At 31.7% G+C, this 137,692-nt stretch overlaps 12 protein-coding genes, 1 long non-coding RNA gene and 1 pseudogene across 43 annotated transcripts; 9 read left to right on the top strand and 5 right to left on the bottom strand.

The window, feature by feature from the left end:
• Nucleotides 1-5,666: 5,666 nt before the first annotated feature.
• LOC105176749 (transcription factor bHLH123) lies at nt 5,667-8,986 on the bottom strand. The gene is made up of 7 exons (XM_020698830.2): nt 8,438-8,986; nt 7,742-8,345; nt 7,502-7,618; nt 7,289-7,354; nt 7,066-7,131; nt 6,546-6,596; nt 5,667-6,342 (listed from the first exon to the last, which is right to left on the bottom strand). Exons 1-7 carry the CDS (start codon nt 8,719-8,721, stop codon nt 6,193-6,195), a joined length of 1,338 nt encoding a protein of 445 aa, XP_020554489.2. The 5' UTR covers nt 8,722-8,986; the 3' UTR covers nt 5,667-6,192.
• A 35,126-nt stretch (nt 8,987-44,112) lies between these two features.
• LOC105176748 (indole-3-acetic acid-amido synthetase GH3.6) lies at nt 44,113-46,509 on the top strand. Its single transcript, XM_011099648.3, has 3 exons — nt 44,113-44,552; nt 44,682-45,610; nt 45,694-46,509. Exons 1-3 carry the CDS (start codon nt 44,230-44,232, stop codon nt 46,281-46,283), a joined length of 1,842 nt encoding a protein of 613 aa, XP_011097950.1. The 5' UTR covers nt 44,113-44,229; the 3' UTR covers nt 46,284-46,509.
• A 15,862-nt stretch (nt 46,510-62,371) lies between these two features.
• On the top strand, nt 62,372-63,842 carry LOC105176747 (uncharacterized). The gene is made up of 2 exons (XM_011099647.3): nt 62,372-62,873; nt 63,522-63,842. The coding sequence occupies exons 1-2, from the start codon at nt 62,441-62,443 to the stop codon at nt 63,575-63,577; spliced, it is 489 nt and encodes a 162-aa protein (XP_011097949.1). The 5' UTR covers nt 62,372-62,440; the 3' UTR covers nt 63,578-63,842.
• A 2,958-nt stretch (nt 63,843-66,800) lies between these two features.
• Nucleotides 66,801-69,610, top strand: LOC105176746 (uncharacterized). 2 transcript variants are annotated; one of them, XM_011099646.3, is made up of 4 exons: nt 66,801-67,192; nt 67,959-68,154; nt 68,890-68,983; nt 69,114-69,610. In XM_011099646.3, the coding sequence occupies exons 1-4, from the start codon at nt 66,843-66,845 to the stop codon at nt 69,386-69,388; spliced, it is 915 nt and encodes a 304-aa protein (XP_011097948.1). In that variant the 5' UTR covers nt 66,801-66,842; the 3' UTR covers nt 69,389-69,610. The 2 variants fall into 2 exon arrangements, with proteins under 2 accessions (XP_011097948.1, XP_011097947.1); XM_011099645.3 differs by having other exon boundaries at nt 66,802-67,192; nt 69,075-69,610.
• A 56-nt stretch (nt 69,611-69,666) lies between these two features.
• On the bottom strand, nt 69,667-75,120 carry LOC105176745 (mRNA cap guanine-N(7) methyltransferase 1). Its single transcript, XM_011099644.3, has 13 exons — nt 74,721-75,120; nt 74,262-74,401; nt 74,015-74,083; nt 73,852-73,923; nt 73,291-73,392; nt 73,013-73,069; nt 72,464-72,602; nt 71,445-71,509; nt 71,284-71,334; nt 71,065-71,127; nt 70,616-70,739; nt 70,408-70,469; nt 69,667-70,177 (listed from the first exon to the last, which is right to left on the bottom strand). The coding sequence occupies exons 1-13, from the start codon at nt 74,797-74,799 to the stop codon at nt 70,085-70,087; spliced, it is 1,116 nt and encodes a 371-aa protein (XP_011097946.2). The 5' UTR covers nt 74,800-75,120; the 3' UTR covers nt 69,667-70,084.
• Nucleotides 75,121-76,006: 886 nt separating this feature from the next.
• LOC105176744 (large ribosomal subunit protein uL2z) lies at nt 76,007-77,757 on the top strand. Its single transcript, XM_011099643.3, has 2 exons — nt 76,007-76,529; nt 77,251-77,757. Exons 1-2 carry the CDS (start codon nt 76,090-76,092, stop codon nt 77,594-77,596), a joined length of 786 nt encoding a protein of 261 aa, XP_011097945.1. The 5' UTR covers nt 76,007-76,089; the 3' UTR covers nt 77,597-77,757.
• Nucleotides 77,758-79,417: 1,660 nt separating this feature from the next.
• Nucleotides 79,418-82,355, top strand: LOC105176743 (RNA-binding (RRM/RBD/RNP motifs) family protein). 2 transcript variants are annotated; one of them, XM_011099641.3, is made up of 4 exons: nt 79,418-79,656; nt 80,994-81,062; nt 81,150-81,256; nt 81,976-82,355. In XM_011099641.3, exons 1-4 carry the CDS (start codon nt 79,494-79,496, stop codon nt 82,066-82,068), a joined length of 432 nt encoding a protein of 143 aa, XP_011097943.1. In that variant the 5' UTR covers nt 79,418-79,493; the 3' UTR covers nt 82,069-82,355. The 2 variants fall into 2 exon arrangements, with proteins under 2 accessions (XP_011097943.1, XP_011097944.1); XM_011099642.3 differs by having other exon boundaries at nt 81,964-82,355.
• A 2,688-nt stretch (nt 82,356-85,043) lies between these two features.
• Nucleotides 85,044-87,588, top strand: LOC105176742 (uncharacterized). Its single transcript, XM_011099640.3, has 2 exons — nt 85,044-85,641; nt 87,428-87,588. The coding sequence occupies exons 1-2, from the start codon at nt 85,310-85,312 to the stop codon at nt 87,483-87,485; spliced, it is 390 nt and encodes a 129-aa protein (XP_011097942.1). The 5' UTR covers nt 85,044-85,309; the 3' UTR covers nt 87,486-87,588.
• Nucleotides 87,589-91,900: 4,312 nt separating this feature from the next.
• Nucleotides 91,901-92,673, bottom strand: LOC105176741 (desiccation protectant protein Lea14 homolog pseudogene; annotated as a pseudogene).
• Nucleotides 92,674-94,810: 2,137 nt separating this feature from the next.
• LOC105176740 (scarecrow-like protein 21) lies at nt 94,811-97,514 on the bottom strand. Its single transcript, XM_011099638.3, has 2 exons — nt 97,354-97,514; nt 94,811-96,736 (listed from the first exon to the last, which is right to left on the bottom strand). The coding sequence occupies exon 2, from the start codon at nt 96,635-96,637 to the stop codon at nt 95,012-95,014; it is 1,626 nt and encodes a 541-aa protein (XP_011097940.1). The 5' UTR covers nt 96,638-96,736; nt 97,354-97,514; the 3' UTR covers nt 94,811-95,011.
• An 11,531-nt stretch (nt 97,515-109,045) lies between these two features.
• Nucleotides 109,046-114,375, top strand: CRLK1 (Protein kinase superfamily protein). 3 transcript variants are annotated; one of them, XM_011099636.3, is made up of 8 exons: nt 109,046-109,183; nt 109,871-110,236; nt 111,025-111,178; nt 111,776-111,902; nt 112,967-113,052; nt 113,197-113,268; nt 113,406-113,609; nt 113,752-114,375. In XM_011099636.3, the coding sequence occupies exons 2-8, from the start codon at nt 109,923-109,925 to the stop codon at nt 114,085-114,087; spliced, it is 1,293 nt and encodes a 430-aa protein (XP_011097938.1). In that variant the 5' UTR covers nt 109,046-109,183; nt 109,871-109,922; the 3' UTR covers nt 114,088-114,375. The 3 variants fall into 3 exon arrangements, with proteins under 3 accessions (XP_011097938.1, XP_011097937.1, XP_011097939.1); XM_011099635.3 differs by having other exon boundaries at nt 109,057-109,195; XM_011099637.3 differs by lacking the exon at nt 109,046-109,183 and adding an exon at nt 109,460-109,774.
• Nucleotides 114,376-115,090: 715 nt separating this feature from the next.
• RPL24 (Translation protein SH3-like family protein) lies at nt 115,091-117,360 on the top strand. The gene is made up of 4 exons (XM_011099634.3): nt 115,091-115,266; nt 116,025-116,063; nt 116,581-116,811; nt 116,937-117,360. The coding sequence occupies exons 1-4, from the start codon at nt 115,162-115,164 to the stop codon at nt 117,138-117,140; spliced, it is 579 nt and encodes a 192-aa protein (XP_011097936.1). The 5' UTR covers nt 115,091-115,161; the 3' UTR covers nt 117,141-117,360.
• A 2,528-nt stretch (nt 117,361-119,888) lies between these two features.
• LOC105176736 (uncharacterized) lies at nt 119,889-121,870 on the bottom strand. Of its 2 annotated transcripts, XM_088876968.1 has the most exons (3): nt 120,901-121,870; nt 120,437-120,784; nt 119,889-120,322 (listed from the first exon to the last, which is right to left on the bottom strand). In XM_088876968.1, the coding sequence occupies exons 1-3, from the start codon at nt 121,571-121,573 to the stop codon at nt 120,162-120,164; spliced, it is 1,182 nt and encodes a 393-aa protein (XP_088733094.1). In that variant the 5' UTR covers nt 121,574-121,870; the 3' UTR covers nt 119,889-120,161. The 2 variants fall into 2 exon arrangements, with proteins under 2 accessions (XP_088733094.1, XP_088733093.1); XM_088876967.1 differs by having other exon boundaries at nt 119,889-120,784; nt 120,901-121,869.
• A 7,786-nt stretch (nt 121,871-129,656) lies between these two features.
• LOC105176734 (homoserine kinase) lies at nt 129,657-136,493 on the top strand. 26 transcript variants are annotated; one of them, XR_016063693.1, is made up of 8 exons: nt 129,657-130,919; nt 131,485-131,698; nt 131,778-132,245; nt 133,643-133,740; nt 133,868-133,933; nt 134,810-135,268; nt 135,376-136,089; nt 136,185-136,493. It is a non-coding gene; the product is annotated as a homoserine kinase (long non-coding RNA). The 26 variants fall into 26 exon arrangements; XR_016063694.1 differs by having other exon boundaries at nt 134,176-135,268; XR_016063711.1 differs by lacking the exon at nt 133,643-133,740 and having other exon boundaries at nt 131,778-131,929.
• The last annotated feature ends 1,199 nt before the right edge of the window (nt 136,494-137,692 follow it).

The following is a 137,692-nucleotide window of genomic DNA, read 5'->3' as shown; positions in this document are numbered from 1 at the left end:
CCATTTAAGTTACGTTTGTTTGTATATTTTGTCATTTTTTTTGGTTAATTTATTATCTTAACTTTGTAAAATTTGCACTATGTCATATATGATTATTTTTTTTCTTGATTTTATCTATTGAAAAAAACATCACATGCACTGCACATATTGTATTTTATTCACATAGTGTTCTTAACTATCACATGTGCAGTTAATGATGATAATTGATATCCAAATTTCTTCCGGTACCTATAACCAAATAAATAATAAGATTTTAATAAAACAAGTGTATTTTACTATATTTAAAAATAAAATGAAGGGGTTAGTTATACGTAAACCCCCTAGAATCATATAATTATATTTTTATTTTTTATTATTAAAAGTTAGGGTAATTACAGTCTCCTCCCTTGAGGTTTAGTGCAATTACACGAAAATAATTTGTGGTTTGAAAAATTACATTTAGCACCCCTGAGATTTGCTTTCGCCTAACAAATAAATTCCTCTATTAGCATAATTTACCGAATTTGTCGATATTAATAAAAATTAAAAAAAAATATCTCCGATTGACTTTAGCAGGTCAAATAAATCTTTTTATGATCAATTTATTCTCATACGTCTTCACGCGTTAATGCATGTGAAAAGGTATATCTTCACAGTTATAAGGGTAGTTTAATTCGAAAAAATTGTTTGACCTGTAATAAGTCAGTTTTTAAGTCAATCAAGGGTAAATATTAATTTTCATTCAATTTTGTTGTTAATATCAGCAAATTCAATAAATTTTGACTAATGGGGGACTCATTTATTAGACAGAAGCAAAACCTCAGGGGTGGTAGATATAATTTCTCAAATCATAAGAGGTTTATGTATAATTACACCAAACTTCAGGAGAGAAGAGTATAATTATCCATAAAAATTATACTCAAACTCCTCTCGAAAATACTCCAATTATAATTACATTCTTGAAATTTTAGACAGAAAACTAATATTAACATCAACAAAAGAATCAAATGAACTTTTTAAATTATATATTTCACCCAACAGTCCTTAGACTTTTACATATAATTCGAGCGGATATGATAAGTTTGATTATTTGCACAAAAGAAAGGACAAGAAAAAAAAAAAAGAAAACATATCTTACCCTAAGTTTCTATTTATACCTAACTGATGACACCCTTCCTTTTTTAAATATTTTGATAGGTACCTAACTCATGACATCTTAATAATTACTTGTATAAATATTACAAGGTTTTTCCACTACAACAAAATATCAATCGCTAATTTTAAAATTATCACTAAAAATATATATTAAGTAATACTAATTTATATCTTGTCATTATATAATTATTTATGAAAAAAATTATTGCATAAAGTTGTTATTATAAATAACTAATAATACATATACAGTGACGACACAATATAATAATAATAATTATTTCTTGTTGTAGGCTGTCGGTATGTATGTGTTTTTAATAGTCTTTTTCGTGACAATTTTATGCGCAATTTCTTGATCATCACTTCTTGTTAATACAATCATTTTTACAAAATAATAGTTACTATTGAAATTATAAAATTATTATTATAATCAAATAATAAAATTTATTATTAAATATATATATATGTATATATAATTAGCAATAATATTAAAATATCACTTGATTTTTTTATTTTTTATATTTTTGTGGTTGATCTTGTCTTTTTTCCGCAGTCTCCTCTATTGGTTCTTATCACTTTTTCTTGCCCATTTTTACACTCCAACAATCTCTTACAGTCATATTTAAATAAGCAACCTAATTAGGGGAGTACTAAAAAATTAAAATATTTTCAGCTTTTGTGGTTGACTTTTAATAAGAGTCCAAATTATGATGGGCAAACATTATGTTAAATTTTTTAATATTAAAATTGGAGAGGTAGTGCGTTCATGTGACCAATCGAGAAATGTGGTCTAAGTCCCTGCAACATTCGTGATGTGTCGGAACAAGAATTCATATGACAGCAGGAATAGGAATTTATGCTTTTTTATGGGAGCATAGATTTGCTAGCATCTGTAGGAGCAAGCAACGATTGTTTAGGGTGTGTTTCGATTTATTCTTATACTTATACGCAGTTGTGGTTTGATCGGTGTTTCGTACGATGATTCATTGTATGTTCTGATTTTGTTTAAATGTTATGATTTTGTTCTATTAAAATGTTCTAATATTAAGGTATTTTGTCACAGAGACGAGGTTTAAGAATTTATAAGCCGTTTAAATTTCTCGTCTACAATTAATATGGGACCTTTGCTTACGTCAATTGTGACTAAAAGTAAATATCTATTTTTCGATTGCGTAAAACAATTTCTATAAGTGAAGCTAAAAATATTAGTTATAGCTAAAAATTATAACAAATATTTGGTTATGGATAAAACATGGCGAATGTTAATTAGTCGCGTGGTTAGTATCATCAATTTTGTTTGATTGTAATAAATAATAGTATTCGTTTCTCATTATTTTTAAGCCATAACAATTTATACTGTAGGGAATAATTCTTTTTTTATAGGGGTTTTCGAGTAAATTTTCATTTTTATAAAATACTTTTTTTTCTTTTTCGGACGAGTGTTTGTTTGTGAAAAATTCACTTAAAAATTATTAAATGTATTTTACTATCTTATAAGAACAATATATATTATATCAATTACAATTATTACTTTTTTTTTATTTCTTACCTAATTCTTTCTACACCTCATATTAGATATTATTATATATTTTGATTTCACAATATTCAATACATATACAAAAATTACTTTCACCTCATTTTTATCTCTCTTTTTTTTTCTCAAAAAAAATCCTCAATTAAGATTTTAGTTTCAAAATGAAAATTTTGTCTGCAAAAAAATAATAATTGTATATTATTAATTTAACTACTATTTTTTTTCAAAAAAAAAATGCATATAAAATTAAGAAAGAAGGGGGATATTGGGAATCACATGATGATGGTGGAGGGGTGATCATCATCATCATCATCCATGATCAATATTCAATGTATAGATGCTTCCTTTTTGTACTCATTTATGCTTCTAAGTAAAGCCAATATATATAAAAATAATAAGCAAATATTCCATAATAGTACTTGATGATTGCTAAAGTGCACCTGCAATTACACCAAAAAATGTGCAATTCCTCATATATATACATACATCCCTCTTAATTAGTTTAATCAATTAGGAGTGTTAAGATATTGTTAATAGCTTAATGGGTTAATTATAATAAATTTTACTGAAATTTAACATAATTATGAATACTTTATTATTATTTAAAAACTTATTAATTTTATTTATATTTAATAAAATTATATAGTTCTTGGATGGAGAGCTTGAATCCTCAATTTTGTTCTTACTACAATTTGTTTTTAATAAAAAATCAAATAAGATAGATGAAAAAAAATTTAAAATTGAAACTATCTACTTTGTCCAGAAAATAATATTAGAAAATTTTGAAAATCTACAAGGGTATTTTGATTAGTTCACTGTAAAAAATGAATGAAAATATAACAGATAGTTGTTAAAATCAAATAATATTTCAAATAATGAAAAGATATTTGTAATTATGTCGAATGTCAACAGTTTATACGACCAAAGTCAAAGTTATTAGCACTTATTATGTGTCTCATAAAAAAGAACTTGTTTGCTTAAGTAAATCTAATAATAATTTCAATTGAAATAAATTATCATTATCAATAATTACTAATTCATCTGTCTAGTTATTACTATTGCACTAATGAAGTTTAATTTAATTGGCGAAATTGAGGCCCCATAACTATAAAGTCATTGGTTTGAACCACAACGTACGAGGATGTTGTTCTATTAATAGTAGTTGTTAATTAATTATAATTATATGATACTGATGATTGGTATATGATTATTGTAGTTGTTGCACTAGAAAAAAGTCCATTATTGATAATTTTATTAGCTATGGACTAAAAAAACTGCGGTAAATAATTATTATTAACTAAGGTACAATAAAAATCGATGCAAAAACTACATTATCCACCATGAGAACTATTTTTGCCATGACTAATTAATTAGCCACACATGCAAAAATCATAGCCAACAATCGTTGCATGACGATAGTCAATAACTATTTATTACGGCTATTTGATGTTAATTATGACATTAACCATAGTTGAATATTAAAATGAAGAGCACAGTTGCTTAACACGGAACGCAGTGTCTTAGTACTGATACATTTACTTATATATACAGGAGCTATAAGTACTTAAATATAGAATGCTTTAAATTTTGAATCACACTAATTAAGTAGACTTTTTAATATTTTTCTCCAAATTAATAAGGTATGTAGCTTAATATGAATACAGGTATGTAAATACAAATAGTGGGTTGTAATAATATTGTATCAATTTTTATGTTGTGTCGATAATATTTTTAAGTTGGTTTTCTTAAGTTCTCCTGGAATTTGGCTTAATTACGAATATTCCCTTTTTGTTTAAAGAATAATAAATACTCCCTTGATTTTAATTGTCGCCTGACAATTAACTCAATTTGTTAGTTTCAGTTAGATTTAATACATTTTTTATGGTGAACTGATCGAAATACCCTTTGTTGACTATATAAAAATTATAATTTCAACTCATTTTTTTTATATTTTTTCAAAATTTTCAAAAACAAGAGAATATTTTTAATTATGTCAAATTTAAAAAAAAAAAAAAACTTATTGTAGTCCATCTAAAACTATAATTAAGTATATACATATATATATATATAGAAAGAGATGAGTGGTGGCGGCCCTTTACCTTCCAATGAAAGCAGGTGAATGTGACCATTCGATGAAAAGCACAAAGGCATGGCTGATAGCTCACACCCCTACCCCTCCCCCCCTTCCCTTCCCCTTTCTTATTCAAGAAAGAATATTTGTAAATTAAACCCTTCTTCTTCTTCATCTTCTTTCTGTTCTTTCTACATAAATCAACAAAACCCTAAAAGAAAGGTGACAGACATATGGGCCACCTTCTGACTTCCACTAACACACATATAAACAATTCTAAATTCAGATTTCCAATCAATTCATCTTCCTCCAATTCACTTCTATATATATATATATATTCCTTTCATTATTTTCTATTGATCCAAAATAAATAAGAATAAAGTTTATTACATCTTTATTCTAAATAATAAAAAATTTAGATGACTTCATTTCCAGCCACTGTCAAGCGTCAAGATAGGTCTTAATGACAATAACTAAATCATTTATTGGATACTTATGTTAACCAATCGAATTATCCCTCATATTGGTAAGGAAAACGGAACACACATATTCTTTAATTTATAGAAAATGGTTCGTTCTTACATGTTGAAATAGACATACTCAAGTTTAATTTTAATAATAAAAAAAAATGGGATGATTTCATCTCCGGCCACTGTCAGGGATCAAGATAGGTCTTAAAGACAATAATTATATAGATCATTTACTAGACAAGTATTTGTAAAATGCATACTGAGGAGCAGAACTGTCCCTCACATTGGGAACAAGGGAAAATGATCGGACATATTTTTAATAGAAAATGATTCGTTCTTATCAATTGAGGCGGCCACAAACTAAAGTTTAATAAAAATTTGAGATGATTTCATCTCCAGCCACCATCAGGGATCAAGACAGAAGGACCAAAAATTCAATATTTTACAGGAAACTTGCAGATTACGTATTGACGCGCGAAACTGTTCTATAATAAAAAATAAATAAAATCAAACAAATATATATTTGACGAAAAATGATTTGTTCTTACCCATTGAGGCAGGCGGATTAAAGTTAGTCGCTAATCTTTGCAAGTACATAAAGCTCCTTTAATTTTATATCCTTTTCCTTGTACTAAATTAATTGAGCTAAAAAACAACAAAAAGAGATTTAGTCCCCCCCCCCCCCACCCTCTCTCTCTCTCTCTATTTAAACTATAAAATCTACATATGCTTTTGTTGTACTGATCATTCCTAACCAAGCATTAATCATAATTCCTCAATTATTACAGCACTAACATTTGCTTACAGATGGTCCCTAATCTTTGCCTGAAGCCATGGCCCAACAGCTTCCTGTCTTGTATCTGTCCCCCTGGATTGATAAAATTAAGATTTCTATCTTATCATTATATATATATATATATATATCAACCTTATTAATTAGTACTGATCAAATTGGTTTGGTTCCAGGGGGCTGCTGCTACTGCTGATTATCTGAATGTTCCTCCGAATGTAGGTGTCCAAAAATCAACTGTTGTTTCATGAGTCATGGGGAAGGTGCTGGAAATTGGCACTAGACATAGACCTCGACTTCTCAGATCTTGGCGCGGCCCTTCTGAATCCTTGGATTTATCAGAACTCTGTGCAATATATGGGTATTAGTCTACTTTAACAGTAGTTATTGGTAATTAGTTATCCAAATTTCATAGGGGTACTCAGCATATAGTGATAGTTGATAATTGAAAATTAATAATGTAACTGTAATTGATTCACAATAATACTAATTAATGTCTTAACAATTAATTAACTAAGAAAGAAGGAATACTGGAAATTTTATGTATACCTGCTGATGCTGTATGGGTGCTCCATTTTTCATGTACGGGGTACTTAACACCTGATAATATTTCATAGAAGCAAAAACTAATAAATGCAACAGCGACGAATATTTTCTTAAATGTCCAAGAAAATTAATTATTTGCAGTTCAAATGTTCTATTGTTCATCCTCTATATATTTAAGAAAGAAAAAATTGCAGTTTTAGTTCTGGAAGTACGTAGTTGATAATTTTAGTCTTGTACGAGTTGGTTTCAACAATTTTATCCTGTAATTTCAAAAAATTTACATTTTGAGGACAAAAATTGCCAAAATTTGCTAAATTTTTCACATATTTTAGCAAATTCGGGACATTTTATCATTAATGTGGGAAATTTTGGAAATTACATAATAAAATTGCAAAAATTAATCCGTATATGTGTAAATTAGGAAAATATTTTGTACATGACAAGGTCGTGTATACATATTTATTGAAATACGAAATAAAACATGGTTTAACAGTAGAAGATTCAAACAAAATAAGAGACTTACACTGACTTGTTCATGGAGAAATTTTATGTATTCAATAGCTTCAGAAAGCACGGAAGCCGTATCAGTCTGTAAATTCAGAAATATTGCGTTAATTTGAATAAATTAATATGAGCATTAATTTTTTTTGCAGGTTATATATTGATGAGGAAAAAAGAAAAAAGCAGATTATTGGAATCGCACTCGCGGGAAAGTGATGAAAATTTTGAACAAGTTTTATAATTACCTTTCCAAAAGGCGAGACTAATTGTTGAAGTGCTGTTATTCTGTCCCCCATCTTCTCTTTTCTCACCTAATCAAGAACCGCAGCTTAATCATTGTATTATGCTTAATTAATCTGTTTTTGTGAGTATGGAAAAAGCAGATTATATCTCCCCCCCAGGATCAGCTTACAGCTTTTCCAAAAGCAAAAGCTCAATATTTGTACAATCAGGCTTACCTTAAAAGCTGGCAAAGGCGGAGGATTTTCGTTCCCGCGGGGCCGTTTGTTTGATGCCTCCATGCTGTTTTTCTTCGTTGTTGTGCCCGAATCCCGACCCTCCGACGTACTCTTGATCTTGATTTAGTTTACATTTTCAGAAAGAATTCAAGAAATTTGAATGAAACCCTAGAATCTTGATCTTGCTTCTGCTGTATATCATGCAACAATTGTAATGATTTTAGTTTGTTATTTGATTACCTTTGGTTTTTCGTCCAAGGATGAGGTTGTGGGAATCTGAGTTTGCAAGCCCGGAAAAAAGCTTGATCGAGCATCACTCATGACGGCTGCCGGTGCAGATGCATTCCAGAAAGGAGTGTTGTTAGTGAAATGCAAATGGCTGCTGCTTCCCGCCGCCTGCGGCGGCGCCTGTTTCGGCGGAGATGTTCTCAAGAACTGCGGGTACTTGTTCCAAGAGGGTACCAATTCCGCCGTGTTGACGCCACCGTAGGTGCTCGGGGGATACGGATAATTCATGGGGCGGTTTGGGTAGGCGGAGTGGTGCTGATTTTCAGAGAGTAAGAGGCCGTAGGCGGCTGAAGAATCCACCTGGAAACCTGTCTGGGATGTTATCGTGCTGTCGTTGGAACTGGCCTGAGAACTAAACTGCGGCTGGTCTAACGAGAACCCCCGCGGGTTTATATTCACTGATGAATCTTCAGAAGACGCCCCGGAATATAATTTATGCCTCCAATGTTCTTGAGAAGCCGCCGTCGCCCCGGATTCCTGCTGGAAACTGCTGCTATTTGAACTCATATCTTCTTGCAGCAACGCCCGGAAACTGCTCTCACCTTTTTCACCTCTACTGAAAACCAAAAACTAAATTAATTACACTGACAAAAAAAGACCGTGATTCTATGTTATAATGTAAATCCCGACAGGAAATTAACAACTTACAACAAAGCCGGGTTCCAATCCATGCTCTGAGAAGAAAGCCCCAACCCCATCATTTGCAAGTTCTGATTTGCTAAAACGCCGCCGTGCCCCACGGCGGACGACGGCGTTGCAGAATCCATGGAAGACCTGGATTTCGTGTCGACCATTTCTGTCGGCCATCCGAAGCTTGCTATGGCATTCAACGTTGTCGAAATCGAAGTGGGCGTTGTTCCAGAGCTGTCAAATCTGTTTCTTGATGTATCCCACCAGTTCCCTCCTCCCAGCTGAAACTGATCATCCGCCATGGCTATAGCTCGCTGTTTCTGATTTTTGCTACAGAATTTCCCTTTTTCTTCTTTCCAATATCCAGATGCTTATGCTTCAAGACTCTTTCCTGTGCTCGCTGCTTGATTTTTTATAAAAATTGAAATGAAAGCCGATTTGCAGCATCTCAGTATTTATACTACCATCAAGCTGAAGAATTTCATGAGCAGAATTTGTGGTTGACTTTTTTTTTTTTTTCTTTTTCCCTGTACAGTGATTTGACAAAGGAGAGGAAAGGAAAGGAAAGGTCATGTTGAAAGCAAATTCCCTGCATAGCCAATTAGATATGAAGATACGTTTTAATAAATTACAATCGTTTTTTCTCATCATTTAATTACAAATATTTTCTCTTTATATAATAAATTATAAATATTTTTTAAAATTAATAATCGTCTAACAAATACCCTACAATAAACTGCCAAATGAAGATATCTATTAGACGATTATAAAATTCCAAAACAGTGTATGTTTATAATTTTTCAAATAATGAAAGAGTAATTGTAGATATAGCAAATTTTTAAAAAAAATCTTTGTAATTTTTTATTTTTATCTTTATCAATCGCAATGGTGCTTTTTATTATTTTATTTATATATACAATTATTCAAAACTTAATTGATTATATCAATTGTTTGGAAAAGATAGCCATGCCAAGCATACTTTCTTGTACACTATCGAGTCAATATACCATTCACGCTACAAAACAAAAGGGTACACGTCATAACCATATGTAAGAACAATATTCTAGTGTAACACCTAACATTATAAGGATTAGTTTTCTTTTTAATTATACATCGTTTTTAATTGATATATAAAAGAGAAAAAATACAATTAATTAAAGACGATTTTTCAAAGTTGGAAAGCCATTTCATTATGTGCTAATTATTTCTTTATAGTAACAAAGTTAATACTTGATCAAATTTCTCCGGAGACAACCGAACGAGAGCAAAACTATTTTAAACTGAATCTGTCAAATCTAAATAAATTATATGATAATACACTTACTATATAATTGACGTATAATTTAATAGATTGAGCGATCACATAATCAGTATATTACACTTAATGTGTGAGACCAGGCCTAGTTTGATTAAGAACTTTTTCACAAATATGTTATATATTGGAAGAATTAAGCACGACTTTTTCGAAATCAATACTGAACAAACTTCAATATTCGTATATTCAGTAATTTGTCTCTTATAATAACGTCGTTAAGTCACAATTCAACATAAAAAGTTGAACTACCTGCACGTATTTTGTAATTAATTAAGAGGACCTAATTATCATGCTCAAAAAATAAATAAATTACAATGTATATATATATATATATAGACACACACTTGAATTAAAAATCTTTCTTGTCTCATAGTAATGATCTTTACTATTGAGGAAGAAGCGAAATTGGGGTTTATCATGTTGTTGTAGTGGTGGAGTCAATGTCAAGACTATTGGCACCAAATTGAATTCACAAAAGCCATCATTTGAATCACACACACTACACATAATAGTGTGTGTATATATATATATATATATAATATGTGAGAGACAGAAACCCCTGAAGAAGGTGATGAAAATCAACATGTGTGTGCGTGGAGACACAAACTCCGACTTTCAATTTGTCACCGATCATACATATATACACACAAGTTGTGCCTGCCCCGATCGATAGCTGCACTTTATCTAGGAGGACCACCCTCCCATTATCGGACATGCCCAAATGTCTTTTCCTCTCTATTCACCTAAATATAGGTAGGTGAATATACTTTCTTTATGTGTATGTATATATATTCAAAATGTACATCCATTATTGCTAATGGTACATATAATGGCATCAATCATTAGCAATTTTAATTAATTAGCTTTTATATTAAGAATGTCGAAGATGCGAACAATCATTATATATAATATTATAATAAAAATAGATTATTGGATATAGGAGCATAATTAAGCCGAGTTTTAGGCCATTTTGATATCAAATAATTAAAGGTTGAAGTATTTCATTGGCTCCTTTTTCTTTTGGGATAATTACACTTTCCTCCCCTCAAATTTAATATAATTATACTGTAGACTTTTTGTAATTTGAAAAACTATGTCTAGTTAGTATACTTGAGGTTTGCATCCGTATAGCAAATAGGTTCCTTCAATAGTCAAAATTCACTGAATTTGTCGATATTAACAAAAGAAAACTAAAAGAAATTATATTTGTCATCGGTTAACTTGTTATTACGTACTGAATTATTGTAGGTCAAATAATTTTTTTCAAACTGAACTACCCTCATAACGATAAAAATATTCATCCTCATATGCATTAACATATGAAAATGTATAATGATAATTTGATCATAAAACGATTCATTTGATTTGCAACAAATAAGTAATAAGTCAATCGGGATAAATATGAATTTTTATCCATTTTTTTTCTTTTTTTAATACCAAATAATTCGATGAATTTTGATTAACGAAAGAGAGTTATTTATTAGACGGAAACAAATATCAAGAATACTAAATATGGTTTTCCCAACCACAATGGGTTTATGTGTAACTATATCAAACCTCAAAAGAGAAGAATGTAATTTATTTTATTTATTTTGTGTTTTTCTCTCCCTAATTAAATTATTGTCCAAGTTATGCATATATATATATATATATATAGTTGATAATGTACTTCTGAGATACTAATCAGGGTCCAAAGAATCATTAGATATATTAGGATACGTAGTATTTAAATGTATGTTGGTGTTGGATGCGTATTATACGATGGAGATACGTGATAACCTGATCATTACCAATCAGAATTACTGCACAAATTATCTGCTTCTAAGCTAATTATGTAAATGAGGGGGTGGGATTAATATATACTGCAACAGGATAAATATGACTTTTTATTATATTTAATAATTATAATTAAATATAAAAAAATTATAAAAAATACTAATTAATCATGACTAACAGTTATTATTTTTGCAGGCAAAGTCAATTAAAATATTAGCCAGAGCTAAAAAAAACATGGCCAATTTGTTTTGGCCGTAACTAAAATCATAAAAAAAATATTAATTGATCATGATTAATATTTATATTTTGTAATTAATTTTGTTTGACTATGATTAAAAATATTAGTTTACCATGATTGCTTAAGTCATAGTTATTTTTAATATATCGAATGATCCATTTTCTGGTAGCAGGAGTTTCCTAGCAATAACAGTTTGATACCCAAATCATTATCAATTTTTATAAAATTCAAGAGCCAAGATTGCAACGAGGGATGTGGGCTATTTGGTTTATCCATAGAAAACTGATCAAACCAAAAAATTAAGTATTTTTTTTCTTGAAAAATTTTAATTTTTTTAGTTCAGTTTTGATTTTTTGTTCCAGTTAATTAAAAATAAGAATGTTGAAATTTTGTTACTATATATATATTGTATATAAATATATAAATTAAAATTATATATAAAAAGTTGATTTTATTCATTTTTAATGAATTTAACTTATTAACTTAAATAAATTATATCGCCAATGAGTTGTTGAATTTGAATTGTATTCGTAATCTTGGTATTATTGGCTAGTGTATTTTAGACTTTTACTTGGATTTGATTTTGATTGTACATTTTATTTTATAAGTTTCTATTCTTAAATTATGTTGGATTTCGGACAGGTAATTTTGGTTAAAATCAATTGTAGGCACTTTTTTTTTTTTAAAAAAAAAATAGTTAGTTCAACATAAAATTCAAATCGAATTGAAATAAATTTGATTTTTTATTGAGCCGAACCCAACACAAGAAAATTATTTAACAGCTAAAAAAACAAAATTGATGTTGTCGAGCTAATTTCCAAGTAAAATTCTCATTGCTAATTTACATTATTCAAAATATATGTAAATACTTTATTGCTAAATTCGTTAGCAATAAAATTTTATTGCTAAATTTATTAACAAATAAAATTCTTATAATAAATATTTTAGATTAGCAACGAGATTTTGGGTTATCTAAATTCTCAGTTCGATTCAATTCGATTAACTGAAAACCTCTAATAGCAAAAAATAAATAATTAAGTATTCCTATTAAAACTGCATAACTAATTATTACTGGAAAAAAATATTCCATTCACTATTAAAAGAAATGAATTATTTCTTACATTATAAATTTACTATAATTTGAAAATTACAGAAAATTAGTAATATTTACCAACGTAAAATAAAATCAATAGAAAAATTGAGTTTTGACTACGATTAATTAACATTAGTCATGATTTTATTTATAATTAAAATATTTATCATAATTTTTTATTATAATAAATATTTTTTGACTACATTTACAGAAGTAATGACAGATAAATATTGCACCATCATGATTAAGTAATTTTTATCATAATTTTTTATATTTAATCATAATAATTAATTGTAATAGAAATCATATTTCTTCTGATATTGTTCCATAATTCTTTTAACAAATAATTAATAAAAGTAGTTAAAGAATAAGCAAATTAAAGAATGAGAGAGAGAGAGAGTGAGTGGGAGGCGGTGGTGAGGAGGACGGAAGGGTGACCGATAACGGTGCCGTCATTCCTAATTTGACTGATTTTGAAGAAACAGACGATGTCAACGAGTGGGCTGCTGCGCGTGCGGGTGCGCGGGTCCCATTACGACCTATGAGTCAGAGCTTTGACAGCGACGTCCTCCAGACGTTTATTTCCTGCCGTCTGTTTCTTTCTAATCACTATTAGTCTACCCCCAACCATCAAAACAAATAAAAAAGTCCACCCATGTATGTCCACACTGATTTTGAATTGAGAAAAAGGAAAAAAAAAAAAAAGTCAAAATCAAAATATATTATTATTTTTTTTACTTGAACTTCAGACTGTATTTTGGTGATCAGGTTCCCAGGATTAGATAGGGATGACAATTTTAATTTAATTTTAATTTAATAACTTAATGAATAGTCGAGAAACACAATTAAAATTGTCACGTTAAATTTGACGTCTACATGTTAATATTCAAATTAGCCAGCAAATGAATAATAAGGTTGTATAAAAATAAGGCAATCTAATATAATAATAAACAATTAAGGATGACAATCGAATTAGACCGTTAGGGCCCTAACCCTGACCCTGATTGGGGTGAATTTCGTACACTTCTTGATGGGTCTAGGACTAGTCCGTGTCCAAGTTCAATGATTTGGAATCTAATCGGGTTTGGGGCGAGTTTTAGATTTTATCACAGCTACTTCTGGGGTGGGTTTTGAATTTTGTATACTTATGTATAATATTAGTTTTTTTAAAAAAAAATACAGTATTAAATTTAAATTCTTAAATAATTTTTCATGTATGAACTCTATATAAGAAATACAAAAAATAAAATATCAGTTGAACGTCTTTGCATTATATATTCATTGTAGATCATAAGATGTTATTACTTAGAAAACTAAAGAATTAGATGAGTGTATTCTTCGTATTACTTAATTCATTGTATATTGAAAACTATGCTAAAAAATCTAAATCTAAAATAATAGTACTTATAGAGAAAATTAAAAAATCAGATCATGAATTTATTCTTTGAATTATCTAATTTATTTTAGATCAAAAACTATATTAAATTATCGACATTTTAAAATGACATTACTATTAAAAAAAATTCAATTGAATGTATTCTTTATATTATTGAATTTAATTTTTACATGTCGATATCTATATAAAATTTATTAATATTTTTTTTCTAAAGGTACGTGGTAGACTTATAGATTTATAATATTTTACGAGCACCTTAATGTAAATAATTGATGACTGATCTTTTATTATGATTTAAGAAAATATATATAAATTAAAACTTAATTTTGAGCGATTGTGGATATCTAGAAGTTCATCCAAATTAGGTAAATCTATGTCTTGCATACGTTTAATTTACTTTTCTATGATCCGAATAAATTTCATAATCCTTCAACCAATTTTCTAACATATTGTTTGTTTATAATATGAGCAATTTGTATGTTCTTCGTCAGAATTGATCAATCTATACTATCTTCAAACATATATTATGTTTGATAGAAAATGGTAAGTTGTTTTTATTTTTTCAAAGTGGGAGTCCAATGTGGATAGCATACAACATAAACGCCAAAAGCCATGATGAAGAAATAGATTTTGACTAGCCAATCAGGTCGAGTTTAATTGACGAAATTGGGATCTCATGACTTATGAGTTCGAAATTCATCAATGTGCGCGATATTAAAAAAAGTGTCGTTCTACGTTAGTGGTAGTTGTATAATTATCTGATATTGATGATTAGTATATTATGTGTCGTTTGTTGTTATAAATATTTGATATTTATGATTGTAATTGATTTATTCAATAAATAATAGTTGTCTGATTTCACTTAAAAAGAAGAAGAAAGAATTCATTATAAACAAAGCATTCACCCAATTTTTTTGTTATAATATAATATTTTGGTCTAATTTGCTGAAATAATTATCAACAACTGCACTTAATCACTATTCAACATAATTTTTTTTATTTTTATTCATAATAATTTGCTTATGATAATATGCCATGTTTTTTTTATAATGAAAATGCTGGTCAACTTTTTGTTAACACTAAATAGATACACTGTATTCTTTACATACTCGGAAAGGGAAATACAACGTTCATACCCTATACTTCGTATAGCAAAGTTTATTTTTAAAAAATAAAATAATATAAATAAAGAAAGAAAGAAGAAGAAGAAGAAAAGATCGATTCTATAATTTTTTTCATAATTAAATAAATTATCCCAACAGTCAAAAAATGAAGATAATTTGTATAATTATTCCGACATTTTTATATAATGCATTTATAAGTTTTTGAAAAAGTATGACTGGTTTGTATAAATGATGTCGACATTTATTATAGATGTATATGTAATTTATCAAAATACGAAAATAATTTATATAAATACACCATAAATTAGGGATGTAACTGTAATTATCTCAAACTATAATTAACTTGGGCATGAATCAAGAAATCCAGCAGTTGTCTTTACTCATTTGATCTTGAGAATTGTAATTATTAGTGTTTTGTCTTGTCTTCATTAGCGCTTGCAAAAGATGAGTCTTGCATTTGCAGCATATGGCCACAGATGTTGATGATGAGTTGGGTGAATGTACGAACTCACAATTCGGCTATCATTACTTCAACTCTCATTATTTCCTAAATAATGAAATGTCAATTTTTAATTACATTCAACTATATATTAATATTCATTATAAAAAAAAATATTACTGGCAAGATATCCACTAATGTTGTGAAAGTTCTAATTATGAATTTTTATTGCTTCATTTTAATTAACACAAATGGTGCATTGCTATTTTTTTCTATAAACAGATAATCTACTCATTTGTAATATCACATGGGATAAATGACATTAAATCAGATATCTTTCTATCACTATTGCATATATATATATATATTGATGGGGTAAAACCCTAATTTGTCTGAGAAAGACTATCTTGCCCCCAAAAGGTACAAAATTACAATTTTACCAGAAGGATCCGCGCATTTTCGATCGGGTCGAGTCGGGATTCGACCCGGCCACCCGAGACATGTGGAAGACGTGCATTGGACCACCAGACCCCCATCTTCTCTCTATAAATACTCCATAGTCAGTGCATTAATAGTACGTTTGCTTTACCACTCTTTACTTTTTGATTGCTTCGATTCTCCAGCTCGCCAGCAACCTGCTTTCACGACCTAAAAACCAAACACTGACTTAAGCATCGGAGGGTTTTAGTTGGAGGCCACCCCAACAAGCATAACGATCTGCTTTTTTTCTAAGGGAGTCACTAGTCTGGGAAAGGTAGCGACCTTGAACCGCTTGGAGGATCCGTTCGCCCGACCAAGGAGGTTACGTGAATTTCGACCCAAATCATATATATATATATATATATATATATAAAGAACATAAGTGATTTTATAGTATTGATTTCATTTCAACAAATATCGACTATGCCATCTAATTATCAGCGATAGTTATAAAATACAAATGAATTGATATTCAAGTGATAAATAGCCACTCTATTTACTTTGGTTAGATTGAATCTGTTCGAAATTTTTTATTTAAAATAACTTTGATTAGGTTGAATCGATTACATAATAAATATAATTATAATTATATGCATTTTTTATTTTTTAAAATTATATATAAATTATATAATAAATATGATACATTTATTACATAGTATGATGTCAAATCGAATTCGCTCAAGAATTTCCCGTTATCTAATAATATGTATGAGCTCATATGATTGCACATTATTTTATTTTATTTTACTTTTTCTCTGTTTATCTCATCATGAGAAAATAAATGATGATGTGATCATGACATAAGGTTGAGGTCTAGAAGCTGACAAAAGACAGAGAAATCTTGTGAAAGCAGACAGGTCTGAGAATTCTTCAACATCAACTGATTACCCCTTGTGATTTTTCAGCCTTAATCCACGGGGGAACATGTCATGTTAGAAAACAAAAATTAGTTAAATTAAATTCCACCGAATCAAAATAATTATAAAATAAATATTTTATATTTAACAAGTGATTAACTATTTTTTAATGCGTATATCAATTATACAAAAAATATATAATACATGTCATATAATTGAATTAAATTCGATCAAATTCAAATTGAGTTAGAATTTCTTATTACATTGAACTCAAAAATTGATAAAACAGATAAAGTTTTTAGAGAACCGAGTAAAATAGGTTTTGCTAGTGGAGTTTTCGAAGTAATTACAATATCAGAAAAAAAAAAAAAAGATTATTTTCTACATCATAATTTGTTGCAATTTGAAAATTATGATAAATCAATATTATCTATGACGGCCAAATAAAATCGATGCGAAAGCTTATGTTTTGACCATGATTTTAATATTCATCATAGTCTACCTACTCCAAAATATTTACCATCCTTTTATATTTGTAGCTGACGTTTTGATCTCATTTGTAAAAATAACGATTGATAATTATTACATAATCGTAGTTAATTAGTATTTATCATAATTTTTTACTTCTAATTACAGAAATTAATCATAACTAAAATTCATATTTTTTTCTAGTGTTAAGATAAAAAAATAATAATCGTACGAACGAGAATGTTGCGATTGGATGAGGACAAAAATAATCACATAGAGCAAAAAGTCAATTCGTCAAGTCTTGGACCTATTTGTTAAAAATTTCAACCACATATAAGCCTTTGTCGTCCGCCACCTACGATTCTCAAGGTTGACTAATTAGTCAGGAGTCATCCCTTTTTTTATTTTTTATTTGGACCATATTTTTTATCTTTTTTTTTTTTCACATGTATTCTCATCTTACGCTTTAAAAAAAAGAAATTAATTCTGTTCGAAACGAGAGGAAAAGAGTTAAATTCTTCCCAACAAATATAACTATGGGATTTTTTAATTCTATTCCTGACAATAATTCATTTTAAAATTTAACTCACTTATTAATTAATTAACAAGTAACTTATTAATTCTAGACTTTATTAAATATTTTTTAATTATACCTTTTTAAACACTCATTTTTCAACAAGTGTCAGCAACAATTATCGCTCATTATTTAAAAAAGTAAAAGTCCATTATGAAAAATGGACTTAAAGAGTTTTTTTTTTTTTTTTTTAAATATGAATTATTATACTATGATCGATGTAATTTGATGGGGGAGTAATCTTATGAAGGTTTTATGCAAACCTTCCCCTATTTTTCTTAGATTTACGAATAAACTCTGAATCCTTTTTATTCGTCTAAGATCTATACAATTTGTCCTGATAACTCCAAAATCTTAATATGTGTGGCCTCATCATGATTATTTAAATATTTTAACGTTTGTGATTTACATGAAATCGTACAAATAGAAGAAAAATAATGTAAGTAGTCACCTTATATGCAATAGGTACAATTTTTACTATATATACCTCAGCATTCTTACAACCTGCCTAACTTAAATATTGAATTAATTGTAATAATACAGTAACAATAAAATGTATTAAAGATTTAAAAATCAATAGAATACAGAAATTAAAGATTTTAAATTAAGAATACATTTTGATGGGGGTAGTAGCCTCTCACAAGCAAAAGGACGAAAATGTCCTCTAATTTCCATAAAATTTGCTCAAAAGGGTAGGATCAACGTGTAAACTCGTGGGTCGGGTCGTCTGACCCTACCTGCCTGACCTGGTCCAAAAAAGGAGACCTGATTTGCTGATTGTCGGATCATCTGACACAACAGCACCTAGATTCTGCCACGTGGGGCCACCTTATACGGTATGACATATTATAAATACTGTCAAATATGAGCATTTATGGCAAGTGCATTTAATGCTATTTCAATCTTATTAGCTCTCATAGCTCGAATACGACCCCCACTTTTTTAACTTAAGCATCGGAGGGTCTTAACTGGTGACTATCCAACAAGCCTAATGTGTTTTCTGTTCTCAGGATCCACTATCAGGAAGCTCGAAAAGGTTTCAACGACCTAACCTGAGGGTATCCAATCTCGATGACCCGACCTCTATCTTGCGATTTGCATCACATTTAAAGAAAACAAGAAAAAAAAAGTATTATAAAAATAAATAAATACTCACATCCATGAAAATCAAACTCAACTTTATTATGTGAGTAAATTTTTTACTAACAAATTTTGACTTCTAAAATTATATTATTAAAATAAACTGATGTAATTGCGTCTCTTACACGATCATCTTTTCTCTCCTATCTCATAATTTATCCGAATTTTTTTTTTTACCCAAAAAAAGGTAATTATTGTTTCTCTCTCTTTTTAATTGACTCTTTGTTAGTGTTTGAATTTTGAGGAGTTGAAATTGAATGTCGTAGCAGCGTCCACTTTGGAGGGTGATGGCAAGTTAAAAATATAGTTTGACTAGTGCCTAGCACGTGTCTTGTCAACCTATATTTAACGAATTAATTACGTATATTATATTATATACTAAAGTTTCAATTATTAATGATTATAATAATATATTAATCAATTATTTTATATAATAATAATTTATAGAGTTAATTACACTTACACCCCCTAAAAATATTCATCATTTACATCTGATCCCTTTTTGTTATGATTTGAACAAAAAATGATGATATTGATAAAGAAATACATAAAAATTTTCTGTTTAATTTACTCCTCATGTATCATTCCCATGTAATAAGCTTTTTACTTATAGGGAAAAAATATATAATACTAACCTCACTCCACATATTCCCTTATAAGTACAAAAATGTATATGAAAGTTTTGATTGAGGGACAAAATTGAAACTTTATGTTCTTTTGTTTTTTTTGTTGACTTCAAAATTGGGATTCGCCGATGGGGCCTGGTTCAGTCGGCGAAGCTGAGGCCCCATGATTTTAGAGATCATGGGTTTGGACCTCGTCAGGTGCGTGGGATGTTGTTTGCTATATAGCAGGAGTTGGTCAATTGCATAGTAGAAATTAATGTCTATTGTAATAATATGTGTTGTTAAGTATGATATGATTACTTTAATAGATTTTGTTAGATATTGATGTCGATATGAATGATTATATTTGTAATCGATTTATTTAATTAATAATAATTTATCGTTCTTACTATAAAAAAATTAATGGGATGCGAATTTCTATATATGCTCCTATAATTATCAAACCTGAATTTCACCACATAAATTAGATTTAACCGACAAATTGAACATCTTTGTGTTCTTAAAAGATGTTTGTAAGAATTTAGTATAATGTTTGTACAATGTATACGTTTATGTAAATAATTGAAAATAATTTTTGCATGTATTCTGAACTTCACGATAATATTTGTAATTTTCAGATGATAAATTTAGTATATCTACGTATTATATACGAACTTCGTATGATTATATTTTATAATATGTACTCAAAATGTTAAGTTTATATCAAAACCATTTACGATAATTAATTTAATATCACACAAATTAAAAAATCAATGTAGTAATGATTAATAGCTTATTATAGAAATATGAATTTTCGCCAACTAGTGTTTTAAATTGTTCATAACATAATTGAAACAATTGAGTTTTCGATTCACTATAAATGATCATGGCTTAAAAATCATAATGAATTAATATTATTAACCACAGTTAAATAAAATCAAAGTAAAAACTTAGATTTTTATCATGATTAATCAATATCTGGCAGAGTTTTAGATATAGCCAAAACATCTATTATGATTTTGGCTACACTTGTAGAAACAACAGCCAACGACCATTGCGAAGCGGTGGTTGATTTGTATTTATTACGATTTTTCTCTTTTAACTATAGTAATTAATCATAATTAGAAATCGTATTTTTTTAGTGAAATAATAAAGATAACTCTTTTACTCCAAAAATATCTTTCTTTATATTTATATTTTAATTGTCCAAATTTTTGCAAATCCATATATTATTAGTAATGTTTTTTTATCATAGGATTTAACTAGGAATGGAATTAAACGTAAATACAATTGAATTTTTGGGAATGTATATAGAAATAGAAAAAAGATTATATTTTAAATACAACTTTTATGATCTCCATAAACAAAAAATTATAAAAGATAACAAAATTATCATTTTTTAGTTATTTTTATTCACGTGATTGATAATTAAAAATAAATAATTAATAATAAAGCAAAATTACTTTTATGACAAATTTATCCATAATATATAAAAAATATTAGGAATAGCTACATTCTCCTATCCTGAGGTTTGATATAATTGCACATCGACTCCCTTTAGTTTGAAAAATTACATTTAATACTCTTAAAGTTTATTTTTATCTAACAAATAAGTCCCCACATTAGTCGTACTTTATCGAATTTAATGATATTAATAAAAAATCAAACAAAAATTCATAATTTACTCCAATTGGCTTATTACTGATTTATTGCACGTCAAATAAATATTTTTATTCCAAATTACCCTTATATGTCTTCACAAGTTAATGGATGATGTATTGTTATAAGGGTAGTTTAGTCACAAAAGATTTGTTTCACATGTAATAAGTCAATAATAATCAATCGAGGATAATATTGATTTTCATTCGAATTTTGTTAATATCAACAAATTCAGTTAATTTAATTAACAGAGGGACCCGTTAATTAGATAAAAATACATTTTAAAGGTACTAAATTTAATTTTTTAAATTATATTAAGTTTATGTATAATCATATTAAATTTTAAAAAATGAGAATGTAATAATTTCAAAATATTATATTTTTAATTTTGTGGTGCAATACAGTAGAGGGTGTGAGAAATATCGTAGAGGGAGGGAGGGAGGCACGTAAGGGTGTGTGGTGTGGATTTTTATATTATTTTGTGGATGAGCACAGCATGACGTCATTTTAGGATCACGAACACATCTCTATCACAACTCATGACACACGCTTCTACTTTTGTCTGAAATATATGTATAGAGAGAGAGAGATCGAACGAAATTCGGAACTGTTCCTTCTACAGCTTTTGTAATGTGGACAAAAACAAGTTGGTTGGCCCTACAATACACAGCCTTCTGCGCCTCTCATCATTGATGCTATGTTTCGGATTTGACGATGCCGTCCACGTGAATTTATACTTGTACGAGTCTTTTAATTTTAAATTATATATAATAATATTATACATTAATCGAACGATTTATATCTTATGTAAGTATAAATTTATATTAGTAATGTCAATTTTTTCATACAATTCAATATAATTTTTGCACGTTTTTTAAATTATATTGATAAAAACATTCCAGCCCTTGATTTATTTGGGCCGTTGCGTCCTCTTTTTTACATTGACGAGCAATGTAGAGGTATCAACATGATAAGCTTAATTTTCAGAGTGTTAGTGGAGTTACGATGATTAAGTTGAAGGATATCTTAACGAATGAAATGTGACATTTGAGGTATTTTAATTCGGATGATCTGGAAGAGTTCAATCTGACTTAATCTCCTTAACTATAGAAAAGAATGGCGAAACAAGCCCTAATATGACAGCCTTCTTTAAGCGGATTTGATAAAATAATTGAGCTTGTACACGATTATGCGATAAAATGAAATATTGACATCATTATATATGATTTAAAACTTCACGATTCTAATTCTGTAATATAAAGCATTTCATGGGTTGGTCGTGATTTGGATTGAACCGATGACATTAGGACACGTCAAGCTATTTGGACCCACTACGTCAACCAAAAGATATATTAGTGAATAATGGAAGTGGAATCGCTCGAATAAATGGTACAATTGTTGATAACAATTCGATTTATGTATAAATTGTTAGATCGTAAATAAAGATTGATGTATATTATGATATCATCTTATTCTAATTAGACTATCTATAAATTGAAAAAAGAAAAAAAAATTAAAAATGGGTAAAAAGGGGATTGATTGGTTGAACTATCAAGAATTTGAAGATAATATGGATTTACCCAATCCAAAAAAAACGGGTCTTATTTGAAAAAGTTTTAATTAAATATTGGGCTGGAAGACAGGGCCTCATTATGCCCAAATGGATCTTCTTGGCCAGGAGATCACAAATTGGAGACGGAAACACCAAAATGGATCTTCATTCGGAAGCCTATTCCATTGCTTAGCGGAGGACCCAACCCAAACACCCGAATCCATCACATTGTTATGGGCCTTTCATGGAAATTCTTCTTATTAATGGGCCTGGGCTAGTTACAAATTTGCATGCTCTAATAGCTGTAAATTACAAAGTGCTATCATCCATGAATTCCCTCAGCAATGACTTTGACACTGTGGATGAAGTCTCAAGTAGAAAAACAAAAAGAATTAAGTTCAATGGGCTCCCCTAAATTTATCATAATTATAAATATCTTTCATTATTTGAAAAATTACAAATACCTTAATTAACGGTCATCTAACAAGTACCTTCTGTAATATTTGTCAAACGGCCATTTATAGGGAGGCATTTATAATTTTTAAAAAATAAAAAAGTGTTATAATTATGATAAATTTTAATGAATCCGAATGTGTTTTACCCTAATAAAAAAGAGGAGAAATTTCTAAGACGTGAAAGATTGATGATGGGTACAGCAGCAGCCCTGTCCACATACTCATAATCTATACCAGACATTTGGAACTATGAAAAAAGGGGGTTATCAGATACATGTATAGTTGCAAGGAAAAAGAACAAACACAATTATTGCAATTTCTCTTCCCATTCTTCATTCAATCACATATACAATGTGGTGGCTTTCCTTTTTTAGCTGCATTTTTTGTGGGACCAATTAAATTTTAAATTTTATTGTGTGTTGTATTTTATTCAATATAAATATATTATATGTATAAGATTCAAATTATTTATATATTAAAAAATGAAAATTTTTATGTATATAATATTCATATATATATATATGTTAAATGAAATATGAGATTCTATACTGATTTGTATTAAATTTAGAGTATATTACAATCACATTTTCTGAAATTTGGTACAATTACAAATACCTTCTGAATTTGATGTCGATCCAACGAGTCCATCCATTAGCTTCCGATTACAAAGAAACATATCATAGACACCAAATATATATCACATGTTTATTATAAGGGTTGATATATTCAGGCCCCTCTAAAAATGTGAAATTATAATTTCTTGAAATAAATTCCAACATTACACTTACATCCCCTCTGAAAATGCATTGTTTACATCTGACCCCATTTTGTTATGGTTTGGATGGAAGACGTCAAAAAAATTACATAAATTGTAAATTTTATCCCTCATTTAACGTTCCTTTGTAATAATTTTGTACTTATAAGGGGGAAAAATAATGATGTTAACATCATCCATATATATTACATTACACAAATATAATGGTGTTATATCATCTATATATATATATATATATATATATATATATATTATACATCTATCCCTTTAAAAGTACTAAAATATATATGAGAATATTAAATAAGGGGCAAAATCAAAATTAACTTTTTTATTAATATAAACATTTTCTATCGAAATACTAATGGAAGGGGGTCAAGTGTAAATGGAGAATTTTAGGAGGAAGTATAAGTATTTGTAATTTAAAAAAGAATTTGATGAAAAGTGTAATTTCGTATTTTCAAAGGGGTATAAGTGTAATTAATCTTTATTACAATATAAAATTCCAACATGATCAAATTAAAGTTTAATTAACTATATTCACTTTAATCCCTTGTTAATATTAAATTTGGACAAAATTGCTGAATTTGGAAAGTTTTATGGGGTTTGTAATCCAAGCAGTTTCTGGACAAGCCCAGAAGTTTCCAAATTTGGCAACTTTGACCACCAATCTTTCAAGCAAAACTGTTTGGCAGCAGCCGAAAGGGTCCAAAAATATAAAAAATTCAGGCAACCTGGCTACAATATGTCTATGTTGATGATGTCTGTGTACAATAATTTGCTCAACTTCTGCATGAATGTGTTCCCCACATTTTCTGGTTCATTTCCATTCCACACATGCTACAAAATCTTGAGGGAAAAAAGGAAGGAAAGATCTATGAGCAAAATTTACACACAAAGTGGGCACAAATCTACACCTCTCCATATGACTTCAATCATATTAATGTAAAAGTCAGTCCTTTTTGCATGTTCCCACCGTCTTGTCCGAAACAATCTCAATTCTTTTTGTTATGAATTAATGTTGTATGTAATGCTAAAAATACAATTTATATATACACATCGTGTATATTCATATATATAGCGACATGTATATATATGGCACGTAGTATAAGATATAGTGGTTGAAGCGCAGGCTGGTTTTTATAAATGGGGGAAACTGATCAACCATGTGAGTAATTAACAATGAACTCTTATTCAGGTCGAGGTAAGTGATGACCTGACCAATTATATACGTGATATATTTTGACCTACAATACAAATCGTTAGGCTTGTCGAGATGATCCTCAGTTAAAATCCTCCAATAATTAAGTCATTTGATAAGAAACATGATGAGATTGCAGAGCTAGCTAAACCTTAACTATAGTCATAAATGCATACCTATCATGTGCCAGAGTGTGTACGGATCTATGTCTCCAATAGCCTGCTCTTAGATGAGTTCAAGATCAACAATATTGTAACAGATTATCAGGTCAAGTCGAACCTAACCAGAACAAATTAAAGAAAACAGCCCCTTTTCATGTTTCGTGACCTTCAGTATTCAGCAATTTGATCTTTATTACAAGAATTTGTAACTATTTAAAACACATGAAACACAAACTGAACATACATTAATATATCAAATACCAAGACAGCACTGCAAGTGTTACTTTAATTGACCTATCTTTTCATATATTAATGGATAATTTTATATATAGTATGGATATCCTCTCTTACATGCTAGGGTATATGCAATAATGGACATAATTTTTTAGGGCATCAACACACATAATGTTCTTACTAACATTGTTGCATGAATCCTTACCTTGTTAAGTGAGGGACACACTCATTGTATGGGGTTATATTGCCATGTGAAGTGTGGCCCTCACTCACTAATTTGCTGCCTTCTTTTCTTTCAACATAAAATGTGTTGAAATTTGGAAAGAACAACTCCACTAGTTTAGTTTATTGCTATTTCACTTTCCTATTTTGGAAGTTTCTTTATAACTATCTAACTAGGGTTTCTCCCTACTGTGTGTGTGTGTGTGTGTGCGCTATGGACATTTTAGCCATTGATGCCCTCCTCACTGCTCAAAGTTGCAATTGTTCAGACATATATTATGATGGTTTTTCTCTGTACTTCAGACCAGCTGACAGGAATGCATGATTAGGAATCTAATTAAGAACACCCCCCCCCTACCTACCTAGTTTAATCATCTTGTAAAAAGCCATCGATCTAGTGAGTAATTAATGCTTCGGACAACAACTTTATGTAGTCAATGCTCAAAACTTTAACTAACTCTGTCCGCTCATCATGTTATTAACCTGTCAACTTTGATGTTAAGAGTAATTGTTCGTGGAATCATTTATGGTAAAATAATGATTTAAGAAAAATGAAAAGTCACCAATAGCCCAAATATGTTTCAGCTACGTACATAATTATATATATTTGCAATTAGAAGAAATACAAGTTTTTGTTGTTGCTAATTACCGGGATCCGACATGAAAAATTATGGTTTCACTACGACTATTAGTTGTTATTTCAATAAGCGAGATCAAAATATTAACCATGGTTAAAAACTATGACGGCAAAATTTTGTCCACGGTAATTAAATACTTTAATTAGTCATATCGAAGTTCATGCATGACAAATATTGATTAATCGTGGTCAAATTAGAGCTTCATATTGATTTATTAATCAACCATTGTTGATAATGTTGATTTATTATTTTTGTAAGTTGTAATTTATAATATAATAAATAATGCAGTTTGTTGCGATCATAATTCACTATTGAATTAAGCCTATATAAGAGGGCTGGAATTAAGGAGAGTAATTATCATCATTAATATTATTATTATTGTATTTTTTAACAAGGTCCTATTCTCAATCATGCATACCTTCTTAGAGATAATGTTAGAAAGGATTCATGATTTTAGAAGTTATGAATTCAAATTCTGTTGTATATATGGGATATTATTCAACTACATAGTATGTGTTGTTTATTGTAATAACATGTGTTGATTAATTTCATTTATTCGATATTGTTGATCAAAATATAATCGTTGTAGTTGTCTTTGTTAGGTATTAATATATGACATAAATGATTGTAATTGAGTTATTTCAATTAATAATAATTCATCGCTTCAAATAAAAAAAAAAATATTAGAAAGGCGTGTTCCCATAAATTTAGTATATGTGGCACATATATATAAATGTGTGCGCATGATTATTTTAAATTAAGAACTATGTATTATTTTTAAAAATATGTTAATTGGATAATAAAAATATTAAAAATAAAAGAATATGAGAAATTATTGAATAAAAAGTAAAACAATTGTGGGAGTTGAGAAGAAAAAGAAAAATTAAAAAATAATGAACAAAAAAAATTAAAAACACCAAAAGGATGCTTTTAATTTTCCAAATATAATATCGAATAATTAATTAACCAATAATAATTCATAACACAAGAAGATATATAACATTGATCATGATAATTAAAATAATTATAATAAATAGTTATTAATCACAATCATATAATATTAAATGATCGTAATTTTTGCCTAAATAGCTAAAAATCATGACGAATATTTTTGCCCTGGCGAATTATAACCACGAGAATACTTTTGAAATCACAAGAACTTAAAATGTATATCAATTGCTAATTAAATTCGTTTCTAAGTATCAATCAATTTACTCTATTTTCTAATTTTTCTAGCTTTTGAAATAATTTATTGTAGTGTAACCAATGGCCAAAATATTTAATACAGTTTTTTAGTTGTAATCAATATTTTGGCCTCAATTGTAGAAACGATTAATGAAACGTTGTGTAGTCATAATTTATTACTATCGACTATAATTTTTTAGTTTTAACCATGATAAATTAATTATGAGGGGAGTCAATCGATATACATCTCGACCGGTGGATCGTCGAAACGGTGACAGTGGCGGCCAAAATGGGTTGTTAGAGATTGTGGTACTCAGTCAAAGAGAATCGCTGAAATGAGATGGTCTTTAGGACATATTTTGTTAGACTTTTCGAGACAAAAATTGATAAAAATAAGTTAAAATAACTCTAAAAATACCAAAATAAATGTACCTAAACATACCAGATAATGTCAAACAATTAATAGACCAATAATTATATCATAAATATTACAAATATAAAGATTTAAAATTTTAAAAACTAATTATGCAATATTAAATAATTAAATTCACTTGGTAATATAAATAAAACAAAAAAATTGACAAACAAATCATAATTGACTTATATATATAATTTCTTGAAATTGTGGGTTTCTTAATGAAAAGAAATCATATCTTGAGAGACAGAAACAGCAAGTGTCAAATATTTTATCAGAAAGAATAAATAAATAAAGTTTGACCTGCATCCAAATATGAGGACCAATAATAATTCTGCAAATGGAAGAGGGATTCTAGTGAACAGTGTGCCATTGGTGCCACAGATTTGGAGCACTGAACCGACAAGTGTGCAGATACAGTAATAAGAGGACTGAGAGCAGTCCAGAATCCGCCATTATCACTCCCTCACAAAACAAAGGAATTCAGGCCAATCATCTATTGCTCGTATAGGTACACCACTCTCAATAATTTTTAATTTTGTTATTTAGATATTATAAATTAAAATTTATCAAAAATATGGAGTTCATCATTTTTACCTGAGAGTACTATAAATTGGTGGTAGATAACTAACTCATTCATAGTACGTAGCTGATTAGTGATTAGAGGACGTTGGATGTATATGCTTAACTTATATTTTTATTATATTTATTTAGTTATATATATATGAGAATAAAAATAAAATAAAGAACGGATCAAAATCGATAATTTCTTATTAATTTGATATGTACAGAAAGAGAATGTTATTGATAGAAAAATATAAGGATATTGTCATTTTGTGCAACAATAAATATCGTTGAGGGTAGTTTAGTCAATTTACTATTCACCAATCGAAAAAGTTACGCTCTAGTCATTTCACACTTAGGTCCCGTTTACTTTGATGTATAAATTTGTATAAGAAAATTAGTATAGGATAATACGATATTTATATGGGGGCTCGATATAAAAGCAAAGTTTTGAAATAATACCACCTTGGGAAATGGTATAAAATTAGTCCAAGATTGCACCAAATATGAATGACCATTGTATTCTCGAAATTTGATTAATAATAATAATAATAATAATAAATAATAATAATAATAATAATGATAATAACAATATAATAATAATAATATTTGTTGTTTATTAAATTTTGTAAACAAGGGCTTGAAGGTAATTTTTTCTACCAAAAACATGTGGATATATCAAAGTAACCGTATCTTGTTTCAATAATATATATAAGTAAATACCATACTAATTTTACAGGATTTTTTTATCATATATTTAGTAAAGGATAATCTCATAATTCATTTAATATGATTCTCGAAGTAAACAGGGCCTTAGTAAATAGTATAAATTTTTTGTACCCGATGGGCACTCTAATTATTGACGGCCTAATATTCATAGTTGAGGCGTTGAATTTGAAACATGTTTGGTACGTGCCTGGGATTAAAAAAAAAAAATGACTTAATTGCATTCTCCATCAACTAATTATGCATGTTTGACATTTTATACTATTAGGGTTGCAAAATAATTCTATATATTTCCAATTTTAATGGGTTTAGGATATATTTGACAGAAAAATTTAATATCAATCAAAAAGTTTCATGTGCCAGTATAAGACCAGCAGCCAGTATGCATCACTATTATCATCTAGCCTGACTATATAGAGGGCTAAAATGACAAATAAACATAATTAGAGGACGAAGCTGCAACAAAGCATAAAAGAAAAATACATAACACCTGATTTAATAGAAACTGAAACAAAACATCTACTTTGTTGTTTGGACTACGATGATCGAATTGAAATATATAGTTTATCGACGAATTCGTCAAAGTATGAATGTCTTTAGTTGAAAATAGTGATAATCAATTCAATTCGAATTGTCTTATTGCAGATTTATTAGTTAAAAAGAAACCATCTTCAATAAAAAAACAACTAAAAAGAAACAAAGTAAAAGATAACTCATAGGAGCAAAGACACATTGAGCAATCAAAAAGCCCAAGTTTTCGGCATTTCTATCGTCTCACCTCCCAAAAGTACACTGAAAAAGGTGGAAATGAGTGATCTGATATGAGCAAATGCCACAACGAAACTTGTTCTCCTTTTGACTAAAGATTATTCCTCTTTTTTTGCTTTTACATTTCACTTCTTTCAACTCTATATTCAAGATTTTTTCAGACATAATACTTTGTGATGATGGGTGCATTACTAAGTGCACTGACGTCGTTACGAATTTAGTCGGGAGGATTCGAACGGCACATAAATGCTAAGATTCAGTTCTCTTTTTTAATACATGTTTTTATTCAAACTCCGATCAGACTGATCAAATTAATCTTTTATAAAGGACTCTTTGGCATACGTAATGCAAGTGAGCGCTCGCATTACTTGACTACGTTACTATTTTGAGATAAAATCATACGATTTTCTTCAAAATCAGATAATACCTCATTAAATGGAAAAATAATTCAAAATATTTATAATACCAAATCAATATATGAATTGAGGAGGGGAAATTGACGAAAACTTTGGCTTTTTGTAGTAAATGGTTATCCAAATGTTAGAAGAAGTGGAGAACGTGGCACATCATGTCTGCCATGGAGAGAGAGAGAGAGAGAGAGAGAGTTCATATTTGTTTGTGGGAATTGAAAGGACTTGTAGGAGGACAAACCAATGTACTGAATTTTTGTGTTGCCATTTAAGCTATTGGTCGTAGATGTCTTGGGATCCTCGTTTGTGCGACGTATATTATTATTGCATGGCTTTAATTATGTTTGCTCCTGAAACGTACAAAAAAAGTTTAGGGATAATTACACTTTCCTCCTTTTCAGATTTTATGTAATTATATATAAAATTTTTATGGTTTGAAAAATTATATTTAACACTCTTGAAATTTACTTCTATCTTACAAAAAAGTTATTTCGTTAGTTAAAATGCACTAAATTTGCTAATATTAATAAAAAAAATTGAATAAAATTTGGTATTTATCCTTGATTGACTTATTGGAGGTCAAATAATTTTTTTTCGAACTGCACTACTCTTATAATGGTGAAGATCTACCTCCTCGCTTGCATCGATATATGTATGAACAGGTATGAGGGTAATTTGGTTGTAAATATTTTTTGAACCTGCTATAAGTTAGTAATAAGTCAATTAGGAGTAAATATAGATATTTTTTAATTTTTTTATTAATATCAATAAATTCGATAAATTTTAACAAATAGATAAATTTGTTTGTTAGGTGGAAGCAAATATCATAGTGATATATTTCTCAAATTATATGAGATCCATGAATAATTATATCAAACTTTTATGAAAGAAAATATAATTATTCCAAAAGTTTAATAATAAATAAATAAAGAAAAGAATTTCTAAGATAGACGTTTTCAGTAACTTACTTTTTTCTTTTCTTTTTGGGGACAAGACGTTTTCCATTATTTTTACGTTGAATGATGTAATACAATGTGTGTGTGTGTGTGTGATGGTGATGTTGATGTTAATCTATCAAAAAACGCAGAGCGAATTATGTAGTTTATTTTTGGGACTGTTAATCTTTCTGCCTCTACTGAAATCAACAGTTACTGTATAATCGTAGTTAATAAATAATTATAATTTTTTATTTTTAATTATAATAATCTATTATTAAAAAAAAATATATTTTTTCTAATATAAATATTATTAAAAGTTTAAACTTTCAAAAGGTGAAGATTATTTAATATCTAATATCTTTCAAATATTATTTACTTGCAGGGCAAATGTATTTTCCTTTTTTAATAAATGCATGACTATAAGATTCATTTCAAAACCTCTTATTTAATATTTTTGTTCGATCTCTTTTTTTGAGTGAAAAATTATTTAATATTTAATAATTCTAACCACAGCAGTGGAGTGTGAAGACTGGTGGGAATATTGCGTTTAGGTCCCTTAAACACTACAAAAGAATTAAGTTTTCGCTACACTATAAACGATTACGGCTCAAAAATTGTGATGAATTAATATTAATTAACTACGATTAAATAACAAAATTAAAGTTACAAATAGACTAACTTACGAGACGTAAAATACAATTTTTTTGTAATTTAATAACAAAGATAAGTAACACAAGTATTATTATCGGTAGGCCTCAGCCTCACAACGTTATTAATGGTGTCTGTTCAATTTCCTCCCCGTCATCTATTTTTCACCTGTGGAATTAGTAGAAAACACAGTGATCGATCTGTTCTGATCCCACAATTGAAAGATAAGCGAATTGTTTATGTTAATAACATCAAATAATTACAATAACCCATGCATGATTTTACCTGTTGTCTGCTGTTATGGGAAGATGAGATTAGGACACAGTATTAAGCATGAAGAATGCTACTGTAAATATATATATCAAAATCACAGTAATTAATGTAAGAATGCGTGCATTCTTAATCTTCCATCAGTGATTATTACAGTGCAGTAGTTCGATCATAAGTATGTAACTAAATAATCCATTTGAAACGACGTCACAGGAAGTGCCACTTGCTACCACCCTTTGATTGCTGTGCATTCATGATTCTAACCAAAAGTATGCATGTGATAAAAGACGTTTGCATTCATTTCGTTTTCGAAAATTATGGTACAAATTGGGATTTTTCTTTTTTGTCAAATTTAGCATTAATCATATAACTACGAAATATAATATCCGTTGATGTGATTGGTGTAAAATTCGAAATAAAATAAACATAACAATTGACAATAGTATTCAGTTGTAAATACAGAAGTTTGAGCGAGTTGGAAGTGAAGTAATGAGTTGGGTTCGAATTTTTGAAAATTATAGCGGGTTTGAACGCATTTAGGATTAAGCAAACGAATTGAAATTCGAGTTCAACTTTATGATTTTTATGAACCCAAGCAATTCTGGGGGTTGGGGTTCTGGCTTTTCAGTCTAAACTCGTAAGAGGTCTAGTTGGGTGAAGATTTGAGGCAGGTCGAGAGTCCTATCATGAGTGAGATGGAAAAGATCCCGAATTCAATGCCTATTTGTATCACTATGATAAGTATAATAAAACTTACAATACAATTAATTTAATATAAGTTACGACGAGCACCCTTGAGGTTTTTTTAACTACAAACACCTCCTCATTATATGAATAATTACAAATATCCCATTACTATTAATGATTGTATAACAAATAGTCCATCGTGACATCCCATTGTAGGAGGTATTTGTCTCAACAATAAGAAAGTGTTAATAATTAAAACAAATTTTAAAAAAACTTATCGTAATTTATCCAATAATTTATAGATACAGCAACGTCTGATACAAGAATATCCATCAACTAAAACCTAGACCTAGGCCTATATGCTTTTATTGAGGAATCATAGGTAAGGCCACAATGTGACATTCTAGGGCAGGATGGGTTGCGGATTAAGACATTTTGTTCACTTAAAAATAGGATTAATTAAATGTTTGTATAAGTAGCTTTGTTATACCAAAATGGAAACACAAGGAAGGGACCACATAATTTGGTCTCTTTGGTAGACTAATATTTTTTGTCTTAAAGAGTAGTAGTGGAGTACTTACAACCCAATCCCCTTGTTCATTTTCCTATGGGGGGCTTCAACTTCCATTGAGGTTGTCTGCAAAATTTTGTACATACCAAAACTCTGCCCATTTCTCGTCTCGTGAGACAATAAATCTTGTATGAACGTGTGCGATTTCGGATTTCTAGGCTTAATCATGGGGTAGGGATGGCTTTAAGTACTTTGTAATTCATCTGTTTTCGCCCTTGGTTTTTGTTTGTAGTATTTAGCTTAAGTTGGAAAATAAAAATTTAATATTTTAAGAATTATTATAGTGCACGCTTTTACACAAGATTTGGTGTAATTACACTAGTAAATTTTTTGTAGTTTGAAAAGTTGCATCTTATACCTTTGACATTTGCTTCTATCTAATAAATAAATTCATTCGTTAGTCAAAATTTACTGAATCTGTTGGTATCAATAAAAATATTACTGGCTATATTTAAATATTATATTTTTTGTAGCGGATTATATATGGATCAACTTTTAACAACCAAAAACAATTGATTTAATAATTGGAAATAGGAGAAAGAAAAAATCATGGTTATTGAGGCAATATTGGAGGATTAAGGATGATAGTAAGCATAAAGCATGCATCATAATTTTACCATCCCACATTGATTTCACCAAAACCCTCGAATTATATATTCATCGGTATTAGTTCTAAAAAAATTTATATTCACAAAAAGTGGTTAGTTACATAATTTCTTTTTATTTTTAAGTTAAAAATATCTTTAAATTCGATTAATTTTGACTAATGAAAGAACTTATTTTTTTTTAGATGGAAGAAAATCTCAAAAATGTTAAATATATTTTTTCAAACTATAAAAAAATTACATAAAATCTCAAAAGAGGTCAGTATAGTTATCACTTAGTTATATTTCCTTACGTTGGAGGAAATTATTGTTCCTTTCACTTTAAACTTGTCCGCCTTGATTTTTGAGTTGCCTATTATTCTTTTGGCTAAAATGCATTTTACCACCTTGTGTTTTGGCGAAAAAGTTAAAAATCTACCTGTATTTTTAAATAGGCTAAAATCTCCCCTGTGTTTTGGAAAATTCAACAAAAAACACCTCTTCTATTAGTAATTAATGAAAAGTGGATTACACGTGCTCCTAATGCGTTTGAAAATATTTTTTTTAACTATTTTTGGTCTTATATTTGGATGTCTTTTACTAAAATATCCTCATGGTACTTATATATTTCACATGTATATTTTTCTATTTGTTTTGAGTGTTATTTTTGTATTCTCATCTATTACAAAATAAAATATTTTTAAATATATTTACTTTAAAATATAAAAAAAATTATATAAGTTTTTAAAATTTTATAATTTAAATTGAAATATTAAATTAAATAATTTTTATAATTGTTAAAAACTAAAATTTAAAATTTATATTTGTTAAATTTAAAATTATTTTTAATTAATTAAAATATATGTTTAATTATTATAATTATTTCAAATTATTTTTAAATAACTAAAATATATTTAATTAATATAATTAAAATTAATTAAAAAAACTAGGGCAACGATGATGGCCACCGCCCCAGCATGTTGCCGTCGCCCTTCTTTCTTGTTCTAGGCGATGCGACGAGGAGAGCGCAGGCAGGACTGACGACAGGGGTTTGCGCAGGGGGGAGGGGGCTGGGTGGGGGGATGTGGGCATGGCGGTGATTGGCGGGGAGGGGGTATACAGGGTAGGTCGTGGTGGTGGGGATAATTTTGTTTTTTTTTTAAATAATATTTTTTTATAATTTGTATTTTTAATCAATAAAATATCAACTTTTTATTTTTTTTATAAATTTAAAAAATTCAACAGTTAAGATTAATTGATTAAATCTGACGGTTTCAGTATAATCAATACAGATACAACGGCTATTAAAATAAAAAAATAATATATATTGTGGATTGGTATAACGGTCATTTTATGAAAAAATTAACGTCATTAATTAGATTTAACGGAAATGAGTAATTGAGCTGCATTCAACAAAACAGAGTTTGCCTATTTTAAAACAGATGAGGCTTTTTGGTAGACCTTTTGAAACACAGGGGGATTTTATGCATTTAAACCTATTCTTTTTTACGTACAAAATATTAATATATATTTTATAAAAAAAAAGCGCATTTTCTGTGAATTAATTTGGATTAGATGAAATTCATAATTAGAATAAGATGATGAATTAATATATCAATATATGTATATATCCGAATCTGGGAAATTGAACTTAGCTGCCTAGAGTTCAGTAGCATATATATATTAGGAGAAATTATTGGATTATAGATATTGTAATATTATTTTTTAATTTTTATAATATATATCTAAAATCCCACTTTAGTATGAATTCTAAAAAATATGCCCAAATATTACAAAACTTTGAAATAATGTTATTTTTAATGTTTATATCTAAGAACCTTCACCATCATACTATTTATTAATATTATTAATGTCTCTTTTAATTTTTAAATAGATAATTATATTAGAGAGAATTACAGTTTCAGCATATTATAAACAACTAGAAACTAATGTAGATTAATCTTAAAAAAAATAAAATAGTCACACACGTAGTCGAAAGAAATGGAACCATATCCTCCCCTCGAGATTTTAAATATTAATAATATTATTTTTCATCAAAAAAATAAAATAAAAAAAGACAAAATATCCAAGAATGAAGGTAGTCCGGGCGGGTCAAAGATTTCCAGGACTGTCCTTGTCCCCCACATCCCACGCACATCCAATATATATCATGCTTCCTTCACACACACACACACACATATATATACACATATTATCATCATTATTATTATTAATATAAATAAACATTCCCAGAAATCCTGAAGTGATGAGGTGCGGCAGCAAGCACGAAGCGTCTCTCTCTCTCTCTCTCACACATGAGCCAAGAGATTATAAGTCCAAATTTTACGAATTTAGGTAGTTACTCAACTTTTTTTTAATAAATTGTATGATGTTTTTTTATTTACTCTGAATTTGTTGGTTGATTTAGAAATATTAATATATTACTTATTGAATATTGCAATAATAATATGTTGATTGATTTAGAACCTTTTTTATGTATTTTAACAAAAACCAATCTGGATTTGCTTAAATTCTTAAACTTTCTATATATAACCATTTCAGTACATGTTTTATTTTTATAATTAATAATGTATTGATACTTTGAAATTTAGTTTCTTTTTTTTTCTCTTCTGTTAATCTTTACGTAAATTACACATAAAAATTATAATCTTTACAAACACTATCCAACAGTCATTTTAATGTTACATAACAAATCACATTAATAAATTATATATATCCTCACTTTTAAATTATATTTTAATTTAATTATATATTTTAATATTTAAGAGAGTTGCGTGGCAGTAAGTGTGTAGACAAATGAGGTTGTAGAAATTTAAAAATAGGACAAAATGTTATTTTAATTCCATAAAATAAAGGTAGAATTTCTTTTGGTACTATAATTACACCAGATGACGTTTTTAGTCCCATAAAACTTAAAATCACGTCTTTTTATTCCCAAAATCACAACGCCTTTTTAGTCACAAACCCACAATGCACATGACTTTTGGGACTAAAGATACGTGGTTATGAATTTTATGGGACTAAAAACAAAACCTTTCATTATTATGATACCAAAACATATTTTACCCTTATTTTACATGGGACTAAAAAAGCATTTTTCCTTAAAAATATTATCAATAGTGCAACTTTCGGTGGTGATATTTGACCTATGGATATCTTTGTGCCTATGATTGACTTACACACACATATATAAATATATATAATTACATATTGCCTTTGATCTCTGCACCAATTATTGGTGCAAAGTTTATGGATAACAGCAGGTTTTTAGGGTTTACAAGTTCATACCATTTGCTTAATATCTTCACGGATTGCCGTTAGAATGAATAATATTTTATGCAATGGGTATCAATCGAGTCGTCAAACTGCATCATGAATTCAACTTGATAATAGGAAGTGGTTTTGGATCATTTTTTGTATCTCAAGGGGATTCCAATAATATGTCACTCGCTCTTTAAATAACGGTTATGGTTCAGACGAAGCTGATACAAAATTCCTACAGTCATATCATATATTAACAAGGATTACTATGTTGGTCATATGTATTCTGTCATTTATTTGTCAAAAAAAAAAAAAAAAGATGTTGATGAGGAGGAGAAGCAAACACTTTCCCTTTTTAAAATTAGTGGAAGTGAGGAGCAGGTAAAGATGTTTATCCCAAGTAAGTAAACAAGTAACGGAAAACACATCATGACTACTTCAGTTAGTTATATTTGGGTAGTTACTTGTAAGAAGTTTTGGTATAATTGACTAACGTTGCCCCAACCTTATTTTTTATTCGGTTAGGTATTTGATAACTGTTTTTATTGTTTGACAATTTTGTCCATATGGAGTTAGGTTTTCTTTATACGACAAATCAAGAATAAAAGAAGCCCAAGAAATTAGACGCCAAATTCAAGTGTGGCGGATTTAGATTGAGAAAAAAAAAGAACAATAAATTCGTAGATTTTTAGATTCTATTAATATGTAATTTTTTTTAAATCTATTTTAACAATAATTATTAATTTATTATCATTAAATTATAATGTAATCGTGATTATAATCGATTTATTTTTATTTTTTTTTGTAATAAAGGGCAGACCTAAATAATTAAATCTAATAATCTTATTTTCATATTTGATTATAATAATAGATAAAGGCTGTACAACAGTATTAAGAAAATAATTGTGCTAGAGTCTAGACTAGGGTCAAGTACGTGCCCAAAAGTCAATAATGGACAAGGCATTAACATTATTCAACTTCTTATCTAACTAATACATATATATATATATATATAGCTTGTACGCATACTAAAATTATATCACTGTTGCATTATCTACTTGCTGACAATGTGTGAACTCATCTCATCTGCAAATGAATATGGGTAAATTATAAATGATAGTTTTTAATGTTTGTTATAATTTTATATATCTCTTTATTTTTTAAAAAAATTATAAATACTTTTTAAAAATTACGGGTTCGTTTGATTCAAGTGAAAGGAAAAGGAAAGTAGAAGGGGGAGAGGAAGTGAAAGGGGGAAAGGGAGGAAAAGAATAATAGTTTTCATTCAAGTTGTTTGATGTGATTGGAAGGGAGGTAAATTTCAAATACTTTCTCTTGTTTGGTACAAAAAGAACACATCGACAAAAAAAAGACTAATTTTTATAATTTTACTGAATAACCCTTCTCTTTATTTTGTAAAGATAAATGAATTAGTATTATACTAATATAATTTTAGTACATCAAAAATTTAAAAATCTTATTGATGAAAATATTTATCATAATTAGTATTGTTTATTTATTCTAAATTATTAGTATTGTTCAAATAAGGAGCAAAGAATAAAAGAAAATTATATATATAGATATATATGGGTAATAGAGTAAATAAATATAAGATTTGTATTTTTTTTATCTTTTTGGTCTTATACTTCTACTTTTCTGCCCAATTCTGGTGGGAACAAAATTGAACTTCGGAGGGGTTTCATATACATCAAATTTTACTTCACCTCCATCTCTTCCTCCTAACCAAACACCAAATTATCACTTATCTACTTCTCTTATACGGATTAATAATTCAAATTACCAATTTTTGGTCTCAATTTTCAGTTGCTTGTCTACTTCATTTACTACTAACTTTGGCACTTGGCAATTGACATGGACAATTCAAATATATATATATATATATGTATTTATATTCTATAGTTTTTTTATTTTAATTTGACCTTGTACGCTTACGCAAGTTTTTGGAAAATGTTAGCTAAATTAAATTATTTGAAGTGATCATCACCCCCAAAATATAGTAATATTTAGCATGAATTCGGACTGAGATATTGACATTTGGCCTAAAATTCAAACCATGTTTTGTTTAAAAAGTTGGAAGCTTCGCACAAAAAATATGACTTTTCATTATAATTAATTATTATGATTAAAAATTAAAAAAAAATCATAGTGAATATTAATTAATTACAACTGCGTAACGACAATATATTAACCGTTGTTTCTGCAAATAAGGCCAAAACTTCATTTACAACCAAAAACTATGAAATGTTCAGACCAAAGATAAAATCATGACGAATATTGATTATAACCGTGATCAAATTTTAAATTTTTACATTAATTTTATTTGATTATAGTAAATAGTATTCATTGTCATAATTTTTACAACGTAGTGTTTATAAGAATGTACGAAATATATATTATTGTAATGCTTGGCAAAGCTATCCATTTACAAAATATACCAATTTTAAGACACACATATATAACGTGTATTAAACTGTTGATGTTTTTTTTTTTTTGGGGGGGGGTGTAAATTAAGTACGTAGACCAAAATTTTGACAACACTAGCGATCGATTAATTCTAAGTGATAATACTTTTTTTTTTATTTATTTGAAAAATACAGTAGAACAACATTTCATGCATATAATGGAGTTCAAACTCATGACATCTAAGGTCATGAAGCCTCAATTTTAACAACTGAACTAGATCTTATTAACTTTAAATGATAACATTGTGTTATACTCTAACATTCTGAATAATGTACATATATCGATCGAGACGAACGCTCATAAATATTACACAACAAAAGTCAGTAGATATAACAATGTGATATGGCTTATAAAAGAGAAAACAAAGTAAAACAAGAAACAATTATATAGAGAGAGAAGAAATTTCAAAGTTAGGTTGGGAATTTTTTGGGGTTTTGTCCATTTTAAGAAATTGTTGACTAAATTATGAAACTTGGAGAAACAATTTCTTGTACACGTTTCTTGTAGTGTTAATTTCCTTTATTAAATTTTGAAATTAAAAACCTTATTATGTATTGTTGGATTGAGTTTTGTACATGTAATATAATAATATATAGGGAGGATAATATGTGTCGTGTGTTTGACAAGAAGGGCTTTGAAAAGGCCAAAATATCTCCATAGGATTTTCGATATCTAAATGGGATCGATATCTACGTATTTTTGTTCATCTCGATGACTTGAAGTCACCACCATCGACCACTCATATCTGGACGCTAAAATCACAAAATTTGAACCCGTTAAAGTACAGAAAATTTGAGAATTTTCTTCATCTTGCCTTCGATTTCATATTTGACTAACTTAAACATAAAAATATTTCAGCTAAGGACCTCCCAACAAGACCAACGTTTGCTCATTTTCTCATTCCAAATTCTTATCCAGATTAGATTATCCTCGAGATCGCCACGATTTCCGACACAAATCAATATGGTTGACGACGTAAGCTATATATATATTGACATTTTTTTTTAATATTCCCATCTTTTTTTCTCATTTTCATTAAGAAATGATTGAAAATTAATTATCCATCTCTCTTTTGATCAAATGATCAACAAGACGGAGTTAGATTAATTATAAAAAAAAATTAAGATTGAGATCTCATAACTATATGAGTATAAGTTCACGAACTTTAATTAGTCACATAAAAAATTTAAGTATTTATCTCATTTATACCAAATTATATATTTTTTTTATTTTTTTTTGGTCGTTGGTTGTTAATGAACGTATTAAATTATTAATTGATATAATAATATCTTCAAAAATAAAATAAAATAGTATTTAATTTTCGCGTGTGTGTGAACGTGCAGGGTAAAAGAGCAGATCCGTGATACTAATGTAGTACTGCATGAGACATGTTTAATTTTGAGAATCAACAGATTTGATCCTTCAATCTTCTGGATCACGATTGGGACTTGGGATTAATTTCATTAATACATAATATTTTTACATTAATAGTTGACCATTAATTAATAATTAAAAATTCATGTTCCGTGAATAAGTTTGAGATTATGGGTTCAAATTCCACACGTATTGGTATTTGTCCCACTTTATGTAAATTTATTATAATTTATTTTATTGTTCTTAATACTTATAGTGATAAATTTGATTGAATATTAATGTATGATTCAATTTATTGAAATGTTTAATGGTGAGCTCGGAGATAATACTTGTGCCGAGTCTCTACAAGATTAATCAGTTTGAATTTGTTATTTTAAACTCTATTATATCTTGTATTTTACTTAATATATAATCGTTCGGGTTTACAAAATATTATTTAAATAAATTAAATAATATAAATTATATGTATTAAATAAAATAACAAATATAATATGAATTTGAATAAAAAAAAATAGGATAATTGCAGCTACATTCCATAAAGTCTGATATAATTACAGTAACTTCTCGTTATTTGGAAAGTTATAAATACTACATTGATTTTGACGTTCATCTAACAATGAGTCCGTTCGCAAACTCCGTTAGGTTTTTTTATCTAGTTTTTATTGTGAACTAGCTAAAATATCTTTTTGAATTATAAATTATAATTTTACATATTTTTAAAAGAAATAATTTTTTTTATGGAGTAATATACCCTATAGATGATTTACTTTACCCGCCCTCATAATTTTTTAATTTTTTTAAATACTTTTTTTTCTTAAAAAAAATCAGCAAAAGTAAAGTAGTAATTTTCATCTCACGATCTAAAGGCTATATAATTATTATTTATTTAAGATAAGTATTTATAATTTCATAAATAACAAATCAATATTCATAATTATATCAAAATTCAATACGCTACAAAAAAGTTGAATTTTCGTTGCATTAAATGATCCCGGCTTAAAAATTATAGTAAACCAATAATATTAACTAGGATTAAATAAAATTAAAACAAAAATTTAAATTTTATCACAATTAACCAATATTCATCATGATTTTTAATCATAATCATAATATTTTTCATAATTTTATTTTTTTTACTATAATAATTAATCATACCATAAAATCATATTTTTTATAGTGATAGAAAGTGGCTGAAATTTATTGGAACACAAACTTTAAAAAAACTAACAAAAGTGACACCAAGAAACAGGTGAGGAGAACTACGAACTCCTATTCGTACACGTGTCAAGCAGAGGAGGATTAGCAGCCAGCAGTGGCATACCGTACGAAACTGACCAAGAGGCTTACAAGTCTGAAAGCCGTTATTGAGGGACAGTTAAAAAAAACCCTTTTTTGTGTTACCGGCGAACGGGGGCGGAGGAGAGGCTGCCGGCGTGGGAAGAAACACCCGCAGTACAAGCCCGCATGTAATATGCGCGCACATTGAGCGGGATTACCGGGTATTGCCGGTCAAAATGCTGCAACCAAGAGAGGGAAGGGAGATGATCCCGAACCGGGTTCTCGGTTTTCCATGTAGGAATAGGACAACCACACCCTACAAAATCAACCTACTTGTTTAATTTACTCTCCACTTCAACACATAAAGAGAAGAGTCAAAATTATGCATGTCATAGCTATTATATCTGGAAAGCTTAAAAAGAAAAGACATTTTGCACTCATGAACGACCAATAATATTATTGTATGAAAAAAAAATTAAATTCAAAAGTATAATTTAATTGATAAAATAACTAACATATTTAATTTCAAATTTTACATTAATTGATAGATTAGTTTCCTTTCTTTCTTTCTTTTTATTTTTTATGTATTATATTGATTTATATAGTTTATTTTTATTTATAATATTATTTTGATATATTTTAAAGTATATTAAAAATTTACTCATATACACATGCAAGGCATGCCATAACGACTAATTTAAAAAAAATGTACACAAATTAGGTTTGGAGATCATACATTGATGGTATATTTTTACGTATATCTGTTTAAAAAAAATAAAAAATATAATCAAATTAAATTGTAATTCAAAAATAAGACATACACCGATCACACGTTGGTTAGGAGACCATATGAATAGAAAGTTGTAGTATGATAAGTACAGTAACAGTTTGGAAGGAAAAACAAGAGATGGAGAGATGAAACAAGAATAGGAATTATATTATATCAAAGTGAGGCACAAATTATAAAAATGAAATTGCCACAAAGTCCCATCCATATTCACAATCAAGCCATCGTTTTTTCTTCTTCTTTGCACTTTTAAACACTACAATGTGGACCAACTCCCCACCCCTTCCTCAGTTTTTCCTCTATATATATCACACTTCCCTCTTGCCCACTCCCACACTCTATACTCTCTCTCTCTCTCTCTCTCTACATATACATACACATTGCACACAGTGAGTGAGTCTGTAAAAGTTTGTGTCTTTTGAGATAGAAAGCCCATCATCATGCCTGAGGCACCAAAGGATCAAACTCATCAGGAGGGCTGCAGTGTGGCTGAGAACAACAAGAGAAAGCTGGAGTTCATTGAGGACGTGACCAGAAACGCTGACGAGGTTCAAAAGCGTGTTCTTGCTGAAATCCTGTCGAGAAATGCCGATGTTGAGTACTTGAAGAGGCATGGCCTCACCGGGCAGGTTGATCGACACACTTTCAAGAAAATCATGCCCGTTGTTACTTATGAGGACATCCTCCCTGACATCAACCGCATCGCCAACGGCGACATGTCTCCCATTCTCTGCTCCCGCCCCATCTCTGAGTTCTTGACCAGGTTCCCTTTTCCTCCTACATCATTCCATCATTCTTGCATGTGGGATTTTCTTGCAAATGTTGTCTTTTTGGATTTTTTAATTTTTTCTAATGTGGGTTTTTTTTCTTTTTCTTTTTTGTGTTTGTGTAGTTCTGGGACATCTGGTGGGGAAAGAAAGATGATGCCTACGATTGAGGAAGAGCTGGGGAGGAGATCATTGCTTTACAGCCTTCTGATGCCAGTGATGAGTCAGTTTGTGCCTGGATTGGATAAAGGCAAAGGGATGTATTTCTTGTTCATAAAATGTGAGACCAAGACCCCGGGTGGGCTCCTGGCCCGACCCGTTTTAACCAGTTACTACAAAAGCTCCCATTTCAAGGACAGACCCTTTGATCCCTACACAAACTACACCAGCCCAAATGAAACCATTCTCTGCCCCGACTCTTACCAGAGCATGTACTCTCAAATGCTATGCGGGCTTTGCCAGAACAAGGAGGTCCTCCGAGTCGGGGCGGTTTTCGCCTCCGGCTTCATCCGGGCCATCCGGTTCTTGGAGAAGCACTGGACCCTTCTTTGCCATGATATCAGAACCGGGACACTTAACTCCCTCATCACCGATCCGTCGGTGAGGGATGCTGTGTCCCGGATCCTCAAACCCGAACCAAAGCTGGCGGATTTTGTTGAGTCCGAATGTAGCAAAGAGTCATGGCAGGGGATCATTACTAGGCTCTGGCCTAATACCAAGTACATAGATGTTATTGTGACAGGGACAATGTCACAGTACATTCCAACTCTTGATTATTACAGCAACGGATTACCCCTTGTTTGTACAATGTATGCTTCCTCGGAGTGTTACTTTGGGGTCAACCTTAATCCTCTTCGCAAGCCCAGCGATGTAGCTTACACCCTTATCCCGACAATGGCCTATTTCGAGTTCCTGCCCGTTTACAGAAACAACAGCATCACTCACTCCATCGCAATCCCCAGATCCCTCAATGAGAAGGAACAACAAGAATTGGTCGACTTAGTCGATGTCAAACTCGGACAGGAGTACGAGCTCGTTGTCACCACTTACGCAGGTAATTAAGCAAACAATCTTACATATCTTTCCTTAGGCTTATCCAAACATGCCGTCTTATATTAATCAATTGTGTTCGTACAGGGCTATACCGATACAGAGTCGGGGATGTTCTCCGTGTGGCAGGATTCAAGAACAACGCCCCACAATTCAACTTCGTCTGCAGGAAAAACGTCGTCTTGAGCATCGACACTGACAAGACTGATGAAGTCCAGCTCCAGAATGCGGTGAAGAACGCTGTCAGCCACCTGATGCCATTCGACGCCCGTCTCACAGAGTACACCAGCTACGCCGACACAACAACAATTCCAGGGCACTACGTGCTCTATTGGGAGCTCATCCAGAGCGGCACCATCCCAATTCCCCCTTCAGTCTTTGAAGACTGTTGCCTGACAATCGAAGAGTCCCTCGACACCGTCTACCGACAGAACAGAGTTTTCGAGGCCATCGGCCCTCTGGAGATCAAAATCGTGGAGGCAGGAACGTTCGACAAGCTAATGGATTACGCCATTAGCCTAGGGGCTTCGATCAATCAGTACAAGACGCCACGGTGCGTGAAATTTGCCCCCATTGTGGAGCTGCTGAACTCCAGGGTTGTTTCCAGCTTTTTCAGCCCAAAGTGTCCGAAATGGACAACTCCTGGCCTCAAGCAATGGAACAATGTTATGGATTGACAACTACAGAAGCACCAACTCTGAACTGTTTTTGTGATGATTTTAGTATTAGGAACTTAATTCTCGTACTTAATTAACCAATGATCATTTTTATGTTCTTCTCTTACATTCTAGTATCTTTAGCTGCTATTCATTATGGTAGAATTGATCTCAATGAGTAGCCTTGTATAAAGACAATCACTTCTGCTTTCTTCCTTCTTTAATTTATCCCAATAGTTTGGCCCAACATACCTTAATATACACTTGACGAAATTTTAACTAGGTAAGAATTTTTCACCAGGATTTTCAACTTTGTATATATTTAGTGGGATTTGATAAAAGATTTGAACGAATTATACAAAAAATATAAATACATTTGTCATATAATTGGTTCGATTGGATCAAATTCGATTTGGGTAACAACTTTTGATGGAATAAAAACAATTTTGGTCCTAAAACAAAGCTACTTATGCAGCTTTGGTCCTCAAACAATTTGAGGTTGCAGTTTTGGTCCTCAAACTATTGTTTTTCTTTTATATTTTTAGTCTTCCGTTTATAAGACCGTTAAAGTTAGACGGAAGTTTCATTTAAAGAGAAAAACTTGGTCATTTTCCTCCCATTTTGTGTATTTTTCAAGCTTTAGTCCAATATACCCATTTTTTCAAGTTTTAAGAGAGAGAAAAACCTAAAAAATATATATTTAAACCATATATTTTCTATATAATCTTAACAAAATATTATCAATAATATGTTTTGTATATAATATATAATGCAAAATATTAGCTTTATCATATTTATTTTATTGTCTTTATAATATTGGCCTTATCATGAACTTTTTTATCCATTAGATTAGAAAAATTTAGAAAGAAAGACAAAATAAATAAATAAATAAAGTTAAGATTGCACAGAAAATTTGTTGATTAAATTCTTTTTTATTATGTTTTTTCTCGTTTGTCGACTATTTTTTCTCTTAAACTGAAACTTCCATTAATTTTAACGATTTTATTAATAAAATTACTAAAAATGCCAAAACAACAAAGTTTAAAAATCAAAATTACAACATTAAATCGTTCGAGGACGAAAATTATATAATCAACTTTGTTTGAGAACCATAATCGCAATTATCCCACGTTTGGTCAAGGGAATTAGTTTGTCTCATTTTCAGGCAGGATTTGTGGTGACTGAAGTCTCATGGGAAGAATAATAAATAAAGAATGTAAGAGAGGGGAAATCCCAGTTGGGGTTTTAAAAACAATTTTTGGGAAAAGCAAACCCACTTTATGTATCTTTTAATTAAATTAAACAGTAGAGAATAAAGTAAGATTTATTACAGTTCCCCCAAAAATAGAGCAATCTTTATGCTACACTTTCAAACAGTCTTCAGAATAAACTGTTGCTTAATAGTAGTAATTATAACATTCACAAGCATTCTCTACTGTCGTTTTTTTTCTATTAAAGTGGTGGGCCTGCCCCCCTATGCATGAATAGTGATTAAAGGGTAATTACATTTATATCACTTAATTTATATAAATTATCTTCATTCTTTTCAAAAATTATACAAATATTTATCAGAAACTTCAATATTATTTACACAAATTATTCCTCTTTTTAAAAAAAATTACACATACACCCCATAGAAACGTCAACATCATTACATAAACTATCCATGTTTTTAGCTGCTAGAGGTGGAATCTCTAATTATACAAAAGAACAAGGATAATTTGTATATATAGATTATAGGTTACGGGGTGTAAATATAATTACCCGGTAATTAAATAAAGAAAAGTGTTAGCTATTTTTTTGAACTCAACTTTTTCAATAAAGTATCTTTTATCCCACTTTGTTGTTATAAATTTAGTATCAATGCCATGCTTGTATAGTGAATGCAACTTGCAATAAAATCGGTGTTCTGTTTCACGAAGTATTTGCATATCTAACTTCACGAAACTCCACTAGAAATTTTTTTTACTATGATCGATATATGAACTAAAAGCCATGGTAAATGACTATTTTTTTATCTTGGTTAAATAAAATTGCTGCAAAATCTTAGATTATCTACCGTAAATATTTTAGCCACACTCATTACAATTACGGCCAACACATTGTGTGGACGTGGTTAATAACTATTTACTATCATTATTTATTTTTAATCATGACAATAAGTTATGATTGAATATTGTATTTCTTGTAGTACTCATGGTTTTGCCCTAGTTATAAAGTGCCCTGCTAAAAGATGAGGTCTTGGGACTTATAAGCCACTTAAATTTCTTGTTTGTAACTAATGTGGGATGCAAGTCCACATTATATAGTGTGCAACCCCATTTGTAGATTATAATTTAACTTATTTATAGTTTTAATTCTTTAAACAAATATGTACCAAATCGTTTAATGTGATATCAAAATGTGACAAAATATCTCGACCAAGACTTTTGAGTAAAATGCTTAATGAAATGGCGATTGCATTGATTTGTTGATTTCAATTATTTATGTAATGAATGAATTTTTGAATTCGAATGTATTGAATGATGCAATGAATATGACGTATAAAAAAGAAAGAACAAAAATAATTGGCCCTTGAATTTCGGATGATGAAATTTTAAATAGACATATAAATTAGGAGTTAATTCATATGAATTATTTTATATAGCTTTCTCATATCATTTTGCAACACGCATTATGTACTCAATATGGAACTTGCACAAAGGGTTGAGAAAGTGAAATTTTTAATTATATTTATATATTTTCTAAAGTATGCTGATTATTTTAATTACATTTATATTTTTTCTAAAGTATGCTGATTAAAATTAGTACTATAAAAAGGTATTTTTGAAAAATTAAAGTTTCTTATAAAAGATAAAAATTTATTATAGGAAGTACTAAAATGGCGAAAAAAATAGCAAAATTCTGCCAAGACACGGCAGTTTGTTAAACATCGGGGGGAAATGCAATTTATCCCCCTGTGATATAAGAAATAAGCAAAAACCCCATGTAAAAAATAAAATAGGTAATTGCCTCTCTATCTAAACCATCGATGAGGGGTAATTTGTTTATTTTTCAAAACACATGGGATAATTTGCTAATTCTTTTTTCACATGAGGGTATCTGCTCATTTCACATATTACATAAGGTAAATTGTATTTAACCCGTTAGTAGTTAAAGCGGTGACTTTTTATTTGAATATCACGAATTTAAAGTTTATTAAAATGAAAACGCCGTGAATTTATATGAATTAGCGCATTTGGATTTAGAATGTGATTTGGTGAGGATTTAAACATATTTTCTAATGCATTAGTTAAATTACAATAATCAAATTAGACTATGTTCCAATCAATTTTAGTGAAAGGAATATTTCAACACAATTTTCTTGGATTACTAATATGGGAAATTAGTTAAAAGACACACTTGCCCTTTGTTATAAGGGTTATTGACTGGGTCGAGTCGAAAAGACTTGCCTGACTCGGAAACAGAGTTGTTGATGGTTGCACTCGAAATAATCCAATAATGGGTCGTACAATTGGTTATAACTATAAATACTCCCACTCTATAATTCATTGAGTGCATTTATCTTCTGTTGCATTTGGATTGAAGGATTTGAGATTATAGATTTCAAATCTTTAAAATCAAATCTTCGAATTTATTTGAATAATTTAAAGTTTAAAGAATTTCAAATAAAATTATTTAATTTTAATTTTGAACTATATATGACTTTATTGAATATTGATGAATTTTAAAAGTAAAACTAAACTTGCGCAACGCTGCAACAACCGACCCCGATCAATTACATTTTGAGAGAATGATTGGAATTGAGTGAAAAAATTATAGAAAAGAATTTTAAATTAGTCCACATCAAAATAATTTGAAATTAATCAGTATTCCATAAATCATAGTTCAAAATAAAATTTAAAGGATTTAAAATTATTTTTAATATAATGTTATCCAAATAATTTATTATTAAAAAATAAAAATTATATTTTAAATTTATCACTCCAATCATAATATCTGTTTTGTGTGCGTATCTGGTGTGCATCCTGCAACGTGCTACCAATAAAACTTCAGCCAGAATACATAATATTTTGTGTGCGTAATAACATCCAATCAAGTTTAGTAATAAAAGATGAAGATCCAAACTGCTTCTAGTGTGCATCTAACCAATGTAAGAAAAAAAAAGGTATCAAATATATGAGTGATTTATTGTTCGTTTTGATCGAAACTTTACGGATTTGTCCTAAAAAAGACGTCTCGGTAAGAAAAACAAATATTGAAGCTTATAAATTGCATGTGAGAGTACTGTAGTGATATTAATGAGAAAATAGACAAAATTGAATTAGGAGAAGCAGGGTGGGTAGTGTCTGGTGGTGCAATAGGGCAGGAGGAAAGGGGAGTCAGAACTGAGTTGCCAATAATAGCAGACAAAGGGGTCAGCGAGAGGGAAAACGATTTCACACTCAGAAGACAGATCACAGCAAGAGGGAAAACGATTGTTCCCTTGCTTGTTTGCCTCTGCACACTCTCACCTCCCCAAACAAAAATGAAATCAGATTTTGACGCATCAGCGCTACATCAGCCCATGTTTGGAGTTGTTTTTTGGATGAAGAGAATGAAATTACATTACATTTGTATCGATGAATTTGAATTCGAAGAACTGATATTTTTTACGATCCCAGTAGAAAAGAATTTCAAAATTGGAACGGAATGATTTAAAAGTCCTATAAATTTAGAATTAATTCATTATTATGAATTTAAAATTTATAATTTTAAGTTTTTCAATCCAACCGCAACCTTAGGTTATAATGGCTGTCTACTTCTATTCGTGGAATAAAGCATTTATAGGACCCGATTAAATCAAATATGGGGTGGAGTCAATTAAATCCTATCACACCTCTAGGATCGGATAAGTTATCAGACCTTATTCAGAGTCGGATAAATCATTTAACAGACTGTTATTTTTTTTATTTAACCATGAAAAAAGATGGATTGGAGGCTGAATCCAGCTTTGTAATTGGCCTTTGAAGGATTTGTACATTGAAATAAGTGATTGGGGTTTGATACTGTTTATGGAGAAAAATGAAAAAATACATCTGATATTATGTAAATAAAATGTCAAATTAGCCTTTAACAGCTGATAGTTGAATGAGAAATTAAAATTAAATTAATAAAACTATAATTATATAAGTATTATACAATTTTATGTGTATTTTCCCTAGTTTTATAACAATTTTGTTTATTGAAATATTATATACACATTATTTAATAATGATTATAAATTAACTATTTTTTTTATATCATTTATACTATTAATTATGGGGAAGGGGTTAGAACAATTTTTTTTTTGTACGTAATTACATTTATTGATTAAATTAACCTCACTTAAAGAGAAAAATTAAAATGAGGTTTTTGTTGGTTTTGGTGTATCTCTTTGTCTTTTTTTCTTCAATTTCACCATTCAAGCTTTTTTAATCATGGTTTTATATATAATTTTTAAAAAGTATTTTAATAATAAAAATAAAGGATAGATCCAAATTACCCGTGAAATATTGAAAAAAACCCTGAAAATAAAGAGCAAAGAGCCTCCCCATCTTTTAATAAAAAAGCATATTACCGCTTCCTGCTGGGCAGTATAGTTCAGTCGCCTATTTTTGCAATTGATTTAGCTATTATGGGGGAATTTTTTACCCTTTTTCAACATTTCAGAGAAGCAATTTAGATTTATTCCTAAAAAATAAAGTAAAATAATATTTCAAATATATAAAATAAATTTAAAAATACGTAACAAGCGCTTAATTAATAGAAAGAATAAACTACAATGACCTCCTATGAGATTTGGCATAATTAACCCCTCGTTGTCGGAAAAATTATCAATATTCCTTGATTTTAATGATTTTTTAACAACGAACTCAATTCGTTAGTTTTTATTAGATTTTCAATCATTTTTGTGGTAAACTGATCAAAACATCCTTGTGAATCATGATTTATAATTTTACTTATTTTATAAAATTTTTCTGAAATTCTTTTACGGACTAAGTAGATAATATTTTTATATTTTTTTTAAAAAAATATTCAACTCGTCTAATTTTTTGAATAAAAATAAAGTTAATAATTTTAAACCTTCATTTGAAAATTATATAATTTTATTAAAAATTAAAATATTTATTATTTAATATATTTTTAATTTTTAAATAATAAAAAAATAATTATAATCATATCTTATTCATTGTAATTTATTCTAATAATAATGATAAGCAATAATTACATTTACACCCCTGATCAATCATTTATTTTTGCAAACTATTCATATTTTTGTATAATTACAGAATCTACCCCCGACAGTCAAAAATAGGGATAGCTTGTGTAATGTTGCTAACATGTTTAAGAAAAGTATGTGTACTTGTTTAAAAAAATAAGTAGTGATTTATGTAAGTGATAATGAATTTTTGATAATGTATATGTAATTGTCTAAAAAATAAAAATAATTTATATAAACAGAACATCGATTAAAAAAATATAAATGTAATTATCCCTAATAATAATAATGTCGGCGAGAAGGACTTGATTGAAAAGATTAAGATAGAGAGTCCAAATATCTATCGACCCCTTTGCCCATTGGTGGAGTGTTCAAAAATAATCGGACGGACGGGGCTGCACCTTTGCGCGTGACGAGCTCCAAATTTCAGCCACGTGTTCGTTGACCACACATGTCTGATGTAGCACCCTTTTGTTCCTCTCCTTTGCTGACATGATATGTAAGAAGGATAAAGCATTAAAGCGGGACCCACATTTTTGTAGTTTTCAAATTAAATTCTTTTAATCTCATAAGAAAAAAAAGTTAATTACACTTAGACCCCTCTAAAAATATAAAATTACACTATTTCTTAAAGAGTATCTAATATTAGATTTACATCCATTTTTGAAAATTCACTTGTTACACCTTATTCCCTTTTGTTATGCTTTGAAAAAAAATGCGGACTTTAGTAAAAAAATTACATAATTTTCAATTTTTACTCCTCATTTAGCATTCTTATGAAAAAAATTTGTATATATAAGAAAAAAATTGTGATGATGTTAACATCATTCCGCACACATATATTATATTTATATTTCTATAAATACAAAAATATACATACAAATATTAAATGAAAGATAAAATTAAAAATTTATATATTTTTTTTGTTATTCTTAGTATTTTTCGTCCAGAATACAGAAGGGTGTCAGGTATAAAGAAAAAATTTTTGGAGGGGATGTAAAAAGAATTTCAAATTCTTTTGGAGAAAGTATAATTTTACATTTTTAGATGAGATCTAAGTTAAATTTTTGCACTGAATTGATAACTTTGTGCAGTAGTCATTTGGTAATATAGCTAGGACATAGTTTATGTCTTATAATGTCAATATTTTAGATGAATAAATCAGTTCTTTGCTGAATTTTAAATATGGTTCAATTAAGAATACGATATATTAACAACAATTAGGGTATTAATTGTTGTTTTGCACTATGGAATTATGTATCTTGTTTTATTTTATTTTCTTTCATAATTTTTAATTTTTAGTGGGATTTTGCTTTTCGAGCTTTTTAATTGAATTTTCTTTGTAGTCCCCGCATTGATTAAGGAGTGTAATTTTTACAGTGTCGGGTTGCAGTATGATGAAATACTATAATTTTAGGGTGCAAATTACTAATTATTTTAATTTTTTTTAAAGAATATCTTACACATTGGGTGGAATTCAAACCCACGATTTTAAAATAATGGAACCTCAATTTCATCAACTGAATTAGACAAGTATAATACATTTGTCGTGATTGGACGTGCAACGTGCAATATAATTCTGGGAGAAGAGTGAGGAAAATGTTATCATCACACTCATCAACAATAATGACGAAAAGGAAGGGGTTGAATGCGACGTATCGATTAAACACAGAAAAGAAGACGGCAAAAGAAATTAAAGTTTGACAGAGTGAGTGAGTTACGCGTTATGGAGACCGTCCAACCTAGAATGAAGGCGACGGCGATGGCGACGCCCATTAACGGTATTAATACTAACAACAATAATTTGCTCTTTCCATAGCTGTTGGTAATGGAATGAACAAAGAGTTATCCAGTAATTGCGTGTGCATACTGTTTAGCACAGTTGATGCTTGCAAGGGGAAAAATGCAATTTTAGTCTTGTAATTTATAGGGAGGTATTTTTTATCCTACACGAATTGATTTTTGTAATTTAATCCTGTAATTTTAAAAATTTGGCAATTTTCATATTTTTCCGGCCAAATTACATGTGATTTGCACATATCTCAATTAATTCGTATTTTTAGCCCTGTGACTTGGGCATTGATATTTTTAGTCCTATAACTTAGGAGAGTTAGCATTTTTAGTCCTATATGAATTTATTTGCAGGAATAAAATTGCAAGTAAATTGCCAAGTTGGACGAAAAAGGACTAAAATTAAAATTATAAAGTTACAGAACTAAATTGTTAAAATCAATTTGTGCAAGACTAAAAATGCCACCCACCATAAGTTACAGGACTAAAATTATAATTTTTTCTTTTTACAAATAAGAGTAACTTAGGATGATCTTATTTGAAAGTCATCATAATTACAAATATTTTTTCATTAATTGAAAAACTATGAATACTTCTAAAATTAATAATCGTCTGACAAATACTCCCTCATGACAAATCATTTACCTCATTTTTCAAAATACATATAATTTACTAATTCCTTTTTTATAGAGAATTTTTTGCTCATTGCACGTATTATATGAGGTAAATTGCATTTTTACTTATATAAGATGTTAAGTTAACAGAGCAATATAATAGTGTTCATTCTGTGGAGTAATTAAATTTTACCCTCAAATTTCTAAGTAAGATTTGTTTGGCGGAATTTCACAAATATGAGTTTCGTTTATTTTCTTGAATTAAAAATTTTAATTTGAATTGAATTTGAACAAATTATTTGGTGAACATATAATATTTGTCATATCATTTATATAAAAATTTAAAAATAATAATAAATAATATAGCAAGTATAATATCTTGCTATCAAATTAGCTCAGTTGGATAAAACTTGACTGGGGTTACGAATTTTTTATGCAATGGAAAAAGATGAAATGGAAGGGTCAAACTCGTCAACTCTTGCTTACTCAATAATCAATAACTATCTCAAGTGACCATTAATTCCGATATTGTTTGACTTCATTTATTTATAATATCTTATAAAATACTTTTAGAGAATATAAAATATTAGGACAGATTATTTTAAAATAACTTCTTAAAATAATGAGATTATATAAACTTATAAAATATTAGTTGGTGCATATTGGAACCCAACAACACTACAACGGCCGATGGATTTTTAAGAAAATCCTAAGATCAGATAATTAACTTGCAAAATAAGGGTTCGCACATCGATTCTTAAGTCAGTAAAATTAAATTTATCAATAATGAGTAAGGAAATACTTGAAAATAACGTGAAATATAATTTAATAATTGGTGTGAAGTGATGAGATATTGAAATACAAGTGGGAATGAGTGAGTAGAGTGCAAAAAATGAGCAGAAAACTCACACCCTTGCTGTTGACCGAGAGCAAAAAGTGTAAGAGTGTGAATGAATGAATGAAGTTACCATTATGACTGCATTACAATTTCTATTTATAGGTTGATTTGGAAGCCGAGGGTTGGTCGTAGCCCATGATGCAGTGTTGAAAAGCTGTATGAGTTAGCTAACTAATAGAATAATCAGACTGAAATTTGGACTTATCTGAATAAAGATATAATCATTTGAACGGGTCTTGTCCAAGTTATTCTAAATTTAAGATGTTTGTTACCAGCTACTTGACAAGTCTGCCGAGACGAAAATAGAGAGAATTAGCTGGGGACTTTTTCAGTATGATGTGGTTTAAGATCTTCAAAACTTGTATGCCGTAGAATCCCTGTTGCTTGTTGGTTATCTTGTTGCACCAGTCGAATCTTTGGGCCAACCAGGTGAGTATAAGTATAGAAATTACGAGTTTGATACCTTACTCATAACTCAATAGGGTCAGGCATGCTAGGCTAATCGATGGGAATCCACTTTGTTTGTTTTGAATTTTTTACAAAAAATGATTGAAGAGTTTGTTTCCATACTTCCATTAACAATCTTATAAACTCCCAACATTTTACCTTATTATAAACTCCATCTTATAAAAAAAAATTAAATCCTTATAAATATTTTATAAAATATTTTAAAGAATTTATAAGCTTGCCAAAACATCCTCTTAATTTAATAATAGGGAGAATTACACCCCCTTTCCCGAGGTTTGGTATAATTATACGTAAACCTCATGTGATTTGAAAAGTTATGTTTTCCACTTTTGAGATTTACTTTCATCTATCAAATAAATTTCTCCGTTAGTCAAAATTTACTGAATTTGTTGATATAAACAAAAAATCTAAAACAAATCTATATTTAACCTCGGTTGACTTATTACTGACTTATTGCAGGCCAAATAGATTTTTTTATAATTTCACCATTATAAGGGTTATTAATCCGAAAAAATTATTTGACCTGCAACAATTCAGTAATAAATCAATCGAAGGAAAACATCAATTTCCATTCAATTTTTTTGGACAATATCAACAAATTCAATGATTTTGACTAAGGATGGACTTATTTGTTGATGAAACCAAACCTCAAAAATACTAAATATAATTTCTCAAATTACATAAAATTTATGTAATTATATCAAACTTCAATAAAAGAAAGTGTAATTATCCTTCTTAATAATAAGAAAGGGTGGGAGACAAGACCAGCGCGTCACCCACATGTGTGGCCGTGACAAGACAGCGGACAGCGGCACGTGTGGCCCCCCATCTTGAGGCCTGCCCCCAAAACCCACCCAGATTGTCGGGCCTCCACAAGAGGCCCATTTGGACCATATTCATGGCCCAATTTTGTCGCCTACACTGCAATTTCTGGCCGCATGCCTCTTTCTACTAAACAATTATCTTTTGCTTTTCTCTCTTTTTTTTTTAAAATAAAAATAAAAATCTAGTCAATTTTTTATTGGTGGAGAGATGAATGGAGCGGGTGTTTGAAGTGTGGCAAACTCATTGCCATGAATTTCTTAATTTTTTATTAATAAAAATAAATAATATTATTTTTATACACCTAGCATGTATATATCAAATCCAACGAAAAACTAGTCAAAATTTGAAATAGAAATTTCAATTCGTCAGTTGGTGGGCCTTTATTTTGTTATATAATTGATTTTCTGAACATAACATTGACCCATCACATGGTTAGTAAGGCCCAACAATTAGGCAATAACAAATACCACAATTTGATTTTTGTATTTTGGGCCTAGTTCCTGAAATTTGTGATCGGCCCAGTAATGATTCCAATGCTATTTGTCAGAGTTTAATGCAATTTACTTCCCTGTAGTATTATAAATAAGCAAATTACTCCTTAAAAAAATAGTAATTTAAAAAATATAAGGCGAATAAATTATTGTATTTTAAAAAATACAAGGAGATAAAATAATTTTTTTTTCTTCATAAAGAAGTATATTTATTTACAATATCACAGAAGGGTTGTTTGTATTTTTTCCCTATCGTATTTTACATACACACGTTATATTGCATTATATTGCAGGAGTTAGATTTTTATTTCATCTAATATAAACACGTTATACGTATAAAAAATTTCCTCATTTTTATATATATGAAATATATATATAACAAAATCAATCATATATATTTAAAATTTTCCAATTGTCCCACCTTAATTATTAGTCATAATTATGATTTTATATATATGAAAATGAATGTAGGCACGTAGTGTGTCATGTGGGGATTTCTTAATTCATTAATATTTGAATTTGATTTCTAAAAATAGTAAAAGAGGAAAGCCACTGATTAAGGCGCAAATAATCAAAAACAAAAAAAAAAGTTGACGGCTTAATTAATTAATTTATCCTATACAAAAACTATATATTAATTTATATCGCTTCTTTTCACATTATTCATTATTCAAATGAAAAGTTCTTCACCATGCACTGCATGATTGACGCACCCATAATTTATGCAACAAAAAGCTGCTACCTAATTTATGCCTAAGTTCAAAAGCCAACATTAATTATATATAGGATAAATCATAACAATTTTTTTTAAAAAAAAAATATTATTTGAAAAATTATAAATACTCGGAAAGTAACAACTGTCGAATAAATACCCCCTTATATTAACTTAATGGGTATTTGTTAGACGGTTGTTAAATTAAGAAGGTATCTGTAATTATTTTTAAAAAATAAAAAAAATATTTATTATTATGATAAATTTCAACGGAGCTTGTTGTAATTGATCGTATCATATGCAGAGAGATTAAGAAGAAGATAATTATAATGCATCTACTCCCTATATTAATTAATTTTAATATATGTATATATATATATATATGTAAATTATGCCATAAGTATAATTAGCTTCTCAAGACTTTAGGGTTTGCATTCACCAAAATTCAGTAATTATATAATAAATATATTAGATTTATTGCATAATTTGCATATACATATGTATTAAAATTAATTAATATATAATATTTATTTTGTGATTGATTTAATATTTTATGATCATATACCTGATTTGATAGGCTAAATATTTTTCGTTAGCTATTTTCGAAGAATTCCAACAAGTGGTGACTTTGACGGGTTGAAATTGCAAAACACTCTACAAATTCATGTCTCTTTTATCGAGAGAAACACGACCAAATCCGATCCAGTGATACCATCTATTTTCACAACTATCTAATCATGTTTAGATCAACAGATTATATGAGATGGTACAATTTGGACAATTCTATTTTATATGAAGACGTATAACATAATTATATGAAGAAATGAACAATTAAAATCCATTACATTCAATTAAATCATTATCCATTGTGGATCAAATAATATAGGGTAGATTGTATTCGCAACTTCTAAAGTTAGTTCAAAATATATACGAAAATTTCTATTTTTATAAAATTACAAATATATCCTTTAAAATTATACTTGTAATTACAACTATATTCCCTATTTAAAAGTATAACTTATACAAACACCCGCAAAAAAATTATATTAACACACCTCGGGGTATAATAGTAATTTTACTAATAAAAATATTATTGTATTTTAATTTAGAGTGTGTTTGGTTGGGGTAAAATTGGGGTATAAGAAAAGTAAAAGTAAAAATAAATATATAAGAGATAATTTAATGTTTGGTTAGGGAAAATAGGTGGGCGTGGAGTAAAACTCGATGTATATGAAATTCCTTTAGAGCCAATTTGTTTTCATCCAAAATTGGTCGGAAACATGAAAGTATAAAGCTAAAAAGACAAAAAAATATAATATTTATTTTTATTTACTTTATTACCCATATATGTCTATATATATATATAATTTTCCTTCAATTCTTTTATCCTTCCTGCTGATAGTACCATACATAATTACCAGAGAAAATATAACAAAATTGTTAGAAAACTACTGCTTCAAAGTCAAATATCAATTAAACAATCTTGTTAGTAATTTTTATTTATTTAAACTAAACAATTTAGAATAAATAAACAATAGTCATTTTGATAAATATTTATATTAATAAAAAATATTCTTATTCTTATTTGATAAATATTCTTATTTATAAGATTTTTAAATTTTTAATATACCAAAATTATATTAATATAATATTAATTTAATTTTTTTCTAATACTTAAAGGAAAGGTTTTTCAGTAAAATTATAAAAAATTATATTTTTTTTTTCTCGATCGATTTTTCTCATACCAAAATAAGTGAAAATATTTAAAATTTACTCTCCTTCTAACTAAACGAAACGAAATTAATTATAAGAATATTAATATAATTTACTAAAAAATATATATATTCATCAACCCATTTACCGTAATTAAAAGTTTGTACTCATAATTAGTTGGACCAAAAGTGTGCACAACTTCACAATAACTGAGGACGACGACTAGAACTGCATCCGGACCGAATCAATCACCGGCAACTGCTTTTCCAGACAAAGCTCTCTCCATAGAGCCTCTCAAATCGCATAATTCTGTGACCGGAAAGGTAAGTAGCCTGTACGTTTTAGGTCCACGTGTGTCAAATCATAAAGCTGGTCACGACATTCTGGTCCGCCAACGGGTAGCACTATAATTGCCCATTACAGCATGCTTCCCCCTTCACCCTCAGTGGCATAACTGTAATTAACCAAATTCCACAATTTAATTTTTAAAATAAATCATAATAGTAATTATTTTTTTAATAATTCAGCTATTTCTTTTTAATTATTAATTTGATTTAATAATATAAAGTTAATTTCAATTTTCCATGCTTATGACTTCAACTACTCCATCTTCTAAGGTCAACCAAGAAGGGATGTCTAGTGTTTGGCATAACTCAAAACACAGCCTATTGGTTTGAATTCAAAAATTTTTATAAGAGATTTTGTATTTAAATATGGATACGTTCGTAAGTTTGTGTATGTGTGTATTTTTTTTTTATATATATAAAAAATAAAAGTAAATTTCATTGACAATCCATGAGGTTAGATTGCATCCCTTGAAATTATAATTTTAAATACAAGTACATCCCAATATTCAGTAGTAAAGTTTACACAAATATCTTCAAAGATATAATACATTAACATTCTTGGCTTATCGTGCACTCCTGGCTGCTTGCATTTACCACATTTTGAGGGAACGAAATTTGAGACGCTTTGAGTATACGGAGCGACCACCGAATATAATAGCCACCATTATTGTGGCAGATATTAGACAGAGGATATCAGTATTAATTTATCTCGTTCTGTTAGTTCATGTGCGTTATATAGATTATGGCGTATCCCTTGGCCTGTTGAGGGAGAAACCACCAGTTGAACGCTGTTGTACTGTACGATCTTGTTTTATTAATGAAACCTACATTTACCCAAAAAAAGAAAAAATACATTAACATTCCTCAGAAAGTGTATCTGTAATTTTGGGGGTCTACGTGTAATTTTATCTAATTTTTAGAGAGTGTCAATATGATTTATCCAAATTTTATAAATTTATGCATTTTATATCGTTATAGAATTTATAAAAAGACTAAATCTTATTTAAAAAGAAATTCCTATAATATTTTAATGAAATAAAATCATTCAACTTAATTCATAAAATGTAGTAATATATAAAAATTTGCAACGAATATTGAAGAAGATTGTTAATATTTTAAAAATAAGTTATAAACCCTATGTATTTTGTAAATAAATTATATATTTCAACGTCTTATTTTGAATTTTATAAATTTATTTTTAAAAAAATATAAATATTTTAATATTTAAAAAAAATTAGAATATCACCCAAATCTTCTAAATGATGAAGAAAATTTTGTATAATCAGAGAAATTCGTGGAATGACGTTTACGCCCTCCGGAGCGGCTCCGGATGTTTGTGACCGAGCCGTTGTTCCTTTCTTTTTAGCGGAATTGCTTCGATTTGACTTTTCCGTCTCAAAGTCCAGCCATTTCATTATTTTTGGAAATTTTCCTTCAAGTGAAAAATGACGGAAACGACCTCGTTCATGCGTCATTTTTACATCACCTTTGTACCTTGTTTGGACTTATTTCCGTCCAAACATAGCAAAAATTGAGAGTGAAGTTCTGAAAATCCGTGAAAACACGAGTTTAGACTTCTAGAGTAGGTCCTGAAAACATAGTTTTCTATATGGTGGAGTCTCCAATTTTTTGAGGTTACAAGTCGCTTACTACTTGAAATTATGTGTTCAATTTTAATGAAGCGTAATTATTTTCACGTTTTTTTAATAAAATCTTGAAATTATATGTTAGGATAACTAATTGTTTACAGTAATTTCACGACAATTACATTCTATGATGAGAATTCCAGTAATTATAGCTCCAAACCATACAAACGCACCTCGTAACATAATTCTATCTTACAATTTCCTAACAAAATTATTATTGAAAAATTAAAGTTTTTTAGATTGTTTTATAGCATAAAAAATAAAAATACATCAAATAATTGAAAATCCAAGGGCAAATTAGTAAAACAACATCAACCCTCCTCCCGCTTTTAAAACAATCTCTCTTTACTTCCCCAAACTCCCTCCCTCCCTCCAAACAACTCCTTAAACCCTCTGATCAATCTCTCACTTTTTCATTTCCCCTTTTCTTCAATGGCTTTCACCCAATCTCTACTACCCTTTTTCTTCCTCCTCCTCCTCTTCCTCTTCTCTCCCACGCGCTGCCGCTCCTCCTCCATCCACGGCCTCCTAAAATCCATGGGCCTGCCGCCGGGCCTCCTCCCCAAGGAGGTCAAGTCGTTCAATTTCTCGGGCTCGGGCCTCCTCCAGGTGTTCCTCTACGGCCCGTGTTTGGCCAAGTTCGACACCATGGCTCTGTACGAGAGCGAGCTGCGCGCTAATCTCACCTACGGCAGCCTCACCGGCGTCCAAGGGCTGTCGCAGGAGGAGCTGTTTCTATGGCTCCCCGTCAAAGATATAACGGTTGATGATCCCGGCTCGGGGCTGATAGTCATTGATATTGGGGTTGCTCAGAAGCAACTGTCTCTCTCGCTCTTTGAAGATCCGCCGCACTGCACCGCCAGCAGTGAGTAGTTTCCACTTTTGTGCTTTGTTTGCCGGAAAATTTTAAGCTCGAATTCTGTACATCAATTACTTGTATTTCTTTGAACTTTCCTTTTCCCCATTGTTTCTTTCCTTTCTTCAAGCAAAATAGTCGAACCAAACAGGGCCACTGACTGAACATAACTGGGATTTTACTTTAGACAAACAAGGTACAAGCGTGCGATGGCATTGTTGGATTTGAGAAAAGAAAAGAAACCCTTTACCTGTACTGTTTCTGGTCATCACAGGTGAAAAGAGTAAAAAGAGGTCTGAACTAGCTAGGAAATCAATGGAAAATTCAAATTCAAATCAGGATTTTGGTCGAATCAAAATAATTATAATGCAAGTGGATACATTTGTGACGTGATTGATTATTTTTTTTTTAACTCTGTACCAATCACACGAAAAATATAATGCTTACCGTATAATTTGTTCAAATTTCGATCTGGGCTAGAATTTCCTTGAAAAAAACTTCCTTGGCTCAACTTTATGCCTTGTTTGCGCTGTTAGAATAACTGAAACTTTGAATTTATTCTCATTTATTATGCTACTTATGTATCTACAGTTGAGAATTAAATGAAATAAAATAAATCTTGATTTCTTGTTTTTCAAAACTGTGTGGAAAATACAGGTGGATTATTGAAGGAGAATGCCAGAAAAGAGAATGGATTTGCAGCTCAAACATAGACAAGTTTTTGCGCAGTTTATTACTCCACGTTAAGGGACGTTCAAGTGGCCCAACAGCCCCAACAACGATGCTTTATTTGTTGGTTTGAAAGATAAATTACGGGTTCGAGCTTTGATCTTTCCTCGAGAAAGAACAAAAAAAAAAAAAATTATATAACTTCACTAATAATTAATTGTAGGTAGGAGTTGGTGTATTTTGGTAGTAGTGTAAAGATTTGGGAATCAGATGTCCTGATTATAGTGGATTGATGATCTGCTTGCTTAATTTTTTGTTCTTTCCTTGTTCATGTCCTTAATCTTTTTGTATTAGATAAGATTAGATAACTCCCAAGCAAAGCATCTCCACCCCATTTTCCTTGTTCACAAAAATTCAATTAGTTTATTAAGATTTTAAAATAAATTCGGAACTCTTGACTTTTTTTTTAATTTTTTTTAAAGTTTCTAATATCTTATTTTGTAATCTTATAAGTTCGTTTTTTTAATAATTTTTTTTTTACCAATTACACCAACTAAAGAAATTTAACGGTCATCGCGTCTTACTTTGAAATATTATTCAATTTTGTTATGGTAGCTCTATTAATACGTCGGAGAATTAAGTTTTAATGGATTATATATTATAAATCAATCCTTATCAAAATTAAATTTTTATTTTCTTACCGAATCAATATTATGAATTTACTATTAGACCCTACAACCCATGCAAATGTCCAAGTTTAAATTATTAATAAAGTTTGAATTTATAAGGTTAAATAAAATTAGGTGGTGTCCAAGTTCTTTATCATAGTCCTGCTAAAAAAATATATCTTGAAATTGAAAGAATAAAAATCTTAGAACGGGCAGCAACGTAATAGCTATTTAGGCGCATAATGGTTGCATTTTTTCATTTCATTTACCGTAATTATATAATTTTTTTAAAAATAAAATATACTTATACATATTATTTAAAATAAAAATACAATAAACTTTAGAATATAAAATTCATTTCATCGGCGACAAGTTGCATTCTTTTTCTCTTGTAGGCAAAAGGGAAAGCTCCTTTATATTCATTTGGGTACGCTCCAACAAATTTTGGGATTAATGCAATTTATCCACCCGTGATATTGTAAATGAGTAGATTATCCACTAAAATTAAGTAATTTACCTCGTATTAATTAAAATGAAACAATTTATCTCCCTATCTAGAGAGGTAAATTGCTTCATTCTAAAAAACATGAAAGGATAAATTACAAATTTTTTTTTTATAAAAAGATAATTTACTCATTTGTAATATGACAATGGGTTGCTTGTATTTTCTTCCACGAATCCCTAATTTAGAAATCGTACTTAAAAATCCATAAATAGGGTTGTGTACTAAGTTTGAGGAAAGTTAATCAAAATAAAATAAAAAATTAGAAAAATTATTTTCTTTGTGATGTTGGAAATGAGATTTATATCTACATATGATGTTGTTTTATTATCACAATTTTCACATTTTGAAAAGATTTAATCTTTTTCTTAGTACATTGGAATTCATTATACTTTTTCTTATATAAATAATATCCTAACTTCGATGATAATATCAATTAATATTGTCATATTGTGTAAGAGAAATTGTAGGATCAAAATGAAAGTGCGAAACTTATACGATTTTATATTATTTGAAAATGTTTGAGGTGCTAATGAGTTTTTTATCTCAATGTTAAGGTTAAGATCTCGGGAGTTTCACTATACAATATTTTTCTGATTGAGTCCCACATATATCGATATTGCTCTGTATATACAGTAGTGATGCGTGTTCGGATCCAGCAGCACTACAAAAGGTCGAAAGATCTTCATAAAAATTCTAAGTTAAACAGAGGACTAACCGGGTAAGTAAATAGTTAGCACTCAATTATTTAAGTCGGTAAATATTTTGACTAAATAACACAAGAAAAGCTTGAGTAAAAGCGAGATGACAATGAAATAATTGGTATAGTTAAATGTGAAATTCTTGAATATGTAAATAGAAGTTGAAATTTGAGTGAAAAAGTGCGGAAAAAATAGCAGGCTTAGCATATCCTTGTTGTTCGAGAGACAAGATGAGCTTACTGAATCTCACTTACAGTGTTGACTTACCTTAGCAGCATCTATTATAGAGGAGTTTCAAGAGATCTTTCTAAACTTATTAACTGCAGTTGAGATATCCCAAGAATTCTTAGGATATCGGCTTTGTAGGATTATCTGGAGTTATGTCCAAAGAAAAATGCCTACTCGAAGGAGTCCTGTCAGATCAACTAGGCATATAGAAAAGTGGTTACTTGCTGCTTCCAACAAACGAATCCAACTAGCTCCCATTTAGAGTGACATGGGCTGTCACGTGGACAATGCAGTCCAAGGAATCCACATGATCAGTACCCCAAAGCCAACGAACAAACAGAAAGAGTTGGATTAGGCCCAATAGATATGGGCCTTATTAACTTTTAAAGATAAAACTGTGTGGGCTTAGCTTGTGGAAAGGATAGCCCAAATAAAAATTACTTTGTAAATTGGGACACATTTGTTCCTTCGCCTTTAAGAAAAGAACATCCATATATATATATATATATATATGTGATAGAATTCATTAAATGCAATACTTTTTAGGTTTTCTTTCTCTAATAAATAAGTTTTTCTAAAATTTATTAAATTTATTATATTAATAAATCATAATTATATTTTTTTTGGATTGAGCCATTACTGATTTATTTTAGATAAATAAATATTTTAATGATTAAATTACTCTATGCATTCATAAATTAATTCATAAGAAATTGTGTGTTTTTATCATTATAATGATAGTTTAATTGAAAAAAATTATTTGATTTGAAAGAAGTGATAATAAGTCCATCGGGAATAGATATCATTCAATTTTTTTGTTAATATAAAAAAATTTGATATTTATGACTAACGAATGGACTTATTTATTAAATTGAAACAAATCTCAAAAGTGTTAGATGTAATTTTTTGAATTATTAAAAATTTATGTATAATTACATTAAATTTGAGATAACGAGAGTGTAATCATTCATAATATTTATTTATGAGATTTCAATTTTAAAAGACGAATTTCTTTAAATATTAATTTTTTGTTTTTTCAAGTAAAATTATCCACTCAAGCATTGGGTCCCACACCCCGCAGAGAATGTAACACGTGTCAGAGTCCTGGTCCATCTAGGACTCTACGCTGATGGATAAAAAGATCTTTTCCCCCTTCTTTAAAAACTATTTCTTAATAACCTTAAATTTTCAATTAACACAAACACACACAATGGGAGGCGGAGCGATGAGGGTCGCGGCCAAGGTGGCGGGGATCACCGCCGCTTCGGGTGGTCTTCGCGGCATCGCGGCGGAGCACTATTCGGTCTCCTCTGCCGCCCGAAGGGCCGCTTCCATCCGTCCTCCGGCGGCCACCGTGGAGGATGTGAAGCTTGTGACTTCGCAGGTGGAGGCTGGGGTGCAGAGGCCTTGTTTGGAGATGGATGATTGGGTGTTCGCTGGTGGGGAGGAGGAGGCTGTGGTTGGGGTCGCTGACCCGATGCCGAGGGTTGTGTTTGGCGGGGTGCCAACTCTTCAGGAAGCGAGAGAGGCCACTTCTGAACTCACGGCTGCTCTTGACAAGTATTTTCTTTGTTCTTCTCGAAAAGTTCGATATTAAGTTTTGTTGAAATTGCATCAATCATGCTGAAGGGTTTGAATATCCATCGATCTTTTTTTTGGTATGCTATTGTTTTTCTCTATCATCTCTGAAGTTTCTTTCTCATTTTATTTCAGTAATGAGAAATCCTTCTTTTCACAGTTCTGATTCAGACTGATTCTTTTGATTTATTATCATTAGTCTTGTAATCATTGATTAATTCTGGTAGCAATTATTGGATTTTTGATATTTTATTCTCCATAGCTTAGTCATAAGTTCTGAGGAAGCTACTGAGTTTGATAAAGGGATAAATGCAATTTACCATCTAGCATGTGAAATGAGAAAAAAAAACTGAATTTTTTTTAGCAAATCTAAATGAAGCAAAGTACCCCTATCAATGGTCTGAATAGGTGGTAATTTGCTTCTTTTTTCAAAATACAATGGAAATTTGCCTTTTTTTAATCGCCTTCCCCACATTGTCCCCCCCCCCCCCCCCCTCATTTCTTCTATTACAGTAAATTGCATTTTTCCCGCTTTGTAAACCAAGGACCCCACGAGCAAAGCATTCCATCACTCGAATATTACCTCATTGAACTTCCAATGGGGAAATTATTAAGCACAATTATTTGTGAAGTTGAGTAATTGCAAATTTTGTTTGGTCGGGACTCGAGCAAGCACTGATCTCTACTTTTCAGTATATTTCATGCTGCATATGGTTATTGAAGTTTTTCCTGAATTTCTAAATTTCAGGACCTATCTCTCATCACCCAATTCAGTTGGATGTGAGGGTTCCTTTGTGGGAGATCACGGGTCTAGTTCCCCTCTTTCAGACAAACAGGCTGCAGAGACCAAAGCTTGTGTGACCACTGGCATTGCTGTTGCACCTGCAGTACCAGCCCCTGCGATTATGGCGTTTAGGTTTTTAAGTGAAAGCTCTGCGGCCCAGGTGTTTTAGCTTATTTTGATTTTGTTTACAGAAAATATACATTTACTTACTGGAATTGGAAGCATGTGATTGTTTTCAAGTTCTCTTTTCACTGAAAGCGGCTTGACTCACATGCTGTTGCTTGCTTGAAATTTCCTGTCCTTCCCTCTGTCTCAACCGTTTAACAGTAGTGTTACATATAGAAGTCTGAACCCTATTTCATTTTTGTCGTGCTCTCTCTTGGGAGAAGGAGCGGGGATATGGAAATAATGGCTCGTTACTCATTATAGTGATTGATTCTTGAGTGATTGCATGATTTGTTTTCCATCCATTTTTTTGCTTGTCAACATCTTAACTAAGAATGTGTTCCGTGATAGACTAGTATGTGACTGGTTGCATACAGTCCCTGTTTCCTGCTATGGCTTGAGTCCCTATAACCTGGGGTTCATGGGAGATGTTAAAATCTTTTACGTGTTCATATTTCTTAGCACATGGTTCAAATTTCATGTATTTAGCAATACGTGGTTATGGTTTAAGGCTTCTTTCGGTAATGCCACTATTGGCATATGGACCTCCTCCCTGCAAGTGAATTCTTGAGACTTTGCTTAAATTTTTTACTTCAAAATGTGAATTCTTTAGATTTAAAAAACTTTTAACTACTTGATTTTTTACGGATTTGGAATTTAATGGCATTAGAAGTTTTGACAGACTTAGTAGTTATGTGACTATGATATCCCTGCCTGATGCTTTTGGCAGAATGTTGTTGCTTCTATTGCCTGTGATCCAAATGTTTGGAATGCGGTGTTACAAAACCAAGAGCTTCAGGAGTTTCTGCAGTCACAGAAGACATGTAAGAATTTATGTTTGCACATTCGATTTCTCAGATAACAATTGAGCGTGATAAGGACAATCATTGCTGTGATTTTTCTTTGATGGTTCAGCCTGCTCGAGCATGAATCTGAATTTGGAGTTGGTTGCAGATACTGATAATCTTGATCAGGCAAAAACATTTAATGACTCATCCAAGCATGCCAGTGGATATAAGGATTTTCTTCAGAAGATCAGGTGTACTATCGTTGGTATGATGAGCGGCTTGTCTGATTTCTTCCAAAATTTCTTTGGAGGTAAGGGAACGAATAGAGTGGTTGTGGATTCTGATGGAACTGCAAGAGTAACTGGGGACACTTGGATGGAAGCATCTTTTATGGGTTTAGCAGTCATGGCCATACTGGTGATTGTGCTGAAACGAGCGTAATCATCATTTGCAAGCTGAGTCTTGGAATTTGTCGAAGCTAAAACCAAGGGTGTACCTTGTTGCTTTCCTTACCTAGTTCTATGTCCATTACTTCTGAGTAAGAACTGAAAGATTTTCCGTGGACTTGTCTTGAGCTCTCGTTGCATTTAAACACATGCCTGAGATGAAGATCTTGTTATGGTTTTAATGCAGTTTAAGAAAAAGTGAACAGTCTTTTGTTGATCTCTTTTCTCTTATCATGTCAAGCTAAGTTTACTGTTCTGACAGAGGGCAATATCTTGCTTCAGACTTGAACATCACTTTTACATTCATATTTTGAGTTGTCCATACAAATTGCACTTGAACGGGATTAAATATTTGTTTACACTGAGAACGCTACATAGGTGACTCGTTCCACGAAAATTGGTCACCGGGTATGCCTCTCAGAATATGCTTGATAGAAACAGAACAAAGAAACAAATCTCAACTTGAAGGCTATGTGGCCATAAGCGGCGGCAGAGCAACTTATTGGATCTCTTCAAAACTGGTTAGCAGCTGGAATTCGATATTGCAATTCATGGTGGGACTGAGGAGGGTCGTTGATATGACTTCCGATGGTTGATATAACAGTTTCCTCTATCCAGCCTTCTTCAACAGCTGTTCTGTTGGAATATTATTACAGAAACCTTGAGAATATTATGCATTGGTTATCGCACATCATGACCTGATGTACGAGATATCCTCCTTCGACAGGTGCATCTTACCTTTGTCCCGTCTACTACTTCCTCGGGCCTGGTCTGGTTGCCCACGCTGCAAAAGAAAATGAACTTTGGCTAAGTCAAATTTTATAATGATAAATAATTTTTTAAAAAACACAGTGGAAAATTTGTGAAAGTGATATATTGTTGGAAATGTATGGCTGGTGTGGATCACAAAAATTTGAAGTAATTTAGTGCATCCACATGTTTATGTAGAAGATTTCAATAAGATCACTATGAATGTGAGAAAGAGCAGTGGCGCTACAAATCCAAGTTTGTCACCTTTCTCAAAACGAAGGCCAAATATAAGTAGGCCACCTCCCATTCATCTGGTGATAGTGTACCTAAAAGCAAATTTTCAGACAAATCAAGGATGAAGCATTAGTTGGAAGTACCTAAATCCACCAATGATATCGAGAGCTGCAAAATTAACTACATAAAACCTAAACAGTCTTAGGATATTATCCAAAAAATTAAGCAAAAGACTTACTTTGGTCTTCTTTACCGTCACCCAAAGCACCTAGTCTTCGCATGAGCTCAACAAATTCAGGTTTCTTCAAGTACTCATCCACAAATGCATGAGAGTTTTTGACAAACACCAACTCCAAACCATGCTGCATATTTGGAATATAAGAATGGCGTAAGAGTAAACTTGTGACACAACTTATGAGCGGCTTGATTAATTCTTTCGTAACCAGAGGAGCAATCTCCTTTTGTTATAATGTATTCACCACTAGGCAGTTGCAAGCATAATGTTTTGTGCTTTCAAGACTACAATGTGCAGAATAATTTGAGAACAACAAATAAGAGCGTATCCAAAAGCTATAGCTTGGTGGCCAGACTTCCTAATTTCTAACGATAAAACAAAAGTCAATCCCAACAGATTAGTGCCAAACTAGCACAAATGACAGCTCAATCCAGAAGCAGAGCAATTAATACCTCTTCAGCCAATGCCTTGAAGACATGAAAAGGAACAATCCACTCAGGACAATCAACAGCATCCTGCGCAAGAGGTACTGAAATTATTGCCATATGGACATCTTTGGAAGGGAAACAAACAATGTGTTGTAAATGTAAAGAATTCCAGCAAAACAAATCCAGCCTCAGAAAGTAATAGTAACAAATAGGAAACTATCAGAAAGGGCAGAAGCTCTCTACCTCTAGGTGGAACGTGTATTTGATGCCAAAGGGACTTGAAGACTTGAATTTCTGGAAGCAGCCAATGTGTAAAAAGGAGAGTATGGTAATTTAGAGGCAGCCAACGCTAATGGAAACAAGCTATTTCAACCAGAACCTTGCTTGGGAATGTAAGGATTCACCTTTTTTTCAAATTCTTCATCGAAACGTATCCAGTATACACTGTTACCGAATTCCAGGCCCTCAGCTGCATTCATCAGGGAAAGATTTTTAGTTAAGACTGTTTTCTCCTAGAACAAAATCATGGATCACTTGTTTGGTTAAGGGTTAGAAAGACATGAATGAAGGCACTATAAAAGGTTGTGGAATATAAACTTTTTAACAGCTCTATGACATTTACTTGGTCAAACTGCAATTATCGGGAAACCATCAAATTCAACATGTACCAAACAAGAATGTATTTTATAGATGTTTCTTCCAATATCAAATCAGAAAGTGAAGAAGCTGGAAAGCAAGGCAAATGCATGCCAGAGCAGTAAGGAGGCGTCATTTCCAGAGTGCATATATATGACTGGGTAAAGAATTTATGGCTTAGTCTGGGGCATAAGAATGAATCCTTTAACTAATTGAGAATATTCACTAAAAGCTGTAGCCTTAAAAGACTGAATAACAACTAAAAATCTCCTATGACCAAATATATTACCCTTCAAACATGAATCAACATGATGGAAACAAGCATTGTTCCTTTAGATAAAAGACCAAATACCAAAGGATTTGCAACACAATACATATAATATAATGGTATATCAACCTGAACAATCCAAAAGAAACTGGAGATATTTGCAGGTCTAACGAATCAAAGAAACGCAGGCTACTAACTGTCCATCGAGCAGAAAAGTCCTAAAGAATGGTGATATTGCAAGTCAAAGAATCAAATGAAAGCAGGGTACAATTGCTTTAATCCAACTCTAGCATTCCAGGAGGACCCACTTTCACAAATAGGATAGGGTTTCAATGATATCATTTATGGCACTACAATGTAAAATTCCTTCGACAGTTCCTCAATTTAGCCAATCATAACATAAATTATTTTATAATAGAAAAAATGGTTTCTGTTTTAGAAACTGAATAATTCTAATATATTCTTAAACATACAGTTAAGTGTAAGCAGAAATGTAAACAGCTTCAGACAGAATAAGACCTTGTCTGAGCCTTTTTATTATAACATTGGCGTCTGGCATTGTTCCAATAAAGATGCCTCCAGGCCGAAGTAAAGCTGACACATTTGCCAAAGCTCGCCTAGCACGTGCCTCAGTAGACCAAGAGTAATGCATGGCAAACTGCAAGTCGGTTTTGACAATTAACATAATGTACAAAATGTGAGTAATGATTATACATTCTAAGTATCAGTAGCAGAACGGCATATAACACATATAAAGACGATACCATTCTAGGATAGACTCTTGTATTGTTACAGATAAAGGTTACTTCAGGTAGTCAATCTAAGTCCATGCAAATGATGCTTCACATGTATTATTAATCAACTAAGAGCAAAAAAAATTTCCTGCCGAGACAAAGAAGAAAAATGTTCATAGCCTTCTTTTGTCACTTTTTATTGGAGTAGATCCTAAAGTTGGTGAAATATACTACAGAGTGACAGAGTTTGTCCAATTGCATGATTGAGAGGGAAGGAGGGAAGGAATGTGATAGGAAGATGCTTAGTTAAGAGAAATACAAAAGAACGGCTAACCTGGCAGCTACAAATATCAAATGGAGCATCTTCTGCCAAAATCTTATCCAGCCGAACCTGCAACACACAAATGAAAGAATTATACAGTGACTAATATTATTAAATGGCATGGCGATTAACTTCAGCTAGTTCTACATAGACCATAATCCAGTTACACACCTCATCATAAATATAACCATTTGATGACTTGTTCATATGTATCAGGAAATCGCATCACTTGATTACTTGGACAATTCTAAGACACAATGGGATAGCCAGAAGAGTATTAAAGGAATTACCTCAAAGCAGTCTCCACATATGAGTCTGGCAGGAAAGGAAAACTTCTTGCGGCGCTGGTGATGGTCTGCATCACCATTATATCGTGTACGGCAGTCTTCTATCTGATATCAGAGCAGGCACTTTTTGTTATTGGTGTGAATAAGATAATAATATATGATAATGTAATATTCCAGGTGAGAGAATAATTAGTAGTTTTGAGATGCATCAATTGTAGAGCCAATAGTAAAATATATTTCAGATCATTTTGAGATATGAAGATCGAAATAATTTTTCAAAAAACGAAATGGGTAGAATTACAAGAATACTCATCAACTATAGCAGAATGCAGAGTCTCATTAATGTGATTTGAGCCACTGAAATCTATTTCAAAGAATTCGTAATATTGTTCCACGAGGGGATTACTAGGGTGAGCACAGGAAGCTCAAACTCAGTAATCCAGGGAGACAAAAGAAATTTAACTCTTTAAAACAGAGTCCAACATTATTTATCTAATCGAGTTTGCTGTTGCCAAGATAATGACAAATAATGGAAAAAAAGGAAGTTTAAAGCTGGCACTTTACCGAGCCATCAGCTATGTCAATACCAACGTAATAACCAATCCGTGCTTTGTCCCATTTGATGAGATCACCGCCCTGGTACAAATAAAAGACAAAACAAAGGCCGAAATTGACAAACAAACATAAATGCCAACCAATCTAAAAAAGTATCCACTTTATGAGCTACCTTCCCACAAGCCAGATCAAGAATCGCATCTCCTCTTTTAGCATATAGTTGAATCAGGACACTCTTTATCTGTTGAACAGAACAAGCAGTAAGAAATTACTAGAAAACTTCTCTTGTATCACTTTTACCTAGGATTTCATGAACAGTTTAAGTACAATAGCATTTACTGGTAACTAGCTCATGAATGTACTCAGGAAAGAACTTAAGAAAAGTATCAGGAAGTGCTAAAATAAACTCCAATAAGTACCCAGTTATTGAGTTTCTTCAAGTGAATAATAGGACTTGCTTCTCGCTCTTCAAGAGTCTGGTTCGTTCTTGCACTGTAATGATCAGCCACTTTCTTTGCAAATATCTTAGTACTCTCATCCTCCAAAAATCGGCCATCACCTAATCAGGACAAGAAGCACTTAAAACCCCAACACAAAATCAAAATGCAGCAGCTAAAACAATTCTACCATCCAAAACTAAAACCCAAATGAAAAAGAAAATTATATTACAAACAAATTTACAGAATTTCTTACAACCCCAATTCAGAATCAGTTTAAACAGCAAAAATACGATGAAACTCGAAGAAAACCCGTACCGAAATCTAACATTAAATCAAGAAATCACCTAGAAATTCGCATGTAATCAAATTATTTTCTTGAAAAGGGGGGATGAAGAGGAATGGTACCCTACTTCCTCATCTAGATAGAGAAAGCAATACCTTCAGGGTTGTGCTTGAATTTGGAGTGAGGGGGTTCGTAAGAACCCGAGGATGAAGATTCTTGATAACCTCGCTTCATGTGTGCTTGCGTATATATAATGTATGAGAAAAACACAAAGTATGATCCGAAAAACCAGCAACAATAAATTGGCGCAAGGGTTTTTGTATAGAGTTGAAAAGGGAAAGCTAGAAACAATTAGAGAATAAAAAAAGTTGAGATTGCAAGAATCGCTTAGCGTTTATTTGGCGGAAGGAGTGAATGCGTGGAATGAAAAAGGAGCTGATGAGGGATTGCGACGGGTTATAAAAGTTGTTCAACGATGTAAGGATCTCTCTCTCTCTCTCCCCGATATATCTACATATATGTTAAAGCCAAATCAAATCAGGAAGCTGGTCCCTTGGCGACGGCGGTTGATTTGATATTTGGTAGTTTCTATTGTGATTTTTTGTTTAGCCAATTGATTGTATAAATTGTTATATATATATTATGAAATTTAATTGTTATTGACAATACGAAACACGTTCTATGCATTTCTATAAATCAAATATTATTTCTCAAATTAAATGCATATTTGCAAATAAAGTAATTTAAAATCACGAGATCGAATTTGTGCACACTATATTTAGTGATTTTCGATAATGGAGAACATTATTGTGTATTAAATAGAAGCAATGAATTAAAAAGAATAAATTTAACAAACAATCACTGTCTCTATTTTAAGCATATTTATCATATAATTAATTATTTCGATCATATATTATTTATAAGACGATTGAATGGCTTACATAAAATCCATTAGGACTAGAATTTTCAACAAGAAAGTCCATTTGCACAAATATAAATAATTCATCATAACAAATATATATTTTTTTAATCAGGGTCACTCTAACTAAAAGTAAAAAATTATGATAAATATTAATTAATTATAACTGTTATAAATTATTATTTTTGTAAAACAACTGCAAATGTTTTGATTATAATCAATATTAATTATCTGTATTCAAAACTTAATATTTTATATGATCGAGATTAATATTTATTAATTTATTATAAATGTTGAATCGTGGTAATGTATAGCGTATGGAATGATCAATTCTTTTATAGAAAATGTTAGTCCAGCCTACTGTCAACATACCGATGTGGCCCAATTTGAGACACTACGGGCTGAAATACGTAATCGGGCGAGGAGAATAACATATATTGGGCCTGTTTGTGTGGCCCAATAAGCAGCTAGGGCAACCGCAACACTGAAGAAACCAGGGTTTCTAAAACCCTAACGCTATATCATCACCATCTCTCATTCTCCATCCTCCTCCGCCGTCCCTTCTCCCCAAAACACACACACTCGCACACGTATCAGTCCCTGAAATGGGTCGTGTGATCCGAGCACAGCGTAAGGGAGCCGGGTCCGTTTTCAAGTCCCACACCCACCACCGCAAGGGCCCGGCCCGGTTCCGCTCCCTCGACTTCGGCGAGCGCAATGGCTACCTCAAGGGCGTCGTCACCGAGATCATCCATGACCCTGGCCGCGGCGCCCCGCTTGCCCGAGTTACCTTCCGCCACCCCTTCCGGTTCCAGCACCAGAAGGAGCTCTTTGTTGCCGCCGAGGGTATGTACACAGGCCAGTTTGTCTACTGCGGGAAGAAGGCCAACCTCGTCGTCGGCAACGTCTTGCCGCTGAGATCTATTCCTGAGGGTGCCGTCGTTTGCAACGTCGAGCATCATGTGGGAGACCGTGGAGTTTTCGCCAGGGCTTCTGGGGATTACGCTATTGTCATCTCCCACAACCCGGACAATGGAACCACTAGGTACAGTTAAGCTAATTACTTTGTTTGGCGATTTGATTATGCTGTATAATTTGAGTAATACGATATGCTGTCTGATGAATAGTAGGGAAAATGTTTGTCTAGGTGTTGAATTTTCTTTCAATTCGTAAATTCTCGAGTGTTCTTCTGTATTCTGTTATCTTATGAATTATTGTTGTGGGTTGTGTTTTTGGATCGTTTATTGGTGATATGTTTCCTTGCTTGATGCTTACATATTTTCAGTTATCTCTTATGTTGAACATGCATAATCTAGCAGTTGTCTGATCTGTGGATACTAGATTATGATAACAAGCGGCGAATGGCTTATTTAAAGGTTTTTCTTCTTATTTACCCCGATATCTACTGTTGCAACACCTAGCTTTACATCTCTTGGTAGAAATAGGTCAAGGGATTGGATTGGTGAAAATCCTAAATTTGATTGGGAGTTTCTCCATCCAATTTAATAGGTGTCATTGGTCATTCGTGGCTATAGTTTCTGTATGCTAACTCATGACATATAGAGCCACTTTTAAATTTGATTTGTCATTATGAACTTGGAATGAGTTTTGGAGATGTTGTTCTGCTGAATCACTTACCTTCACGGCATTAATCTTGCTCTTGGATCGCGTAATTGAGTTGTTAGGTTATCATCATTTTTAATGATTTCCAGTGGGTATTCAGAGTTTGAGTAATGTTTATCTTGACATGTTCGTTTTGGTTGCAGGATTAAGCTGCCATCAGGAGCCAAGAAGATTGTGCCTAGTGGTTGCCGTGCCATGGTTGGCCAGGTTGCTGGCGGTGGACGTACCGAGAAACCACTTTTGAAGGCTGGAAATGCATATCATAAGTTCAGAGTGAAGAGGAACTCATGGCCCAAGGTTCGTGGTGTTGCTATGAATCCTGTGGAGCATCCTCATGGTGGTGGTAACCATCAACACATTGGTCATGCCAGCACTGTTCGTCGGGATGCCCCGCCTGGACAAAAGGTTGGTCTCATTGCTGCCAGAAGAACTGGTCGTCTCCGTGGTCAAGCTGCTGCTACAGCTGCTAAAGCGGATAAGGGTGCTTAGACTAGTATTTAGCAACAAGAATTTACTTTTGTTTTGTTACCTTGTCATTTTTTATTTAATCTGAATCAGATTTTGAGTCTTCAACTGTGTTATTGTTATGTTAAGGATATACCAGTTTTGTCTGGATTATGGAGATTATGTTGGGATTACGTTCTGCTTCACTGTTTGAGTTCATTCAAGAGGCCAGTGTTTTCAGTAACCTCAGTATAAGTTCCCTTGTGAATGCTGTTCACATTTCATTATGTGTTTGGAGTTTGTGGTATGATTTGTGTACACTTGGAAGAGTAAAGTTGCAAGAATACGAGACTCAGAAATTTGTGAACTGTGGTTGTAACTGGCTTATGTTAAATTTAGGAGTTGATACGGGGATAATCTTATCAAAACTTGTATTCGGATCTGACCCCTAGCTCTTTATCATGCAGTTAGCTCTGTTTTGGATTGTTCAATTAAGATCGCTGCCACTCTATCCCGATACTTGCAGAATTCAGGAATTACCCTGATTACTTGATCATGTGGAGAAATTGTGATAGCATTTTTTACCATCTTAAAACACTTTATTCTTGTCATCTATTTGGTTCAAGTATGAGAGGGCAATCTGACTGCTTAAGCATGAGGACAATTACTGTGGCTTTCCTCATGTGTTTTTTATGTTGTTTTGTCTCGTGCTTCTATAGGTTAAAAGCTGTATTGGAATCAAGAGCGGGTAGTATTTATAAAAAAATAAAAATAAATATAAATATATACTGTACATTGTAGTTTTTGTTAAAAAGATACTGTTTTTACTAAATATTTATTTACACGTGTCTTTTGTTGAAGCTAATTATTTTTCTTCAAAAATAAGGAATTTTATTTCAAGTATTATATTTTTAATTTTTATTTCTTTACAAATATTTGAATTATATATTATTAAATTATTAAAACTAATAGAAAAACTGAATTTTTAATTCAATAATACCCTAACTAAGTAATACAATCATACGTAATAAATAAACTTGCGTGATACCAAAAAGAATTATTAATAATTAATTATAGTAATTTAATTTATATTTTTCTATGATAGAAGAATAAATCAAATAATATAGCAAATAAAATATAAGAATTCTAATATATTAGATATGTGAAGACGTAAATTTTATTATTGTTAGATTATTCAGATTATGATTTGAAAACTCTAACATAAATTTTAAAATAAATTAAAAAGTATAAATCTCAATTGAAAAAAATCAGTTGAATTAATTTATAAAAAAGCCAAATCAACAACAAAATACCTTTTAAAAAGTGTTGCTAGCTTTTGAATTGAAAGTGTTTTTTAAAACAATTTTAGAAATAAAAACAAATGCATCAAACACTTCAAAAATATTTTTTTTGAAGTCATAAGATGAAAAACACATCTTCAAAGCTCTCGTAAACACTTTGCGAGTGTGTAATTGTAACTAGTATTTGTGGCATAGACTATGTGTGTGTAAATTTTATAATACTATTTAAACCAAAATATTTTTAAATTTTTTATTACTTAATAAATCATATACACATTAATAAATTAATTTTAAATTTATAATAAAATAGTGTTAAGAAGAGATACATGGAAAAAAAAAGAGGAAGTAAATATAAATAATAATGGGAGAGTGGGAAGCTATAAGATGAATAAATTTAAAAAAAAATACCAAAATATAAATACCAAATAATAATAGGGAGTGTCTGTTACTGTTTCTAGAAAATTACAGAAAGAGAAGTTGTCTAAGTTAAGAAATGGTAATAGATTTGAAGCCCACCACACTGTGATAGAAGCCCAAGCCCTTGGTATATAAATTGATAAATGCTCGTTAGCTGCTTCTTTGCTTCTCTCTAGAAATCTCTCTAAAACCCCTGCGGTCCCAGCCAGTGCTTAAACCCAGAAATGGCGATGAGGGCGGCGGCGACGGCTGCGATTTCCGCCAATTCTCGGATGGGGAGGGGATTAAGCGCCTTGTTCTCTTCTTCAAGCTTTCCTTTTAATCTCCCCCAGGCTAAAGTCGAGAAGCCTCCTCCCGCTGAGCCTTCTACCAATCTCTTCGTCTCTGGTACCGTTCTTTGCTTTTCCCAATACCACTATTGGTTCATCCTGATTTTGATGGCATAAAGTGTTGTGTTCTGAGTTCTGCCATGTTAGTATCATGTCCTTGCCTTATTTTGTGTTTTACATGTGGTGTTGCCCTATTCTTTTTTTTTTTTTTTTTTTATAAAAAAAAGAGACAACCTAATAAGTCTTTGAGTTAAGAAATAGCCTTTTTTATGCATGTCCTATATTCGTCTTGTCCAATTTTTGGATGGTTTTCGGGTGCAAACAACTTGTTTCTGCGTAACAAGCGAAGATGTTCAATCTCTCGCATTATTGTCTTCATGACTTCGTCCGTCTTCTCTGGCGCTTGCATTAATTCTAATTGCCATTATATGAATTAACAAGAAGTCTTCAAATTGATTCGGGTGGCTACTGGTTGCATATAATTTGAGGTTGCATTTGCATCTTGGGGGGGGGGGGGTGTTTAGAGCTAAGCATCCAAGCAAGGCCGTGACAGAAATTGGTTTTATTCCTGTGGTGGTTCAACAGCTATATCACTAATGTTTCAATGTTTGTCATTGTCAGAGGATGAAATGACGCACACTGGGACCATACCCAGAATGTTGTAGCTTATGCACTTTAGAGATTACATCTTACCTTTCCTCTTTGTACTTTGTTGTAGATCTGCATAATATAGTTTGTCCAAGAAATGTGATAACTAAAACAGATTTTTCTTATGGTTTCTGGTCTTTTTCTAGCGCTTTCTTCCTGATATTATCTTTGTTCTTTACTTGAATCCTAGCTTGAATATGATTTTCAGATTTTGAAGGTTACGCATTGTGTAGTTACTGTCCAATTACAACACAACAATTGTTATATTTTCCAAGATAATGATTTGGAAAATCCTGGGTGCTATGTGTTTTAATTTCTCTGCTTTAAATTAGATGCCAAATTTTATTTTGAGGAAGAGGTATCATAAATGATTAATGTAAATTGAGAGGCTGTTTTTACTGATAAAAGAAGCTTTTCAGGTATTGGCTTGTTTGTTCGAACTAAATTCTATTTCTGCAGCATCATATTCCCCCCCCCCCCCCCCCTGTGTGGCATTACTGTGTTCATTTTTCTGTTAAATGCATGAATTTTATTATATTTAATACTTTCTATCAGAACTTGTATTCCTATCTCCTGATCATCTACAAATTACAGACTCCATACATGCTTTGGGATGAGTGTCTTGGTCTTCTTATTCTGTAACTTTTCATGGTTGATCTTGGGCATGATTATAGTTGTATCTTCACCTTTCTGGTGGTTGGCCTGTGGGTGAGCTCGTTAGATTTTGTTTCCATTTATGATTTTCAGGGCTTAGCAAACGTACAACAACAGAAGGCCTTCGTGATGCATTTGCTAAGTTTGGTGAAGTCGTCCATGGTAAATCTCTTTCTGTTAGAAATGGGGGTTTTACAGTAAGAAGCAGGAAAATCCTAAAGCAATTGATCGTTCTTTTCTCTTTTGCAGCTAAAGTAGTGACTGATCGTGTATCTGGCTACTCGAAGGGTTTTGGGTTTGTACAATATGCGACTATAGAACACGCTGAAGCAGGGATCAAGGGCATGGATGGCCAGGTGAATTGAAGTTTTAAAAAACTTATCTCGCTGCTAAAGTGTATTATATAATTCATATAAATGTAACTGGATGGTTTATGGTGAAAATTGGAGGGCTACCTCCTGCCTGCCTTTCTCAGAAAGAGATTCTTTTTGCTAATTGATTAATAAAACAATTCATGTCTTTGAGTACCTTTTAGGCCTAGGACTGATAGCAAACTAAGTTTGGGTTAGGAAATGGGTTTTAGCTCATGAAAAGAAAACATGGAGTGTTTTACATAATTGTTCATTCTCTGGTGAAGGAGGGAGATGTATCATCACTGTTATTCTGGCTAGGGTATTCTGAGCTTCTTAAGTCTATTCTCCCATTCTTCCACGTCAGGCCATAGTCAAGGAAACTTCAAGTCCATGGAGAAATGGGATTATAATACTCGCTTCAAAATATTTGATGGTCCTCCCAAATAGCCAGAGATTCTACTTGTAAATTTTTATAGACAGATGACCACTTTGGTTGAAGTATGAAATTAGAAGGAACTGCAATGTGTTTATGATTCTTCACCTTTCATATTTGTTCATAACTGCTCTGTTAAGTTGGATGTGGTTATTGGGTGAGTGTCTGAAGCAGGTAGCCAATTTTTGATATTTTGGCCAATTAATGTTTGAGTTGGCACCTTACAGTTGCTTGGTGCGTACAAACTTGAGCATCTAATATAATTAACTTTTTTTAGTTTTGTTTGTAGTTTTTGGATGGTTGGGTTATTTTTGCGGAGTATGCAAGACCAAGACCTCCGCTGCCCCCTCTGAACAATGGACCTCCTTATGGCCAGCGGTGATTCTCTCCTCCAGAGGGAAAGCTCCACATGTAGAAGTATGCTGCTCGCCCAGCCAAAACAATGATTCAGTTCTCCCAGCTAAAACAATGATTCAATCATCAGTTTATGTTCTTATCTTGATTCGAATAGTGCTAGTAATTCTGTGTGGTCGTTGGCAACTTATAGCTCATTTCTGTGGGAAATTAGTTGAGAATTGTTGTTTCTGGGTACTTACACATTCCCACTGTATTCGTGTATCACAACTGCCTGGAAGCATTATATTAAAATTGGACTAAATCTTGCTACTATATCACTGCATCAGAAATACAAATTTGCAGTTGCTTGCAACTTTTGGTCTTGGATCTTGAACTTCTGGATACACTGAAATACTGCAATACAGTTGTTCCTCAACTTAAATGTTTTTTTGTTGTACAAGTTACACGATTGTATATGATTTAAGCTGCTGTGGGAGACTGCATACATGTATGCCATGAGTATCGGCTTTCTGGTTAAGCTAGAAGTATCTAGTACTCAGCGTAGTTATTAGTTTATCCAGAAATTGCCAACAGTTGATTCGTTGCATCAAACCACGACAATCATCGGATCATAGGGCTTAATGCTGCTTGCCTCTCCTTTTGTTTATGATCATCCATTATCGATCTTGGATTACATCTAAAGTAATACCTAGTTTGAACAATTGACTGATGATTTTTTATTTTAATTCACGAAAACTTATCCTATAAGAACCGATCCCAAACTTTATTCGAATACATAAATTTTTATGTTTTCATCATATTTTCGACATATATGTCATGATTCTGTTGATCAATCTTCTAGCAGAAAATAACATGACATGAATACCTTGTCGCACTATTCTGGGACCACTCGAATCCTGGACATGCATGTGGTCGATCAATTGCGTCCATTTGCACAACACTCTGCAAGTTTTCCTCCTCGTAGTCAGCATCAATCTTCATCGTTCTCCTACTGACTCAGCCCTTGTACTAAACAGTTTCCACAAAATTCGTCCAGACATAAATCCAGGTACCCTCTGCCAAATCAATTTCGGGTAAACAGGTGGCGAAGTGGGTGTGCATTTGCCTTCCTGTCCAGGTAACTACAACTAAATTCCGACAGTAACTGGACTCCGGATATTTCGAGGTGAGAAACACAAATTTGTCTCTGCATTCAATTCTCATTTCTCACGCACTTGGAAGTTGCCAAGTGAACGACGAATCTGCGTCTGCGTTTCTAGACATAGCTGTCGTCTTCTCCCAGTTCGAGTTTGTCGCGATTTGGTGGGTGGTTATTGTTAGTATGTGGTGCAGGAGGAATTTGATGTTGCCCAATTGGATTCTGTTCACATGGAAAAGGTTTTACTAATCAAGTCCGGTCACGTCCAAAGTCCGATCCATTGTTGGGTAATGATGAATGATAAGTTCAAACGTAATATTAAGTTGATAAATTATTACATTCAGATTAAATCGTAGATATGTTATAACGTGGGATACATGGCAAGCTAGTGACACATACAATACTTAGTTAATCTTCCATCCGCGTTCTGTCAATTAAATAGGCGTTGAGGTGGTCTGTCCTTTTATTTAAATAATGTGTTCTTTATATTTGAACATAAATGTGGCTATACTTTTAAAACTTTATACCTTTTAATGACTATATTTCTTGATCGGACACGTCTATCAGTGATACTTTTTCAACTTTTATCAATAATCCTGCATGTTTTATGTCATTCCGTCATTTTGTCAAAAGTATTTAAAGTATGACATCAATGACATTATAATACTTTTGTATTTATTTGTATGATTATAAATTTAATAATATTAAATACTTCGACTCTAGATTTGAACTGCGCTTTATTTAATATTAACATATTTTAAATTTTACTTTCTTTTTTAAGTGAAAGCGTGAACTATTATTTACAAATTAAATCGATTACGATCATCAATATTAAATATCTATATCTAACAACAATCGACTTCTATAACAATCGTATACTAATCATCAACATCAAATAACTATACATAAACAACACATACTATTAAAATAAAACAGCATTCGCACATATTGGTGAGGTTCTCTACTTCGCCAATTGTTCTTATCGACCGCAAATTCTTCTACTATAGAATCATTTATTATTTTTTAAATTATTTCTCTTAAATTTAAATCCATCAATTCAATTATGGTTTTAATAAATTTCAAATTATTTTAATATAAAATCATTTGAAATCGTTGGCGGCGCAATTCCTAATCTAGGGAAAGAGTTATAATCATACACATATAGGTGAACTGCATAATACCCAATTTATTGACTTGATTTGAAGGGCAAGGGAAAAAAAGTACCTGAATTCTCCATGGTTCCCTCATAATTTTACCAAAATGCCATTCGAGCTATATTTTTATGAACATCATTTACCACTAAAAATAAAAAATAAGAAATTTCACAATCACCCCTTAATGGGCTAATTTTCTAATTATTTGGACTTTTGGGGTGAAAATAGAACAATCTTTCACAACTTTAGGTTACAGGTAGAAAAATTTAGTTTGAACCCAACTCAACTAAATCTAAATTAATCATACAGTTCACGAAAAATGATCAATTACACGGCAGATATGATACACTTGCTTTATAATTAATTTGATTCGACTAAATTCGATTCGGATAAAAATTTTCCGTGAGCTTAGCTATATTGAAATTATATCGTCGGGAAGTACGGATTAAGATATCAGCGATGACCAAACGAACCGTCTCCGCGAGTTATTTATTAATTTAATATATATAAAAAAATTATATTAATAAATTTATTTTAAATATATTAAATTAATAAATAACTCCCGTCTCCGCCGCCTACTCGAACGGTCAGAAGCAGAACGGCAGGGCAGTAATGTAATTACACAAATTACGATTTGATGGCCTATGAACATCCAACACAGAAGATAAGGACAAAACGAGGCCACCTATCTATTAATATAGACGCACTCCACTTCCTACCATCTCCCATAGGCCACACCTTCTCTCTCCTCTCTCTCTCATCACACAGAGAGCATGATTCATCACACACACAAAAGAAGAAGAAAAAACTAGAGAAATACACCCTGGCAATGAAGATTATTGCCCTAAATCTAGTCAGATAGCTTCAATTTCAATGCCTACTTACTAACAGTTATATATATCGATGTATACATTCGAGCTGGTTGGGTTGTTTGTCGTTTTGGCCGATCTTTTGTGTGTCTGTGTGGTGTAAATATGAGGTTTTTCTTGGAATTTGTGACGTGTTGTGGGTCATGCACGACGTCGGGGGGGACTCGGCACCCCGCGGAGGAGAGGAAGTTGCTGGTGGTAGAGGAGCCTCCACCTCGCAGAACGGGGCGGAGGCACGGGAGGGTGAGGGGCCGTGGCCGCGGCCGCCAATGGACTCCTTCGCTGTCGTCCATATCCGAAGACTCGTTGGTGGTAGAGAGAATTAGGAATGCTGAGCGGCCGAACAAGGCAGGGTGGCGGAGGAGCCTCAAAAGGAAGGTTGCGGCCTTAAGATCGGAAAGAGATCGGAGCCGTTCCTTCGATCGCGATACTGACCGGTAATTTTTGCTGAAACCTTTCCCGATTTGCAATTACTTTCTGGTGAATTTTGTGCTTATTTTTTTTTCCAGATCTTCTACTTTTATTTTTCTTCTCAGATTATCTTGCGATATTATTTTAGCTAAAACAATGATAAATAATAAAATTATTAGGGTAAATTATATATTTATTCTCATATTAGGATATTCTAACTGAAATTTGTATAATTATTTATTTCTTGATGTTTGAAAATTATAAATAAACACGGTCTGACAAATTCCTCTAGGTGTTATTTGTGAGACGATCTTGAAAATCGGCGATATTATGACAAATTTTATAGGAACATAATGAAATCTAATCTAAATTATAAAGATATTTACATTCGATCGAGTTATTATTAATTTATAACAGATCAAATAATTTTTTTTAATTAAATTATACTTATAAAGTATACCTCCTCATATGTATTAATGCATGATGTATGGACATGCCATATAACTTATCAACACATTTGTGTACGTCACCTTAAAATATGTCGAAGTGGTTCTAGGTAAATTGGTAATAAATCAGCTAGAACATTTGCGAGTAACTGATTCCCGAAGTTATAGGCAAACTAGGCAGGTTTCAGTCCAGCTCACGTATCATAATTAATATTTATCTAAATTACCAATGGTTTGTTAAAGAATGACACCCAACTCAAAGAGTGTTTTAACTACGTATGAGGGTAATTTGATCATAAAAGGATTTATTTGATTTGTTATAAATGAATAATAAGTCAATTGAGAGTAAATATAGATTTTTTTTTTATTAATATAAGCAAGTTTGGTTAATTCTGGCTTATGGAGTTACTTATTTGTTAGAGATAAACAAACTTCAAGAGTGCTAAATGTAATTTTCCAAATTACAATAATCTATGTAATTATACCAAACATCAGGGAAGGAAAATGTAATTATTCCTAAATTATAGATGAAATTTTTAATTTAAATATAAAAACATTGTCAGTTTAATCATTGAACTTCAATAAATCGAGATATAACTACACAAGTCAAACATATGAATATAAAAAAATCATTTGATTATTGGAATTAAATAAGTTCATAAGCTACCTTAAAATTAAAATTTTAGATAAAGATCTTCAAACAACTGTTTTTCTTGATTCGCACAATAGCATAGATTAGTTGAAGTATAGAGTACCCAATTTCTTGCCTTCTGGTAACTGATACATTGTTTTGAAAAACAAATTTTAAATTTTTCTTAATTTTCTGTAAAAAATTCACTGTTGGATCAAAACCCCATCTCTCTCTATCAAAGATCTTTCCTAGCATGAAATTCTTGGTGCAGAAATTATATCATCAAATTCAATTACCTCATTTTTCCTGCAAAAACTAAAAGGATAAATGTAATTTACCACTGTGATATATATCTCCTATGAAAAAAGAATTAGCAAATAACCCTCGTGTGTTTCAAAAAATGAAACAAATTAATTTTTTTTTTCAAAATACAGGAGATAATTTGATATTTTATTTTTTATAGGGTTTTTTTTTCTCAATTTTCATATCACATTAGGGTAAATTGCATTTTTGTCAAAACTAAAATAATACATATACATACACCATATATCTTAAAAGGGTTTAATGCTATTTACTTTTATATGATATTGCAAATGAGCAAATTATCCATCTATAAAAAAAAATAATAGCAATTTATCTTATTATATTTTTTAAAATAGAACAATTTACCTTCAATTTCATTATCCCTATGTAAATTAATTGTTGATATTTTTCATTATTATTGGTAATATGCAGGCAACCTCCAGTTTCAGCACTGATGCCAACATTTTCTGCAACGCCCTTCATGTTTTGAATGGTTTCCTGATTTTAAACTTATTGTGTACATACACAAAACCTACCTCAACTTTTGTACAGCGTTTTTGGTCATTTATGATATGATATGCGCTTTTATATCATATATATACTGTACATATTCCCTCCATTGCTATTTTATTTTAGGGTTTTTTCTTACAAAAAAATAAATAAATCAAATCGTTGAGTAATATAATACAATTATTAAGTTTAGATCGATGAGCCAAACGAATCCTACCTTAAATGTTAAAATTGGAATTTCGTAATTTAAAGTTATGAGTTCAAACCTATTGATGGGGTGTTCGTTTATTTTAATAGCAATTATTTATCTATTTAAATAATATAGCAATTAACAATTGATTGTAAATGATTATCATGTTTTGATAATTAATATATTAATTCCTATAATTATTAAATTTTCTGGGGTATTTATGTGAATCTTTAAAAAAAGAATTGATGGAAGGTCTAAAATTAATTATATTTATTCATCACAAATATTACACAATAGAGTAAACAATATATCGCCTACCATAATGTTTTTAATTCATCAATTACATAATTGAAGTAATTAAACACCTTATAAATTTTATTAGTTCATTCTATCAAGAATTCGAGTTTTATCAACCATTTATCCCACACATCAAAAGTAAGCATTTTGTTATTGTATGTATTCGATTAAATTAAACAAAACGAAGATTACTAAATATTTTAACTTTAAATGTGAATGAATATAAAAAAAAGAAGGTAATTTGCACTTTGCACCCTCAAAATAGGGTTAATAGGCACTTTCCACCATTAAAAAAATATTGATTAATAAAGTATTTGAAGAGATGGTTATTTTGTGGGGAAAGAAATAAAAAAAAATAGTGTATTTTTATAAAATCTATTTTTACAATCAAAGTTATTTATTTTAAGATTTTAATACTTTTATAAAATCAGTATATAAGGGGTGCAGTGAAACTAAATAAAATTATAGTGTATAGTCTATAACCGCATTCTGATCGGATCACACAAAAATTGAACATAAATTTAATGGAAACTAACAGATTGAGTTAATTGTTAAACGATGATTAAAATCAGCAAGTATTGATAATTTTTCTAAAAAATGATGGAGTATTTAATTATGCTAAATTCTGGGTGGAGCTTGTTGTAAGTTATTATGGAAAAATAGGGTAACTATCATTTTTGGTCCCTCAACTATGTCATTTATTCGGATTTGATCTCTTATATCTTTCACTTATCAAATTTAGTCCCTTACGTTTAAAGATTTGAGATTCCACCACCATTAAAACTGACAGATTTGTACAAAAAATAAAAATAATTAAAAAATACAACTGGGCTCCGGGAGAATTTGAAGTTGTGGGTGTTGGATTGTTGCCCAAGAATTGGTTGATTGGTAAGGTATGTAACTTTGTTTTCTATTTTTATTTTTCTATAAGTTTTAAGTAAAATTGATGAATTTTTTACATTTAAAAAAGTAAGGATTCGTTTGGTCAAGTGAGAAAAAAAAATAAAAGCGCAAGAGGGAGGGAAAGTGAAAGGGGGAAGGGGAAGGGAAAGAATAATAGTTTTTATTCAAGTTATTTGGTATGATTAGAAGGAGAGTGGATATCAAATACTTTTTCTTATGTGGTACGACGAAAACAAATTAAGAAAAAAAAATTAATTTTTATAATTTGACTGAATAACTCTTCTCTTTATTTTGTATTAGAAAATAAATAAATTAATATTATACTAATATAATTTTAAAAAAATTATTAATAAAAGTATTTATCAAGTGAGAATAAGAATATTTATTATTAATAAAAATATTAATCAAAATGAGTGTTGTTATTTATTCTAAACTGATTAGTTTAAATAAATAAAAATTACTAACTAGATTGTTTACCTGATTGTTGACTTCAATTCAGTAGTTTTTCAGCGATTTTGTTATTTTTTCTCTGACAATTATATACAGCATTTGTAATAAAAAAAAATATACTTTTTTATCTTTTTGGCTTTATACTTCCACTTTTCCACCTCTTCATATATACATCGAGTTTTGCTTCACTTTCATCTCTTCCGCATAACCCAACACTAAATTAATTCTTATGTATTTTTACTTCCAATTCTTTAATACTTCCACTTTTCACCCGAACCAACCCCTCCATAAGTCTAATGAGAAAAAATTTTAGAGGGATGAAATCCAAATAAATAGAAGAAGGAGAAATGTTGAGAATTACCCTTGAAAATTATATTAAAAAATAGTATAAAAGCATGGGGAATGGTGAGTCATTTATGGGGTGGGATCAGCATCACCCTCCTCCTCTCTGTCACATTCATTAATTTTCTGCCAATAACCCCATAACTCAGATCTTGGGCTCTATCTATTTCAGAATTTTTATTTTTATTTTTTTGAAAAAAAAGGAATTTTTTATTGTAACTATATATATATTTCAAAAATTAATCAAAATTAAATTTTCCAACTCCTCCGAAACTGAAATTTATAAGCTATCTTTCAAAACAATATGTTGTCGTAATTGAACCACTTGATCGTTCCTACTATTAATTATATTTAAGTATTTTTTGGTCGCTTTTTTATTAAAAAAAATGAAGTTGAAATTTTTAAAAATATATATATATAAGTATGGAAAATATATTGGTTAAGATATAATGAAGTGTTGGTATTGAAAAATATATATTCAAATCAAATATTAAAATTCAATTTGTGCTTACTTTTCAACACGTTATTCAAACATCAACAACTTTTACTTTTTAGCAACTTTTTCTATAATGTTCTTTTCTTACCATCTCTCCTCATTTCTCTCTACTTTCATTTTAGTACAATTTAATTATATATATATTAATAGTATTCATCAATCATATGATAAGTAACAAAAGCAATATTATTAATTTCTTATCCTAAATATTTTCGAGTACACAAATTCTTTCAACTAATCATATTATGGAACAAAAAGTGCAATATTACAGGATAATTGCACTTTTGGTCCCCAAGCATTCCCATTTATTCAATTTTGGTCATCCAACATAGGTTTGTTACACTTTTAGTCCTCAAATATCCATTTTTTACACTTTTTGTCCTCAAATATCCATTTTTTTACACTTTTTCGTCCCTTCCGTCATCTTTCAATCAAACTTGACAGAGAGCTCATGTGTGACTCAGCATATTCCTACATGTCAAGCATACCTATTTGATCTATATCACAAAATCAAAAAACTCTAACGTACTCCCTATGTGGAGTGTTTCATTATTCCACCATAATGAATTGAGTGTAAAACAATTGAAACTAATTATATCATTTCATTTAATATTTTAAATTTTAATGTATCCAACAAACAACAAATGAAAAACAAAAAATAAAAATACCATTATATATCCATCAACAAGTAAATATAAAAATCCAACAACATTCACAACTCCATCAATAATATCTAAATTTGCCCAACAAATATTTACCATAATCCCAAGTGAATCCAAAGCGTGCTTGTTGCGCCTTGCCATCGCCCATGAACAGATTTCAAAAATTCATCACTTTGCTCCAACAGCAATCGCGTTCCGGTCCAAATTTCAACAGCGATTTAGGGTTCTAAAATTAGGGGTGTTACTCAAAAGGAATACTTATAATTAGGAAGGAACTTTAAGTAAAATGGGGGATTTGTTCCAAGGAGGAAAGGAATCTGGCTAGGGATTTGTTTGAGAAAAAAAGGAGAAATTTTTTTGGGGATAAAATCGAACAAGTGAGGAAAGAACCATAGGTGGCTATTATTTTTCAGCCTTTTTTTGCCTCACGTGCGTCACACATGAGCTCCTCCATTAAGTTTGACGGAAAGATGACTGCAGGAACGAAAAGTATAAAAAAAAAAGGATATTTGAGGACCAAAACTATAACGGGCCTATATTAGAAGACCAAATCGAATAAGTGGTAGTGTTTGGGGATCAAAAGTGCAATTATCTCGCAGTATTACTAATTCAATGTTCAATTCTGGACTTAAGTTCGATCGACCTCAATTCAAATTAAAATAAATATTTCTTGAAAATTGACCAGCTCTGATAAATCATTGAAAAATAAATATTTGCCGAAGATTTTTCAACTCGATTCCGTCAACAATTAAATACGTTCAACGATTATGATTGATATATTTTTTTGGAATATCATCCGACCATGAATTCTTTACTTTAAATTAACAAGTGTAAGCATTATTTGCTGAGAATATCATCACCAAAATTGCAGCCAGTCGACAAATACAAAATTTGACGGGCAAATAATGTTTTAGTCTGGTGATTATGAAATAAATTTGAATTTTGTTTTATGTATGTTATATTCATGTATTAGTAAAATAGTTAAATTACTCGATTTATTAAAATATTGAGATAATTGAATCGTTTCTATGCAAAGAAAGTAAATCAATCGCAAATAAATTAAACTTTTCTTTTTATTATTGATTATGAAATGAGGTATTGTTACAGCAAGGTCATTCATGCGAAGGTAAAAATGAGACGAAGAAGAGGAAGCAGATTTCATTTCTCCGCGTTCTCGGATGAGTTTCCTCCGAAGAAATCAGAAAAGGTAGGCAGCTTCATCTCACCTTTATACGACAACGGAATCGTGATGTTTCCCACCACCGGAAGATCGATAATCAGCCCCAACTCTAGCAAGTAATCGATATCCCAATCGCAGCCGACGTCCCTCACCAAGCTGACCACCGCGCTGTGCGGCACCTTCACCGTCACATCCAGCATCGTCTTGTCATTAGCCGTCAGCGATCCAGGGTCCGGGATGGACCCCGACGCGATCCCCCTTTCGGCGCTCTTCACCACGTACACGATCTCCCCGATCGGGATCGGAACCGAGTAGGGATTGGAGACGGAAACCTTGGCCAGCAGAGTAATTCCATCGAGGCCTAAACCCTTGAAATCGACGTCCGTTACAGTCGCCTCCGGCACCGGCACGTTGGCCAGCTTTTCCGCCACGAAATTCTTGGCTTGTTCCAGAATCTCCATTACTGGTTTTCGGATCTCGCCGGATTTCGTGGTAATTGATTGCAGTTAATTACCCTTCGGATTCGATCGGGACGATGGATGGAGAGAGGGAGGCGGGGGAGGTCCGAATATATAGATGCAGCCGAGAACGAGTTGACAGTGGAAGACTTGAGGCGGACGCGTTGTTAACATGGATGGGGTGTGGGAAAGTCCGTGTTTTGAGATCTGTTGCTCCTTTTTTCTTAAGGCGGCAAATGAGAACTCATTAAATACCATATGCTATACTATATATTAAATATTGCAATTATATGATTTTTCATATTTTCGTACTACATTCATATAAAAATAAGGGATATCTACTCAGTTCTCTCTTAAAATTTTGTGTAATTCCATATAAATTCTTTTTGGTTTGAAAAAAATTATATCTGTCAACTCTAATATTTAGTCCGTTTATTAGTCAAAATTCATTAAATTTGATAGTATTTGAAAAAAAAAATGAGATTAAAAGTTATATTCATCTTCAATTCATTTATTACTGGTTTTTTGCTAGTTAAATAAATAATTTTATAATCAAATTACACTTTTACATCATCACAAATTAATGCATGTGATGAGGTATATTTTCATCATTATAAAAATAATTTAGTCACAAAAGATTTAATTTGACCTACAATAAGTCAATCAAGGATAAATATTAATTTTTATTTAATTTTTTTAATTATTATCAACAAATCAAATTAATTTTAACTAATGATATATATGTAGGGAATGCAAAAATTCGTGTTTTTTTTTTTATAATTTAATGGTCAATGATGAACAGAGAATTACCTTTTTTTTTTCAGGTAAAGGTAATTTTCATTAAGTAAAAAAAAGTACAATAGTACAATACAACTTACTTAATCTAAGCGGTTTCCTCGACAGACCAAGGAATTCGCCATAAGCGGTAAAACGCACAAGTGCTAATAGTATTAGGTAATTCTACGTTAAGAATTCTCTGATGCACATCTCGAACCATCAGTGCACCCACAGTACGTGTATCTCTATGTATTCCATCAAATCGCATAATGTTGCGCTCACGCCAAATATGGTACACACACGAGGCTAAAAGAGCGCGGTAGGCCATAGAAATATAGTGTTTGCCTCTCCATCTGCGAGCAGCCCATAAAACGTCAGTAGCCCAAGCTCGGTTTGGCCAATCGAACCAAAGTGTACATCGAATCACTTTTAAGCAGCCACGCGAATAAGTGCAGCAAAAAAAAAGATCATCATGGATCTCATTAGCACCATCGGAACAAAATACGCAGGAACTATTAAGAGAATTACTTTATAATTTAAATTGTTAAAATTCTTAAATATATTTGATCATGATAAGCTTTATACAATTGGTCACGTCCTAGTGATAATAATAGATTTGTGAGACTAAATTATTTACAGAATTTATATCCATTTTCTTGTAGTGTTAATTGTGTCTCAACAACTTATACAAAATTTTTGTTACTAATAAAATTTAGGGACAGTTACACTCTATTTTCTTGAGATTTGGTGTAATTATACGTAAACTCTCCGTATTTTGCAAAATTATATATAGTACCCTTGAGGTTTGCTTCCATCTAACAAATAAATTTTTCGTTAGTTAAAATTCTCTAAATTTGCTGATATTAACAACAAAAACTAAATAAAAATAGATGCTTGTCATCGATTGACTTATTACTGACTTAGTGTAGGTCAAATAATTTTTTCAGACTAGAATACCCTTATAACGGTAAAAATATACCTCCTCATGTGCATTAATGCGTGAAGACGTATGAGGGTAATTTGGTTATAAAAATATTTATTTGACCTATTATGAGTAATAAGTGAATCGGAAGTAAATATAAATTTAGTTTTTTTCAAATTTTTTGTTAATATCAACAAATTTGATGAATTTCGACTAATTGATGACTTATTTATTGGATAAAAGTAAACCTCAAGAGTGCTAGATGTAATTTTTCAAACTACATAGATCTAACCTATAATTACAATAATCTCGGAGAGGGGGTGTAATTATTCATAAAATTTATCATAATTAATCACTTCTACAAGAGTGTGGGTGGTGTGCGAAGTCGTCAGTTAGAGATGGGATTGAAGAGGTAGATCTCAATATTATAAAATGGGCCAAGTGTGTCAATTAACATTTATAAAGGGTCAATAGATGATCAGGTGTAGGAATCCACGTGCCATAATGACAACCATCGGATAATTTAGGATGAATTGGCAGGACGACCCAACCAGATAAAAAGACGACAATCTTCGTCTTATTTAGTTATTTTGGAGTTTTAAATGATTTGTTTTATAATTTGATTGAATTTTCTATTTCAAATCATATTCTCTTTCCTATTTCATTTCAAATATAAATTCTTTCCTTTTAACAAAGTAAATGACTCTGTAAAGCACGATCAAAATTACATACAAGAGAACCTATACCATTTCTAGTGGAACTATCTCTGTTTTCATTGTCTGGCTGCATTTCTATACTAACTCTACATATGCATTTCCCAGTCCCATCTTCAGTGCCAAGCAGATGCTGAGATCAAATTCCTATCCTTCCATCCTAACAGCATACCTCCATCCTTCTCCAGCAAGGTGTAATGCTCGGAGTAGCATCTCAGCAATCCCCTAATCACCGAATTCACGTAAGAGCTCAACGGCAACTGCCGGAAACCTGCCATCATGAACCTCGATCTCCACTTGCCAAATAGCTCGTGTCGTTCCACTCTTGCCTTCCCTTCACACGCAATGACGTTCACAATTTCCCTTGCTAGACATTGTTGCTCGACGTTAATCCGTTCCTTCCCCTCCCTCGGCATCGTAACATCTATCGACTCGAACATCGCCAAGTAGTAGTCCAAGGTCTCCGTGAACCTTGCGAGAAATGGGGCGGTGTTTGTGTTTGATTCTTGCTCGACCAGAGTGACCACCTTAGGAGAAAGTGATTTCACCATCCTTAGAAGCCCATCTCTTGGATTGGACACGTCAACACTCTCGTCGGGCGTGTGGTGGAGCTGGAGCGGAAAGTTCACTGCCAAGGCCTCACCGGGCCGAATGTCGAGCATGTTCCGTGTGACATCAAGAGCAAAAACTGGAACAGCATGAAACTCAACAGGGATGTTATATTTCTTGGAGATTGCCTCAAATCGTTTCCTTACTGCTGCTAGACCATCTCCACGAGCGTATTCTGAAAAGGGATCATCGATCCCGGAAATGCGCACTCCTGGAGCCCCACCAGGTCTTGCTGCAAGTGCTTGCAACAGAGTTATCCATTGTGTCCCCTGTGCAATCTGGAAATCGATAATGTGTATGCGGTCCTCATTTTTGCACGCTTCAGCAATGGCGCCATTAGCAGCCATATAACCAAATTTGTAATATGGACATATCTCGTACAGAATGCGCATATAGGATAGCAAATCCTTGCTATCCAGCTCACTGCACTTTAAAGCATGGTAAATGTGGGTCCCCGACAACTCTTTCCTTGCTATTAGCCCTTCTAGCATGTAAGCACCTAGCCGCTGAATCGGCTCTCCGCTAATAGACACTGCCGCACGGGCATGCTTTACCAGTTCCTCAAATTCATTTAATTTGTCTTCAGAAAGAGCTCTAGCACACGAAATCAGCAGGTGTTTGAGATTATCAGTAGGGATGACCGGCAACATCGCAAAGTCCTCCATTGCTCTGCAACATTTCTCAATATGCTGCTCATCGTTCCAGCTGCCAGGCCTGGAATAATCATCTGCATCCATAAGAGCACTCTCCAACTCCCATAGGGCCTGTCTTATGTGATGATTGCCATTTACATTTTGGGGAAACGATGGATCGTTAGAGCAAACTAGTGAACTATCTTGAGGGCAGAACGGAGAGGGTGCCGGTTGCTGGAGGCAATTGTTGTAATCCAGCAAAGAATTAGAATAAAGGGTCGCTCCAGAAGGATTATAAGCCAAACCATCCGGATCCCAACTAACACCGTACGTGGCGAGGGTCTCGGGATCGTAAGGGGTAGAGAAAGGAAAACTAGGCAAGTTTCTTGAATCCAACTTGGATGACCTAAACAGCCCTGGAGGCATGGATGAAGCACTAGTATACGACGAGTAGGCTAAGCCTGCACCTGCAACCTCGTATCCAAGATAATGGGAGTCCATCCTATATAGCAAGAATGCACTTAATTTCCAACAAAATTCAGGTTGTCCCGAGAAGCGTTTATAAGTCAATCTTGAAGGAATCCGACACAAGATTCCAACCTGAAAACGAGAAAGAACAACGTGGAAAGATTAATAAACACGTTATTCATGAATTAAGACGGCAGAGTGGATTTGAGGTATAACTACACCCCAATGCACAACGCACGGAGTAGGTGGACGTTGTCACTTATCGAAATCGACGATTATATGACAATCATCCATGCATCAAAGAGTATGCGAAACTCATCCATTCTAACTATCTCGAGTTCAGCAAAGTAAATTACAATTACTTCTCTTTTTAACATATATTCACTAGCCTACTAAAACAAGGAAAAGAACAAACACAGCCCAATTCAAGCACTGATCTTGTCACTATGCAAGTTACATAAAGCCATTTCAAGAAACACCACACCATGGACTCAAAAGCATATATTAAGATAATCCCATTCTAATTAACAAAGAAAACGGCAATTTGCAGAATTGAAATTTACAAACAGCCCATCTACAAATAAAATTTGTTGTGAGTCCGAACAGGGAAAAACAAGAACCCTTTGCATTAAACTTCCCCTCAACCTTTCAAAATCAAAACCCAAAACGAGCACAGAACTGGAAAATTGAAACATCTTAAGCAGAACCCAGAATCCAAAACTGGAACATATTGCAAGCACATGAAGTACCTGATGTTGTCTGCAGATGACAAGTCAAATTCCGAGTCCCGAGTAAAGAACGAGGGGTTTTTCTTTTTCGTTTTCGTTTTTCTATTTCTTTTTTTGGAGGGGGAGGGGGGAATACAAAATTTTGATGTTCTGAAATGGAAGATGGAGAAATATTTATACGCAGAGGTGCCGAGTGGGAGGGGATGGTGAGAGGAAGCTCCTCGTGGAGTTAACGGTGACGGAGACAGTGGGGCTGACTGACTCACTCACTCACTGACTGGAAGGTGTAAGGTTGAATTGAATTGGTTGACGGCGACGCTGACGATTTTGGCGACCACGCGCTCGACTCTACGAGAATGCAGTCCGCTTCTTTCAAATCGTATCTGATATTTTCCCTTTTTCATTTTTGTTTTATTTATTGTTGGGAAAAATATGACGCGCTGATTTTGATCGTCGCGCACGCGCGGAATCTGACGGTCGTCCTTGCTGTCATTGGTGAAATCTTTTGGCCAAGTCACGATCAACGTGGGGAATTGAGTGGCTTTCTTTTAATATATTTCTTTTTTTAAAACACTAAAATATACGGCACATTCTATTGTGTGTAAATATATTTAAAAACTATAAATAACTAACAATTTTATTGATAAATTATTTATTAATTATAAAATAGTGAATTCAAGAACATAAAAATTAAAATAAATTTGAGAGTTATTTTAATAAATCTATTAAATAATATTAAAATCACTATTATGACAAAATTTTATTAAAGGAAAAGAATAAGTTAAAAGATAAATTTGAATATATAAAAATTGATACCGCGGCAATAGGGTACTCTTTTATATTTTTAAAATATTTATTCTTCTTATTTATTTATTTTTTTGTCTTATTTAGGGATGACAAAATAAAAATTGAGATCATCCTTGAAATTAAATAAATACCTAGCTTTTATGATGTATTTTCTGCTCTGTTGTGATGTTGCACAATAACGTAACGTGAACATGCATATGACATACATATTTCTATTTTTAAATTATAAATTAATTTAATTTTTAAATAATCACATAATATTAAAAATGTAATAAAAAGATTGCTACATAGAGACAATTTCTATTGAATTTTCTGTAACAATTTCTTTTTTTACTTTATTTGATATATACATATTATGTATATATTTCTTTTTTGAGAAAAGATTAGATTTTTTGTTTTGATAAATATAAATTTTATTAACTAAATGGTAGTACAACATGAAAGGCTAGGTAGTCACCTCGATAGGCCAAGGGATTCGCCATAGACGAAAAAGTGTACAAGTACTAATAGAAGGTGATAAATCAACACTAAGTATCCGTTGTCGGACATCTTCAATAATAAATTTTCTTACGGAAGGTGCCCCGCTTATTCCTCCATCAAATCATCGAAGATTGCGCTCGAGCCATATGTGGTACACAAAAGAGCCCAATATTACATGATAAGAAGCCGAGATATAATGCTTTTCTCGCCACCTTTTTATTGCCCACAAAATGTCAATAGTCCAGCCACTGTGTGGCCAATCAAAACGCAGGTGCGTCGGATCACCCTCAAATAGTGTTTTCAATAAGGGCGAAAAAAAAAATTATATATTTGATGAGTGTGTATTTATTGGGTAGAATACGAAATAGAATTTGTAATAAAAAAATAAAATTAAGAAAAAAAAATCACTTAATAATCGGAGGGATGTGGTAGTCTCGCCAGTGGAAAATAGACACGTGGAAATCGGAACACACTCTACTTTGACTGAACGTCGCGACACGCTGCGACTGACTCAGTCCCCATAGTACTGATTCTTGGAACTCCCAACAAACCACTCAAAAACAATCATTATTATTATTTTATTATTTAAAATTATAAAATATAACCAAACCACTTTAAATATTTTATTTTAAAATGGAAAAAAAAAACGGACGAATCAGAAATATTCCAATACAGAAACATATTATTTATTTATTTTTTCCTAAAGTTTCGAAAAGCAGTTGCTGTAATTTTAAATAAAATAGGATGTAAGTTGGACATCTTAAGCACGTGCATACCTAAATTGATATTATTAAATCTTTTTAATTTGATCACGAGTATATTGCTTTTTCATATTAATTTTAAATGATCTCAATAATTAAAAGATATTGAATATTGAGTTTAATATACGTATGGTTAAATATATATTATTTTATTATTATTATTCATACACTATTTTTTCTTACGTTTTGAGTCAGGAATTATAGCTACATAATTATTACATATATCAGTTTTTTATTAAATTTGCAAGGAAGGGTTATAATTATGGAGGGTGCGTTACATTTGGGGTTATTAAAGTGCGCTTTTGTTAAAAAGTGTTACACTTAAGATAACTTTCGTGAAAAGCTTACATTGAGTTCCGACTGAATATCTTGATATTAATTGTTCAATCGGACAAATCAAATAAAAAATCGACAGCCTTCGAACAAAAATATTAATTTATCAGTTGGACAGAAGTCATATTAAAATGGACAGAATGAAACAGATTCGTGCATGCCTCCTAAGTAATTGAGAAATAATAGGCAAGAGATGAGTTGAAAAGGCAAATTGAGAATGGTAAGGTAAAGGTTCATTTTATCAAGAAATCAAAGTGCGATGTATCTTATCTCTTCTCCAGTTCATCTACTATCCTACTTACCATATCTCCCTTCTTAGTATGAAAAGGCGGTAAATGCCAAGAATCGGTTCTTTCTGCTTTTAAAAGCGTGCTTCGTCACTCCAACTCTTGATGGCGACTTTTGATTCGACAGATGGATTTTCACCTCCATTATTGATTTGATCGTACTAAATTAAGACCGTTCATTTTTTTTTAAGTAAATTATTAATTAAAAATAAATTCGTTACAATAATTTTTATCGAAAATTAATATCTAACAATTTATTATGACAGTCATACTACAATCAATAATACCAAATACATTAAATCAAATCAATGCCTATTATTACAGTATAAACAACATCCCACACATAAAGTGGGGTTTGAGTCCATGGCCTCTAACGTCACGAGACATCAGCTTCGATGACTCTTAATTTGAATTTTAATATTTGATTATAAAGATCTTAGAAATTAACCCCCATTAATTACATATATCATTAAATTATGATTTTTAATTATAAATAATAATTTACAACAACCAACCTATTAGTTACTCATATAATATAATAATCATTTATTAATAATTAACACCTAAATAAATTAACAAAATGTTTTTAAAATAAATAAAGACATACAATTAATCAAATCTAAACTTATCACGATATAATCGTGAGACTTTAATTTTGTCACTTAATTATATATATATATATATATATATATATATAATCATATATTTATACGTGAGTGTGCGGAATACGTCGACCGTCCACGTGAAAGCTTAAAGAAAGACTTTGGGCTCTAATTGCACGTGTTTCTTTTTAATTAATCACGATACTAATTGATTATTGATACATGTGCAATATGCTTAATTTCATTTGTTTTAAACCAAAATTTAGGTGATCATGTATAGTTTAAATAATAATGTCGAGATCCCATTATTATAACATCAGAGAAAAATGTAATTTACTCATCTGTAATACAAATAAAAAGAATTTCTATGAAAAACGAACTAGCAAATTACATATTTTAAAAAATGAAGCAAATTATCATCCGATAAATGGTTAAGACGAGAGGTGGGTAATTTACTTCATTTTTCAAAACACATAAAGTACATAATTTGCTTATTCGTTTTTTTTTGTAGAAATTCTTTTTACTCATTTTCTTATATCACAAAGGGATAAATTGCATTTAATCCTGAAATCATGGGTCTAGTTATAGGGGAATTACTTATGAAAATTGTCAAATTACTGCGATGTAATGATAGTATCATCACTCAATAAATAGATCTCATTTGGACGTACGCTTCGACCCTCATTATAAAATACACAATCTCCCAAATGTTGGGTATATTTTGTCATTGAATTTGTTGATATTCGAATTTTCGAACTGTTTTGATGGTTAATACCAACTTTATTAATTTAAGTATTAAAAAATTATAATTGGAGTTTGCTCAGTGTTATTTTAATTGTGATCTACCTCGTTCTAATTTATTTTAAGGATAGTTATATCTACACTCCTGATTTATATTACATGTATATAAATTATTCTTATTTTTTAGATTAATTACGTGTGCATCTATCAAAAAAATCGGCATCATTTATATAAAATTATTTTTATTTTTTAAAAAATTATATATTCACTAATAAAAAAACGTGGATATTATTATTATACAAACGTACTGCAGAATAAAAGATATAAATAATCTGAACTGAGATTGTTTAGCGAGAGGGAGATGAGATCAGCAGGAACATGAAGGTCCAAACATCGCTCTCAATGGGATAGATTATAAAAATTTGAAGGTGATCCCACCGTTCATTTTGATCCACTCAATCGAATATCATCGTCCCCGGCCCCACACTCAAATCTCAAACCCAGGGTATGCACTGTAATCTGACTGCACCACACGCACCACACTGCAACAATTTCTAGAAGATCTTGTTCTTAAAAAAAAAAATAATAATAATAATAATTACATCTAATACTTTTGATTTTAACAAATAGGTCTCTCATTAGTGAAAATTCACTGAATTTGCTTATATTAATACAAAAAAAAAAGGATGAAACTTGATATTTACCCTCGAATCTCGATTGACTTATTGCAGGTCAAACAAATATTTTTCGACAAACAATCTTTGTAACAATGAAAATATACCTCTTCACATGCATTAATGTGTGAGGATGTATGAGGGCAATTTGATCATAAGAAGATTTATTTGACCTGTAATAAATTAGTAATAAATCAATTGGGGGTAAATCTTGATCTTTATCCATTTTTTTAGTTAATATCAATAAATTCGGTAAATTTTGACTAACGACTGAACTTATTAATTAAACCAAAAAAAAATCAAGAATACTATATGTAATTTTTCAAATTATAAAAAATTTATGTATAATTACACCGTAACTCAAAAAAAAAAGAGTGTAATTGTTCCCCCTTTTTTAAATGAACCTTACATTTTTCCCAAACAAACAATAAATATTGAGTCCATCTATTTACCGAAGTTGGCCTATATTTGAATTTAATAGTTCACAATACTAACAAAACAAAGCATTTGAGCCTAATATTTTGTTTGTGGCAAAGGCGCATGAGCCCACAAACATTTGGACCTAAGGGAGATGGGATTGGGTTGGGCCACTCCGTTAATTTTCTTTCACATTATGCCAATTCAATGGATTGATTGGTGCAGTTCACATCACATTTTAAAATAGTTATATCTCTTTTATCATGACGATAAAATTATTAATCTCATCGTCATTTGTTTCACTCGAAACATAAAAATAAACAAAATGTCAAAAGAGGTTGTAATTGGATGGATGCCTTTTCAGGATTCTTTTTTTTAAATAAGTGGAAATAATTGAAAATATGTTGTGAGTGAAAAATAATTTAGGCAATTTTTGAGTTGAAAATTGCAACAGCCTCTGCATTTGTCTCTACAGTTCCCCTTTTTCCCGTGGCCGTTGCACTTTTTTTCAATTTTTAAAGTGTAATGGTCTAAGAGCAATTGAGGCTGTTGGTCTCCTCTTTTGGGAGCAAACACAAATAACAATTCCCCCATTTCCTTACCATAGGAATTGGGTTCAAGCTTTGCTTACTCCTTTTTATTAATGGACTCTTGACGTATACAAAGGAGTGTGGTTTGTTCGAGAAATTCCTACCTCTCTATCTATCTCTGATATGTTTGGATTTTTTAAAACTTCATGGACATGCAGAAGAGAAATGCGATCCCCACTTGGACCAAGACAGAATTTTTACTTATTCAAATAACAATTAAGGTGAAGTAGGATCAGGAACGACGAATCTCTCTCTCTCTCATATCTTAGTAAAAATACCAATCAATGTGTGTATTTGTGCATAGTCATTTTGAGATAAGCTCTTTCTAATTTACTATTTTAGGGTGAACAGTAATTTACTCTTTTATAATATTGTAAATGAGTAAATTGTTCATTTATGTAAAAAAAAAAAAAAGTAATTTACTTTCATTTGCTTTTTAAAATGAAGCAATTTATCTATTTGGAGATAAATTGTTTTATTCTAAAAAATATAAAAATATAAATTGTTGCATTTAAAAAATACAGAGAGGTAAATTGCCTTATATATATATGTGGGGTATAATTTCTTTATTGATAATATCTCAAAGGGATTGTTTGTATTCTTTTTCATATTTTATCTTGAAAAGACATTTATTCCATTTCAATTTCCAGTTTTCTATTAATAATATGGGCCAGAAAAGCACTATTTTTAAGCATCACTAGCCCTCAAGACGAAATACTCCCTCGTTGTTTGAAAAATTACAAATATCCCTTGATGTTTGATGAAATTATGTATTATTTGATGCAGGTATGAAATTGTCAATTAAACCCAAACTGTATTTTTTTTCCTTTTTAATAAAAATAAAAAATTAGAAAGAAAACCTGACGGGGTTGATGAAAATTTTTAAAAAATTATCAAAAAAAATTGTCCTCTTAGTTAATAAAAAAAATTAAAAATAAATAAAATTATAGTTTTTAGTCCATACGAGCATTTTAGTCAGTTCACCATAACAAAAAGGATAGAAACCTAATGGAATGGGCTAATTGTTAGACGACCACTAAAATCAGTAAATATTAGTAATTTAAAAAAACTTTAAAAGAATATTCATAATTATATCAAATTTAAAATAAAATTATTTTAATTTACCTCTGATTTTATTAATAAAGTAACAGAAACATAAAATATAAATAATCGGAAAATTGTGTTTTCATAATAATTCTTGAAATGGGTAATGACCATTGACCTCCCTCCACGTCTTAAACAAATCTCTACTGTTGCAGATTGCTCCACACTAAGAAAATCAACCATTTCAACTCTATATTATTTTTTAATACTAGCAATTGGTCATTCAGTATTTGTGCGTATATAATCAGATAAATATAATATATATTTTTAAAAACACAAAAAATAATGAATATGAATAAAAGTATATAAATATAATTATTTATTTGTTTTAAATGCCGAACATTATTTTTTGTCCGCCCAACTTTACCTATGTCATATTAATTCTATTTTTTTTGGAATTTTGAACTATGTATAACATATATATTTTCTCATTTTTACTAATTATAAATCGATATTATATTTAGATACACTCTTTATATATACATATATATTGAATCTGCAGTTCTGTATATAAAAGAATATTCTTGTACATGTACTTTATATATAATCAAAATAGGAATATGATATTAACTAATTTTGCTATATATATATAAAATACAACGTTAGTGACAATATTAAAATTATCATTAAAAAGGGCTGTAGTAAGCGATAATAATTTTATAATTTCATCAACGACAAAATCGTATAAATTTTTTGCTACTAGTTGTAATAAGTCATAAAAACAATTATATATAAATTCGTTGCTGACTACTAACATTTAGTAGGAAAAAAAAATATAATTTTAGTCTTATAACTTTGCTGGATGACTTTTTTTGTTCTCTTCAATTTTGATTTTGTAAATTGATGACTATAATTTAAAAAAAAAAGAATCAGCACATTTAGTTCATGCATTAGAAAATGATAAATTTTCCCAAAATTAGCACACGTTTGATACGTATCCCTTTAATTTGGGATTTTTTTAATTTTCGGCCAGTTTTGTTAGTATTACATTTTTTTTTCTAATAACATTTGAACTAAATATGCGACCTCATATAGTTATAGAACAAGCAGATGCTCGTTTCTCTTATAATCCTCATATCAAGTCAGCAAAAACGGCCAAAAATATTTAAGAAAACCCTCAAATTAATTAGGTCATGTGCGAAATTTGAAGTAAATTTGCCATTTTTTTAAAATTTATAGTCCCCAATGATAGTTTTTAAATTGGAAAGGACTGAATGTGCCGCCACCCTACACTAGAAAAAATATGATTTTCGACTACGGTTAATTACTATAGTTAAAAGAAGAAAATCGTCGAAAATACAAATCAACTACGATTTGGCAACGACCACTAGCCATTGTTTTTGCAAGTATGGACAAAACCCTAACCATTGCTTAAATCATGACAAATGTTTTGGGTATGACTAAAAACCATGGCGAATATTGATTAACCATGGTAAAAATTTAAGTTTTTGCTTTGATTTTATTTAATCATGGTTAGTAGTATTGATTTACCACGACTTTAAGCCGTGGTTATTTATAATATAGCGAAAAATCAATTTTTTTCTAGTGCTGTAATCAATGAACTAAAATTGTGTTTTTCCCTAATCAGATAATATTATGAAAAATCAAATTATGAAAAAAAAAATTATCACTTGAATACTTATCATTAGCAATAATTATTTTAATATTATCACCATATTTTTTTTTATTAATGATAATTTAAAAAAAAAATCCACCTGACATTATCTATAGTCAATGCTTTCACCCTCAAAGATTTAGAACTTGAGGATATCACATTGTGTGCAAATTTTTCCATTTAATACTGAAAATGCAGTTGAATTAGGTTAACAGTTGATTACTTCCATTACCATATAATTAACATTAACACATCAATCAATCAATGTCCCAAAATTCAAACCTAATATTTATATGATGGTATCCTCTCCAAGTACATTCATGAAATGTTTTATTTTTTAAAAAATTCTTAGTTTGATTTATTTATGTTAGCTAATTTTCAGTTTTTGAAACGATAATTAAAATAAAAATATATTTATTTGGACGTATTTTTATTGAAGATATATCGATTTAATACCACAGTTCAATATGAAATACGATCACGTTAATTAATTCAAATGTATTCTCATTTCATACGAAAATCTAAACAAAATTAAAAACACACGCCTTTAATTAAAAATTGAAATAAAATCTAAATAAAATTAAAAAAACTTATATTTTTTTCAGAAGTGCTTAATTTTAGAATACTGAATAAGTGATTAAGATGCAAAAATTGTGAGGGTTTTGAGGTCAAATCAGCAAAATTAAACAATTCAAAAAATATATTTTTAAATTTATTTTTAACAATAAATTAATAAATAAGAAAAGGAAAAAAGAAAAAAGATAAGAATGGTGAAGAGCTTTGATGATACTCCATTACAGCTCATTTCTTCAAATCTCTTTCTCCTTTTCCTTTTTCCTATAAAGTATCAAACTTTAATCTCTATCTGTGTATCCTTACTATCAATCCTCCAATTATCAAAAAGTTAAACAATAATTATGCTCTTATTTTTTTAGATTTGGTATGACTGTACATAAATAGTTATAATTTAAAAAATTATATCTAGTATTTTTTAAGTTTGCTTTCGTCTAATAAATAAGTTATCCGTCAGTCAAAATTCATCGAATTTGCTGATACTAACAAAAAACGGGATAAAAATTTATATTTACTTTTGATTGACTTACTATTGATTTATTGCAGGTCAAATAAATCTTTCTATGATCAAGTTACTCTTATACATATTCAGATGTCAATGCATGAGATTAGGTATATTTTCGTTGTTATAAGCGAAAAAAATTTATTTGACCTACAATAAATCAGTAATAAGTTAATTGAGAATAAATATAATTTTTTATTCAGTATTTTTGTTAATATCAATAAATCTAGTAAAGTTTTGACTTATGGAGGGTCCTATTTGTTACATAAAAACAAACCTTAGAGGTATTAGATGTAATTTTTTAAACTATAGAAAGTTTACATGTAATTACATCAAATCTCAGAGAAGGGTAGTGTAATTATTTAAAGATTGATGAAAAACTTTAGAGATTAATCATCCAATAATTCCTCATAACTTCATTCTTTTATTTCTCTTTTCAATTAATATATATTTAAAATAAATAAATAATTTTAAAACTTAATATTAACTATGCACGTACATTTATGTGCCATGTATACTTTTTTTTTTAAAGTAAAAATAATAATTTATTATTTGTTGAATAAATCGATTACAATTATCATATATCTAAAGACAATCACCAACTATAATAATTATATATTAATTATTAATATCAGAAAACTATATATAATCAACAACTACTATTAAAGTAGACATTATCTTCATTTATCGATGGAGTTCGAATCGTAACCTTAAAATCATAATACTCAATTTCGATAATTAAATCAGACATTGATACATATGGCTTAAAGAGGCCCAACCCAGAAAGAACAGTAAGACTCATAACCCCTGAAGTATGCCTCAATGGTCTAGGAGGTCTCCTAAGACGCCCTTGAACTCGACTCGTAAATACAATCTAAGAATGAGAATCAACCCAAATGCTCACATTTGGCCATCTCCACATGGCAAACGACTAGCTTCCCAGTCATCCGCCATGATGGGTCATGTAAATCTTAAAGATATTGCTCATAAGGAAAGTCTTCCTGGAGTCTTTGACTCCTAGCGGTTAAAATTCCCTACTAACAAGGGGTCTCCCATAATTGAAAGATACACAATTATGGACATGTATAACAACAGATAAGGTCGGATTACAACTCATCCAATTGCCCTCATCCTCTTTCCCGAAAATAGAGATAAAAGTATGAGACCCTCAGCAGACAGGGCAGCCCTTTATCAATATAAAATTTTTCCCTCAACCGGGGGATACTCTCCAAATCTCTGAGCATTTTTATTAATACTCATCGAGCACTCTCTCTTTAACTTGTGTGTTTCTTCTTATAATTTGATCACCATATTTTAATTTCTTATTACATTTTTTTTTACTTTTTATTTTATTTTTTATCAAATTTAATATTAATTTGAGTTTTAGAGTACTAATGTAATGTTTTAGAGGTTTCATATATTAAGATCACACGTTCATTGACCCAAATTCAAAATGATAATCCAAATTTATTGAAACCCGTACCAATTTTACATTTTTACACGCATTAGACGTCACTGACTATTTGCCCTGTATACCACTAGTCTTTTACAGTCGAATCCGAAGCTTTTCGTTCTGGAGTCTCACATTCTTTGCCAGTTAATTTTATTTTTATCTTTTTTATTTTGCTTTTCCAATTATCATCAATATTAAAAATTGTCGAAATTATTAAAAAAATATTACTTATGATAATTTATTTATTTTATTTTTATTTTTTGATATAATTAAATAAAAATAATAGAAATTTAAATAATTCGATTCCGACCACTAATTATATTAATTAAATGCAACATACGAAAATAATTAAAAAGAAAAGGTACTATGAGAAATGGCTGAAATCACGAAAATGTACATTACACATACAATTGAACACACTTTGGGCGACCCACATTCCCTCTTAAATACAGCATTAAATTTTAAAAATCGAAGAGCAGAGGCAGAGGCGACAACTGGCATTATTATATTCTCAGAGGGCATTTTGGGGATTCATAATTTCCAAGTTCATATTTTGACGCGCATTGCCATTTTCACTCCGGCGACGGACAACCAGCGAAATCGTAGAGAAAAGAAAGAATTCCTCCCTCCTGCGCTTTAGACACTCGTCGTTGATTTTGTTCTTCGCTGGCGGAAGAAATGATCTTCGCCTTTTGCACTGTCAGAGAAAAGTTCGGAAATCAGCGAAATTCAAGCAAGGGATATACTCTTTGTGTTCGCTCTCGCACCTGATTCCTTCCTGCTCCTCCCGTCCTTGGCGCCCATTTCTCTGTTTTCTTGCAACGCACATACGACACGGAGAGGGAAAAAGAGAAGAATATCAGTAACTGCTGCCGCCGTCGGCTTTTGGCCAGTCAACATTCAGCAAAGAAGGTAGTTGAATAGGTTCGTCACTCACTACGTTGCATTTTCGAATTCTGCTACTGTGAGTTTACTCGTTGTATGTCTTTCCTGTTCGATATTTTTGGCAACTTTTTTTTGTGGGGTTTCTCTTTTTTTCTTTTTCTTTTTGTGGGTATCGAGGAAAGTTTGATCTGGGTTCTTCTGCTTTGCTTGTTTCTTGATCTCGAGTTGGCCTTCGGGCTTGTTTTTTGAGTTTCCAGGGTGATGTGTTTTTCAGTTTGATGATGACAACATCGAGAGAGAAATTTGACTTTTACTGTTTTGGCAACTCAAATGGATAGTTTGACCGAAACTTATATAATTCCCCGGTCTATGCATTTCGCTGTTGTTTGCTGATTTTTTCTCGTCGTTGTTTGTGGATTTTCAGATTTTTTAAATCTTTAGACCCCGAGTTCATACACTTCGTCTACTGTGTGGTTATTGTTATCAGGAACAGTTCAGCTCGTTGTTTCATTTTTAGCTCAATTCATAAGCATGGAGTGATACATAAACCATTCTATCTTTAAATTCCTTTTATCTGTCCTTAAGAGAGAAAAATCTTTCCGAGATGCTTATTTGAAGGTTAATGATATTTGAGATTTTCATGGATATCTATTTGTTTTGGATTACTAGTGAATTGAGCTCATGAGTTGATTTTTCTTACTTTTATATGTGTAGGTATATGGATAAATACATTAGTAGATAATATAGTGCGACTGGAAAGAAAGAGATGAGAGAGGAGTCAACAGGCTTGATAATTGGGTTATCAGTTGGAGTGGTGATCGGTGTGGCTTTGGCTATAGCTGCATTTTTTTGCTTTAGGTACCATAGGAAGCATTCCCAGATAGGAAATAGCAGTTCTAGAAGGACTGCCGCCATCCCTATTCGTGCAAATGGGGCTGATTCTTGTACGATATTGTCGGACTCATCGGTTGGGACTGAATCACCCAGGTCAACAATACAAATTGGTTTGCCGTTGTGGCTAGGGGGACTGAAGAAGGCCAGTTTGGTTTCTGCATCAGGGATATTGGAGTACTCTTACAAGTACGTTTTTTTTTCTGCGGATGCTCTTAAGCTGAAGCCACTTTCTAATTTGGCTTACACGAACTCTATCTAACGGGTGGCTGTTTGTTTTAATATCATATGCTTGGAAGTGTCTCTTTGTTAAAATTGAACATGCATAGGAGGAATTGCAGAATTAATTTATGTTTCATTATCCTGGGAAGTTTGTGAAATTTCGTTAGACACAGGATCTTGGCAATTAGTGGGAAAATCCATTTAGCTTAGATGACTTGTGCCGTAGGCACAACTAGGAGACTATTTTTCTTTTCCACATTGAGATTACTCCAAGTTGCATTAAAGATGCTCAAAACTTGAGAAAAATCTTCTGGTAGTTAACATGAAATTTACTTGAGGAGAAAAGCACACACATGCTAAATAGTATAGTGCACTTGCTACCTGCGCTCTGCGCCCACAAGGTGAAATCATTGCTTGCTTCTGGGTGGAAAAGTTTATGGTTTCAACCAAAAAGTGCTGTTAAGGCTCATCGATTACTTTAATTGGTAAGAGTATGCAAGTTTGCTGGAGCATCTCCTTATAGACCACAGGCTTAGGATGTTGATGGGCCTGAACATCAGATTCCTACTGTCTTCTGATATATAAGGAACTTTGGGATCAGAAATCACGTATATGGTCATTAGATATGTATGTTGAGTAATACTTGCTATTCTCTCGGAATACAGGTTTATGGGAGTAAAATGCTCATGCATAGGTGCATCTCATTCTTATAGCCTATTCTCATAATGATATAGTTTTGGTTGATGCATGAGCAGGGACCTGCAGAAAGCGACCTGTAATTTTACCACATTGATTGGTCAAGGGGCATATGGTCCTGTTTTCAAAGCTCAGATGTCGAGTGGTGAAACTGTTGCTGTTAAAGTGCTTGCAACTGATTCAAAGCAGGGGGAGAAAGAGTTCCAAACAGAGGTACTTCGTTTTAATAACTAACATATCTGACAGTAGGCCTGTGCTCTTACTTGTTCACTGAAATCAACTTAATGGTCTTCCTCGATTGGCTTACTTATATGCCTTTTATGTAGACCATTGGGCTGGTTTTATATACTCACAAGCTTATACGTGCCTAACACATGCTTCCTCGTGTTGCATGCCCAGCACCCCAAATGTTGGGCGATAATTACGAGGTGGATTGGCGGTGTAGAATGTTATGCTATTAGTCCCTTTTATCATTATTCTATTGAAATAAATTTCAAAACTTTCATAGCCCCAGCTTTGCTTTAAAATGAAAAGGGATAAATGAGAACATTGAAAAAGAATCATGAAAAATTCCTCATTTCATGTGGGCAAAAGATGTCTAAACTAACAAAATTTATATATAATAGGGTGGCTGTGAAAAAGCAAGAGTATTGAGGGAAAAGGAAAATTTCTGTATTTGTGCTTAAGATAATTATGTACTTTTGTGCGCTTATTGTTGTTTTGCAAACAGTAAATGTACAATGCTTGATTGAAAGCTTTATGATTAAATTCATTGCGGATGTAATTTCCTTTTCCTCTGTTTTCTCTCAGGTTATGTTATTAGGAAGGTTACATCACAGGAACCTTGTGAATTTGGTTGGATACTGTGCAGAGAAGAACCAGCATATGCTTATATACGTCTACATGAGCAGAGGGAGTTTGGCTTCTCATCTTTACAGTAAGTTAGCTATACCTATCTGCAGAACTTTTAATTGGAGAAACGGCAACTTCTTGAATCTAGTGGTATACTCCAATATGGGTGTAAGCCTATATGCATGCAATATTTTGTATCCATGGCTGTGCCTAAGTCAATTGTATTTGATAAACATGTCATGGTGCATCTCTTGTTGTGTCCATGTGCTGATTTCTATATGACTTGAGATGCGACTGTTTAATGCTTATCTATCTTACATTTTAATGGAATTGAAACTAGAACCTACTTTATAGTATTCCCCAGCTTAAGGCTAATATCAGCTATTTTAATCGGGGAGTGTGGTTGTTGGAAACCGGAGGATAGTAGAAGATGATTTGTAAGGAAGGCGGGAATTAAGACTTGAACTTAGTCCTATGCTGTTGCCTCTCTGATAAACATGGTTCCAGAATCTGGGATCCAGATGGCATAAGTTTGAATGCTTGTAAAGCATTGTAGTTATCTGCATTTGATATCAAGCAGTTGCTTACATTATTCTATTTCTAAAGGAGGATTTGACATTTCATCTCTTCTTGTATCCCTCTCATTTCGTGTCTGGTAAGTCAACATTATTCTGATGAGAATATATCGCACTGAGGTCTGTTGAAGGCTATGAGGCAAAGGTGGACAAATCAAAACCAAGATGACTAAATACAGGTTTTAGATGGGTGTGATACTCAAAAGTATTATTTTGTATAATGGCATGATCGGTTTTCCATTTTGACTTTCGTAGTTTATGGCCAATGCTGTCACTTCGGTCACCAACTTCAGAAAAAAATTGTAATTGCTGGTTTGCAATGGTATCTGTTTTGTGTTAAACTTGTGATTCCTGGCAACTGAGCTTCTTATCCATATTCTTGGGGGCATACAGTCAAATTTATTGCCTGAACATGTAACTTATTGAAAAAACATAAACGTGTCAGTTATCAATTGAATAAGTTTAAGAATGCAGTTTCTCTCTGGAATTTTTATTCTGTTCACTGTTTTCCTTATTTTCTTCATAGCTTTCATTCATTACCTCTTCTTGTTTCTCTTTTTGTGTGTGTTTTTAGATGAAAATCTTGATCCATTGAATTGGAAGTTACGGGTTCAAATAGCTCTTGATGTGGCTAGGGGCTTGGAATATCTTCATGATGGAGTAAGTACAATTTCATTCTTACACACACTAAAAGTATTCTTCTATGCATATGTGGTTGTTCATAACTTTGGCTGTGTTTCATCCCCTCATTCATTCATATGCTTATGTTCTTTCACTTCTGTACCCTTCTACAATTACCTACAGGCTGTTCCCTCGGTGATTCATCGTGACATTAAATCATCCAATATTTTGTTGGACCATTCCATGAGAGCCAGGGTAAGTCTGCACTGGGTATCCATATATTCTTTTTTCTTCTGAAAAAGATACGCAAAGGGTGCACAACATTTTAAGTGTCTATTAAATGGAAATTAGTTTTATTAGATGTTCATACTGTACATGTGGCTATTCTGCAGGTAGCTGACTTTGGGCTATCAAGGGAAGAGATGGTTACCAAACAAGTGTCCAATGTTCGAGGGACTTTTGGATATCTTGATCCTGAATATGTATCGACACGGTCATTCACAAAGAAAAGTGATGTTTACAGCTACGGGGTGCTTCTGTTTGAACTCATTGCAGGAAGAAATCCTCTCCAGGGTCTCATGGAGTACGTTGAGCTAGTAAGTTCTTCCTTTAGTCTAAATTTGAATCGCAATCTTGCTTTGAGATATCTAGAGGAGTGATCCCTAGTCCTCTATCTGCTGCTTTATTCATTTTGTTGGGCTTGTCTGAACGACAAATCTGGTTAACTGATTATCATAGGCGGCCATGAATACTGAAGCAAAAGTCGGATGGGAAGAAATAGTCGATCCTCGTCTTGATGGGAAATACGACGTTGAAGAACTTGATGAGGTGGCCACTCTTGCACACAAATGTGTCAATCGTGTTGCTAGAAGAAGGCCATCGATGAGGGACATTGTCCAGGTGCTCTCAAGAATTCTTAAATCCAGACACATTCGGTACCATCCGAGTAGTTCCTCGACTCCCAGAGCAGGCGAGGTAATCGTCAACATGGACCAACTAACACGTCCGAGCCCAATTCCTGAACACCGAAGAGTAGAATCTGTGGACAGCACAGCCGACTCTATTGATGTTTAAATGATTCACTCTCCCCCTTCTCTCAGATTTTTTTATTTGTATTTCTTCTTGGTTTTGTTTCTGATTTTCTGTTTTTAATTTTAACATAAACTCTTCAGCTTTATAGGATTGAGAATCACAACCATACTTGTGAGTAGCAGAGCTTCTGCTTGAGATAGGTAGGATTCAGTACACTTCCTCTGGTCTTGCGACCTCAGTGTAGGGTAGTGAAATTTTCTTTCTTAATCTTCCCAATTTTGTATATGAATTCCGGAATTCAAATGAATCAAAAGTTATGCTGATTGTACATATTTGGAAAAGTTTACTTGGGGAATATAAATTGTAGGATAGATTCACACTCATCTACTGCTCTATCTATATGAACCGTTTTTATCTTATTTTTGTGTAATTATAAAAACAATCCATGACAGTAGAAAAATAAAGGTAGTTTGTGCAATGATGATAATATTTTTAAAGTGTATATGTGTAATTATTTAAAAAGGAGGAGTGATTTGTGTAAATAATGTTAATATTATTGGTGGGCATATGTGTAATTTTTAAAAAGTACGGACAGTTTGTAAATACCTCATGGATCAAGGAATGTAGCCGTAACTTATGCATAAATTGTATTTTGAATCAAAAGTTACGCTTATTCTACATAAATGCGGTATGTTCGTTTCATAAAATAAATTATTGTAATGTGAGTTTATCTATTGAATTAATGTATTGTTTAATTTATTAATATTTATGTAATTATATAATTACTGTTTTTTTGCTCAGTATGTTCGAATTTGAAAATTAGATAAAAGTATAAAAGAAATTATTATGAGACTTAGGCCTACAATCTGACGGCTCAATCTTACAATTTGAATAAAGCTCCTGGGCTAAAATTCAATTACGCCCTTATTTGTTTGTCCACAAATTTCTGCTACTCACACGACTTTAGAAGGTTGACGTTCTAACTGCGGAAAACCGCACTACAGGCTACCTGAGAGAAAAAGCAATTCTTGCATATTATCTTCTTTCCGTCTCTGTGAATTCGGTGTGGTGCAGTTGGAGAAACACATAATCCTTCAACCAAATAAAGAAGAGGATATGGCGGCAATGGCGGCGCTTCAGAGCTCATTTACTTCTCTAAATCTGTCGAGCAACTCTTTCCTCGGCCAACGCTTCTTCTCTCCCTCTCTCCACCTGCCGGCGGTATAGTTTCGTTTCCCGCTTTTTTTCATTTCTTAATGTATATTGTGAACTCTTTTCCTCGTTGAATTTCATCTAGAGTTCTTTAAATTCTCAATTATTCTGGCATATGTAGCTGATTTTTTTCCGCGGTGATGTTTTGTTCTTCTTATTTCAAATGAAGCAATGGTGAAACGGTTGTCTGATCGATTGGCATTCTCTAATTTGTAGCACCGGAAACTGTTAGGAGTTCTTTACCACAGAAAAGGGGAGGAATTTGCTATGAGTTCTTAGTGTTAAAGCTTGTTTGACGAATTTACTTGTGGCACTTTTGAAATGGATGATAATAACTTGAAGAGCTTTTTTTTTTTTTTTTTTTTTTTCAATTAATAATCTGGGAAGCAGTGCTTTTAAGCTCTGTACGCTAGGTAACTGAGAGCTTATAAGTGACTGAAAAAGCCATGCTTTCTTGTCTGAAAGTGAAGAGTGAAATGTTGAAGGAGCTGAATTAAGGGACGACTAATTATTGTAGTTATAGTTGGTGTATTGCTGGCTTATTTATCTTTTGGTCATGTTAGATTCGAAGTCCAAGATTTCTGAGCAATTGATCTAAAGTACTAGGGTCAGTCAGATAGATAGATAGATTGCTCTACGGACATTCTCCAGTCAAATTTTTTGTTGCAAATTTTTCTGTATTTCCTTTTCCTCTTGATTTTTGGGGTTGGCGGTGCTTCTAGAGAAGCCACTTTCAGTTTAATACTAACTTCTGCTTCGCTGTGCAGGTTAAATCAACTGACCCACCAAGTTCAGTTGTTGCAAGGGTTAGTATTTTGGTTAAATATTCATCCTTCTCATATCTTTATCCATAACAGGAAAGGAACATCTGAAGCTGCTACCGTACTTAATTTTCATTTTCATTGGTTTCCTAGATACAATAGGAAATGAGCATCTTCACAAAGTTTTCTCCAGAGACATTCTGGGGTGTGTTCCATCATAGTCCTTTGCAGACTTGGAGCACAGTATTAGCAATGTCTGAAAGGATCTAGTTTTATCGTTGCAGGAAAAGTTTAACCTTTTCACATTTTGATCTCAGACAAGTGTTTTAGTTTAGTGAGTGTCGTGCATGTGTTTTCCTGCTCCTGTAGTATTCACCTACAGGAATCCCACATCACGTAACCTGCATTTCCACTATTCTTTATGCACCTACATGCTGCGGTCTCGCACATCTCAAGGCAACTCAGAGAGTTGGACACATGCGACCAAGTTCTAGGAGTCAGTATGAATTAATTACAGGCAATAACAATAATCTAGTTTTATTAATTTGAAATTTTCATGCAGCTTAAGCGATGGGAGCGAAAAGAGTGCAAACCAAACAGCCTACCGGTGCTACACAAAATGCACGTTAAAGTTGGGGATACTGTAAAAGTCATAGCTGGCAATGACAAAGGAAAAATTGGTGAGGTTACAAGGGTTATTAAACATAACAGCCGCATAGTGGTAAAAGATATTAACTTGAAGACCAAGCATGTGAAGAGCAAGGAAGAGGGCGAGCAAGGGCAAATAATCAGGGTCATTTTTCTCCCTTCAACACTTAGTATAGACCTATAATTTGCAATTGAACATATTCTGTGAGTAATATTTTAATTCTTATTGTCCCATAAGGTGATGAAGTAATTTTTGAGTTCTGTTTTCAGATCGAAGCACCTCTTCACAGTTCAAATGTGATGCTTTATTCCAAAGAGCAGGATGTGGTAAGCAGGGTTGGTCATAAAACCCTGGAAAATGGTAAACGTGTTCGTTACCTCGTAAAGACTGGAGAAATAATTGACAGTGCAGAGAACTGGAAAAAAGCGGTGAAGGAGAAGGAACAATCAACAGAAGTAGCTGCTGCCTCTTAGGAGACCAGGTGCTAGATTTTCTGAACATTCTAGTTTCTAAAAATCTTTAAGTTCTACCCCTTTCTTCAACTAATTTGGTTATGTTTTTTAAAACTCATTTCCACCATCTGAATGATCAAACTTGCAAAAAATTTTGATGTATACTGTAGTGAATTGTACTTTTTGCTTGTGAATAGCAACATCATTTGCCACAATTGATGGAAATTCTTGTTGGTTTTTACCTTGGGAATCATGCATGAGATTTGCTACTAATCAAATCAATCAATCACTAATTTTTCAAGGACTTTTAAGGCATAAGCTCTGACATTAAAGCAAACTCACTGACTCATCACTTGGATCAACAACCTTAATTCTCTTAGCCCTTGTTAAGAAGCTTGATCATTGAAGCCCTTGATATTGCTTTTGTTTGACAGTTTAGAGCCGTTTGACTGAAAACTGCCCTTCGGTGGTAGTTGTTGGCCGAGGTGTTTTTCAGTACTAAATTATAATAAGTTTAAACTTTTATACGAGATGGTCATTCAGTATTAAAAAGGAGTATATCATGTATCATTGAGTTTAGTTGATGTCTTAGTTCTGGAAAGGGCGCCTTTCAAGTTTCAAGAGTTGCCTGAAATTTCATGTGGAAACACTTGGTGGTTAATTTCGTGTACTAATGAAGCTATGTATGTAGGAGCGAAATTCTTTCTGTTTTTCTTGGTGACATTGATCTTGATTGGCAGTAGACATGTTAGATCTGTCAAGACGAAACAAAGGCTATTAGAGAAGCTTCTTCCATCAAATTTTCTCGGTACCTTCATAAATTTCTCAAGAAACAGGAATATATATAATATTATGGGAAATTTTAATCCAAATTGTGTTGTGTCGGATTTAAACCAATTAGATAAAAATTGCAATACATTTTATTATATGAATGATATGCAGTTCAGAAAAATAAAGCAATTACATAACAATATCATACTTAATGATTTGGTTTGATATAATCTAATTTGAATAAAAAAAAATTATATATTGTTCATGGATTGGAAAGTGTGAACCATGACGAGAAAATGGGCAGCTAATCGCCCTCTGAAATTAGATGCCACTTTCCTTATACTATTTCATTACTATTGAAATTATTTTACCTTTTCCTCCTTGATATTATAGGACATGTCAAACAAGCCTAGTCTTATTATCTTGATTTGTTCTCTAGTTCCGAATTTGCAGGTTTATTCTTGGCGCTGATTGCACAAACGTTAATTTCTGGATTTTATTTTCTTTCCACTAAATTATTTTGTATTAAACTGAGAAAGCATTATTATTAAATTAATTATGAGGATTCGAAAACTCCTTTATGCGCTAACACATGAAATAATTTTAATTCAAATCGAGTTTGATCAAATTAAAATCAATTAGGAATTAAATTTGGGCCGGGGCATTTGGGACCCTAGCAGGAGCCCACCCTTTTCGGCTGTTCGGACAGGGGTTTGGATCCAGATTTGGAACCCTTACTGGTTCGGGCTAATTTCAGTTTTATCCTACGTCTGCCTTGAAATTCACCACAATTTTTTAAAAATAATTTTTATTATTTATATACTGTTTATACTACTAGTTAACAGGAAATTATGGTATTAAAGGTAAATTTTTAAATAATTTTGTATATATCCAACTCTATATAAAAAATATAAAAATAAAAAATTAGCTAATATATTAAAAAAATTGTTTTAAAGTACCTAAATTAAAATAATATTACTTATTGAAAATAAAAATTAGTTGAATGTATTATTTGTATATATAATCCATTTTATACCAAAAAAACTATGCTAAAGTACCTAAATTTAAAATGATATTACTTATTGAGAAATCAAAAACTTAGAAGAATGTATACAAAGTGGGACTATACGGGGGCGGGCTAGGCCTCGGGTTTGGGCGAACCTGCCTTAGACCCCCTTTATATAATTAATTATATAATAAATGTAGAATACTTATTGTGTAATTGGTGTATAATTTAAAAAAATGATCGATTATATAATAATTATAATATATTTTTTATGTGATTAATTTGATTCGACCAAATTTAATTTGAGTAAGAATTTTAAACGAGGCTAAACTCACAACATAAATTAATCCAACAATGGCTCCGTACGTAGGTACTCAATTTGATTATTATTAGTTATTGGTTCATTTCAGTGGTGGGGAGCAACAGAGTATATCACTTATTAGTGCGGTTGCGTTGTTCGTGTGTGTTTGTACCCTATATTAGTTATCATTCGATAACTTGTAAATGATGATGTCATCATATATTGATCCAACTAATCGAATACACACGGAAATCATTGAATTCCCCCATGCAGGAGGTCATGTCATGCCATTCAAACGTCTATTACGGTTCGCAATTAATGATTTTTTAGAGAAAAATACAATTTATTTTTTGTAATATGAGAAATGAGTAAAAAATTTTCATAAAAAAATAAAATAATAAATTATCCTTTGTGTTTTGAAAAAAGAAGCAATTTACCCCCTTATGTAATCCATTAATAGAGGATAATTTGTTTAATTTTTTTAAACACAGAGGATATTCCATGATATTTATATCTTTTGAATACCTAGCAAAATAAGTGGACTGAAGTCACATTGTACACATGTTAGTTCAATGTCTATTGTTCTTTTGGTCATTTGTTTATCAATGTTGCCCTATTCCACCATCCAGCAGGTACCAAGTTCATGTAACATTAAATAATTTTAATCCAAGTCAGTTTGCCGAACCCAAAATTAATTATAATATTGGAGTATAATATTTTGCCGAACCCAAATGTGCAATACATGATCTACCTTGTTTTGGGATAACTCTCACTGCACCATAGTAATAGGAAGCAATTTACAGACACAGAAAGAAACATGCAAGAATCCTATGTAATTTCTGAAACAACATCATGATTTTCAGACACAGAATATTGACAAGGAAAATTAATGAAATCCTCTGTATCTTGATGAACAAAATCTTCAGAACAACAGATTCCACCACCTTTCTTGCTTGGTTCTTGTTCAGGTTTTGCATATCACCACAAAACAAGGAAGAAGAGCTTTAGGGTTCAGCAAGTAAAGCTCCTCAATGTTCGAATACAGACCAACTTTCCCAGCCAATGAGTCGAACCCTGTCTGCCCAGCCATGTCCTGGATGTTCTCCAGAGGCCGATGCACCCTCCCTGCGATAACCCTGCACACTATCAACGCTTTTCTCATAAACTGATCAGCTTCATTGATTTCTATCAATTCAAAAGCCCTTCCGCTCGTTGAAGTCGTGAAGACCCCTACTTTACCTTTCAGCATCGAAAAGCCATATCTGATTATTCGGCAAACGCAGCATTTATCAGATACACAAAGGCTAGAGGATCCATTCATGCCCAGAGAGCATGCTAGATTAGTGCCGTGGAACCTCAACAGTTCGTTTCCATCGGCTAAACAACGAGGATGTTTCTTGGCAAGCTCACTGGCCTTAATTTTCACTGCTTCCCTGTAGTCCTCGAACCGAGCCAGGGTCTTCTGCATGTTATGAACTTTTAAAACTCTGTCTATTCTAACACAGTGGTTCTCCGACGTGAGCCAGTTTGATCTGCAGATAATCTCCACAATTTTCCTCGACGAGTCGCCCTCCAAGAGTTCAGTAACTGTGTGAAAACAGAGCAAATAAACAGATCAAAACAACTTCATTTTCCACCTTTTCTTGCAAATCAAGTCCAGTGGGTGGTTCAGACTGATGATCAGCTTACTATAATATGCTTACCAGCATGCTTGGATTGATGATGGGATTCAAGAGCCTCCCACTTCACAAACTGCTCTCCGCACTTGTGGCATGCAGCAGGATTGGTCCCATTACTGTTTTTCTGAGTGGATGTCCTTTTCTGACCATTCCTAAACCCTTCCCTTTCCGTCAAGAAATGGTCACTTTTCCTAGTTGGAGTTGCTGAGTTTCTGAGCGAAGAACTGAAGTAATGCATCGTAGGGTGCCCTCCAGGGCCAGGCGTCCCAGGTCTTAGAGTGCCCACAAACGTTGAGCCACAGCCGCTGCCGGCGGCGCCACCATCATCGCCACCGCCGTTGAACCCTTCATGAAGCCCACCGAAACTAGTGATCTTGAGCTCACATTTGGAGTTGCTCAAAATGACTTCATGAGTGATTGGGTTGAGAAGCTCACTGCTTCCTATGGATCTTGGGCTACAACTCGGAGGCTTTTCCGCGTGCCTCTTGCTTCCATGAATAACAACATCTTTCAGATTTGCAATGGACCTAGAACACCCAGACCTGCCAGTCTTTCTCGTCAGGATTGGGCTCAACTGCTTCCCCCTACTCGGATCATGTACCTCCGACAGCTCCGATTTGCAGTGCAACGATTTCTTCAAAGAAATCCAAACTGTAGGCATCACATCCTTCTTCTTCTTCTTGCTCTTCTCCCCCATTTTCTCTCCACCCACAATCACAAATGCCTCAATCAACGCTCATGAAGCATCCTGTTTGATAAAATGCCTAGCAGAAACTGTCGCTATACTTGAACAAATTCTGGTCCCTTTGCAGAGCTGGAGATGGAAGTGTATGTCCTCTCCAATCCAACCCCATTGCCATCACCAAGAAAAAGTAGTTGATATGGGGACAACAACACTTCCACTCTTGCCTAACACTAAACTATTCTACATTTGCCTTTTCATATTGGATCCCAGTATTTGCAATAGCTTTTACTCTTTACGTCCATAAATCGAAGAGAAAACTATAAATTTAATTTATAATAAAAATTAAAAACAATTACGCTCACATCTCTTAAAATTTAATGTAATTACACATATACCCGATGTAGTTTTAAAAATTACATCTAGCACTTATGTAATTTGCTATAAGTTCCTCCATTAGTCAAAATTTACTAAATTTGCTAATGTTAACAAAAAATTGAATGAGAATTGATATATACCCTAGATTAACTAACTACTAACTTATTGCAGGTTAAACATTTTTTTTCGAACTAAACTACCCTTATAATAGTGAAGTTATAATTCTTCACATGCATTAACGTGTAAAGACGTATGAAGGTCATTTGGTCATAAAAAGATTTATTTGACGTGCAATAAGTCAGTAATAAATCATTTTGAGGTTAAAATAATTTTTTTTCTATTTTTTGTTAATATCATCAAATTCAGTGAATTTTAATTAATGGAGGAATTTGTTAGACAAAAACATACCTCAGAAGCGCTAGATATAATTTTTTAAACTACAAAATATTTACATATAATTACACCAAATCTTAAGAGAAGAAAATATAATTATCCCTAAAAATTATATATTAGAAAAAGTAAGTATCTCGCAATAGTTGATAGATTTTGTGTTAAATAGATTTAATTTAAACAATTCAACAACATAAATTATAAACCTTTTGTTGTATAAAAGGGTTTATTTCTGGTTGTGGGGCATTTATATTTTGGAATTCTAACCCTTGATGTTCTGATGTATGATCATGACCCTACACAGACTCTAATGATTTAGTTGGACCAGCAACGTTTTTCCTTAACGCTTCCATCCTATATGAAATACGCACATATAAGTAGATTTTTAATATTTACCTCACGTATAATATCACATTTCATCTATTATCCCTAAGAAATCTAATCCCTACTCTAATACCACCTAATAAAAATATTATTTAAATTTATTTTGATATATGTATATATATATATATATATATAAAGAGGACAGTGACAGTGTGGCGAGGTGGACCGAACGTTGTGTTTAAACCTATGTTGAATTGAATTTGTTCAAGGGCATGAATTCGAATTTTGTTACGTTATGTCTCCATGAGATACTACTAAATACTTGTTACTATGAAAAGAGTACAAGCCACGACATCATGTGCCAAATTCCTGTTCCCATCAATTTCAATAATATAATCTTTTTTTTTTATTCTTTAACCTAAAATGATTGCCGCAATAGAAAGTGCCGTATTGGATCAACGGGTGAATTTATTTATTAATATCAATAAATTCACTGAATTTTGACCAACGAGTGGATTTATTTGTTAGATGAAAACAAATTTCAGGGGTATTAAATATAATTTTTCAAATCACAAAAGATTTACGTGTAATTTCACGAAACCTCAAAAAAGGGGAGTGTAATTATCCCAAAATTTTATCAGGTCAGCGATAATCATAAACTTTGAGCGGGAATTAATTTTGATTCCAATAGGCTTTTGGACATCTCCCAAAAAAAACACCAAAAAGAGTTATAATATAAAGTTAAAAATTCATTTTCGAAATATCGCAATCATGTACAAATTTTTTTTTACATGTATCGTGCCCAAATTTACTAGCACTTATGTGTTTAGTCTATTGTAGCAATCAACTCATTAAATGTACCCACATGATTAATGTTCAATCCACATTTTCCAACTGACTCCATTAATTTCTGAAAGCAATAAATACATGTAATGTCACTTCTTGTTGTTTTATACGTTCTAATTTTGAATTATTTAAAATTAATTTAATTTAAATTAAAAGTTATAAGTAATTTTCTAACAATGTCTTCAATTTATTGATAAAATACTCGCAACTTTTATTGTTACTTAACATACAATTTTCTTTACTAGTTTTCCAACCAAAAAAGTATAAATTGCTACATATATCCATAATAGGTCTTTTTAGTCGTATAATTGATTACATGACAAATGTAATATGCTCAACAAATAGTCTAATTGAATATGACCGAACTCGACTATCGCTTACCACTGGATGGTGGTCGAATATCTTCTACACATGCACATTACAAACATTTGTCGGTCTTGTGGGCTAAGCGGATTGTAGCTTACTTCTATGTTCTTTAGCTTGTGTACAACGCTAACATGATCAATATTTGTGCTGATCGTTCAAATATCTGAACGTCAACGGCTGAGCACGCAAAATAGAACATTGCCAAGAGGCGGTCAAGTTGCTACTACCGCCACCCAACTTTGTTATTCATCCCGAAAACAAAAATTCTTAATTAATCTATTGTCATTTATTATATATGTGAAGTCCATATCTAACATTTTTTTTTTTTTTTGACACAAATATGTAGCAATGGCCACCAAAAATAAAAAAATAGCACATAATAAATAAGGAAACTATAGTACATAAAGATATGATAAAATCAAGAATGAAGGTACAAAGGATGGATTTAAAGAAGAGGAATTCAATTCATGAATTAAAATGGTGAGAGATGGGGAAAGTGGATGAACTCTTTATGACCCTAACTTCATCATCTAACCAATTACATATATCAATCTTTCCATCTTTGGAATGCTATCTATATTGCAGCTTATCATTGATGGCTATGATGGGATTTTTGGGGCAAAATTTTACTCTTTTTTTTTAAAAAAAAAATTGAATTAAATGTTAGGTCAATTTAAAATTTCTGTGCCCTAATCTTTTAATAGAATCTAATTGTTGCTTAATGATTATTTTTTAAAATTTTACTTAATTATGTACACGAATCTGAATATACCGCACATACTCGTATATATAATCAAAATATTACTTGATAATTACTTTTTGGAATTTTAATAAATTATGCACACAGATACGAGTGTATTGCATGTATTAGTATAAATTTATAATAGAAATAATTGTAGTGGGTGAACTTACAGGTTTTATGTGCGATGAGGTTCTTAATGTGTATTTCGTGTGGAAATATTATATGTCTTTAACAATATTATATCACGTGGCATTCTCCACTAAATATCTTATGAAAATGTGCCATGGGATCAAAAAGGCTATTTAAGGATAAAAAATGAGAATCTTGTAACCCGATATACCAAAAATGAAAGGGCCTAAGTTATGTGACAAAAAATTCTATTTTTCGCATTACTGAATAATTGGAGTATATACAGAAGTCCATCTGCTTTTTAGGGCACAGGGTTTCTACAGTATAAATAGGAAAAATTATACCAACAAATTCATGATGTTAGGCCTAACTGTACAAACGCCTTTTATTCTTTATATCATTACTAGTATATCCTTTCAAGGGGTGACAGTGCAATGTACTCAGGGAGCTGTTTGTATAACGTTTTACTGTTGAATAAGGGGTGTATTCGTAATAACAACTACAATCTTCATTAATGTATTTGTAATTTTATAAAGAGTACGGGGTGTTTGTAGAATCAAACCTAACACTGGGGGTTCAATGTAATTTACCTTACAATTAGTTTATGAATGTCCATTTTTTCACATTACCAAAAAGAAAAAAAATAAGAGAGAAGATTAGTGACGAAATAAAAAAAATCAAGTAATAATTCTAATATTATCACTAATTATATATTTATTGAACAAGATTTTTTAGTTCATCATAATAGTGATTTTATAATTTTAATTAAAGTAACTATTAGTTTGTAATTAAAGTTGCTCTTAGGGAGAATCAGTGACAAGAAGTATGTTGTACATAAAATTATCATTAAAGATAATTAGTGAAACATATATATAATAACGACGCAGCGACAATAAATAATTATTGTTACTATATTCTGTTGTCATTAAACTGTCATTAATTATAAATGTGCCATTGATTATTTATAATGATAAATTTGTGTATGATTTTTTCCATTATTAATTATATAATGACAAAAATCAAAATTAGTTATATTTAAATATATTTCAAGGGTAAATTACAACTACCTCCCCTAAGGTTTGACATAATTATAAATACCCTCTCGTTATTTGAAAAATTACAATAACCTTAAGTGGAAAATAATTATATAGCTCCTAGATGACGAAGTAGACATTACTATTCTATCTTTATTGAATTTTTTAAAAAATTAGAAAAGTATTTAAAAAAATATAATAAAAAACTGAGGTTGGGTAAAATAAATAATCTAGAGGGAATAGTAATTTATAAAATTATTCTAGAAAATTATAAAATATATATAAAATTATAAATTTATAATTTAAAATAGTTTGATCAATTTCCACAAAAATTGGATGGAAGTCTAACATAATGGACTCATTGTTCAATGGATGTTAAAATCATAGAAGTAATTATAATTATTCAAACAACAGAGAGGTATAATTATGTCAATTATTAAGAAAAATTATCGTAATTTATCCTATATTTTTAAGTGAGTAAATTATAATTAGGTCACCACAAATCTCGAAGACATTAAGGGCGCCTTTACATTTAGTTAATAGATAGGATAAACTACTTAATTGAATGTAATACAGTGTATATTATAATTGGAAACTTGCAATTTCAGACCTAAAAATATAGGGGTTGATAATTTCTATTTTAGCAATTTTATCCTATAGTTTTAGAAATTTCACACATTGAGGACCAAAATTACTGGAATTTACTGAAGTATAAATTACGTGTGTTTTTTAGATTCGGCATATTTACGAATATTTCATTATTGTTTGGAAAATTACAAATACCTTCTTGATGTTTGCTGAAATTATGCAATCTTCGGATGGAGGCCTAAAATTGTGAACTTTGCTCTTACTGTATTTTTTTTCAAAAAAAATTAAAATTTTATAAACAAATTGGACAAGATGGATGAAAAATTTTGAAAAACTGCAAAAAACTTGTTCACGTGATCCACAAAAAAATCATAAAACTTTTAAAAATAAGTAAAATTATAATTTATAATCTACAAGGACGTTTTGGTTATTTTACTATAAAAAATGAATGAAAATCTAATGGAAATTAACAGATTTGGTTAACTGTTGGACCACCATTAATATCAAGCAGATAATAGCAATTTTTCAAACAATCAGGATGTATTTATAATTATGCTAAATTTCAGGGGAGCTCGTTGTAATTTATTCTTTATTACAATAGCCTGTAAACTGCATCTAATTAAGATGGCACATACACTTTTTCAGTCAATTTAGCAAATTCCAATTATTTTTGTCCTCAATATATGAAATTAAAATTATAGAACAAAAGTATCAAAATAGATTAATATATGATTAACCCCATATTTATAGGATTAAAATTACAATAAGTACAAACAAAATATGATACTAGTTACAAAATATAACTAAGTGAAACTTTTAAAGTTGACATTAAAAATATATATTAAATAATAATAACTTTTATCTTGTCACTATACAATTATTAGTGACAAAAATTATGCTTAAAATTATCACTAAATATAATCATTCCCATATGTATAAAGACAACACAGTATGACGACAATAATTATTTATTGTCAATAAATCGTCACTATACATATATCATTAATTATATTTATGATAATTTTATACACCATGTTTGTCACTAATTTTTGCTACTAACAATTTTCACAAAATAATAATAATTATTTAAAATCACAAAATTTATTATTATGATAAAATATTTTTTTTGTCACTAAGATAATATTAAAATTATCACTTAATTTTTTTATAGCTGATCTTCTATTTTTTTTTTTTAGTGAATTTTACCTATTATAGTATGGGATGGGAGTATGCATAATTTGTCTGCTTTTAGCCAGACTTGGAACCATGCACTTTAAAATTAAATATTCATTGGGTCTTACCCATATTATACTCAAAATAATTAAATTTTATTTAGGTATAATGCCACTTTTCTCAGATCAAGTTCTCAGTATTGTAAATACAGATGGTCAAAGTCTTAACATTCTTCCCCCAATTCCAGCAAGTCCAAAACTGACACTAGTACAATATGAAAAATTTTTGGCTATTTTACGTGCTTTTACAACGACTTCGATACATACAGAGGCAATTTTCATAATTGTCGAGCTACACAAAATAATCTCAAAAAAAAATATATTGTAATAGTGTCAGTGTACAAACAGTCAAATTAGTATTATATATATAAATGAGTACAATGTTGTTAGCTTATAGTATTGGCCAAGCCTTAACATTCAACTCTAGTACACTATTGTTAATTAGCTTATACAGTTACAAATCAAACAAGTGAAAAATAATGTACTAATAAACATAAGCTGGTGAGAGAGAGAGAGAGAAGAAAAAAAAAAAAACAAAAGTCCTAAAATTGCACGAATAGATGAGTTGACGGTATTATTGTCACTTCTGTAGTTATAACTTTTAAATATGCTACTCTCTAAAGTACAAGATATAAAAGTCAATTTAGTCATCAGTTACGTGGCTGGATGAGGTGGGGGACGTTGATTGAATGTTTAGTCAGCAAAACCTATTCTAAAAAGTCATAATTTTATCCATGTTACCCATTTACAGCGAGTCAGAAAAATTCAGTGATCGAAGTCTTGAAATTGCACAAAAATATAGTAAAATTACGGGTTTCATTGGGACGTTTGTAACTATAATTCTTAAAATGCCACCCCAAACATACATGATAGTAAATATATTTAGTCTTAGAAAATACAAATACAAAGGAGACATATATACAAAGGCAATTTATAATCTCCTCAAAACATCTTAAACGTGTTTGAAAGATTATAAGCTCCAAAAATCATCTGGCAAAATTATTCTTAATGAGCTTATTACATCTCAAGATAAGATGCTTTGGATTTTATAAAAGTTTTAAAAAAAGTTAACCTCATCCAACTATATATATATATATATATCACTCTATTGCACACACACTCTCTCTCTTTCGGATTTTAAGAAATTTGATTTTTTTGGCATTTGAAAAAAATACTTTATTATTTAATAATAAATTATTATAATTAAATAAAAATAAGATTGCTATTAATATTATATTTACTAAAAATATATATATAATTCACATTATAAATTATACAACTAGAAATAGTAACTGCTTTAAGAAAGAAAATATAATTATATATTCATTTAATATTCAACTAACATGGATGTATATATATATATATGTTATTTTTTAATTCAAAATCTTAGTTAATAAGTAATTAATTTTTTATATAATATGTCAAGAAATAACAACTTATTATATCATATTCTTTTTAGTCATTTTACCAATAAAAAAAATCTTGTTATACCAAGCGCTCTGATATCCTATAAGATGTGAAAACATCTTATTAATTTTATCTAAATATTTTAAAATAAGATCCAATATCTTATAAACTCCTAAAATATATTATAAAATGTAGAAACTTCTAAAATGGTATAAAAAAGCTTAGTCAAACTTCTAAAATGGTATATATTGATATGTTAAAAAAATAGTAATTAACTAAAAAATAATTCATCTTATTGAATTGAATGTTTCAAATGAAACAAACTCATGTTGGCTTAGTAAATCTTATAAGCCCTTTTGAAATATATTATAAATGCTAAAAAAATATTTAGTATTTTTTTTAAAAAAAAAGTGTATAAATTTAAAAGTAAAATATTAGAAGCTCTTTAAAAAATAAGTAAAGAGTTACTAATTTATTTTTAAAAATTTAGTAAATCCTTTCAAATTAACTATAATATTCATAATTTTATTCTATTTAAATAATTCATTTTAAAATAAAATTTTATATTTATATTTTTTATAAAATTATTTAAATGAAATTTATAAAATATTTTTAAAACTTATAAGATGCAGTTAATAAATTTAGTGGAATGCCCTCTCACAAAATAATGTATTGAGGTATTTTCTCCTTTTCTGAACTAGAAAGTTGAGGTTGTGGTGTAAAAGTTGAGGCCTTTCTCCACTCTTTTAACCGCCGCCACCACGCTCACTATCGCCTTCGCTCTCACGCACCATGGCCGCCGTATGCTGCTTTCAGTTGAAGATCAACCCCACCTCATCCACATACAAGCCTCAAACCCACCTGAGATTCAACCCATCCACATTCGCACTACCATCATCCTCTTATTCTAAATCCGGGGACCCCCAACCCATATACTCCTCCGTCAAATCTTTTGCCCCCGCCACAGTGGCCAATCTGGGACCAGGCTTCGACTTCCTGGGCTGCGCCGTCGACGGAATCGGCGACTACGTCAGCCTCCAAATCGACCCGGAAGTCCACCCGGGAGAGGTCTCCATCTCCCACATCTCTGGCGCGAGCTCCAAGCTTAGCAAGAATCCCCTCTGGAATTGTGCCGGCATCGCCGCCATCGCCGTCATGAAGATGTTGAAGGTCCGATCGGTAGGTCTCTCACTCTCCCTTGAGAAAGGTCTCCCTCTCGGCAGTGGTCTTGGCTCCAGCGCCGCAAGCGCTGCCGCAGCCGCCGTTGCTGTCAACGAGTTATTTGGAGGCCCTTTGTCACCGTCTGAGCTCGTGATCGCGGGCCTTGAGTCGGAAGCAAAGGTCTCTGGCTACCACGCGGACAATGTGGCGCCATCTATAATGGGAGGTTTTGTCTTAATTCGTAGCTACGATCCTCTCGAACTGATACAGCTGAAGTTCCCCCGTGAAAGGAATCTATTCTTTGTACTGGTGAATCCAGAATTTGAAGCTCCCACCAAGAAGATGAGGGCGGCATTGCCACCAGAGATCACGATGTCTCACCACGTGTGGAATAGCAGCCAAGCAGGGGCTTTAGTGGCATCAGTGTTGCTAGGGGACCTCAATGGCTTGGGAAAAGCACTGTCATCAGATAAGATAGTGGAGCCTAGGAGGGCTCCTTTGATCCCAGGCATGGGTGCCGTCAAAAAAGCAGCTATTGATGCGGGGGCATTTGGATGCACGATAAGTGGGGCTGGGCCAACTGCAGTGGCGGTGACAGACAATGAGGAGAGAGGTCGGGAAATTGGGGAGAGAATGGTGGAGGCCTTTATGAAGGAAGGAAATTTGAAGTCCTTGGCAATGGTCAAGCAACTTGACAGAGTTGGGGCTAGGCTTGTCAGCAGTGTTCTCAGATGATTTAACTTCATGATGTTTCCTGTTTGGAGGTTCCACTCACAGCCTTTGCATTTGATCAGCAATGTTGGATATATGAGTTCATGCCCTAACTGCAATTGGTTTGAAGTTGTGTAGAGTTGCAGGACAATGCTTCTTTTTCATTGTAGTTTCTTAGAGTGCACTCATTTACTTGGTCGTTGAGAATTCTTGCCTGTTTGAGCAAACCATTTTAAAAGTAATGGTGGAGAAGTGATTTGCAATCAATAAATGGCTATATACCTGTCTTTTGCCAATGTAGTTGAAACATATAATCTTGCCCACATATATATATTTCTTTTGGTTTGAAGAGAATAATTAGGTGCTTGATATAGTTGTAGCCCCAATGCATTTGTTATATTGTTTTGTTTGGACAAGAGTGGAATTTACTGTTCTTTAGGAACAGCAATCTGCTTCTTGTAGCTGCCTTTCCTTAGGGTCTGACTTTTTTTGGTATCGAAAATAAATTATACTAAGAAAAAAGAGAGGTTAGGAGGATATAAAGTCCTCTCACCCATTGGAATCCAATCTCTGTTTGATGGGAATGACATTGGTATTTGTTGTCTGTTTATTGATTAGGTAATAATCGTTGACCATTAGGTATCCCCAGTGGATCAGCCATAGCAGTCATAAATAAACCTGTCCTACGAATAATATGGCTGCCGAAAGGTTCCATGGTTAGCAAGACTGCTACAAACATTTAAAAGCGGAAATTTCAACTTGAGAGGTTTATGCTTAGATCCACTTTCATGGATGGCCTGATTTAATAGAATCAGACATGAGATACCCACAGGTGAATTTGTTTCTTGCCCACTTTCATTAATACAGACTAAGCTGTTAATATATTTTAAAATGTAATGGATTGTGCTCAGGACAATATCTATTCTCTAGCTAGAGTGAAGATGATGCTATGTTGCTCCAGGTCTGAATCCAAAGGTTTCCATAAGACTTGGAATAAGCCAGCATGATCCTCCTCTAATGCCTTACATTCTCAAGCCTTCTCCTTCTCATCGGCCGAAGAATGGTAAATATCCTTCACTTCATTAAGCCTCCTTGGTTGTTATTCAAAAGAGGTAATTAGGGTACTCGTCTACAAATGTTTTTGGTTATACTGCTACGGAAAATGTAGAGTGTTTTTTATGATGTCTTCTTCACAATGTTTTAAAAAGCCAATGCAGTCTGATGCAAGGCATTGCAGAATGTTCTAGTACATGGCAACAACAAAGGTTGGTGGGCTGCATGCTAGGGCATTCAGGCATATATTTTCCGTTCCAAAACACCTCAACTCATTGAACATATGCTAGAAGTTCTCTATCAACCTTGGGATGCCTAGATACCACGTAATTCTTGTCAACTTCTTTCTCAAATTTAAATTCACTTAACTAGCATTATATTTTTAGAAATTAAACCATTTCATTTGTGCTGTGGTTTTGATACTTATAAAGCAATACTCGTGTTATATTTTAATGTTTCAAGAGCTGAAAAAATATCATCTACCCTTCTCATTATGCTACTTGACGGGTCTGTTGCATTCTATGGTCCTTATTCATGCATATCTGACTGCAAGGAATATTGTTCTCTGTTTTTTCTTCACTTGAAACCATTATTTGATTTTCCATATGCTAATCGAGCAACTATAATGAACAAGCAATGATTTGTTTTGATCCAATCCCTTGCTTGTAGAGGATAAAGGGAAGAAAGAGAGCGGACATTTTAGTTGATTTGCTGATTAAGTTCCCTACACAAAAGTCTGCATAGCCTGTTCTCCATTATTAGATTGCATTATCATCACTTGGTAGAAGAAAGAGTAAATTTTGGTGCACAAATTTGTCCTGTAATTTGAGGCTGAATTATGCCCTGGTAGTTGGATTGTAGCTAGTAGCTGTATCAGATCTTGTTAATTACCATTCTTCTATTGACTTGGCCTAATGATGCTGACTTCTATTTTCTCTCCTATTCACTTCTCCATCCCCACCGCCCATCATACTACTTTATTCCTTTTCTTCTTCCTTCCTCTCCTCTTCTTTCCATCTGCTCCGGCAGCAGTCCTTCTCTTCTCTTTTCCGTTTCCTCTTATCCTCCCCTTTTCTTCACATTCTCTTCTTTTGCAGATCTGGCTATAGCCTGCAGCCTGTCTGCTATGACACACGTTCTCTGGATCCACCATTTTTGCAGGTGACACTGATAGGCTGGCAGCACTTTCGTCTTTCTATCATTAGGTCCACCTTTCAATACTCGATAGTTGCCTAATGGCACTATCAGTTGCCACGTAATGCTTTTCATCTTCAATCTAATTTTGTCTCCCTGCCGCTAAGTCAGGTTGGTTAGTCCAAGTGCTACTTTTCAGCCCCAATTTCCCTTTTTCCTTATCAAAATTTATTTTTCTCTCTCTGTTTCACTATTTGAGAAGGGAACCGGTTCGGTTATGGATTCTTTGATTTTTTTTCTTACTTGGTTTCTTAATGGAGCCTTGCCACTGTCCCAAAGAGATAAGGGGGAACATCTTTTTCCAAATGTTGGTCAGCTATAAAAGTACTTGAGAACTTGTTATACTCAAATTGCATAAACCATAACTTCTGTTTTTCTCTGCTATGTTTTTACCTTACACATCTCTCTTCGTTTTACTTGCTATTTTTCACATAATTCATGTCCTCCATTTCTTGCAACAAAGTATCACTTGGTTTGTATCATGAAAGCCTTTGCTCTGACAGTGCCAGTTTCATCCTTGATTCTTTAGCTATGATCTTCAGAGATGAAACTCCTTGATATTGGTGATCTCAATCTTGTGCCTTGTGGATCAACTATCTGTATGGAAACTGCACCTTTAACTGCCAGGTTATGCATATAAAAGATTTTAAACTTCTTGATTTAGGTGTATGTTAATCAAGCATAGCTCGGAGAATGGACTCTTGTGATTTTTTCAGTTATATGTAGAAGACAACTAACTCCTCTGTGGTTGCAGCATGGCCCAGATCAATGCTTATTGAACACTGTGGAGGCATGTGCCATTGATGTCTGGCCAGATGTGGTTAGTATCACTTGTTGGGATTCAGAACGATTTCTTACGTTCCTCTTGATTTGGAACAGAGAAAAGTGGTGAATGTGGTTTTGACATGGCCTGTTTCTTATTTGATATATTTTTTTTTTTTCAGAATACAATTGGATTTTGATGTCTTGTTTAATTATCATATCAAACTTCATCTGATATTTTTTCAAAAATACGATTGGATTCTGATGTCTTGTTATTTTCATATCAAACACCTGATCCAGAAAGTTTATCTCCCATTTGTCTACTGTGTGTAAAGTCTTGTATACCATCACAACTATACCCATTGGGGGACATGTTTTGAGAGATTGGGTTCGGATGCCTCCACTGTGGCTAATGATTCCAATTTTGCTTTTGGTTCTGTGCATTACTTTTACTTCATGGCGGATATAGTTTTATGTGAGTATTATATCTCTTGGCTTTACTTTTTATACTGATTGCTCATATATCATGAAGAACATAATTTTAACTGATTAATCGTATGAAAATTGTAGGTTCCAGTTCTTGAATAAATTACACAAGAAAGGTGTATAATGATTTTGATTTACTCATCAATGTCAGTTAAAAAATTGAGTCAATTAGCCATCATTCTACTCTTTGTAACTATCAAGATTACTAGACCATACCTTTAGAATGAAGCATGGTGCTGGGAAGTTTCTTGAACGAATCCTTTTTAGAATTCCAATATCTACAGTATTACCTAATCTGATTAAATTTTGTTTTACAGAATTCCAGTATCTAACACAATCCTTGTGTAATCAAGAGAGATGTTAAATATGTAGATGCTGCAGTCTTTTCTGTTTATGTACCTCAGAACTATTTATTAGGGACTAATCATTTTGAATGGCTGTTTGATAGACGATCAAGTTCCTTGAAGAATTAAGTACTATATTACAATGAAGCAACAGGAAACTGCAAGGAAGATATCTGTCTGAAACTTGTTGAAAGACTTTTTTCAGATGAGTTGGTTCCCGGGTTCAAGAACACTTTATTGGAACGGCAGAACTTGTACAGATGAAATTGTGATGTCATTGTGTTCTGATATTCCTTCTTCTTATGCTGAGCATGAATAAACCGAAGCTATTTTGGCTCTCAGCTGGAGCCCATCTACTTTCTCTTATCCTGTCAACTCAGCTGGTTTTTGCCTTCAAAGCTCAACATCATGGCATCAGTGTGGTGTGTTCCTAGACTCCATTAAAGAAATTACAGTTTGGAGGACTTTTGTTGCATCGAAGATGTACCGGGTGGATGGAAAAAAGGAGATGAAAGCTATTGGACTAATCAATAGTTGGCTCATCCACTGCTGTATGAGAACAGGTGCACTTTTACCAGAAACCCATAACTCTTAGTAATGGTTCTAGTAGATATGGTTTGAAATATAAATAGACTAAATGAGTAATAAGCTGGTGCTTTTTCAAAATCAGCTGTGAATCACAATGCAAGTTGCCGATACTGCAGTTTATAACATAGCAAAGGCAATGACAATCATGGTAATGCTCCTCTTCCTCAAGCCACCCTTCCAGTAGACACCAAATCCCATGCTGGGATCTATCATAGTCACTGCAGTAGTAGGGCTTATCATCATTCCGGCTGCCTGCCAAATTTGGAAGATTGACAAAATTGATTTTCTTGTGATGCTATAGGTGCTCTTCGGAGCTCTCTTCATCTCTGTCCAGGAGGGCCTAGCCATTGCTGTAAATTATCTCATTCTTTACTATCACTGCATCCCTCTCTCGAATGATAATTCAAGCTAAAAGTTATGACCATAATGTCCATGAGGGAATATCCTTTTCAATGTTCTGCTGCAAATCACAGGGCCTAAAACTGTGATGTTGGGAAATGTACCTGGTACTGAATTTATCCCAATCTAAACCAATACAAAGAAGCTGGCAGTGTCCCTGGATCCCTAATTCTGATCATTGAAGCTCCAATTAACTTTCTAATACCACTTATCATAAGGAAAGGTTGGTTGCTGAATCCTACTCAGGTCGACGTCTCGAGAACTTTTTACCATCTTACATGACTTTCACATATGTGCTGTATGTCCGGATTACAAGATGCATAGAAGAATATGGAACAGATGATGCAGATGCTAAAAACAAGTCTGGGAGTTGCGTTTGTGATTCTTGATTCATCTGGTGAGTTTATAGACAAGAAAAAAAGAAGCAAAAGCAATTCAATCTCCATATGATTTTTATGAAGAATTAAGAAGTTTGTTAATAACCCTTTTCAGCTGTGAATGCAATTGATCTAAATGGAGTCTCATTCTGCCAAGATTTGAAGATGACATTGGAAAAGAAGAGGGAATGGAAGGTACATACTGAGGCCTCTCGATACACATGATCGATTATGTTAATCAGTAAGATCACATTGTGGTGATCACTGGTTCACGGGTTTCGGCTTATAGATGCTCCTTGTTTTATATCATATATGCCGATTAGTTTTGGAGGCACATCATGTCCTTAAAAGATTATCACCGGTTCATGAAAATCACACATTCTTTCTCTCCCCACACTCAATTCAATAGTTTTAAACCGTTTCAGGTTTTCTGTTCAAGAAATTCTTTTTTTTTTTTTTTGGGTGAATTGTAAGTTTTCATTTATCCAATAATATTTACAGAGTACTCTGGGCATACCCGGAGAGATACAAAAGGACCCACACTATAGTTTAAAGAGCAATTAAACCGTGCGGGAAATGTGTCAAGAGGAGCCTATAGACAGTGATCTTCACGGAAATAATGAGGCCCTCGGGATTGGGTAATGCACTCTCAAATATGAATTCGTTACGATGCCTCCAAAGGGAGTAGACCGTGCATGACAAAGTTAGGTGTCGCGCTTTGTTATGAACGGAGGAGCCGGTTTTCGCCTTCTTGAGCCATTTCACCGCACTGTGCAGGGTGGACATACGTTGGTTAATCCCAAGCCATACTCGGATATGTGACCAAACGTAGTTGCTGAACGGGCACTCAAAGAATAGGTGTTTGGCCGATTCCTTAGTGTTGACGCAAAGTGAGCATAAATCCTCCTCATGGAGGAACTCGAGTCTGTCCCTTGTAGCCAATCTGTTGCGCAGCCCAAGCCACATAATGAATGAGTACTTCGATGGGATGAAAGAGTATATGATCACAATAATACCACATTTTCAAGAATTTGAAAATCTATTGCAAAATTTTGCTCCATTTTAAAGACAAAATATGAAGAAATAATAATAATTCAACCTTGTTTCTCCTCTTTTCCTCGCTTTCTCTTCTTTTAGAATTCGTTCTTTCCTTTTTTTTTATTACCTTGTGTTAATTTTCTGCTTCCGTCGTGGGTATTTGACGTCCAAATATTGTTTTGCACATGAATTTTAGGAAATTATTCTAAAATATTGAATGGATTATTTATATTATCTCAAAGTGTATGTTGAAATTTATGTGATTTGTTGTTAAAATATTTGTGGTGGTTGTAAATATTTGTTTTTTGTAAACATTTAATGTGGAGCCGAAGGAGAGGAAGACGACCCATGAACGCCCATTGAACTTAACTCAGTATCAAAGCCCAACCAGTGTATATATGTAATTGTACTAGAATAATGATTTTGTGATTAATATTATCCAGTTTCTGAATCAACCTCTCTGAAAATCATGATTTGGTGTAGCAAGTTTCTATTGAGATCATGATGTCAATGAATATATTTTTATATGTTCTAATCAACTACTGCATTTCTTTTTCAATTTTATCGACAAAAAATTTGAAAAGT

Source organism: Sesamum indicum, linkage group LG13 (assembly GCF_026168435.1).
Source record: "Sesamum indicum cultivar Baizhima isolate 11 linkage group LG13, ASM2616843v1, whole genome shotgun sequence".
NCBI classification, from domain to species: domain Eukaryota; kingdom Viridiplantae; phylum Streptophyta; class Magnoliopsida; order Lamiales; family Pedaliaceae; genus Sesamum; species Sesamum indicum.
The sequence above is the reverse complement of the archived record's forward strand: the minus strand, read 5'-3'. Positions and strand labels throughout refer to the sequence as shown.

Excerpts from the sequence above, each read along its gene's own strand:
- LOC105176749 (XM_020698830.2), bottom strand. The coding sequence starts at position 8,721 with ATGGCGGATGATCAGTTTCAGCTGGGAGGAGGGAACTGGTGGGATACA. Across the intron at positions 7,619-7,741 it reads CCTTGGACGAAAAACCAAAG|ATCAAGAGTACGTCGGAGGG; the intron begins GTAATCAAATAA and ends AACTAAATCAAG. Across the intron at positions 7,132-7,288 it reads TAGTCTCGCCTTTTGGAAAG|ACTGATACGGCTTCCGTGCT; the intron begins GTAATTATAAAA and ends CTGAATTTACAG.
- LOC105176736 (XM_088876967.1), bottom strand. The coding sequence starts at position 121,573 with ATGGGGGAGAAGAGCAAGAAGAAGAAGAAGGATGTGATGCCTACAGTT. Across the intron at positions 120,785-120,900 it reads TCATCAATCCAAGCATGCTG|TTACTGAACTCTTGGAGGGC; the intron begins GTAAGCATATTA and ends GTTTTCACACAG.
- CRLK1 (XM_011099636.3), top strand. The coding sequence starts at position 109,923 with ATGAGAGAGGAGTCAACAGGCTTGATAATTGGGTTATCAGTTGGAGTG. Across the intron at positions 110,237-111,024 it reads ATATTGGAGTACTCTTACAA|GGACCTGCAGAAAGCGACCT; the intron begins GTACGTTTTTTT and ends ATGCATGAGCAG. Across the intron at positions 113,610-113,751 it reads TCATGGAGTACGTTGAGCTA|GCGGCCATGAATACTGAAGC; the intron begins GTAAGTTCTTCC and ends TGATTATCATAG.
- LOC105176740 (XM_011099638.3), bottom strand. The coding sequence starts at position 96,637 with ATGGACTCCCATTATCTTGGATACGAGGTTGCAGGTGCAGGCTTAGCC.
- LOC105176748 (XM_011099648.3), top strand. The coding sequence starts at position 44,230 with ATGCCTGAGGCACCAAAGGATCAAACTCATCAGGAGGGCTGCAGTGTG. Across the intron at positions 44,553-44,681 it reads ATCTCTGAGTTCTTGACCAG|TTCTGGGACATCTGGTGGGG; the intron begins GTTCCCTTTTCC and ends GTGTTTGTGTAG. Across the intron at positions 45,611-45,693 it reads CGTTGTCACCACTTACGCAG|GGCTATACCGATACAGAGTC; the intron begins GTAATTAAGCAA and ends GTGTTCGTACAG.
- LOC105176744 (XM_011099643.3), top strand. The coding sequence starts at position 76,090 with ATGGGTCGTGTGATCCGAGCACAGCGTAAGGGAGCCGGGTCCGTTTTC. Across the intron at positions 76,530-77,250 it reads CCGGACAATGGAACCACTAG|GATTAAGCTGCCATCAGGAG; the intron begins GTACAGTTAAGC and ends TTTTGGTTGCAG.
- LOC105176743 (XM_011099641.3), top strand. The coding sequence starts at position 79,494 with ATGGCGATGAGGGCGGCGGCGACGGCTGCGATTTCCGCCAATTCTCGG. Across the intron at positions 79,657-80,993 it reads TACCAATCTCTTCGTCTCTG|GGCTTAGCAAACGTACAACA; the intron begins GTACCGTTCTTT and ends TATGATTTTCAG. Across the intron at positions 81,063-81,149 it reads GTTTGGTGAAGTCGTCCATG|CTAAAGTAGTGACTGATCGT; the intron begins GTAAATCTCTTT and ends TCTCTTTTGCAG.
- LOC105176745 (XM_011099644.3), bottom strand. The coding sequence starts at position 74,799 with ATGAAGCGAGGTTATCAAGAATCTTCATCCTCGGGTTCTTACGAACCC. Across the intron at positions 73,924-74,014 it reads TTGATCTGGCTTGTGGGAAG|GGCGGTGATCTCATCAAATG; the intron begins GTAGCTCATAAA and ends TATTTGTACCAG. Across the intron at positions 72,603-73,012 it reads TTGATATTTGTAGCTGCCAG|TTTGCCATGCATTACTCTTG; the intron begins GTTAGCCGTTCT and ends ACCGACTTGCAG.
- LOC105176746 (XM_011099645.3), top strand. The coding sequence starts at position 66,843 with ATGGGAGGCGGAGCGATGAGGGTCGCGGCCAAGGTGGCGGGGATCACC. Across the intron at positions 67,193-67,958 it reads CTCACGGCTGCTCTTGACAA|GACCTATCTCTCATCACCCA; the intron begins GTATTTTCTTTG and ends TCTAAATTTCAG. Across the intron at positions 68,984-69,074 it reads TCTGCAGTCACAGAAGACAT|CCTGCTCGAGCATGAATCTG; the intron begins GTAAGAATTTAT and ends TTGATGGTTCAG.
- RPL24 (XM_011099634.3), top strand. The coding sequence starts at position 115,162 with ATGGCGGCAATGGCGGCGCTTCAGAGCTCATTTACTTCTCTAAATCTG. Across the intron at positions 115,267-116,024 it reads CCTCTCTCCACCTGCCGGCG|GTTAAATCAACTGACCCACC; the intron begins GTATAGTTTCGT and ends TTCGCTGTGCAG. Across the intron at positions 116,812-116,936 it reads AGCAAGGGCAAATAATCAGG|ATCGAAGCACCTCTTCACAG; the intron begins GTCATTTTTCTC and ends TTCTGTTTTCAG.
- LOC105176747 (XM_011099647.3), top strand. The coding sequence starts at position 62,441 with ATGGCTTTCACCCAATCTCTACTACCCTTTTTCTTCCTCCTCCTCCTC. Across the intron at positions 62,874-63,521 it reads GCCGCACTGCACCGCCAGCA|GTGGATTATTGAAGGAGAAT; the intron begins GTGAGTAGTTTC and ends TGGAAAATACAG.
- LOC105176742 (XM_011099640.3), top strand. The coding sequence starts at position 85,310 with ATGAGGTTTTTCTTGGAATTTGTGACGTGTTGTGGGTCATGCACGACG. Across the intron at positions 85,642-87,427 it reads TTCGATCGCGATACTGACCG|GCAACCTCCAGTTTCAGCAC; the intron begins GTAATTTTTGCT and ends GGTAATATGCAG.